General features: G+C 38.6%; 3 protein-coding genes across 4 annotated transcripts in view; 2 read left to right on the top strand and 1 right to left on the bottom strand.

The window, feature by feature from the left end:
- Positions 1-6,059: 6,059 nt before the first annotated feature.
- On the top strand, positions 6,060-70,846 carry gask1a (golgi associated kinase 1A). The gene is made up of 6 exons (XM_040118314.1): positions 6,060-6,344; positions 34,179-35,345; positions 40,068-40,505; positions 65,735-65,857; positions 68,543-68,646; positions 70,456-70,846. The coding sequence occupies exons 1-6, from the start codon at positions 6,330-6,332 to the stop codon at positions 70,658-70,660; spliced, it is 2,052 nt and encodes a 683-aa protein (XP_039974248.1). The 5' UTR covers positions 6,060-6,329; the 3' UTR covers positions 70,661-70,846.
- A 32,466-nt stretch (positions 70,847-103,312) lies between these two features.
- pomgnt2 (protein O-linked mannose N-acetylglucosaminyltransferase 2 (beta 1,4-)) lies at positions 103,313-119,974 on the bottom strand. Of its 2 annotated transcripts, XM_040118386.1 has the most exons (4): positions 119,942-119,974; positions 119,626-119,724; positions 119,425-119,515; positions 103,313-106,946 (listed from the first exon to the last, which is right to left on the bottom strand). In XM_040118386.1, exon 4 carries the CDS (start codon positions 106,856-106,858, stop codon positions 105,050-105,052), a length of 1,809 nt encoding a protein of 602 aa, XP_039974320.1. In that variant the 5' UTR covers positions 106,859-106,946; positions 119,425-119,515; positions 119,626-119,724; positions 119,942-119,974; the 3' UTR covers positions 103,313-105,049. The 2 variants fall into 2 exon arrangements, with proteins under 2 accessions (XP_039974320.1, XP_039974321.1); XM_040118387.1 differs by lacking the exons at positions 119,425-119,515; positions 119,942-119,974 and having other exon boundaries at positions 119,626-119,933.
- A 3,842-nt stretch (positions 119,975-123,816) lies between these two features.
- Positions 123,817-144,179, top strand: part of snrka (SNF related kinase a) — a 65,654-nt gene continuing 45,291 nt past the window's right edge. The window contains exons 1-2 of the mRNA XM_040117135.1: positions 123,817-124,068; positions 124,857-125,570. Coding sequence (XP_039973069.1) covers positions 124,982-125,570 — 589 coding nt within the window. The 5' untranslated portion in view covers positions 123,817-124,068; positions 124,857-124,981. The remainder of the gene's footprint in view (positions 124,069-124,856; positions 125,571-144,179) is intronic.

Consider the following 144,179-nt stretch of genomic DNA (forward strand, 5'->3'; position numbering starts at 1 on the left):
GCCACCAAGTTGCTGCTGTTGAGTCAGAAAAAGCAAGCTGTGAAGCAGAAGTAGAATAAAAACTGTTTGGTGTTGTTGTACATTGCAGTAGTCAGAAAAGAAAGAGGTAGTTTTAGGCAGCAGAAAAAACAAGCTGGCAGACTTCTTCGGACTGCTTCATTTTCGTTGTAAAGTGTGTAAATAAAACCACTGCAAGTTACACAGCAGTCCTGCATCCACCTGATTCTCTGGCTTCAACACATTTACTTTAAATACACTTTACATCAGGAGCTTTCAATCATATGACATTATCTTAATCAGCAGATGTTTAACCTGTTACGAGACATCCCCATTTTTGTGCACAAGCCTGAAGATAGTTTCCCCAAAATAAAAAGGTTACTGTTCTTCAACCCTTTTGATTACTGTAATTACCCTGATCTTCTTTGAGGATAAAGTCTTTAAATTTTACAACAAAAAAAGCTTTAATGAGTTGTAGAGATACTGAACCAAAGTTACAGAGGCACAAACATGGTAGAACTGTAAATTTTGTTTGCCTCACCTTATTTTTTTTTTCATCAAAAGAAAGGGACTATAAGGCCTGCAGTATGACCTTTTGTGTGGAAAACATTTTGGAGCCATAGCAACATCTGAATGAATTCTGTGACAACAGCTGTTGCAGTGATATGGGGATCCTGAAATGCTTTGCTCAGATAGAATCAGGAGACTTAGAGCTTTCAAACAATGTATGATTTGTCAAGGTTGTGTGAAGACTGAGTCCAGTTAAGACCAAAACACACCTAAAGTAGCGCTACCAAGGCCAAAGTGTCCCACAGGTTGGAAGGTGTAATTGAAAAGGTTAAATTTTTGTTTTTTCTGAGCTCTTCAAGGTTCTCTTGTCCATGTTGGATTAAAATTGATTTTCAAAGTTCATTCTTGACCTTGTAACTAACCTCTGTGTAGTAGCTGTTCAGAGGATTTTCAGCCATAGCACATGTACAAAGTCAATACATTAAATAGTTCAGATCCTTTCCTTAAAGAGTAGTGTAATGCCAGTCTAAAAAGCAATGTTTCAAGTGTGTTGCTCCTGTAACCACACCAGCCAAGATGTCACAGTGCACTGGCACACCTGGAGCACATCACTGCAGGGAACTGACAAGTTGTCAGCAAAGACAAGATTTACAGCTGTTGTTAAGCTGCTCTTAAAGTAAAAGTCTTAATATCACATTCTAAAATGTTGTGTAATCAAAATTTTACTCAGGTATGGAAGTATTGTTGAACGTAAATGTACTCATTATGCATCAGCATGGCCCATGGTAGTGTTATTGTGGTATACAGTATATTATAATGATGGATTATTATTGCAGATGCATTAATGTGTTAGAGGCATGTTGCGGTTCTTTGAGGTGAAGCTATTTCTCAATTCTTTTTCAAAGTTTAGTCCATACATATGTATTATATTATATCAGCTAATCATGTTAGTAAGGTAACAAAGTACATGTACTTGAGTACTGTACTTATAGTATGTCCAGTTTTTAGGTTCTTGTACTTTACTTGAGTATTTCCATTTTCTGCTACTCTGTACTTCCACTTCAGTACATTTCAGTTTGAGTCATTTGAGTCCTAAAAATCTTATTTTCTTAATTAAAAAAGGAAAATCTGATATTGTGAGATAATTTAAAAGCCAACTGGTTTCATGATTTTTTTTGTATAATTTAGTAACATTTTTTCTTGATTCTAAAGTTCTTGAAAAAAGAAAATCCCTATTGGAAACATACTGAAATTATCTAAACTTGTTTCATTGTTTCTCACTTAATTTAAGGGAAAAAATACTTTTAGATTTTTTGCAGTGCAAAGCAGAATCTGATCATTATACATGTATAAAGTAGTTAAAATCAGCTCCACATTTACCAGTTAATGTTATATTATTCAATAATGTTTATTTCTTAAAACACTCTGAAATTGGCTATTCTGCATAGTACAGTGCAGAGTAATTTTACTTTTGATACTTGAAGTACATTTTGCTAATAATACTCAAATACTTTCATTTAAATAAAACTGTGGACTTTACTCTTATTGATGTAAAACATCTGAATACGTCTTCCACCACTGCCAGTAACCACTGTATACAGGCATCTGACATATATATGTAGATGGGTAAAAGGTACAATATATGCCACTGACATGTAGTAGGAGAGAAAAATAAAGTAGTATAAAATGAGAATACTCATTAAAGTGAAGTAGAAGTACCTCAGATTTGTACTTAGGTGCAGTTGTTGAGTAAGTGTGCTTTTAGCCTCTCGTTCAGATGGATTCAGAACTGTAAACGAATACATAGCAGAAAGGCTGAAACATTACTAAAAGAGTGGGACAGTAAAAAGAAAAGATAAATAAAAAAGGAGAGAAGTGACAGCTGAACAAAATGAGAGTGTGGAAACAACTGTCAGGGGTGTAAAAGTCTTGGCCGGGGTTTCCCCAGACCTATCAATGCATCTTACCCCCACTGACTAAAAAGTACAAGGGAACTTATCTGATAATGGTGCAAATATGCATTTGCGAAACAAGGCCCCATTTGTTATCTTTGACTGTGACTCACCGTCTTGTAGGTTTATGGTCTCTAACGTGTGCTTTGGGGGTTTGTGCAGATTCTAATGACTCTGGCTCTGACCAGCTGTGGATCCTGCAACAAGACGGTTATATAATCATAGCAGTGTCGACAAAAAAGCGTTTGACGTTTTTCTCACAGGTTAAAGATTTAATGGGTAACAAACGCTTGCAAAGAACAGTAAGGGGAAGAAGAGGGGACAGCGCGAGTCAAACAAGTGTTTCACCACATATTTTTTATTGATTTAACAGAACATGTCCAACAATACAGCAGATGAGATGCTCACTCCGTCCTGTGCTTGAACAAATAATGCTTTAATTACAGTACAACATAAATGAATGCATTTTGAATGATGGTGCAGCTTGTTGCTGGGTTCCAAACTGCTGATAATGTACAGCAGTGTAAAGTCGGAGGAATGCTGACAGGGAACAAAGCTCTCTCTGTATGGCAGGGAAATATCTTCTCTATTTGCCTCTCTGTGGTTTTCAAGTATTCTCCTTCTGTTCCATGAAGCCTGTACAGTCTAACAGAATGGAATAATGCAGAACAAGTAAGCACACATATGTACTGTGCATGCACACACACTCAGTCGCTTAATTGGATAGGCACTCTGCTGTTTAACGGATCTTTTATTCAGCTGAAATGTCATAGAGAATGAGCTGTAGGGGTCGCGTGGCTGAGGGGTCAGGATGAGGGGTTAGAGTTCAGCAGAGTCAGATGAAGCAGCTGATTGTACGGAGGGACAGTGGTCTTGAACATCGGGAATGGGTGAGTGGGCGGAAAGGCAGAGGAGAGGCGGAAAGGTCAAAGACCAGATGAGCACCATCAGCCAAGCTTTGTGCTATCACATTGTTTCGTACGCACATACTCTCCATCTCCTCCTTCTTTCTCTGTTTTCAACACTCCATGTTTCTTTGCACACTCACTTTCATGGATTAGAATCATTTAATGACAGATCTGAGTCAGGCACTTTTCTCTTGTTGTGGTGCCCTCCAGTGGTGCACTTTATGGCCATGTACAAACAGAGCAGGTCCTGTGCCAAACAAAACTGTTAACTTCCTGTTTTATCATGAAACAACATTTTTATCTTATGCAGTAGTGCATTCTCCTTCTTTATTAAATTATTCCTCAAGTTCTGAATGATCATTAACTTTTTTTAGAACAAATTTGAACAGGAGGTCTAAATAGATGCATAAAGTTACAGCTGGCTGCTGTGTGTCACTGGCAGGTTTCTAGCCCCACATTTATGGAGTTACACTGTATTCCTGGGCCTGGATTTTATCAATATGATTCCTTGTCAAAACAACATTTATGAGATTATTTTTAGAGGGTTTTTTTGCTTTTGATTTCAAAAACATGCCAACATTGCCACCTACAGGCAACTGTTCTTCAACACATCTGACAGCAGACTAAGGGTGTCTCCCATACTACACAGTATATAAAATATACTTTATATAATATAGTGTATAATGTTCTTACTATCCTATTTTTAGTATTCAAGAAGTCAATTCACTTCCATTTTTTTCAGAGGAAGTGGTGCAAGACGCATGATTACAGAGATGAAACTGTTTAAGCTGCAGCTATTTAAAATTAACATTCACGCAAATTTACATACATTTTGATGTACTGTCTCAGTATTTGTACCATGAATATATTTTAAATTTTGGCATTGTTTACATTTCATTTCTTCTGTTGAAATGTAAACAATGCTGTTCTGTCTGTTACTGTTGCTGTTTTCCATGGCAGAAATAGGCATGCACTGTTTCACCAGCAGTCGTGAGGGGCCCTTCTTTGTGCATTATATTGTGGGATAGTAGTGTACATCAAAAGCAAACTCAAAAATCAAGTGGATTTACTATGCACATATACATCTTAATTAATCCTTTCCAATTCCGTGAATGACTGCACAATAAGAATAAGTTGTTTATGTCAAATCGGGACACAGTTTGAGAGTGAGAAGAACCTTTTTCTCAGCTTGCTCAAATTTTGGACAGGGTTTGGTGTATGGTCTGCTGCTTATGTCAGCATGTGTTAAATTGTGGGCCTTTCTTCTTTTGTCAGTCTGACCTCAAACCATATCTGCAAGGCTGGTTACAAACACAGGATGATGGGAATAGCCCGGGTTAGTAGCCTTGGTAAACACAAGAGGGCACCCTAAACCTTCTACCACAATTTTGACAGAGGTCAGTTCTATGAGATACCTTAATTTCTGCCCCTGCTGATGAATTGAACCATTATTTTCTCCTTTAAGTTAATGGAATTAGATATAACAGAACATGAAAGTTTAAGGATACCTGTGGGATAACTGGGATGTTGCAACTGAAGACAGGATACAGCAAGGTAAAATGGAAAGAAACTTGATTAAAAGCTTGATTGAAAATACAATTATTAATTAATATGTGAATTTTTAGACCAGGGAGTATCGCTGGCAGCAATGCTTTTTTTTTTTAAAAGAATGACCTGTTCACACTCACACAGTTATACACAATCACACCTGGAAATTGTCCAGTACAACCACAGTCTTATCTGTTGGACACTGAACAGCTTCGGTGCAGCAGTTGGGGGTTTAGGGCCTTGCTCAAGGACCCCCAGAGTAGGTAATGAGGGAGGGGCTGCTTACATCATTATTAAGGTATGCAAATACTGATATACTGTATGTCTGTGGCAGAAAACAGTGGCGCACTCCAAATGTTGACCTTTGTAATTTCTGAATTTTGTGAATATAAAATCAGGAAATGTCACACAACTCTAATTGTATGTAAACAAAACAGTGTAGGTAAACCAGCAGATTGTGCGTCACTGTTTACACAATGGATTTTTTTTGTCTCAGAAGACGGTATGTATACAGTAGGTCTGACACATATGAAAACATTGTTTGTGTGTGGGTGTGTTTGTCCGTGACCTAAACCAGGGCAGTCCATCATCCATGATGACCAGCACCTTTCAAGTAACTTTTCAGCCCTGTTCTCACCAGGCATGGTAGGATCTCAGACATATGAAACCCAAACATTTTACAATCTACTCATCAGAAAGGAAATCACAAAATAAAACCATTGTGAATATATAGTATGCTTTTTGTGATATATATCAAGAATGCAGTGTGCTTTGTGTGATGTAGTATAATATGCTTGGTTTGATATTGTGTAAATATAGCGTTCTTTATGTGAATTTAGTTTAACTTTCACAGCATACTCATGTTGGGTTAGAATAAGTTATTTTTCCGATGGACCCCCCTGTTTTGTTTTTTTTAAGTTTAGAGAGAAATGTAGGCTGGGTTTTATCTCCGTGTCAAGGTCTCGCTTAAGTTTTCTGGCAGCTGGAAAAAACGTTATTGTATAGGGGGGCATACCTCTTCTCAAGTTTCACTGCGAGCACACCGCATTCCTCCTAAAGCACAGGGACTTTTACTTTGAAATCAGCTTTGCCAGACGCTCGCGTGGAGCAGCGCGGTCCCCGGGGAGGGCAGGCTGGGCTCGTAACAGCTCGTCGACCAATCTTAAGTTTGCGGCGAAGAACGCGACCGTATGTTGATGTTACCTGTGCTACTTATGTAACCTTTGGATCACAAAAAAAACTGCGTTTAGTTAGCTGTGGAAAGGTTTTCAAACTAAAGTTGTGGACTGACTCTCCCGCGGCTGCAACTTCAGGACCACCGGCTGTCCAGTGTTTGTGTGGAGATGAATCCACCTCCAGTCTTTGGACAAGATGTCTGAGCGATAAATGACGGATTTAAGGAGGCTGGAGGGGAATGCACTCGACCATGGTAAGATTCTTTTGCATGCTAACGTTCCCCGTTTAACCGCGTGGTCTGAAACAAGACGGAACAGTCTGAAACGTTGAAAGGTTTGGGCTGAGTTAAATTCTGAGTTGACAGTTATTACTTGGAAGATATTAGCTGTTGCCACAGGCATTAAAGTAGTTATAAATGCATATTATAGCTATATTTTCCCTCAGTGTTATCGTCGTCATATTCTGGCCTACATATACACCAAAGCGATACTGAAAATATTACCGGTAGCAGAAAAAAATATTAAGATCTTTTTACTTTTATAGTACCAGTACAACAATGTTCAAGTGCCCCGCTGTAAGTAAATTTACCCCATTCAAAACCATACCTAAGTATAATGCTCAAGTATTATAAGAACAATGTACTTAAAGAATCAAAGTACTTGGTCTGCAGAGAAATGCTCCCTGTGACTGATATATCACTGAGGACCAGGCTAACCTTTTCCACTAGTAGTGCTGGTGCTCCCTAGTGAAAAATTTTAGGAGCACCATTTAAACACATTCCGATTTTTTTTCCCATTACAACTGTATTACAGTTTAAATAAATAACAATGTGCCGTTTTATTTGAAAGGAAAAAGTCACAAAGTAAAGTAGTGCTTTAAGAGAAAAAACCATTAAGTTAAATAGGGTTTTTTTTTTTTAAACATAGACACCAATGCTGCTGGCTGAGGCACTTCAATTCCATCAGTGCATTTATCCCTGCATAGTTTACGCTTCATGCTATTGTTGTGCTTTGCAAGTGTTTCATGTTTAAAGTTTGCAAACTTTAGTCTTCCCACATATGTTGGGCCACCCCGAGAGCAGTCAATACAATACATGATGTTCCTTTCTTTGCAATATCTCAGCCACATAAGCTGCATGAGCCACACCCGTCGGACAGAGTAGGTCTTTGCCTTTTTCAACACGAGGTCACCTGCTGATTCCTCATCTGAATTGTCCTCATTAGAAATTTGGGCTTGTATCAGCACAGGAGGGTCTGAATGATAGTTGGCTTCATTGTCACCAAAGGGCCAAGTGAGAGCAAGAGTACTTACAGACTGGACACACATCCCGGAAATCCCACAAAGAATTGTCCCCATCCCATGTTGTTATGATGACCATGGCCATATGCAGTGTTTTAGAAATACTGAGGTCTAAAAACAGCTTGCCAGGGGGGTTCAAAATGTGTTTTATGCAATAATATATTTATACAATAATACATTATTATGACACTATAATTATGCTTGTGATGTTGTTAAATTGAGCCTCCCTGTAATTACCAAAGAACATATATCTCTGGTAATTGGGCCCATATTGTTTGAATGTGTCAGTCAGTTTTTGTTTGTGTTGAACAGCACAGGGACATAATACTAATCCAATCCTGGGCATAGTGGACAGTACGTGCTCTTCCTCTCTCATCTCCATCACCTTCTTTTTTTCTTTTTCTCTCAGTCTCATCATCTTGTCCCCTATCTCTTCCCTTCCCAAAGCTGTTCTTTGATTGATGCAGTCTTTTTATTCTATCCGTCTGTGTCAGTGATGAAAGTAAACACAGTGTCAGTTGATATTTATATGTAAATGTTACAGCCTCCGCTGTGATAATCTTACAATGAAAATAAAAATATATAGGGATAACTCCTTTGAATTTATATTTCAAGCCTTTACACAAAATTAAATGAATGAAAGTTTTATCAGTCTGACATTGGATGGATGGAATTAACGTTAGCTAGCTAGCTAACTAGTTAATTAACAAAGAACCACCATGCTGAGTAAAGATTTTGTAATAACAAGATCATTCACTCGATCCACCCACGTACAAGCAATTATGAGATGATCAGAGGAGAAAGTCGGTTATCTTGGTGTTGTGCAATATCTTTGCAGTACCAAGGTAGAGTTATTTTAAGGCAATTATTTCACAGCCTTTATTATGTACCGAAAAAACATTGAGGTCACCTCAAGGGTGGGTATGGCCATGATGATGACGAGAGCCTCGTGTTAGCTCTCCACTCTAATCACTAATCTATCTCTCACACACACACACACACAAACACACACACACACACACACACACACACACACACACACACACACACACACTAGTTCTCGCTCCCTCCTGGTGTTTCACATGATTAATGATGATGATTTAAAAAAAAGGAGGGGGGGTATTTGCAAGCTCCTAGTTATAAAATTCAGTAGTGCTGTCTCTATAAATGGACTAAATAGTCACATTGTGGACCCCTTTATCATTATGTATTTCATTGTAAGGTTGTTAATGCTGATGCATCTCAACTTACACAGTATTTTATTGTTGTACCTGGTCGAGGTGCAATTTCCTTTAGTTACTTAAGCCTGTATAAATTTGTTTAATCCAGTGGTTCTAAACCTAGGTTTTGGGCCCATTCCAAAGGGCCACAAGATAAATCTGGGGGCCTTGAGATGATTATTTGGGCAGGAAAAAAGAGAAATAAAGCCTAGCTACACAAATCTGTATTCATTCATTTGGACTTTTTCAAATCTTTGCGTGCAAAGCACTTGTTAGTTTAACCTCTTTGAAACAATTTAATTCTATTGACTTTGCTGGAAGCCTCTTGCACCGTCTTAGAAGACAAATATTCACCATAAATGTACACCAAAGTCAAACTGTTGACAAAAACTGTCAACACTCTATATAGTTACTGAAACTAGACTGGATGTTGTTCATGTAACATTTTTCTCAGATGTGAATACTTGCTGCTTTTCTTTGTTTTAAATCACTTAAAATTAAGGATCTTTAGGTTTTGGACTGTTCTGAAGAGGTCACCTTGGGGTCTTGGAAGTAGAATTGGACATTTTTCAAACAATTCTGACATTTAACAGACATACTGACTGATCTATAAATTGAAAAAATATTTTGCAGATAAATCAGTAATGGAAATAAGCTTTAGTTGCAACCTTACTAAACCTTAATCAATCTATCCATGGAATTTAGTAATCTCAAATGTAAAACAGAGGTAAATGGAATGACCAGGTGAAAAGAAATACATGATTCTATATGCGAATAGGTAATGCAGTGATACAGTATATAAGTTCATAAATCACTGTCACCATTCTGCCAAGTTGTTTGTAAAGAGGTAAGCTTTGAATATAGTTTGGTTAGCAAGTCAAAACAGTGTTTTGACTTGCCAATTTGCTATCTTCTTGACTTGCTATCTTCTGAAAGCTTCTGAAAGCTTCTGAAAGGTTATCATCCGTCTTTCAAGTAGTCCCCATAGTCCCACATTTCAGATTGGTTCCATATGCAGAGCAGACAGGCTCCTGGTTTGAACTGCCACATGGAAACCAAGGGGAAAACTCGCTGTCCATTCTTCTCTTCTCTTCTCTTCTCTTCTCTTCTCTTCTCTTCTCTTCTCTTCTCTTCTCTTCTGTCTCTCCATTTCAGTTTGTTACATTTGTTATAAACATAACAGTCCACCCAGTCCTCTTCAGATCTCAGGTCAAACTGCTGCTGCTCTTTAGTTATGGGGCCCACATTGGAATTCAGTGCTGGGCACACAAAATTCTCCATAGCCACAGTATAGTCAGTCTTTGAATGTTAACACCAGGGACTGCTGCCCTGCTGCTGCTTATTGTGTTCTCAGCTGTGCTCTCTTGTTCTGTTGTTCCATGTCTATGTCTGAGTTTTCTGTGTGTGTGTGAGAGCATAAGAAAAATATAGGGCATGCATGCTTGAATGAATTGGAGTTATAGACTCTATATCAGTTGAGAATGTCCACACACACTCCCTTATAAATTGAAAATGAGAGGAGTGTGGTTTGGAGCTCCAGTGTGAGTCAACCAAGCTTCCTGTTTTCTCTTTCTCTCTCTCACTCTCTCACTCTCTCTCTGTGTCTCTCTCTCACACACACATACACACAAATACACCACAAATACTCCACAATTTCTCTGAAATCAGTTGTGAACACCACTATTCAACTTTTACTACCTTTCAATAGGTCTGCCATGGTACGTTCATTGAGAACCATCCGACGTAGCCGAGACACATATATACACATGCTGAGAGCAGTTTTTCTTTCATTTATTATGGATATTTTTGTGTGATATTTTTGTGTGCAAAAGTAAACATACCAACATTAATTCCACTTAATTACACTATGCAATTTTAAATGACAGGAAATGTCAGCGTCATCATAAACCCAGATTTATGGCTATAATCCATTTTCCTGAGGCAGCATACTGGCAGAGTATGGCCTTAATGCACATTTGCCAAAATACATGCAACCTCCCGTACACACACAAACACATTTATCTGTGGATTCACCCTCCCACTCACACATATGCAGCAGGGTTGAGCAGTTGTTGGCTTGTTGCATTATGAATGACCCATATAACCTCAGTTTCCGTCACCTGTGAATGCGCAGCATCTTGCCAAATGACTGAAAGGGAAACCTCAAAGCCAAACCTCATATTTAGTCATTAATGAATTGGAAAGCAAGTATCTTTAGTATCTTAATTGGCAGCGACATTGTAGTCAGTTGCTTTTTTGTGATCTGATGAGTTAAGTGTGAGGCAGACTGAAACAGTTGATGGGAAGCCTTCATCTGCTTCATCTGGGAAAATCAGCTATAAACTAAAGGCACGGCATAACTTGTCATCACCTTACAGCTACACCTGAAGAGATTTGACATAGCTTCAAAATAGCCAGTTGGTTTTTAGGGCTGCCTCAAATAACATTGTTGGGGTTTCGAAGCTTCAGTGAGAATTGTCGGCAAAAATTCGAAGCTGCGACTGGGGGGTGGGGTGGTTGGGGTCTGACAAAAATCAGACCTCAACTTTATACCTTGTTAGCATGCAGGTCGCACCAACATCAGGGATGGCTAAGCTGTTACTTGCAGTTTTCAGGTGATTTGAAAAATTTGTTGCATTTTTGTGATAGCCACTTTGGCATATCTGGTACTCGACATCTTGATAAATTTGAAAGTTATTCCGGATGCTTGACTGTTTCGACATCTTGCTAGAGTAGCTGTAACTTGTCAAGCATGTCACCTGGTCACGTGTCACTGTCCCAGTGTCAGTGCTGGTAACGTTAGATGAGAGCTGTGATGCACAAAACTATCGCTGAGATTAAATGTCCTTTTCTGAGAATAACTAATAATAATTCACTTTGATGGATAGTGAATAATGTTTGATTACTATTTCTTACTTCATGGGCGTTTTAGAATTTTTGTGGTAATGCGGTGGTATTGTGGTATTATAAACGCAGCCTTCAAATACTGGACGTTGATTACCATTGCAACGGTTGAAGCTTCGAGGCATTTGGGTCAGCCCCATTGGTTTTTCTAAAACATTTTTTAACAGGCACAGTGCAAGGTTTCAGTACCCTTATAAACAAATCACTTAATCTTCATTAAAAACATTATCATAGTCAACAATGACGTCATGCTGTATTTTTAGCATTAACAGTCTCTGCGCTTAAGGAGTATCATGCTATTAAGGTATACCACAGTATTTAGAAATCCGAAAGGTATGACCTTCAATAGCTTTAAAAACATAACCTCCTTTTTATATTAAACTGACACAGAGACACTGTATTAACATGATGTATTGTTGTGCACAACAACTCACCACCAGACATCAGTAATGATTCAGACCACTGGAGGAACAGACGAGCTGAGAAAGATGATGCTGGTTAGGAATATTTTGGGTTCAGATCTGATGATACAGCCGATCCAGCCAACATGGATGAAGCTGTTTCACTATTTGCTACAAGAACGTTGTGTCAAAAGCAGGTAAGATATGAAACTGTTATTGTCTAGGGTGACCCACAAATCCCTTTGTGCTTCAAGAGCAGAATATGAACAAATATTTACGAATTGGGGAACACCGTCACTCCGCAATGCTGCAACTAAAGCCAGATAAAAGAAATATGTTGTCTTTTGCCAAGTGTTTTCAGTCCATTTATAGTCAGTCTTTTAGAGTTAATCAGCCCTAAAAGTGTTTCATTGGTTTCATTAACCTGCAGGACTTTCTGAAGGCTGGTGTAACGTGTTTTCCTGCCACTGAGGCAAAACACAGAGTGAGAACGTGTTCATAGCATCTCACAATGTCTTTACAGAAGAAATGAACCATCTGTTAAAAGTCAAGAATTACAGCTGTAACAGATGATGAGCTGACAAATGCAAACTGGCAGAGAAAATGATTGTGACTGCTTCAATGGTCTGACAGGAGAGAGTGTGAACCTGTGAATGACAACATACACAAATGTGAGCCAATACAGTATTATATTTTTATAGGTCTATTTTTCAATAATCTTTTTCAGCTAAACTCCCACAAAACTACCATTAACTGGACATGATAAATTCTTGCCCGTAGGTTTGTCTTTTAGTTAGCCTATTTTTATTTCATGCATTCAACACTGAAAAACCTATTTCCGAGCGACAATAAAATTAGGTGAAAGATCAATTTTTTTTCTTTTGTTTGGTTTTGTTTTTACCAAATACCATTATTTACCATATATTGTGGTATGATGTTCGGAAGGTGTTATGGTATGAAAAACTTGATGCTGCCCAAACCTACTCTCTACCAACATAACAGTGATCTAATAGGCCTTTTTCATCATAGATAATTTGGCTTGCCATATGTAGCAGGAAAAGCATATGTGTAATTAATAACCGTAATAATGGCTCAGTTCCATTAAGTGTCCCTGTGAGCCAGATTACATAATACCAGGTCTGTCATGATGGCTAACCTAAATGGAATGCAGTCAATTAATTAAATGGACACATCTGTATCTACATTAGACTTCAACTACATTCTTTGGGAAATGTGAACAAAGTATTTGTCAGCTGAAATCCAAACACACATCTACAGAAATATATTGCTCTGCTAGCTACCCACTAGCTAATGGTTAATAATGTTGAATTTTTGTATATGACCCTCAGCACAAGATGAATTTTGATATAGAAATACTTAAAGGGGATTTTGTAAGACATATATTCAGCATATAACTAGAGATGAATGAAAAATGGAGATAGAGACTCAGTTAGAGACTTGGTGTCTTAGAGAAAGAAATACCACACATGTTTCACCTAAGTCCACCGGTTCCTGGTAGCTCAAATTGTTCATCAAAAAGCTACAAGTAGTAGCTTATGCGACAAAGAAAAAATAAGAAGAGCTCATACAGCAGCTTTTCCACATGAGACTCTCAAGGGATGATGTCTAGGACAAGTATCACATTACTGATTGGTAGCTGAGCTTGCACAAGTGCTAACAAGCTTCTCCACTGGCTCTGATTACCTTCTTACAGTATAAGTAATGTTTAATTTAACTTCAGTTTGCACCCGAAGAGAAGCCTACAGCCTTCAGCTGTCTCATCTATCACAAGACACTCGCCTTGCATGTCACAGCAGTTTTTCCAGAGTAAGAATATCAAGAATGTTATCAAGCCAGGGAAATAAACTTCCCACTCCACTATGATTAACTTGGTTGACTCACCAAAGCATTTCATAAAGGGGATATAGGCCCTGTAAAAGCACAAATCCTGCTGCCCTGAAGGTTTATTTGACATATTTACAATAAATGGAAGCAAATAAACCAGTAACAGAGTAAATAAAAGATGTGTCTGTGTGTATAGAAGGAGGCTTTGTAGAATTGGCTTTGTACATTAATGAAAACCAACTGGACAGAGAATAATAGGGGAGATTTCAGTGCAGTGAAAGTGACTTCAGGCGCTTTGCCTCCTACTCAATCTGCTGTGATTACAACTCAGAGAGGGACACTGTCCATACAGCCATCTGCTGCTCGACCTCGTGTGAATTTGCCTTGTGTATTGTTGAGCGCTCATGATGCGCAGTGTAACTTATTGTTTGAGTCAACCAAGTATCGGGTGGTGAAACAGAAAGGAAGGCAGAATTAAGGAAAAGATAGAGACAGGGATCGTAACAGGGAATAAACCGAATGGCACATAAAGGCTGAAATAAGTAACTCAGCAGTGTTTGTAGCCAGGTCTTTATAGTGGATGTGTTATAACAGCGCAGTCCTAAAAGCGATTTGTTTAATGATGGCTGATGGGTTCACAACGGCTGTGTTCTCCTTTTTTAACATTTAGCCAAGGATAAAGAGAGCCTAGGAAAAACACAATACTGAGGAAGAATGTCACTCTTTCTCTCTTTTTCTATAATATCTCTTCCTCTTTATTTCAGGCACAGAGAGATCGTACTAGCTATGTGTGTGCATATAGATCCCCACAGCTTGTTTGTAAAATGAGACAACCAGGTTTGTCCTCACACCATAAAAATTACATCTGTAAGGCTTGTATCTGCATGTGTCTGTGTGGCAGTGAAATAACTACAAAGTCAAAGGGGGACAGAACAGAGAAATGGGAAGCAGAGCCAGGGAATGAGAGCAGAAACTGTGAAAAGACTAGATGGAGTGGACATGGATAGAGGAAAGAATAGAGAAGATACAAGGGAGTCATTGGAAAAGAGGAAAGAGAAAAGAGGGATGAAAGTTGTAAGACAGGCAGAGGTCAGTAGTCTCCTGACAAACAGTGGTAATTTTGAAATAAATATAGATTCAAAGGATAGTATATCAAATAAATAAATTTTGAATTGATGGAAAGATATGACAGGCTTTGTTTATTGTCATTAATTTGAAATGTACAGTATACTTACATGTAGCTGCCAAGGTTGCCAATGTTGGTTCATCTGTCCATCAGACAGTCCATTGGTGTTACCCATGATTTTGTCCTTCCATCTGGCCATCTGTCTGTATGTCTATCAGTCCAAAACTTTTGTACAAACCAATTTATCCTGACATTACCAGTTAGGCTGCAGTGTTTCCCCCAACAAATTGCTCTTGCTCAGTGGAGGTGGTAAAGGATGACCCCCCATGACCCTGTCTGTGGTATCACCATCTCATTAGATTTTATACTTTTACACAAGACATAGCAAGTACTGCTTGGCAGATTGCTATGAAATGTGCTGACCACATTAATACCTCTCCAAGGACGAAACCATTTCCATTTTGAAATCTTTTCTTCTACTGACACCCTTAGTCCAAAATGTTAAGGTTTGAGAGTTGCATGCAACAGAATGAGTTGTAAAAATAAACTAGAGCCAACAAACTGAACCATAAGGCTATGAAGTTAAAAAATCTTCTATATTTTGTTTCTGTAACAACTTCTCCTTTACATTGTGGATGGATCCAAAAAAGATAATGTTGGTTAATAAGGGCATAGATTTTTACTGCTGTATGATACAGCACCTCTTCTGACAACTTCATAACACAGAGACATAGACATTATCTCTAACAAAAATCATGCTTAACTATTGTTTTGTATGGTGGAGGAAATAAAATTTGTAATGGAGTTTATAAGACACAAATAAGATGCTGTTCTCTCATTTTTATGCTAGCCACATTGGCTATATGGATCGCATTGCTGGGCAACTGGTCCACCACTTTGCCTTAGACAAAGTATCTCAAGAACTATTGGATGTCTAACTATTCGGGGCCACCACCAGGTTAAAGCTTTCACTTATCCAGTGAAATGTCTCAGCATCTATTGGATGGATTGGCATGAAATTTGATACAAACATTATGTCCCCAAACAGGGTGAATTGTAATAGCTTGAGATCCTCAGATATTTCATCAGATCAAAATTGACGGACAGGCTTGCACCTCTGAAGTGTGAAATTCACTTGGTAATGTATATAAATACCTGTAATTATTGACAGTTGACTTAAAATTAATATCAAATGCATTTCATTTGTTAATGACTTTGTCTGAATACATATACAGCAAAACTATTTTTATGTGTTTGTAATTTGAGAAAAAGAGAGAGGAAGAGGGAGGGAGAGTTGTTGCGCTGTAGGTAAAGTCATTATCTATAATCTCTACATTGTCAGACAAAATTTAAAAAAAAAAGCCACTTAATGACAGCAGCTGTGCTGTGAGATCGGCTATATTGACATTTAAAATGAGTAAACACAGGGAAAGTTAGAGGCGCACCTCAGTAATCACCTACTGTTTTTCAGCGAACATGTTGCCCCTATAATTAAATTCCCATCCAGAGCGACATCGTTGGATTTTAAAGTGGAGTGGAGTTTTTTCATGGGAAGTACTGCTTGTCCTTCTACTTTTTTCGTTTGATGTTTTAAATCAGCTAAATGTAAAATTGGACTTTTCTGTGAAAATGGAGGAATTCATGTTTTTGCTAATCTGTTGAATGGAAACACGCTAACACCAACAGATAGGCATATTTGGGAACCAATATGACGATGATAAATTTAAAGCCATCAGGAAAGCAAAGCCTTGGAAAAGCTAATCAAAAGTACTGTCAGCTATAGGTAGGCAGATAGGCACTGGTATTCTCTTTTTGGCCCTGTGTTTTTTTTTAGCCTCTATTTGTCTACATTTTGGCAAATTGGCACCATTAAAAGAATGTCAAATTACCGATTAGCAGTTCCTGTATTGTACCCATGGATATACAGACTATCAACAAACTATTGCTGCATTACTTTGATACTAAAGAAAATTTAAAAACCTGCAATTCTCAGGCAAGTTCTGAAGCTTTTTTTTCTATGATTTCTAAGTGGATTTACAGACATTTATTTGTGAGGGACATCAGAGATAATGATATCCTCGGGAAGTGTAAGTCACAATGAATGATATCAATATGTGTTTCACGTCTTTGTGTTCACATCTGACCTAGTTATGATTCTGAGAAGGATGACGATTTTTGACTAAGATACATCACACAGTATCCCTGCCTCACAGCTGTCCCTCCACAGCTCCTCTTCAACTCTTCAACTTTCTCCTATAATGTTATTCCTCTTTAAATGGTTCTCAGTCTTGTTAATGCTATTTGACCCAGTGTTTCTTTTTTCAGGAACTATATGCACGGTTAAATGTGATTTGTTTTGTTTGGAGGCAGCTTGATACCAATGGTGGAGGCTGCTGGATGTCAATAGTGACCTGAAACATTACTATTCTTCAATAATGTTATGTTTAGCTCTGATTATGGTTCATGATATCAGTAATATGTCAGGCAAGAACAGTTAATAGTCCTGCAGTGGTGCAAAGGTAGGTTCCAAAACCCAATAAAGCAGGAGTGGTGACCTGTACTGCCATTGACCCTCTAAATTTAATACTTGTTCAGCCCCAGGAGTAGAATGAAAAGTAAAGAGGTTGGTTCTGGCAGCTGTGATAGTCTTCTTCCATTTCCACTTGAAACATAGAAGAATATAGTTATAAGATAAGACTGCTATGTTAAGATAGCAAAAAAAAAAAAAAGAAACCTTTATGCTATTTGCACTGGAATTATAGTTTTTACCTACAGTTTAATTTTGAATTAAATGGATGTAATTTGGCTGGAGCCCAAATTTAATCTGTTTTTTTGTGCATCAGCAAATGATTCTGAAATGTCAGCCTGGGTTATCTTTTGGGTACCACTTCTTTTAACAAATGTTCTCTGTCATGCAGCACACTCCTCTTGGAATGTGCATCAGGGAACATATTTGACTATGTGTGCACTCCCATTGCAGCCATATGGAGCAAGGATTTTTGTGCCACGGAGTAATTACTTTCTGAGTGGTGATCTGATGTTTGTGCTTCTACACACAGAGATGAGGAACATAAAGCACTGTGTCCTTTATTCCTTTGCCAAAGGAAAAGAAAATATCTAGTATGATTAGTCACAACAAAGCTTTTTACAAAGCTTTTTCATCTCAAGGTGTGATTGGTTCAGCACTCTGAACAGAAAAATATTTTGTGGCTGCCTGTGGTACATATTATACTATGAGGTAGCTTTTAGAAAATGGGGAACAGTCAAGGGGCATTAGAAAATGACTCAGATGGGTTTTTATTTTTTTTTATTTTTTAGAGGAAGACTTGTATTGAAATAACTAAGAAAAGTTCCCCCAAAGAAATAAAGGAGCAGGACATGCCTTAAATTAGTCAACATGTAAAAATCCATGGAAGACAGGGTTGGTTGGGTGTATCTGTGTTTTAGTACAGGTCAATAAGATTTGATAAAAGCATACACTGGTTATTTCAATGGGACTGGCTTGTCTCAATAGAATAGAATAGAATAGAATAGAATGCCTTTATTGTCATTGCATATTGCCATACAACAAAATTTGCTGTGTGGATCGTAAAACAGTTCATTTAACATTCCACACACACCCACACACATACATACGTACGCGCACCTGTCCATACAGATAAATGATACTAATAAAAATAAACAAAAATAATAAAAATTAAAAAGTGGCATATCAGAAGCTAAATTGTACACTATACCAAAAACAATTTTACCTTATAAAAATATAATTGTTATATACAGATATTTACAGATGTTAATGCACATTTCCTCATTGTATGGAAATACTATTCCAGTTTTTAGTCCTGTGTTGTGGAGCGTTATGATGATGTTGGGAGGGTGGTGTTAGAGGGTCAGTGTTTTGCGGCGTTCAGTTCAGTGATGGCTCTGGGGTAAAACTTTTTGAAGTGTGGGTTCTTAATGCCCTGTGGCACCTTCCAGATAGCAGTACAGAGAAGCGATGATGATAGGGCTGAGTTGTATCCTTCAGAGTACTGCTTTCTCTGCGGAGGCAGCATACTCTGAAAGTGTCTTCCAGTAAGGGCAGGGGGAATCCAATTATTTTTTGGGCTGTGTTTATGAATCACTGGAGAGCTCTCCTGTCTTCTGCTGAACAGTTGGCATACCATACTGTAATACAGTATGTCAGTACACTCTATAAAGCAGCGGTAGATGGTCACAAGCAGCTTCACAGACAGGTTGGTTTTCCTAAGAGTCCTTAGAAAGTAGAGAAGCTGTTGAGCCTTTTTGACCAGAACAGTGGAGTTAATAACAGACGGCTCCTGTCATAAATTGTAGCGGCATTCCTGAGGTGAAATTGCAGCTGAAACCGATATTTTCTCCTCAGTTAAGCACGTCTGAATTAACATGAATTTAATTGTCCAACTATTCAGTAATCCAGTTAATATTACTCAGCAAATGTTTTTTTTTTAATGAAAATTAGTCCAACTTCCATGTCTAGCTGGTGTGGAATGTCCAAATTATGAAATGTAAAAATTAATGCCTTGTTTGTGACCACACTGCCACCTAGTGACCATTGATAGTGCTCTGGATTCTTAATTTACTTAACGTAAGTACTAGAGAAGTAGATTGTCCCCTAGTATTCCGCCATTCTCTGGTAACTCTGAATTACACACTTTCTTCACTATGGCCAAACTAAGTGACAAGTTCATTTTGTCATTCAAATATCAACATTATTCATCTGTTTGATTCTGACCTCTTTGTCATGTGTTCTTTATTAATGCCGCATTTATTCAGCTGCTTATAGAAATTTATCTTTAAATAAATACACATTTATTGCCATTGTCCTATGTATTCATTCAAAGTGGAGAAAGAGATCCCTGTACTGAGAGTACAGAGTTAGTACAGTAAGACTGATTAATTTGTTTTATCTATTTTCCTTCAATAGAAGGTGGTGCCCCATTTTTCAATGTGAGCAAATTTAAATTCTAAGTGCAGTAGTCCCACTACAAATAACTCACAAAACAAATGATCTATGAACTTGAAGTTGGAAATATATATGTAAAACATTTATATTTATTTGTAAATAGTTTTACATGTGTTCAAATTGGTTGGTATTTATTTGGGGATTGGAAAATACATTTAAGAACACCATAAATTACTCACAAATTGTTATACACATTTGTAAATCTTGTTTTTATTTGTAGATCATCAAATCATTTGTCACCAATATTGAGACTATTTTCTCTTCATATCACAGCAAGTTAGAGCTTCTGTTTGAAACTGTTAAATGGTGTACAGGAATCAAATGAAATCTGGATCTCATAGTTGAAGTTGTTGAATGCCATAAAATTCTGTAGTTTTTTTAGACTATAATAGTAACACTGTGCAAAACTTTGCCATTCCAAAATATTATATGTTCATGACATATTGCCCAATAATCACACTGAATTGTTCTTTTTCTTCACTTCATCATTCAGTCTGATGTTGTGTTAGACATCAGTGGGAAGTGTGAGGTGGATAGGTGGATGGCAAGAGTTCTGCTTGAAGTAAATATCCATAACAACTAACAGGACCTCTGTTCAGCTCTAAATGATAGATAGATAAAAGTGTGACTTAAGCATCTAACATTTATGCTATCATGAATTGCAGTCAGTAAAGTCACTTCTGTTTGTGAGTTGCTGTAATTTCTACTGGCATATCAGAGATATTTTGCAAGGAGAATTAGCTTAATTTATCAAATTTCAATTTGCAGTTTGTCCACCACTCTAGTAGTGTAGTCTACATTACTGGTAATTTCCACGTCTTATTACATGCCTAAGTGTTTTGCATTGAATAAACTTTGAGTTGTTTTTTTACTTGGTGTTGAACCCCTATCAGACTCTTGTCTGTCTTGACTCTGTACAGTCTTTACATGCCTTTAGTTGTACATTTTTAAATAGTTAAGTACCTTAAGTCACATGCCTTCATCAGTATCTGATTGTGGCCATTAGGAAGGAGGACTGTTGCGAAGCATTGGCATTAAGCACATGCCAGGGAACAAGGCATGGCATTTTGTTCCAAAAACTCATTTTCCAGTTCAGACTGGAAAATTAGTTTTTACAAACAGAAATCTCTGAAGGAACTTTTTTTGACCAATTTATATTAATCTTTGTTATGATCATTTCGGGCTGTGGAGCAGACAGTCAGCTGAGGTGTTTACAGCACTGCTAGCTGTGTGTGAAGATGAATGGCTCATGCTGGATTGTCATATACAATAATAAGAGACTGATGGTTCCCAGCTATCTCTCAATGCTGCAGGTACACAAACACACACAAACATACTAGTCATGTATATGTATTCTGACAAATATAAAAATCATGAGGTACACACAACCCTGGAAGTCCACATGCCCCCCCCCCCCAGTCAATTGCCTGCCAGTGGATTGCCAGATTGCCTGCTGTCACACTCCGGCTACTCAACTGACATTTAATGGCAGACAGGTCACCATACAGAGAGAGATCAAACACATACAGTCACAAGACAGTGGAAAGCAGCTGGCACCACACTACAGGACACAAAAAGAGATTTCTTGCCTACAGTCTTTTCTGTATGAAATATACTGCATTTTCAAACTAGAAAATACTCTACTCCATGATGCTCACACCATATATCCATTCAGAATAACAGAATTTATAAAAAGTGGAAAATATCCAGTGTCAACACCATAACACCGATATTTCACCCAGGATAAATTCATCCCTATTCCACCCATATGTACCCCTCTGTATTTGAATAACATCACATCATACTTATTACCATGAAATCTGAACTGATAAAGGTTGAAGGAAAGGGCGAACATCAAGACGCATGCCTCTTTTGGTCTCAGTGTCTCAGCAGATGTTACAGGTTTCTTCTTCAGCTTTCTCGTTATCAGGGTAAAAGTTAACTACAAGGTGTGCAAGAAAGCGTGCTTTCAGTACCCTTACTTTAAAGGGGATCTTGGCTGATTGTACTAATGAGGCTCAGTTTTCTCTCATGAGAAGTATTACTCAACTCTATACTGTTTTCTATGAGAAAACCCTGAATTTTTTAGAAAGTTTACTTTACAAACTGGGGATGTTGAGTTTGAAAGACATGGTTGTGTACCAGGTATGGAGGGCCTAATGAGAGTCACTATTGAGTTGCATTGTGGGAGTTGTAGGATAAGCATTTTTGGAGCTTGAACCATACTAGGAAGTAAAAGTGAGAGTATCTTGTACTCTGCTGCTTCGAGTTTGGCCATTCTTTTTTCAGCCATGCAAGCAACGTGGCTCTAGGGATGGCAGTGTCCATTTGTTGGTCAGTTTGTTGGTTTGTTCACCACTTTGGTTCAGAAATCTCAAAAACTATTTAATTGATTGCTATGAAACCTTGTCTCTTCTCTTCTTTAAAAACATTTTATTACCCTCACAAAGGCAAAGCATATCCCAACCTGATTTATTCTATCTCAAATTTCAACTTTGTAATTTGATCCAATGGATGCTCTCAGAGGAGAAAGTTGCTTTCAGGAGAGCAAGACAGAGGGCCACTCACATTTCACTTACAGGAAGAGCAGTGTTAGGTTTCTTCTTCAGAAAGGATGGCTGTGGAAATCATTAGATATACACATATTTACAGGACAATACTGAAATACATAAATAAGTGTGCAATATACATGGAAGTCTGGAAGCACATAGACGGTGCTTGTCCACATGTTTAACTGTCTACATTTCCAGCCGTATGAGCATTGATGTTTTTGTTTGTGTATGTGTGTGTGTGTGTGTGGGGGGGGGTTCATATCATAACGGTTCATATTATTGCAGATATTCCATAACTCATTAATGTATTCAACTACCTCAGCATGTTTGCCCTTGGGTTGGTACGGTACATTTAGCAACATCATTGCATCCTTACTTCTTTTCTCTTTACAAACTTTCATATATTAGTACCATGTCTTTCTGTATTGTATGGCTGCAAAAGAGTAGTTCTGAGCTGTGTCATTGAGGTCTGATGCTGGAGTGCTTGTGCCTTTTATGACTAGTGCTGCATGTGTGTTGCAAAGCTGGGTGCATAGGTACAACAAATGGTTGTGACAACTGAGCCAGCACAAGGCAAGGCAATAGTATTTTGGTGAAAATTGTGTTTTCAATCTTGCATACATGAAATGATGTCCAAGGACTCAGTGAAATTTCAGTGTAAAATGTCACTGTATAATTCTGTAGTTCCATTTGTAAAATGAAACTAAATACGGCGCTTAATGGAAATTCACAGGAACTGTAAAATAATACTGAAAAACGTAAATAAACACTTAATGCTGCACTTCACAACCAGTAGATCTATTTAGATTTGCATTAAACAGACTTAATAATGTTGCTCAGTGCAGTTAATGTTGAAACAGTTAATGGACTAATCCAACATTTAATGAGATGAGAAGCTTGATATCATCATTTTCATGTCTTCATGTTAAGTATGGAGATGGAGTCAGAGCTTGATTAGCCCTAGCTTCATGGATGTAGGTTTGGTTTCAGAAATGATGGGGCGTGGGGGGCACAATTAAGTCAGGGGTCCTTAAACAGACAAAGGCTGTATTATTTCCTGCATTTACGATTGATGTATTTGTTTCAACCAACAAATAATGTCTTATGATAAATAGTTGAACCTAAATGCCATTTGAATTGCTGTATTACTTATGAACTAATACTACTTAAAATGAGATTTAGTTAAATTGATAAAGACCTGACCATTCATGATAGACCATTCATATCTATGATGTATTTGCAACTTTGCTACAGCCTTAACTTTGATGTTCAATTCTAGCTTCTTGTTAGGAGAATATTATAATTACACATTGTCACGTGTAAATCAAAATATAGATCAAATAATTTTTCTCCAAAGGATATGCAGAGAAGGAGTAGTTTTTCAGCCCTATATAGTGCCTGCAGATTTCTTCTTAGGTGTCATAAAGCCCCATCAAGCTCCACCAATTAAAGGATTAGTGCAGGTTGTATGTTGCCTGAAAGACGAACCCAGGGAAATATGTCTACATAACACTTGCTACTGCTTGTAAAGCTTATTGCTGTGAGTGTATGGTAATAATAGAAGCTGACCTAGATATGTATCAACATTTTTTATTAACTCAGAGCTTCTTTCGTGTGCAAATTGTGTCAAAATTCATATTCCTACTTGGAGTCACAACTTAGTAAAGCTTATTGCTGTGAGTGTATATATTGCTGTATATTATTGCTGTGAGTGTATATAAATACTACACATGATAAACATATTTTTATATTCAGTGAGACACTTTCCGAGGATATCATCATATCTAATACCCATCGCAAATGGGCACTGGACATGATGCTGGGTGGTGGAGGGGTGCAGTTGTCTTTATTTTGCCTGACTTTTGTTCGCCCTGGCTCAAGGCTGGCAACAAAAAGGGAGGTCACATACAGATATATCAGTCAAAAAGTAATTTAATTAACTCAAATTAACAAACCTACTAACTAAATAGTGTGGAATGTAAGTATGAGAGAATTCAGTCATGTTAGAAGTGTGTGGATTAGTGAAAATATGGAGTGATGCTAGTTGGATTATACAGCAAACCAAACAAAGTAAGAAGGGTGAGGAGAGTGCAGCTGGCCAGGCTAAGAGAGTGAGAGAGCCAGAAGGGCAGGGCTTTATGCCCTTTGAAAGCCCCGCCCAAATGGGCAGGTACAAGCAGACAAGCTTCCCAGCTCCACCACATAACGATCAGGCAGGCACAGTGGAGAGGGTTCGTAACACTATGAAAACCGATGATTTGAAATATTCATTCTTCAAAACTGTGTTGGACATTTTTCAGTATTTCTTCACATTTTAATAACTGAATGATCGAAAAAATAGATTATTCATAATCTTTTGGTGCACCACTAATATGTATTAATTGCTGACTTTCTCTTCATCAATCATCCACACTGTTTACCTGAACATAAACCTTTACATTCAATTGATTTAAACCCTACTGCCAAAGCACTAATAATGGCCTCTTCCTCTGTATTGCAAGACCAAAATTGAAAATACAGACATTTTAAAAGAAAGTAAGTCAAGATCTTTCTTCCTCACCTCCTCTTCCTTTGGCTGCTGTGCTCTCGTTATTATCTACGTACAAACATTGAATGTTATCAGGCTGTTATCTTGATAGCTCAACAATTTACTTTTCATCTTTCACGTGTTGGCATCATCCTCAGACTCAAACACATCGGAAAATGAGCTGTGGCTGAATGCATTCTACATCCTGCTACGTCAGTTTTGCTTTTGTTACATTGCATTTCTTTTATCTTTCTTGGATCCTTTCTCTCGTGAGAATAAAGTGGATCTGACTTGTTTCATTAACATCTGCTCCCAACTGACAAGGCTACTGTTGACAGCGGAGGGACACACACACACACACACACACACACACACACACACACACACACGTATATGCACAAACACACATGCGCTCCATCTCTCCCACTGAATCTGCTTAGATGTTTAGATGTACTTTTGCCCTTTTTGTTCTCATCTATGGTCCAGTTCCCCCTTTTTCAGTCTCTTTCTCTTGTCTTCAGTGATCATATTTGTTTTCTTCTTGACTGACACAATGTAAATGAAATTCATATTTTTTAATCTTAAGAAAAATAACATACTGGACATGCTGTAAAATAAATGGTATTTAAAAGCATTTCCCTCTCTCTTTTTGTCCATCATTTTCCCCATTTTTTCCATGTACACAGCTAATTCTGAATATTCTGTTTTGTGGAATCAACTTGCTTCCACAGTAACATAGTTAGGTGGTATTCAAAATGTCCCATCCACACTGACATGCAAAAACATATGGAAAACAACAAAATTTTATCTTCTGTGTCTTCTAGCAAAAACAAGTTGTTAGCTGGGTTACCCTGTTGAGTCTCGGCTGGTTAAAACTCCATTCTGTTACCTTGTTCTCTTCATCATCACTTACACTGTATTTTAATACAGCCAGACTCACACTTTAGTTGTTCTCTTTGACATATTGTTCTGTTTCTTCTTTCAGACCACTGAACACGTTTAAAACAGGGATTTAATTGCTGCTACCTGTTAACCAGTTAAGAAGTAATTCCTACACTGGTACACTGATATGATCAAATCGCTATTTTATGCTACAGAGTCATCTAGAGTCCTCTAACAGTCTACAGATCAGTGACACATCTGTATGGTGTGATGGTGATGACTGTATTGACATTCAAAATGACTGATCGCAGAGATAGTTAGAGGCAACTAATATTTTTGATCTGAGCAATATGTCTGAACAACTGATGAAATTTGACATTCATATTCCCCTCAAGATGAATTGTAATACATTTTCTTGTCAACTAGTGCCATTATCTGGTCAAATTTTTATTTGTTTAGTACTTTGATTTATAACCAAATACATAGGAAACTAATGACATTTCCATCAGACTCAGCTGTACTTTGTATTTAGTGCTAATTAGCAAATCTAAGCATGCTAATATGCAGAACTAAGATACTGAACATGCTAAACATTATCTGCTTAACATTAGCATTTTTACATTGTCAATGTGGGCATATTAACATGCTGTTGTCAGCTCAAAACTTTTGCATTAGTACACCCTCAAAGAGCAGCAACTATAGCTACAGACTTTTCGCCTTGATCATATTTAACTGACTCACTTCTCAACCTCACAAGGAGCTCACAGCGAAATTCATTATACGTCCATGTAAAACAGGTGATGACCTGGTGATAAAGTGACCACTTGCAGGTCATTCAGTGACATTGTAAACCATTGCTAGATTGAGTCAAAATGGATGCCAAGAAAAAAACTGTACTGGTGTTGCATCTCATAAAGCAAATCAGGGTTGTATAAAAATTGATGGTGCAACACATAATATTATGATGTCCTATGTTTTGGACCTTCTAATTCTCTCCCTTGCCTTAAAGGTCAGAACTGTAAAGACAGTTTACAGTTGGTCAATGACATAAATTTATATGTCACAGTTCACCAAAGTTGAACTCTATGCGAAAGCACTGTATAAACTCACATCGTCTCTCCAAGCAAATCTATTAATTCTATAGAAAAGAAGTGATTACAGTCCAAAAATGTGGTTATTATAAATGCTGGTGTGACTGGGCTCTAACTGTGGGTATTATCTTTCTCAAAAACATTTTCCCCTGTTTGTCTCTCTTTCTGTGTTACACACAAAGACAAGCTCACACACATACATACTCACACAGACACTGTATCTTCCATGTTGGAGCATGCCTATTAGTGAATGGATGATGCCCATTAACACACGCATGATGTGTCTCTCTCGGGGGATTGAGTGTCACTCAGACTGAATTAAGTCAAACTGTGTTAACTGATTATTCTCTGAGTCTGTAAATCCTCTTTGATCCAGTCGGAGAGATATCCTTTGCTTGAGCAGGAATTGTATGTGTATCTGTGTGTCTGTGTTTGTGAGTAGTGTTATGTGGGTACTGGTGTTTGTTTGCTTGCAGATAATTGAATTCAGTGTAGACAGAGACCTCCTGACCTCATATTTTTCAAACATAATTCCAGCTTTGATGGCTCTATTAAATCAATCTCGACTTACCGACTCATTCTAATTACAGTGTGTAACATCAGCTCACAGCTCGCTGATGCCCTGACACTAACTTCTTATCATTCATATGGTGTTAAACATTATTTTCCTTCTAATATGTATTTACTAATCAATAAACAACATTATATCTTTGCTTTCTTTCTGTTTCTGTCCTGTTTTCTCTGTTGTGTAGACATTTAGAGTTGCAAATTAAATTCTAAAACACTTGCAATTTTGAATTTCTATTCTAATTAAAATATTACTCCTGCTCTACAATACATTTAAATGGATATGTGAGCAATTATACAATTTGAGTTTGACCTTGAGTAACTAGTGTTGGAATGGAACTTGGATGTCTAGGCAGAGAAGTTTCTTTATGACATACGACATTTAAACATCCATAAAACTTAAACATAATAGGATTCTAATGTATTAGAAAGTCATATACAAGTATCAGCTCATTCGAAAATACAAGCATTTTCACTACAGTATCGATAAGTAAACTGCCATTGCAAAATCCTGTCATTGGCCAGGACAGTCCGAGATCTCATGTGACCATGATAGATAAGGAAGGACTATATGACCTACTGTAGTGATCATGACCGAATTAATCAATTTTGTCTTTTTTTTAGCCTGTACATGAACTATTTAGTCATTCCACCACTTTGGTCCAGAGAAAAATACCTCTACAGCGAGATTAAATGAAATTGTGTACAAACATTCATGGTGTCCAGAGGATGAATCCTAATGATGTTGGTGATCCCCTTTCTTTTCCTCTAGCACCATCATAAAGTAAAAAATTCTGTTACTTTGGTTTGTAACCTGCAGAACTATTCCCATCAGCCATCAGGATTATATTAATATTTTATTTTATTTTGACGTAACTGCCAGTGGTGGTACATTTCCAATCATTCCGCCAACAGTTTGTTGATACGTCTTTGGTTCTTTTCATTGTCAGATATTCCTCATCTCTGACTAGGAATCACAAGTCAGAGGTGCTATGAACATGGCTGCCTGTGATTATGGTTTCAACAATATGGTGTAAACATGGCATGACATGCTAAACTAAGATGGCAAACATTATACCGGCTAAACATCAACATATTAGCATTGTCTTTGTGAGCATTTTTTACATGCTGATAATAGGACTTATGCCCCTCCAGCCAAAAAGGAGCCTGTCTGATATTTCCCTAAAAACCTTTTATTTTTCCTTTTAATAATACAAAACTAATTACAGTAAATGAAAACACACATTCATATTACTTTGGATTGCAAAAAGGGATGACTAAATGTGATTTCAGTTGGACTTTAATATGTTTTAAGTAGTTATGACTAGTTAGTTGATACAAGAATGACTTGCAGTCAGCTCTTCGTTATTAATGTCGAGGATATGGTCACTCTCTAAATTAAATGTGCATGTGTTTGTGAAGGAAAATAGTAATGACTAAAGGAAAGAAACGGAAGGCTGGCAGTAGGTTGTTTGAGGTTTAGCTTGCATTGTCATCACTGTGCTGTGTGTTTTTTTTTTCTAAAAAGGAAACACATTTGGAGCTAGTCAGCCAACAGTTCTTGGGTAGTTAATGGGTAGGGTTAGTGTAAGTGCTGATCAATACCCGTCTTTAATATTCCAAATATTCATAGATGAACCAATCAGATTTTACTGGATTGTCAATAGGAGGCAATCACATACATGAGACAGTTTTCTGTCTCCAGACATCCTAACCCCTCCTTTTCGCCCTTTCCTTAAGGCAGGTGTAGCACTTGTTGCGTGTCTCAACCTAATGCTACTGACCTCCCCTGCCCTGCAGCCCTCAGCTTGGAGAGAAGAAAAGGAGGGTTATTAAAAAGAAAGGAAAGGAAAAAAGAATAGGAGGCAGGGAGCTGTCAGATAGTCAGACACCTGGCCTGTCAGAGCGAGCTAGAGGTTATTAGGGGAAGAAGTGTGTATTTAAACAAAGTGTCAACATAGTAGATAACATCTTATCTTACGTACCCTGTAGTAAATGCATGGGGGAACTCAATGATGAAAATCAAACTACTGCAATCCTGTTTATTAATATTTTCCTCCAAAAAGCAAAAGCAAAAGTAAAAACTTTGACTAGAGTTAATGACAGGCTTATGAAAAGAGAAAAAGGATAATGCAATACAAGGTCCTAATAGGACACCAAGTTGTTTTTTGCCCTGTTTTAGCTAGAGTTGATCAAGATTGCGTGGTATGTTTGATTTTCACAATTGTATCACTTAAGTATTAAGTGCATTGGTGTGTATGTTCAGGACACAGTGCCGGATGTCCCCACTGAGTTTAATTCGGTCGTTTAATCATGCTTGTAGACAACTCGATTTATTCCAATGTTCTGCTTGTCCCAGGGACTAACATCAAATTTTTTGATTGATTACGGCAATGTTTTTGGAATGATTTTGCCCATTTATAACAGAAAACTCAGTCCCGAAAGACTACATACCAAATTCGGTATTGATAGAGTCAGAATACAATAAGTCTATGTCATAGTACTGTTAGCAAAAAATCCATCATGGTGGTGATTATTGTCCGGAGGCTTTTTTGAAGAAGACATTGAAATGTATATCTGTGCCAAAGTTGAAGTCATAGAAACTCATGGTGTGGGGGGCTGTCCTTTCAAAGTTTTTTTCTTTTGTGGCTGTTAATTATAGTGCCACCGTCAGGCCGATTGGAATCATATTTTTTGGGAAGTGTAATTCTTGGGAAGCATTCACACATCAATTCCAGTTATGGTGCCCAGTTTCATGTCTCATTCCAGCTCACAGCAAAGCAACAGCCTAAGATGGCAGATAATCATGGATAGACCACACTGACATGCACCACTCAATATGACACTTCGGATCTTAGTTAATACTTGAACCCAGAGCATGTGCACCAAAATTGGTGAAATTCTGTCGACCAGGTTTTGATATAACATATAGATTAGAATAACTCTGTAAACCAATGTCATTAAAGGAAATGTGATTGTTATCTCAGCAAAAAGCACTGTGTCTGTATATGTGTTTTTGGTGGTGGTTTCACAGTTTTTCTTTCAAAGTATTTATTCTACAGGTCAAAGTGGATGACAGCATAGTCAAAACACAAGAAACTTAAAGTACAGCCAACTGCATCACATGAAACATACAGTACCATACTTTTTTTTATTTGTCTCCAGCTGTGTGGATATCTATCTCTGTTGACCTTTTTCATGGCCTGGTTGTGTGTGTGTTTGGTGTAGAGTCACTGAAGGCAACAGAGTATCAACAACACACACTCATGTTTACACATTCACATTAAGCCACACTAAGCTCAGCCAAAACAAGCACTATCACAGAGGAGGATGTAGGATGAAAGAAGAGATGGCACACAACTGGGAAAAAAAGAGTGACGTGTTTAAATATTAATATTGAGTGACTCGTATATTGTTTTTTCTGATAATAGCACTGATTCTAATGTCAGGACTCATTCACATGATCAGATGATCAGACAAGTTATAAACAAAACAAAAAGTTAACCTGATGATATAAGCCAATTTATTTTAATGGAAAATTGAAGGCAAGTACACACAAAATGTCATAAATAATCTCACACTGCACAAGAAAATCGTATTTGCACATAACTACCGCAAGTACAGGAGTTTAAAGCCACATAAGTGGTTTTTAACCTTTAATGGTCGTTACATTGGATGGTTGGAGTAAGAGTTTTACATTTTGCCTTTGCTATCCCCTCATAAGTTTGTTTAAAATCTGTCTGATCTTTTCATCCGACTGCTCATGTTTCTTGCGCTGCCAGACTTGTTTTTAGAGATGCGAGCTGTGTTGTCGGATCTCAGCAGTTAACATGGTGAGTAGAATGTTGTATTTGCTGATACAATAGAAATGAGGGCTAAAACGGCAAAAATAAAATTGTAACAAATTATAATAAACCTGAATAATCATTAGAACCTGCAATAACTGATTTTTTTTTCACCACTTGGGGGCAACGGAAGCAAGCTGTGAATACAAAAGTGATATTCAGTAGTTACACAACAACATTATTCATTTATTTGAAGTAGTCTTTCTGGCCACCTCATTAATTAAGTTCAATATTCAGTCTGTATTAACTTAGTGTTTGGTGCCAGATACTGTACTTCCCTCAGGAGTTGGTAGAGACCAAAAACAGAGCTAAAAGAGAGGGAATATTGGAGTTAGATTCAATCACGGGACCAGAAACTTGACTCCAAATGAATGTTACTTTTAATATTAATGCAAATATTTGTGTCTACTTGATGTGTTAAAAGGCAACTGTTTGCCATAGAAACTTAATACGGTGGCAATATGTCAGTGTTGAGGTTCCAGCTGTTTTCTGCTGCCAGTGGCCAAAAAATGCTAATTAAATCAATAAATGCACGTTTAAATTTTTGATTCATCTCGCTTTGGCAACATCTGTGGTTAATGTTGGTAAAGGTTAGACTTTTTTCTGCTGATTTCTTAATTATTTTTTTCTGTTTATGCATTTCACTAAAAAATACCACATAAGCAATGTTGAAGACTGTATTGCATTGTTCATGTGTATATTGTATATTATTTATTTCAATAGTTACATTCCCTTCTTCCTAGGTCTTCAGCTATACATGAATACATGTCTATACTTGTAATAATATGTAATGTATTTTGTTCTACTCTATAAGCAATAACTGCACACTTACTCTTATGCATAAGTGCATGCACACATTTCTTGGTATTTCTTGTCCAAGAAGGCAAGACTTTACTTGTAGCTGACTGAAATGATAACTAGAATATTAAAATAGTTGTAGATTAATTTTGTGTCAATTGACTTATCATAGTAGCTCTAATGTCATTACAATGAAGGTAAACAAATGTAAATGAGTAACTTATCATTCATTCCAATGGAATGAAGCAGAGGCAGGGAATCTTGCAGTTTTGCTGTGAAATACAACCCAGTGGTGTGAAATATAAAAAGCCACTTAGAGGTCAGTATAGGCTGCCACCCCTCTCAGCAATGATGGAATTTATTAAATGTAATTCGCAAAAGTCTCACACTAAATGCAGTAATTCAGTGACATTAAATTGCTTCTTGTTACACCTTTGATCTATCGTGGACTGATTAGCATTCACTCTGCAGCCTCTATAAAGTATTGTAGATTCCGTATTAGACACCCATACACCTTGTGTTATCTTGAATCAGTACTGCAACATAAAAAAAACTCTTTCCGCAATGGTTAACTATGTATTTGAGTCTGACTGAGTCTAAGTCTCACATTTGGACCTTACTGTTTATGTACTGTATAAGGTGGTAGAATATGTCAGGCTCCCTCAGGACTGAAGCTGCCCTCACAGGGGGCCTAGTTCAGGGCATTCCAGTCCAGTGGAAGAATAATGGGATCCTTTCACTGGTGGAGGGCTCTGGGAATGTTTTTAACAGCTCTAAGATGGGGAAGACGTCTCAAGGGTCTGAAACATTCCTTCATTCTGCCTTCACCTAAATGAAGGAAAGAGAGGCAGACATACAAGGAGAGAGAGTAAGCAGTCAGGACCAGAGAGGAGAAGCTGCAGTTATCTGGGTCATTCTGTTCAGAAATGAAAACTGCAGCCTTTCACCTATGGCTTTACATATAGGTGAGGATAAAAAGTGGGGCATTCAGATAGAGCTTAAACTGTGTGGTTCATGATTCAGTGGCTCATGTCAAATGGGCATCATTCCAGGTTTTGGGAATGAAAGGAACCCTAATTATTGGGATATGCTTCCTCTATTACTGTTTATCTTTCCACTGGTAGGCCACCCTGTCTGTGGAGGAAATACCAGCCTTTACTAAGACAATTATATTTGTAGTTTCTGTTCAGATGGTTTCTTTTCCATAAAAAAACAACACTAACCCTGAAGTACTCAACAATAAATGTTTTGAAAGCTTTATTTTGGTTTTATTATTTGAATCTTTCCTAGAGCTACAGTTTTGTTTCCTCTATTTAAAGGCATCAAATGGAAAGAAGGAATAGTGTGTCAGGTACTACACAGCCTGACTCCACAGTAAATAAAGGGCCAGGACTTTGAATTCCTACAGCAAAATTGCTTTTATAATAGAGTACAGTAAGCCATATTGGGGCAGTGACAAGATATTGTGTGAAATATAGGTTTTCCCTTTGCTTATCATTGCATGCAGAAGTCAGCACTGAATAATGGGCATGCCACAGTGGTATTGGTCCCAGCTGGATAGATCTAATTCCGCTGTAAACTACTGGAAACACATTGCCAGCTGACACAAGCTTTCTATTCTGCTGTTTATGTATTCAGATTTGTGCAGCATAAACAGGATGTTTTAGCTCCGCTCCCTCTTAGTCACCAAATTCCTGCTTTTCTCTCTCGTTTCCATTTTGTGTAATAAACACTCAGAGGTCAGACATCACTATTGTGATATCAAAGAACAGAGCAGAAAAATGTGCCAAAATATTATTTGTTTCTACTCCCTTTCCCCTTGCAGAGTGTGAATCATGAACACATTTGCTTTCCACATGCCTGGAGCCAAGAGATCTCGGTGCAGCCTTTGGTTAAACCCATAGGAATCTGAGCACTCCTTCCTGTTTAGAGCAAATGCAATGTCTGCAATTTATGGTACCACTTCTTTATTATCATGTCTCTGTTGGTCTCCCTCTAAATTGTAACTCTGCCTTTCTTTTTTTTTGGCCATTTTTTACTCCGCAGGCCTGGCGAGTGTGGTCCAAACTCTCCTGTCGTCAAAAATGGCTGCTCCTCCTTTACCCCCTCTTCCTCCTCCTCCTCACAATCTCAGTGATGACTATCACTCTACCCCTCCCTTTGGCACCCACTGACGTTGACCGGCGGTCGTCCCGTGTCCTAAGCTCCACTGGGGAATTCAGATCCAGGCCTAGAGTCATGGAGCCCCCTCTAGCCTCTGCCTTTCAGCAGCCACTCACACAGATCCACAAAGGGGCCTTGAAAACCAGCACTGGAACAGAGACATCTAAACAGTTAATGCCACCTATACCTTTTGGGGACACAGCTGGCAATGAAAGGAATAGCATCAAGAGACAGCAAGTGAAAAGTCATGCAGATTTACGCAGAAATAAACCCAAAAGCAAAGGCATTGCTTCCAAAAGAAAAGAGATGCCAGGCACCATCCAGGACCCAACCAGTCATCACCATCCCCTTCTCCCACAATTTATAGTCGACAACCCAGGGCCAGAGCATAGAATTAAGCCAAGCAACCACAGTGCTGTGGTAAATCACGCTGCACAGACATACATTCATCTTGAAAGGAGCAAATCCACCGCAGCACATATCACTGCTCCAGCAGATACCCTAATAAGTGACAGACGAGCTGCAGACAGACAGCCAGGCAGATGGGAGGATAGACACACAAACAGGAATGCAGACACGCAAATACATGGCAGCCATACAAGTTTAAAGCTAGCTGAATATCACCAGGCTTTGGGTAAACACAGACAAGCAACAAAGCACTCTGGGAAATCTGATAAAGTCAGTAAGGAGCAGCAGCCTGTGAAAAAGCCCTCCAGCGATCTCAAAAGACACCATAATCTCTCAGAGGATCCCTCTGAAGCAAAGACGAATCCTGGGTCGTTGGACCATAGAAGGGCTTTGTCCAAACCAAAAGCAGCCATAAAGAAAGATGACAGCAGCTGGTGTCAGAGATTTACAGAGCAGGACTTCCCAGACAGTGACCACAGGCGGGTCAGGATTAGTCCAGATCACCAGCCTCTTCCCTGGCTCAGCGAGGATGACATTCAGAAGATGGAGTTCCTCGCCAGGGGTGAGGTGGTCAGCAAGGCCAGGGTGCCTGCACATGGACAGGTGCTCCAAGTTGCACTGGAGCCTCTTACACACGGGCAGGTACAATGTTTTGATATTTTTTATTACAAGTTTAGGAGATCATTTGAAATTTCACATAATGTAAATAAGTATATCTTTTCATTAAGTAATGCCCTATTTAGACTTTTGGTTCTCTACCAGGAACAAAAATATGAGGAAATGTCTTGAAGAGCAACAGAAGGAGTACTACTCTTTCAACACAGAAAGGCATGTAATAGGTGTCTTGTATACAGAGTAAACAGAAGTAGCAGTAGTAGAATTAAAATAGGCTATGAAAATACATAATAGATAGGGCTGGAGTATAGAGCTGAACTATTTGAGGAAAATATACAATTATAATTTTTATGACTAATATTGTGATTGCACTTTTAAATTTCATATATTTTCTCTAAATTAATTTTTTACACAGTATTAAAGGATAACTTGCTCCGATATACGCAAAACAGCATATATCGGGGCAAGCTGCACAAGCCTGCTACAGCTTTCCAAGTAAAGATTATTTTTACATGAATCATTTCAAACACATGTCCCTAAGTCTAACCCAAAGTAAACACAGTAATTAGCCACGGTGAACGGCCATTAGGCCAGCCTTATCTTGGGCAACCTGCTGGTTAACCCATCCACCCTGTATAATAGTACTTTGACACGTCACATTCTTTCTATTTTTGGAAATTTTTACCTGGGGATAATTGTCCAACGCAATTGTTCAGAAATATAACCAGAAGCCTGTGTTTTATTTGTTGTAATCGCTTTTGCTTACCGTACGGAGAGGTGAGCATTTGTCCAGCTGGCCTCAGCCTTTTCTTCAGTCAATTTTGGGGAGGTGAAATAAAAGTCTCCAGGAGGTTAATGTTGACAAGTGTGGTAAAATCTTTTAATTACACTACTGGAAATACTTTCCTCACATCTATTTCTACAAGTCTGGAATCAGCAGAAAAAGTTTTTAGTCAGCTGTGAAGAGTAGTGACTGCAGGAACAGGACTAGTTTCCTAAAGTATGTTGTCTCTCAGGATGGTCCTGTTGTCTTTCTGCTTAGTTGTTTTAGTTGTTAATGAAATTTAATGAAGTCAATCTCACACATGTAGACAAACCAATTAGGTCAGCCAGCAAGTTGCCCCAGATTTAGATCCCTTTAAGTTAGCATAATGGCCAGATTCTTTGTTTACTGTCAGTCAGACTCACAGACAAACGATTGAAATGATTCATGTAAAAATCATGTTTAATTGAAAGCTGTAGGAGCCTCATACTGATTGCCCTGATATTTGCTGTTTTGTGTGAGTCTTTGTTTCCCAGAATCTCTACAAACAGAGATGGGGAGTCCAAAGTTAGCACAACCCATAAAGCCATAATAGCCACATTTATGGGAAATACACCATGTTGAAGTAAACTGGAATTATCCTTTGAATGGGCTTGTACCAGTCAAACATAATCACAAACGTATTTCTGCGAGAAAAAAAACATTAGATTACATGGTGCAGTTGCTTTTTGCAGACTATAAAGTACAAGGCAGTTCAAAAAAATAAATATAACCAAAAGAAGATTCTTAAAATAGGAGCTACAAGTAAACCTTCCTAAAAGAGACCAAAATTGGAAATAAAACGTAGCTGCAATGCAAGTTAGCTCCACACCAAATCGAGCAAATCCATGGACCCAGCCACCTGGACGGACGTGGTACTACTACTAATCGATTAATTATTGGTGATTCCATAACCAGGAATATCCGCTTCATAAATTCAATCACACACTGTTTCCCTGGAGCCACAGTTTCCAACATCCTGGATAAATACCTGGATCTACTACCCTCACTCCAGACTTCTATTAGTAAAAAGTTCATGTGGGGACAGATGACACAACCCTTCAGGAAGCTGAGCACACCGCAAACGGTTTTTAAAGTGGCAATATGGAAGATTCAAGCGCTGGTTGTTCTGGCAACACCTGTAGTTACTGCAGGTAACAGCAAATGTGGTTTAATACTACAGGTCCCAGAATTCCGGGGGTAGCAAAACAAACTATTGTCATTTTAATAAAGAAGTCAGGTAATTATTGGCCTTTCAGCATCATTCTAAGAGCAACTATGATCTGATTTTGTGCTGCAGTAGGGCACTGTGAAAGGAGTTGGTTACCTCACTGAGAAGTTGGGGTTGTGCAGCCTGTCGCCTTCTGCTCTTCATCTAACAGCTCACTGTGGCTGCTCCTTTTCGTTCCATTACTCCCTGCAATTTTTGAAACTGATCTGCTGTCCAAAAATGCCCAAGGTTACCATTGTCTTATTTTATAGATGCATTTTTGATGAATGATAGTGCTAAGCTCGCTGACAAACACATTGTATTTCCTGTGACTACATAGTAAAAATCAACTCATGTTTCACTAGTTAGATTCCTTTAATGTGATGTTGCAGCAGTAGGAAATGTTTGGTTTGCTCAAGTTGTAACTTAATACAGAATTTTTCCTGGGAATGTCGCCACAGACGCCCAGTTTGTAATACTACAAATATATAAATATTGCAATACTTACATCAGTGGGTCATAGGCGCAGTCACCATTTTGTTAGACAATGACATAACAGGCATCTATTTAAATGAAAATCTTTGAGATTGCTACCTTAATCTCCTTTGTGACATTTTAAAGAACTATGGAAGGTCTGTTTCTATATCAGCCTCCTTCCCCAACCTCAGTCACAGAGCTGGTTGTTTTTGTAGAATCCTCAGCCTTCACACTTGGCTCCAGTCCACCGCCAGGACTCACAACATGGGCTTTATTTAAGATTTTAACTTGTTCTGGGATTGTATCTCTGTTTTCAAAGGAGACGGGATCCATCCTAACAAGGGGGGTAGCCAAATGCTATCGACTAACTTGAAGCATTCAGTGCAGTCCCTCCAATGTGGATGACGACTCACACACATCCCCTGGTTCCCCCCTCATCTTCTGTGTCATAGCCTCAGGTCCCTCCTGTCATTTATACCCCTATCTGTTGACACTCATTTTTCTGTCTCTGCTGTTTGTCCTAAACCCCCCACAGCCACACCAATGGACAATCCAGGCAGCATCAATGAAAGATATACAGTATATCCTATAGCAAAGCTAAAAATAACAATGTCATAGTACCTAGACCAGTGATGACAAATAACACAATTATTCCATTAAAACAATGTGCACAGCAGCATAAGCCACAGAAACTGCAAATGGTACTTTTAAATATGGTTTTTGCACCACTGAACTCTCAAATGTGCATTCATCTTTGTAGGGTTTATGCACTGCAACCCTACTATAATATCCCTCTCTATGTAATTGTTGATGGTCTGTTGCTGTCACAGTCTGATCAATTTCTCACCTTTGATTTTGTATTTTAAAGTCATTGCATTGCATTGGTTGTCTCAGTTTTAAGATTGATTTTAAGATATTCTTACTAGTTTTTAAATCACCGAATGGCATGCCACCAGCCTAACTCTCAGACATGCTCTTTAGATATGTACCTCCTAGTCGTCTCAAGGATTTCAACAAAAATGTATGGGGAGTCAGCCTTTAGCCACTGTGGCCCTAGTCTCTGCAACAGTCTCCCTGAGGATCTGAGGGACTCCACCTCTGTGGACATTTTTAAAAGAAACCTTTAAAAAATATATATCTTTTTAGCTTAGCTTTTATAAGGTGCTTCATCATTTGTTGCCCTAGTTTTGAGTCTTAATCATTGGTTTTCATACCTTTTTATTCCTTGTGTTTATTTATTTCAATGACTTTTATTTATTTTCAACCTTTTATTGTTTTATTGTTGTAATTTTTAAGTATTGCAAAATTTTATTTAATGTTGTCTATTTTTGTTTTTACCTTATTGTGTGTGCTGTTTTAATCTTGCTCTGTGAGGCACTTAGGGGTGCAAGTTTGTATGAAAGGTGCTATATAAACAAAGTTGAATTGAGTTGAAGTGAAACTACAGTATATTGTTGTGACCCGTTTTTTAGATGTATGACTACAGTGGGAACCAATGGCCTCGGGCCAATGGCCTCGGGCTGAGTGCAACAAACAGAGTAGGGAAGTCAGAAAGTGTTGAGAGATGGACAGACACATACACTGTTGGTTTTAGTGTCTTTGTGAGATTTAATGACAATAAGAAAAATATAGAATCAGTTTTATCTGTTAAACTTGCTTACCATACAGTGATATAAAAATGACAAATATTTATGCAGACTTGATTTATTTTCAAAACTTTAGCAAGTTACATGGATCTGCTAATTGATTTTCATTCACTACATAATTTAATCAAAACCAACAGCTTCCTGGAACAGATGGAAAAAAATCCACACAAAAATGTAAAATTGTATAGCATGTACAGTGGGGTCCAAAGGTCTGAGACCACTTTCCCATCGGGACTGCTGGACCCCGCTGCCAGCGGAAAATGTTACATATAAATAATTTGTATTAAGGTCTTTTCAGGTGGGGGTCAACAGCTATCCCCCAGTTGTATGTGAAAGTTCTACAAATCCCCCCTCTCTGTGTGGAAGACTTGGGGCAGACCTGTTGTTATTAAAAAAAATGTTTGGATAGAAATGGATAGAAAAAATGTTTTGTTTTGTTTTTTTTGTTTTTTTTTAATGTACATTCACATTACCGTAAGGGAATCCATTGCAACCAAATATTCATGGCTGTAGCCCGAGGCACTAGATACTGGGATTGGTGTTCAATACAAAATGAAGTTTTATAGATTAAAATTAATCGGGAATCATTATATAACTTTATTTCTCCATCACAGCAGCCATCACCAATGAGGGATTCACCTCAGCATAGACGTGGGCAAAGACATCAAAAAACCCATAATGAACGCTGCCAGCAGGGGCGCTGCTCCCTGATCAAACGCACTAATGACTGGTTTGAGGTTTTTGCCTTCCACCTGGACAGAGTGCTGGGACTCAACAGAAGTCTCCCTGCAGTGCTGAGGACTTTCCACAGTGACATTCTACCATATCGGTACATCAGCAGCAACCCCAGACCTGTACTGTGGTGGGACCCAGATATTCAGCACCTCATTGATAGAGACAATGACCAGAACTCAGTACCGCTCAGCTGGGTTCAGTACCAGAAGCTGCTGCAAGTGCATTGTGGGACTGAAGCAGACCTGAGGTCAGCGCCCTGTGTGGGAGTCCACCACTCAGAGTGGGGGAGACTGGCTCTTTTTGACTTCTTATTACAGGTAAGAAAAGTGTTTGTTTTTTTTCTCATGCTTTGGCTTTCCCCTGTAGGAGAGAGACATAGCCCTACACACACAAGTAGCATACTCTTTTAAATTTGTAGAAGGGGAAATAAACCTTTTACATCCTAGGAAGGGTAGTTTAACTTGGGTGAAGATTGGTGAGAGGGAGGACTTCTACATGAAACAGAAAAGAGTGTAAGGAATCAGGCTTTTTTTTACAGTAATTTACAGTAAAATGTATGTAAGAGATTTCAAACAGTTCCTAGCTGGTAAGCTAACTGGATGGAGCACTAGCCAACTGGTAACATACTAGTGCTGGTCAGTCACAGTAACTCTCCTAGCACTCTCGCTAGCAAGCTAATCTGCTGGCATGTTTACTGCCTGCTGACAACTTTGGTTGTGCAAGTTGATATTACAATGTTTTTTAGTGTTTGATAATGTGGTTTTAGGAGTTTTTATTTGAAAAAATTGTACTTGAGCACTTGTCAGTAGGAACTGATTATTAAAAATTATATGTTTTGTCTAATAATTGCAATGGCAAGGAGCTGATATTTCTTTTTACCATTGTGAACAGACCTGACGAAAGTCTTTTGCAGGGTGACAGAAATACATATTAAAGAATCTGTGTAAGAAAACTGTAATACAAAAATTGAAGCGTAACTAATTTTGAAGGGATCTTGTGGTTTTCAAAATCAGGTTAACTAAAAGTTATGTTTGCATGAATATTCATAAGGGATATAATATATTTTGGAGCAAGATAAGCTTGCTACAAGTCTTTGGTTTGTTTCTCATGATCATCGTTATTATAAATATAATTTTAAAGTGTATGCATTGATCACAATCTGTCAAAACAAAAGAGAAGTGAAAGAATAAAGAATCGCGACAGGTTGGTTATCAAACTGTGTTTTTTTCCTTTTTCTGTATGGAGTTATACTAATTTTCCGAGGAAAATTATGTTTACGCCTTTTCACTGTTCACCTTCTTCTCCAATACAAATAGACCGCCTTGCAGGACAGTGGTCTGTTGAAAGTCTCCCAAGCTAGCTAGCTTGCTTACTAGCCGTCAGTTAGCATGCTAACTAGCTAAGTTTCTAATAAGTGCAAAGAGTTTATTCAAGAGATGCAAACCATGACTTTTTCTCCTCTGTATTCTCCTCTGTTTTCGAGTCTCTGTCTCAGGTCAGCACTGTCAAGGCAGTATGCTGCTGGTTAACTGCACAAATTTGTGAGTCAAAGTTCAGCAAAGTTTAGTTTGATGCCCTAAAATTTGTAATAATAATAATTTGTAATAATCCTCCTTATCGCTTGGATTCCATTGATATGAACTGATTTTGCTGCAAAATCGTGTCATTGTAAATGCTGGTATGACTCAGCCATGACACACTAAGTCAGTGTCATCAACCAATGCTTTTCATTCTGCATTATTTCTTCTACTTAAGCTCTTTCAGTCATTTCTCTGGCATTGATTTCTGCTTTTAGTGGATACAGGTGAAGAATCATGTATTAAGATGTTTTCTCATATGAACTCTGGAAAATGTCCGGACCTGATTCTTCCTGATTTCCATATTTAGGATGTGATCAAAGATTCAGTTTAATGTCTAATTGAAATAATCTGATCACACATATCAAAAAGCTTTAACAATCCCCCCACTCTGCAGAAAGTTACCCAGACAATTCTCTATAAGGATTACACAAGAGAGCAGCAACGGTTCAGCAAGAAGCCATGTGGCTGTAATAATAATGCACAGCAATAAAATACCATCATTTTTCCATTGATAGGTTATAACATTCTACAGCAGAACATTTAGTTACTTGTGACTGAAAAAAAAATAAAACTATTAACCGTGTTTTATGGGCCATGCTTACTAAAGGGTTTTACTGGTGTTAATGTACAGTATAATGTGCAAAACAGTGTACATAAGCCTTTTTTGCACTTGGAAATGAGGTTGCCACTGGACAGAAGATTAGACCCTGTGTGGACTTATTACTATGTAGCCTATTTTAAGGAGTAGCACTGTTTATACAAACAATAGGGATAACGTCACAACTGTGACTCGATAAAGTTTTGTGAATGTGCATTTAATTCTTCCTACTTAATTCCACTCTTCTGATTCAGTTACTTAAAGTGTAATTCAAGCATGCAATATGGGTCAATATGAATGCCTCTGTTATTTTAATTAGATTATCGATGTGATTATGCCATTGGTGTTGATTGGATTGTTGGTCGTTGGTCTTATGTCACAGGTTTTCTACTGTTGCCCAGGTAACCAATTGCTTTTATTGTCGACTCGGTACAGCAGTGATGCATCCATCCATCCATCTATCCATTCATGTTTATTTACTCCTGCTCTGTATATTAGGGGCTGCAGGGCCTGTAGTGTATTTTATCCCGGCATGCAGAGGGTGGAAGTACACCCTTGAATAGTCTGCAGTCTGTTACAGGGCAAAAACACAGTGGGTGAATCTCTTTTATCTTTGTCTCACTTAAATCTTCTTCACTCCTCATCTCCTCCTCACTAAAGATTTAAGGATCTGAGGCATGTTAAATACATACATGGTAAAGATGCATGCTTTATTTTAGCTAATGAATTCACATTAGAAGTGTTGAAAGAGAGTGAGACCGAGAGAGAGACAGAAAGTGTGTGTATATGTGTGTGTGTGTGTGTGTGTGTGTGTGTGTGTGTGTGTGTGTGTGTGTGGGTGTGTTTGTGTGTGTCTGTGTCTGAACGATTGTGAAGTGGCGTGTAGCTCCCTTTGCCTTTGCTCAAAAACAGAATTTGCTGTAACTTTTTGGCAGAGCAGCATAATCACCAGTATAAGGTGAGAAATCAGCAGAACTTTCAAGGACAGCTACATTACCAAATTTCTAAATAGGCTTTACTTGTAATTTGTGTTTGTAATTTCTTTATGGTGCATATATAATCTAAATGGATTGTCCTGAGGTTATATCATAAAACACTAAAAATTAGAGAAATGAGTAAAATATATTAGTTCTTCTCAGAGACGTTGACCCTATTGCCAAATTAAAAATCAGCATTCTCAAAATGTGTGAAATTCTCAAATACAAAGTTTACTTTCACTTTAACAGTATATGAATTTCTTTTTGGTATCACACAAAATTCATTGGATAGTCTCGGTTGATGGATTAAACAGCTTTTCTATTGAGCTTTATTACTGTTAGGCGTGTTCATCAACATCAAGTATGTAAATCCTCACATGCAAACACAAATGTTTGATAAATTTATGTAATCTTGTATTATCATAAAAAGAATATACATCAAGCATATTTTACATTAAGTTCAGAGTGTTACATGTTCTTTCTCAAATTTTAGTGCAAATGATCATGTTACATATGGGGTATGGTTACACCATGTAATAGATTTTTGTCTGTTGTAAGGGCAAATATCAGTATGAAATATCCAAATGCCGTGGCCAAATAGGGCATTTCTCCAGAGTCTCTAATTGACATAGAGTTGCTATATGGAGACATTTTCTTTAATGTATGATGTAACAACATCTTTTTTTTTTCTGTTTACACAACTGTTCTTCTAAGGTGCTTACAATGTTTGGAGTGCCAAGATAAGACTGTCCTGTAAAAAACAACCCCATAGGTCATCTCTACAAGCAACTCATTACAAGACATAGTTACCTTTTTAATGTCGACCTCTAGCGGCCATATTTATTATGACAGGAACAAAGACGGAAGTCAAGTGATGTAGTATAAAGAGTGACAAAGTAAAAGATAGGAGGAGGTAGGGGTGGAGGAATGGGTCGACAAAACACAGGACCTTCACATAGGAGATTACTGTGACAGAAAAGTTGGTTTATAATTTATTCATTTTTAGTGATGCTCCTATACAAGTTTCAAGTCTCTCTAAGGGGCCTTAGACAGATGTTTTATGAGTTTGGGGGGGCTACCTATGGAACAGCCTGTAGCCTTACCATAAATGGAAATAATCCAAGCTATGCTTGTCTCAATTTTACTTTATGACCAATGCTTGGACAGCGTGTGAACATTATCTATGTTTCTATCATATAGGATGATGTGTTTGGGTAGAAGCAAAGATATCCAATTGGAACTGAGGTCTTTGTCTCAAGAAACCCTATAAAAGATGATTGTAAGAACTTTTCTATTGAGATTCTTCTTTGAGTTTTCGTGACAGGGTTTCTTTGTCTCCTATATTGTAATTAACAATATATTTCAATTTAACCCTATCAGTGTTTTGTGTGTTCAATTGTGTTCAGAGTCTTTTGTAGAAAATCTTCCACAACACCCATCTGTGAAAAAAATGTCCTGTCCGCTTACCACTGGCAGACTCCTATAGGTCGTATCAGAGAGTAGGGACAAGAAATCTTTGTGGTTGTTTAGGTTGGAGGACTTGTTGGCCAAGGTGCACGCCAACAGTGAGAAACCTGTGAATATACACCTTTGTTGAAAGGGGGGGTTGTTTCAAACTTTGATTGATACCATTCTGTCCGCTGAGGATATTTGAATAACTATTGGTTTATTTTATGTTAGTGTTAATGAGAATTTAAACACAAAAACACAATTTCAGTGGAATCAGTGATGTTGACATTTGATTATCTTTACTTAAGCATTGATAAAGGGAAATTTAATTTTGGTTTAATTCAAGTACCTGCAAAACAAATGACATTCCCATCAGCTTCACCTGGTCTTTGTGTTTAATGCTAATAGCAAATGTTAGCATGCTAACACACTAAACTAAGATGGTAAACCAACATGATAAACATTATACCGGGTAAACATCATCATGTTAGCATAGTCATTGTGCACATGTTAGCATGCTGATGTGCAGAAGTACAGCCTCACTGAGCCACTAGCATGGCTGTAGACTCTTAGGTGGGCTAAATGCATATTGCAGCGTGCTCCTCAAATACCTGTCCACGGATCCATCCAAAAAATCACATCACCTAGCATATAAACCCTAATCAAAAATCACAATTTCTAGGACTTGTCCACAGGGCCTACTTCAATGTCGGAGAGAGCAACAACTCCCACGTGGACGAGTGCCTGGCTTACGCGAGTATGTACACATGGATTGTTGCAGGCAATGCAGACACACCTACAGAGGAGATTTCGTGCTGGTCACCACATGTAGCATGTTGGAGCCCTTAGTCTCGTTTCTGACACAAGTTAAGTGATTTGCGTGAGTGATTGCCTTTTACAGGTCACATGAAGTGTTTTGCTCTGCGGTACTGAGTGACATGGTGACTGAAATGTGGCTGAATAGTGTATCATACAGTATATACATACATAAATGTATATATGTGTGAGTGTATATGTATATATACGCACAAAGTACACAGACCCCTTCAATTTTTTCACATTTTTTTATGTTGTGACCTTATGCTAAAATCATCCATCATCATCAATCTATACTCAAAACCCCACAGTGAAAACAGAATTTAAAAAATTTTGTAAATATATTTAAGAGGAAAACTGAAATATCACATTGCAGTTAGTATTCAGGCGCTTTGTTATGACACTTAAAATTTAGTTCAGGTGCCTCGCATTTCTCTTTATCATCTTTGAGATGTTTCTACACCTTGACCAGAGTCCACCTGTGGTAAATTCAATCGACTGGACATGATTTGGAAAGACACACACCTGTCTATATAAGGTCTCACAGCTGGCAATTCATATCAGAGCAAAAGCCAAGCCTCAAGGTTAAAAGAACTGCCTGCAGAGCTCAGAGACAAGATCAGGTTCAGGCACAGATCTGGGGAAGACCGCAAAAACATTTTCCATAATTTTTCAATGGAAGAAATTTGGAACAACCAGGAGTCTTTCCAGAGCTGGCCGCCTGGCCAAACTGAGTAACTGGGGGAGAAGTCCCTTGGTAACAGAGGTGACCGAGAACCCGAAGGTCACTCTGGCTGAGCTCCAGAGACCCTGTGTGGAGATGGGAGAAACTTCCAGAAGGCATGTTAATGCCAGGTATGAACATGGCCAAAGAGGCAGTAGTGTCCCACTCATCAAACTGTAAAAACATAACCCATTGTTCCACTAATGGCCCATCAGTTTGACCCTCACAGGCAGCACTTAAATCCTTAACTGTGGAATGATACTGAAATTGGAACACAACAAAACACATTAAGCATTTTATTTAAAATTATATTATCATGTATTTCCTAAAATAAAAAACGGTTGTCCTTTAAAACCTGGGTCTCCAATAATGGCCAGGGCCGTGGTCGACACAAACAAATAAAGGCTGGCCCCCAAATACAGACCAAGGAAAAAACAAAGGTGGATCTACTCCTGGTGTCTGTCATATAATGCTATTATGACATGCTATTTAAGCATAATGTACATTTCTACCACTTTCACTGAATAAATTCAACAATATAATCATGATATTTTCAACACTTACATTAGGAGAAAAAATAGTGCAATGTGTGAGGCTGAACCTGAATCATAGGCTATCATAGGCTACCTTAACATATGACATTTTACATTTTACTGTAGTTCTGATAACAGTTAAGAGCTGAAATGAAATATAAATCTGGGATGAGAAAAAAATTAGAAGACTCCCTGGTTGTTCCCCCTGGAGAAAGCTAAAGAGAGAGCCCAGTACTTTAATAAGAATCTGCCCATTACACCTCTGCTCTGTCCCTATTTCCTGCCCAGTCTCTGTATGATATGAAATCAAGTAAGACAATTCACAAACTGCTTTAGGTCTCCTTGCTGCATCCACACAGAGTAGTGAAGGGAGTTGTACTTAAGGGAGTACGTACAACTTATTCCCTTAGTTCAACTATGAAAAGAGCTACCTACACCACTCTTGATTGAAGGAGTGTAGTGGAGAGGAAACCCTGGCTTTCTTCCTTCCCGAATGTAATTAGATATCAGATAATTAATTTTTCACTGATGAAAAGGTACAGAGGTTATGGTAGACCAAAACTCCCAGGTTCATTTCTACATAATGATTCAATTTAATGAGCAATACCCACATACTGGAACTGTGTGTGTATTTGTGTGTGTGCGTAGGACTGTGTGTCTCAGATATTGTGTCAGTGTCTGTGGGTTTGGATGCGATGCTGTCAGTTCAATTAAAAATCCAATACACCTCTCGGTCTTGATATTTGCGAGTGTGCCTTTGTCTGAATGTTTGTATGTGTCTACGTGTGTATGTACACTTTGGATTTACATTTTGAGTGGAACTCGTTTTGTAGGGTCTCAGCTCCTAATGATTCTTCTAGAGCTGTTGTTTTTGTGCTAAAAAACATGATGGTAAAGATGAGGAGTATTAAGCAGAGACTTTACACTGTAGATAGAGAGATAGAGAGATAGATGTGGGTGGTTAACATGGTGATAGTGAAGCATAGACAATCTGACATTCTAAGGACTTAATAAGTGGTGTTAATGAATTTTACTCTGAAATAACAAATCGTGATCACTTTAATTTGCTGGGCAAAATATTAGCCTTCAGATTCAGTTACATGGTCTGTTGCAAATATGTTTATTTCAGTCTACTGATCTAACTACTGTTAACATTCATATTGCAACCTGTATGTCTGTTAAAAAGTAATTTAACCTGCTAGCCTAGTTGGCTGCATTGAAATAAGGTATATAGGTAGATGGATACTGGAATGGTATTCCATTAAATTTGTGCAAAACGCCATCATGAAATCAAAAAATATAAAATATAAATTTGATCCCTTTTGGTTTCTGATTTTTTTCTCAAAGGAGAAAACACGACAAGTGACTCATTACACTTCATTGGTCGACCATATTTATTCATACCACAGTAAACAGATGATGAGCTAAATCAAATGAAAGAGGAAAGATGAAGGAAGGAGAGACAGAAATACAGCACCATCCTGCAAGACAGCATAACTCAGGAAACTGGAGGTGTTCCTGCAGTCACTGTTCACCATAGCTGATGACATGGTAAACTTTTGCAAGAATTGTTGAGGATGGACTTGAATTCACGTACACACTCATTGCAAAAGGAACGGCTGTAAAAAGGTGAACAAATTCATTTGAGCATCACAAAAAAAACCTGTCCAATAAGAGGTGAAAGCTCTCAAAGGAGAAAAACAAACAACCACTTGGGTCATCTGTGTAAGCAGCAAATAGCAACCCATAGTTACTTTTTATTGTTAGGCAACCTCTAGCGGTCGTAGCAATTGTGACAAAGGGAAGCAGGAAGTCAGGTGACATAATATATAGAGCGACAAAGTCCATGTTAGAGAGGGAGGGTTGGATGGATGGATTGACACACAGGAGACCACCATTCGTTTCACATTTAAAATCGATAATTAATGTTGTTTATTTTGTCCATTACCGTTCAACAACCTTAACCACGCATTTAGTACTGTAACCATTACAATAAAGGTCCTCTAACCTTAAGTCAGGGCTTATTTTAACTCAAACCACCATCTTTTTCTAAACCTAACCAAGTAGTTTTTGTGTTTACCGTTCCACAACTTTAACTGCATGGTTATTATTCTTACCACTATGACAATGGTACGATATGCCTGCCGCTGATACACTCCAATGGGTTGTATTCAAGGGTAAGAACAAGCAACCTACAGTATGTGGTCATTTAGGTTGGAAGGCTTGTTTCTCGACGACCAGTTCAAGTTCTCATATTACATCCATGGCTACATTTGCTAATCCAGGGGGCAACATTTTGTGCTGACAAACATTGATTTTTAATTTTTATATACCGTTTTATACTGTTTATTTTAAAGTTTTAGGAGGCTCACACAGCTTTCCCTGAAACAATGAGAGAGACGGTTGAGCCTAAAGTCCCCACCCAAATTAATTCACTATAATAATAACTAAACTATACTATACTCACTTTACTAATAATCCCTTCTGGCTATATTAAAACACAACAAGTCAGTTTTCAGGGAATGTATGACAGGTAGACAGTAAAGCACAGAAAAACAGATAATTATTATTATCTCATTATTCACCATTGCAATGTGGCTACTAAACAAAAATCGATAAGCCAATAAGTGGGCACGTCAACATTTACCTTGTAATAACAGTCAGGATACTCCCATCAATCGTTTAAATGTGTATTGTTCCTGTATTGTGTTTCTGCTCCAGTGATGCTTCAGAGCAAACCTGAAGCTGAGCTGATGAATGTCCAGCAGAGCCTCAGATTCCCAACTTTAAAATGAAAATCAGGCGCTGTTTAAGGTAATTAAGAAGCCCCGGGGAAAGATTAAAACTAGGCCCTAAAGGTGTGTGTAAGAAGATTGCGACTAATTTTTATTTGAGAGGAAATATCCTGCTGAGGGATTTTATCCAAGTTATTTCAGTGGGGGTTGAGTGGCTGACTTTGCAATTGTACAGCATGGCACAATCCACCGCTTTCACTATGATTTAGCACCTCTCTGCAGAGGCACAGTTCCATGACAGCTTTGCAGGAAACCCTGCCCTTCCCTGCATCAAAAGACACAAGCATGGCTGGAGAACAAAAACGATGTCAGCTCAGTGAACAAAACCAAATGAGAATTTTTATTTTTGTACTACCACTGTACGAGAAAACAGTGGTATCTTGTGGCTATACATATAGTAAATTAGTAATTTGCAGTATGTTTTTGTTATTACAGTGTGTTGCCTATACTTCTCTTTGTTTAATCACGATTAAGAAGGTTGAATTCAGTTATTCATACCTTTGTATGTTTACATGCAGAGTATAAAGCCACTACTACTACTGTGAAAAAAGCAATAGGCTGGCTGCTTACATCAGACTGTAAGGTCAAAGTTCCCCACAATAATCCTGTTTACAAAAATGCTGTTAGAGGTCTGCTTAAAGTAAAAATGTTCTGACAGCTTTGATGGAGCTCAGGGCACAGATGATTTCACTATATAAATGTGAAAATTTATATAACTACTGAATGTAGAATATCTTCAGTAATAAATGCAAATTAACCAATTTTGTATTATTATTATATTTATTAAATTGTCCAAAGTTACTGAGCAACAATAATAAAATGCTTTCATATAGTGAAATAAAAAATACAGACATAAAATGTATGCTTGACACAATTATTGGCACCCTTTTGATGAATTTAAGACTCACCTGTACTTAATTTTCAGTGTTCACATGACCTGAATTAACCAATGAATGGTGGTTTTAATGCATAAAAAGGGCCTGATTGGTTCCAATTTTTTTTTCACAATGGTGAAAACAAGAGAGCTGTCTGAAAGCATCAGAAATGCTATTATCAAAAAACATAACAAATCCAAAGGCTAGAAAGCAATTTCCAAAGATCTAGAAATCTCTGTTTCAGAGATAAACAGTTCATAATCTTTCACAGTCATAAAACTTCCAGGACATGGTGCTAAGAAGAAAATCGATCAGAGAAGTCTGCGAAGGTTGATGCGGATTGTGGGAAAAACACCACAGAAGACATCTAAAGAGCTCCATCATACAATCAGAAGATTTCCAAGATTTTTTTAGAGAGAAATGTGTTAACCAGTGTCAGAAAACTAAGTTTGAGGCGAAGGTCTTGAGTCTTTCAGCAGGACAATGACCCAAAGCAAACATCCAAAAAAACTGGTTAATTTGCATTTATTTCTGAAGATATTCTGTACTTAAAATTCAGGAGTGCCAATAATTTCGGCCAATATTCTTCATATACATACGTATATCTGTGTGTGTGTGTGTGTGTGTGTGTGTGTGTGTGTGTGTGTGTGTGTGTGTGTGTGTGTGTGTGTGTGTGTGTGTGTGTATGTATATATATATCTATTTATGTATTTTCACAATTTTTAAATTATCCCAAGCATCTTTTTCTGTGTTATGTTCTGTAAAAAAAACTTTTATTGGCACATATCGGACAACATATATGCCAATACCAGTATATCTGTGATAGGCAAATATCGGCTGACCGATATATCACAGACCCAGAAGTCACTCTGTAGGCAAGCATTGGTGACTTGACTTTAATTCAGGCAGCCATGGATAGCCAGTCAAGGTCAATGAGCAGCAGAGTGACATGTGCCCTTTTAGTCTCAGTGAAAACTATTCTGTACAATCTGTAAGGGTTTCACTGTGTGTGAAGGAAGGCCTGATTTTTCTTATGTTGTGTAGTGCACCGTGGCAGACCATGAGAGAGATGATTAAAGAAGGATAGCTGGTCAACACACATGACACCCAGGTTTCTAGCAACCTTGGTTGGAGAGAGAGATGAAGAGGAGATTTTGAAGTTGATATTGTGACGGAGAGAATTATTGGCCAGGATGACTAAAAGCTCAGTCTTAGAGAAGTATAGTTAAATGTGGCATTCCTTCATCCATGTGGAAATGTCAGTGAGACAAGCCACTATCAAGCCAAGCTCTTGGGGGTCATCTGGAGGGAATTACAGATATAGTTGAGTATTTTCTGCATAGCAGTGATATGAGAAGCCATGTGAGCAGCTAATTGGAACCAAGGAGGTGGTTTTTATGGTAAAGAGAAGGGGTCCCAGCACTGAGCCTTTGAGCACCCCTGTGGGGAGGGGATGGGATGAGGACACATTGAAGGAACACCTAGTGAGAAAGGATTTAAACCAAGAAAGTGCTTTGCCCGAGATGCTCATATCAGAGAGTACAGAAAGCAGGATGCGAAGGTTCACGGTGTAAAAGAGTGGTGATAAGTCCAGCAAGATAGGGACCGTCGACTGAGCTGCAGCTCTGCCTCCCCTTAGGGCTTCTGTCACGGACAACAGAACTGTTTCAGTGGAGTGGCTGCTCCTAAAGCCCAACTTATTTGGATCGAGGAGCGTGTTTCATGAGAGGAATTCTGATACCCCCTTTCAATAGCCTTAGATAAGAATGGAAGTAACAAATAGTTCATCAACTAGAGCAGGGTCGAGTGAAGGCTCTCAAGACTAAACGCAGTTGGAAATGTTCCTGAAGCCATTGAAGCATTTATTACATGTGTAATTGCTGTCACAATGGTCTGAGATATGGCTTGGAGGAGGTTGGTAGGAATGGGGTCCAGCATACATGTAGTAGGACTGATACATGTCACGCTTCTTTGTGCCTTGCCCAGCTAGAGGGCTGAATAAGGGAGGTGGTAAGCCATTTACGACACTGCACTGTGTTCTGTGAGAGGGCTGGCTGTCTCTGAGTGGTTCAGAGAATTGACTACTGATGGTTTTTTTCTGGTGGATTTGGTGGAGGATTGAGTGATGTTTTGAAGGTTGAAAAAAATTTCCGAGTCTTTATTCCTGCTGATCTTATTATAAAAAGCAGTTTTGGCAGCACTGACACTGGATGAGTATGAATATTGGGGTGTTTGATCACTAGATTTTCGCTATTTCCTCTCAGCAGCTCTGAGATCGGTACACAGCTTTCAGATAGTGTCAGTCGGCCATAGATGAGGCAGGTTAGAGTGAGCAGGTTTGGTGGATAGAGGACATAGTCTATCCAGACATGAGCTTAGTGTAGAGCAGAGAGACTCGTCATTGGCCTCTAATAAGAAAAATGTGCAGGTGCGAGAAAGGTTGGGGAACTTGATGACACTCCCCTGCTGCTCTGAAACTTATAACAACCGGACGAAACTTGCAACAATAATGCACAATCAATGTGCTTTTAAGTGGTAGAATGAATGTATTGTTTTACCACGGAGGTATTGAGACTAAGCTTAGAGAGGAAGTTACCAGGGGGAATGTGCCTTAAGGGAGAGGCCTTTGTTGAGGAAGTTACAGGCTTAATGTACTATACAACACCATTTTGTGTTCAAGTAGCAGAGTTTGACCCAAATGGTCACGAGATGGCTCTTTTGTTTTTTTACATGAACTCATAGATCCTCCTAACCCTAAAGGGCCTCCTGATTGGGATTATGAGTATATGTTGGAATGCCGTAAATTCTGGGATGCCATTAGCCAAAAGGTTTGTCACACAAGTCAGATGATTTACAATCATCCCAAAACAACATCACCTTCTACTACTATCGTCACTGTTCATAAGGTGGATGACTAATTGGGTTGTCCAGGAAGATGATAGAAAAAAAGGTGAGGCAGTGCAAACTGACTTAAGCAGAACTGGAAAATGTCTGTAATACTACAATGTCTCTGACTTGCGGAGAAGTTAAACCTGCAAACTGGGATCCAACTGCTCCATGGGCTACTGTGAATACCTCTCCTTACCAAACTCAGCTGACAGCTTTGCATGAAGCACTGGAGACAAAATTCAAACCAGTTATAGATATGACAACTGTGAATGCATGTGTGCAAAAACCAGGGGAGATGTTTGACTATTATTTCTCTAAAGAGCTCCAAGTTTTCAACACACACAGTGGCAATGACACTGTGTGGGAGAGGCAGTTTGTTCAGACCTTGTTGGATGACCTGGGTCCAGAGATTAGAACTATATTTGTCAGCCATTGTGTGGCATGGCCAAAGCAACAGCTGAGAAGCTTAAGATGGTTCAGCTGGCCTATTACGTTCCACCAGGCAGAGGCAGAGGTACAGCCAGAGGCTGTGGACGACGGAGAGGCAGGAGTTTCTCCCTTGGCAGCAGAGAAGGAAGCGATGCCTGTTGGACGTGTGGTCGAATTGGTCACTGGGCCAAAGATTGCAGTACCACACTGCCAGAGGAATGGGTCGGCGAATGAGGATTGTCACGCCCACCACCTGGCAATGTGTCAGTTAATACACCATTTGGAGACAAGAATTAACAACCACAAAGAGCATGACTACCTGTACAAATCTCAACTCCTGCCTCCAGTTGTCAGGAGGAGGGTATCTCTGGAAATGCTGACCTGTTCTGCTTTTCTCTTCACTACAAGTCTGAAGAGCTCCCAATTTTTAAGATCACAGTCCATGGCACTACCTACGAAATGTTGGCTGATACAAGACCTACTGAGTCATCATTGAGATCAACAACAAAGCCTTTCAGATATTGCAAGGAAGAGACTTGTTATGTGCTCTGGGCTTGACTGTCGTGTGCACCAAAAAGGATTTAGTATTGAAAATATCAGACTCTGTTGACGAACTTTCGGCTGTTATGGTATGCCACCCCCAACTGCTCCTAGGTATGATTATTGCTGGAATATTGATCCCTCTTCAGTTACACTAGCCTTGTATGATTTTGTTGAGGCCATAAGTGATGAAACATGAGTGAAACAGGACTCATGCACTTATAAATGCGTGGCTAATGTAGCATATGAAGTTGCAGATGAACAGTTTGAAAAAGAGATGGACAGATGAATATATGAAGAAATTTTATATGGTAATGGTATCGTGGTCACAGAGGATTTTGTTATTTTGCTTGTTGACCTAAATCAGATGCAGATGAAAGTATTTTGGAAGACTGGCATCCCTCATGTTGTTCTGGCAAGGTCATTAGCATTGACAGATTATGATGTAGGAAAGACATTACAAAACATGGACGTTTCCTGTTGTGACACTGGTTTAGTCACAGGTCAAATGTTGAACTACAAGGAGGGAGCCATCATCCATCCTTTCCATGCATTGAGTGCTCACAGAAGAGTCCTAATGGCAGACCCAGATTCATCTCTCACTATGGTCCATGATTTTGTGATGGACATTCTGGGGTACCCAAACAGCTGTATGATGTGGGTCTTATAAAGGATGCCACTCCATTAGTCATGGTTCCTAAGTCAGATTACAGGCCCAACAAACGACACTTGGGCCTCTGAGACCTGATGCAGAAGAAGGCATGACTCCTATCATTGAGCAAACCTTGATTTAAGGAATCATTGATCAAGCTCCAACATCTGCATGCAACACTTTACTTCTTCCAGTAATTGAAGCTGATGGCAAATCCTGGCGACCTGTTCATCATCTGCATGCTGTAAATGAGGCTGTGTTTGCTTCAGCACTGGTTGTACTTAACTCAGCCACAATTATGCCTTCTGTGCTTGGCAAGTGGTTCACCGTGATTGATTTGGCTAATGATTTCTTTAGTCTTCCAGTTGATCTGAAATTGCAATACTGGTTTACGTTTACTTTTAAAAGTACAAAATACAAGTTTACCCACTGTCCACAGGGAATCACCAACTGTTTTTTCAGCCGCTTTGCAGGAACATTTGGCAGATTTTGTATCCCTCAAAGGCAATAATTTGATTTACTATGTGGATGGTTTTTTTGTGTGTTTGAAATCTGAAGAAAATTGTGTCGCCAATACGAATGCCCTGCTGAAATATTTGGCTTTGCAGGGGCACAAAGTGTCACTAGAACAACTCCAGTTGGTGAAACAAATGCACTACTTAGGAAATAAAAACTCTCAAAAATCTCCTTTAGCTTCTCTTTTGAGAAGCTGAAAGACACTTTGGCTGCTGCACCTGCATTAGGAATTCCAGAAATGTCTAGGGATTTCATTCTTGCTGTAGATGTTAAAGAAGGGTTTTATAATGCATTCTTGCATCAGAAACATGGTGACAAGTTGAAACCAGTTGCATACTTTTCACAAAGGCTCTCCCCAGTGGTGAGGGGTCTCCCAGAGCACTAGCTGTGGCTGCGGCATCTGTTACTGCTTCTGCTAGATGCTGGGTGTGAAATGTAGGTGAAAGCAATTCTTCCATCACCCCTGAGGAAGGGAGAAATGGCTCTTCCCTGGTGACTTGGTCCTGAAGGATCTGAGGAGGCGACATTGGCATTCCCAGCGTTGGACAGGTCAATACGAGATTCTGCTCGCTACACCAAAAGCAGTAAAGGTGAAGGAGAGAACAACTTGGAACAACTTGAACAACTTTCACGTATGCGTCACGTATGCTTGTATGCCTTTAATAATCATTACGTACATTTTGGGTTTTCCCCATGTTGTTTTTCTTTTCTTCCACTATAAAGGAGTTGTACTTAGTCACTACGAATCTTTGACTCATTTTTCTAGCAATATTGAATTTCTTTAGCCATATGTATGACGGTAGCTGTGTTCTTGTGAATAATGATGGAAAAGGAGGGAAATTAGCATGAATCATTAGTTTTATAATTTTTTCACTCTGTTACTACAATGTGCCTTTGATTACTTTGCATATACAATATGCCTGCTGGGATCCTTGTAGCTGAAGTATGTGAAGATTTCATGTTACATGTATCCAGATGTTCTGTGTTTTCAATATCAAGAAGGTCTCTTCCTGGAATTCCTGTGCATGCATTAAGTGTATATTAGCGCGTGAACAGCTCATAGCTTCTTGCCCGTTGGTTGTATGGTTGTTGAGATCTGATCCTTGCTGGGCAGACAGCCAATCATATTTTGCTTTTTGGCGTTCGAACACTTTAAAAGTATGTTTTATTTTTCCTTCGAGGAGACCTTTCCTTCTGACTTTTGGTGACTATTGGATTGTCTCCTATATTCTATCAATCCGTCAGTGTTTTGTGTGTTAATTTTATGTGAGCTGAGTGTTTTGCAGCTCTTGTTTTCGTTATTTTAAACTCAGTTTGAGGTGTTTCTGTTGGAGTTCTGTCCTTTCACTTGATTCCAGTTTCAGTTTTCTTGTCGCACCCATTTCATCAAAGAGTGGAATTGTTTGTGCAAACACTGTTCCATTGTGATGAACATATACAAGTGTATGTACTCTTTGTTTCTCCACTGCTGTTGTTGTGTGGTGTGCCCTCAAACATGAACATTCACGTCGAACACACCTGGACTTGAGCTGACCTGGCATTTAATATACCTCATAAATCATGACACACTGCTCTCCCCTACATGAATGTACATAAGCCGCTTTTTATAAGAAAAAGTATCAGTATCAGTATCAGCGGCTGTGGTCCTGTATTACTTGATATCAGATCGAAAAGAAATTTTGTGATATTGCCCAACATTTAAGTTAAAAAGAAACAATGGACATTGCTCAGCAGGCAGTAATATAACAGCAAGGATCGAGGGTTGAGCATTGGTATATATATCAGTGGTAAATATATCAGTGAGATGTGATAAAGGATCAAGTTCAACATAAATTAAATCAACATACATTTTTAAAAGGTTTACTTCTCTAATAATTTTCATACTAATAACAATATACAGTAAGTAGGGTAGTAGTGTTAAATGTCTTAAGGGACCAGTATACTCCATCCAAAGTGCTTGTCGGATAGCATCAGAAACCCACTCCCCAACACCTTTCCAATTAGGATTAGCGGGGTCTGTGTCAGACCACTTCTGTAACTTTGCAGAACTGAGAGTCCGACATTCACACCCATTTCACGTCACGATTAGACAACTTTGCAGGGGTGAGAAAGTATGCTATTAGTGGCCGTATTGTGGCACTTTTCATTTGTACAATCAAGTGCAAAACTATGAACATCTCACTGTCAGAGAGACTGTCAACGTACAACCTTATCCCAATATTGAAACAATATCACATATCCCCCCTCTCTATGACAGCTGTTTTTTTTAACACTTGACGTGGTCAGTAAAGATTTTGTACAAACGACTTCTGATTGAGTATAACCTAGCCCTTAGTTTGATGTGACAGTAATGGGAGATTACACAGTTTTATATGGTATCTATGATTTTAATGATTGAAATTATGACATTAACAAGAATAATTGGGCATGGGATGTTATCACTGCAGCACGTAAAAATTTCTCTAACTAACAAGTGCAAATGCTCAAAACATAGCTGACTGACAGTAACAATGCACTCTTCAACAAGGCGGCCTTCAAAGTCTGATCTTTGGAACATAGTCCAAAACTTTGGCTTGTACTGGAGGATTGGTTGCTACCAAGTGAATGCCAGTGTGGAAACTGAGTGCCCAGTCACTTGCTTCATAATTTCACCTCTACTTCATAAAATCAAACATTTGAAAATCATCTCATTAAACACACAAAATACGATAATAACCTTTTTTTTTATGTCTTACTAAGACTAAACTGCCGTACATACTGTAAAATCCAGATTAGTTTCCTCACATGCTTTGCACGTCACTGCATTGTTGTTGGTTAACTAAGTTAATACTAGCTGGGTAGGTAGTTATCAAATCAGGTAACATCATAATAACTGCAGAGGGAATGCTGAACATGTGTGTTGCGTCCTGCCCAGCTCCTGCGGTTATAACTTGCTTTGTCAGTGTTAGTGTTTTCTGTGTTTCCTGTTTTATCTTGAAATCACCTGTCATTTTGTGTGTATGGTTGTTTTACTTTCTGCCCTTATGTCATTCCCAGCTTTGTGATTGCCTACCTTCACCTGTTCCCTATTACCCTTGCTCTCCTAATGTATTTAGCCTCTGTGTTCCCCTCACTCTTTGTCAGTTTGTCTGCTTTAGTTCCCAGTAATTTTCCCTTGTGTGTTTTGTGTAAAGACTCCTGTTGTCCGTTTCTGTTTGCTGCCTGGTTATCCACCCATCAGCCTATAAGCCGTGTTTTTCTTCATTAAAATATCTTCACTGCATCAGCCTTTCTTTGTGTGTCTGCATTTGAGTCCTTTCCCCTGTCTTTCTGACATCAGTTGTGACAATGTGGCTATAAAATTATTTCTGTGCCTGCATAAACTTCTGGAAGGCACCTTGTGTACTAATGGAAGATTCACAACTTTGATGTATGTTAGTAGATTTACCATTAACATATTAGCCAGTGAATATGATTTTTAAAAAAACTCATTGTGTGATGATTTATTAGACCAAGTGTTTAAATCAAATCATTCATGTCAAGAAACCAGTATTTCAGAGCAGTCTCTTCTATCCCATTATATTTTATCTTTTTCAGTTCCACACTTTAACGACTATTTGGATTAATCCAATTTATCATGACGAATCGATCACAAAGGCCACAGGAACCAGACCACAGGAACCAGACCACAAGCTCATATGTAATTGTCATCATTGGGCTTTTCTCTGAGCATGTTCAACATGGCTGCTGTGATTCCACAAACATGTTGTTTGAGTGTTTAGCCGGTTTTATCACTGTTTATCTGAAAACCGAAAACACAAAGAGCAGCCATTTGTGTCTTTGTCTTTATATAGTAACATTCATCTTTTTACTGTTGCTGTCATGCGTGAGCACATACTTGAAATGTATTTCAGGGTCAGTCCTTCCAATAAAAGACAAACATTTCACCTCCTCCTTGTTGAGCCTGCTCTGGCACACTCCACTTAACCTGCAGAAGCTGCACGCTGTTGCTGATTTTACAATCTTCAGTAGTACTTTTGTCCTGCTTTGTTCTGTCTGCACACTGAGATGGAATGTGTATCTAACACCCTTCTACAGTGTCTGTGGGGCTGGATATGAAAAACCCATGGCAGTTCTCTCCCCCTTGCCTCCAGAAGTCAATCCCTGTAACAGGGCCAAGCTCTAATAGCCTCCTATTGATCTGCTGAGAGCAGATGAGTGTGCCTCTGAACACTTGTTCCTACCTGCTCCCTTAACACCTCCCCGAGCTCTGATAGCAGGGAACCAAACACCAAAGATACAGAAAGAGCAGTGTGAAGGACACACTCACTCATTCACACAAACACACAGTAACAGTGGAGGACAACCTGGGGAGGATAGAGGAACCGAGGATAAGTTGACCATTTGAGTGCAGGTTTTAAAAGTGAAAGGTACACTGCTCCAGACTGCTACCTAGTAGTTTCTGCTACAGATGCAAGGATAAATTGACCAACAGTTAGCATGGTCAGCTTGTTTGTGATGTTCTCAGACTAAAGTCTGAAATCAGTTAAGTGTGATCATGGTCAAACAAGCTGATGAAGTCCACCTACCATCCAAAAGATTGGACTATGGAAGCCCTGAGAGGCAGGTGAGAAAAAGAAATTTGGTGATCTATTTTTTTGTTTTCTCTCCTGCATTTATGACTTAAGAATATGTGAAGAAAAGGTGTCATCAGCAACTTTGAAAAATGTCACCTCCAGCTGCTGCTTTGTGGACCTGAGCCTTTTTTGTTGTAGAACGGCCTCTAAATTTACAGCCTCGCAAATATCCTTGTTTGACATTTGTGCAGTCATAAAGCCCATTGCCATGAAGTTGCTGAGACATCTCTCTGTCTTTCTGAGACTGAGAAGACTAACTGTAACATGCACATTCATACTGGGGGACTTCATCAGCTTGCTCACATGTTGGATCTGGCTCAAGATGTCATACCACACCACTGTACAGATGATGAAGCGGTATGATCCCACCTCTGACAGGGACTGGTCCTCAATCTTTAATCCTCTAATCTTTTGAGAATCAGGGATGCCAAATGTTGGCCCATGGAGCCCTCTGCCTCCAAAAAGTCATACATTGTTCTTTTATGTTGGGCTCCGTTTTTAGTGACACAATTCTATTCACAACTGGCATCTGTTCAATATGGCTGACATTTAGAGTGCAATCTAGAATGATTAAAAAAAATATTGCCAGCTCACTTTACTGATGTCACTCACCATTATTGAAATGACCTTGCTGCTCAACAAATCAATGAGTTCATTCTGTACTTGGTGGCCAAAGTCGCTGGTGTGACTCGACTTTTTTGACACGGTTAAGGTGCTCTTTCATGACTGCATCAAATTTTGCCATCAGTTCAACCTCTTTGAGGAAATTTCCATTTTGATGGAGAGTACAGTGTTTCTGTGTGTTCTCTCAGTGCCAGATTTCTAATTGCCAAAGACTGCACAATAGCAGTCAGACGTGTCAACACCTCTTTCCATCTTATCCCCTCAGTCTCCATAAGTTCCATCTCATAGTTATCAATTTTTTCTCCTTTTTTGATCCTTTTTCCCAGTTCATTCCATGTTTATATGCAGTTTTGGTGTTCTGGACTGCTGTTGAGAGAAGTCAGCAAAGAACTTGCATGTTTCTTGTTTGTCAGCCCTGGGTTTGCTGAATTAATTTTCTTCATAGAAAAGAGTTCGGAGCAGAATCAGAAGATGCAGTTGTTTCTTTCAGAATACACCGACCAACTTTTAGGGATTTTTTCACCACTCAACAAGGTCTTCCTGAAATACTGGTACAGTAGCAACTTCTTCCATCTCTCTCATTCCTTTGGAATACAAAGTTAGGTGGTAACTCACTTGGTCCCCTGCAAACTAGTTGTGTCAGAATTCTGTCAGTAAGAACTGAAGACCAGTCAGCAGGGTCTGTAGACAGTGGTTCTTCCTCAGCAGCAGGATTTGGTGGGAATACTGCTAGACATTTCTAATGGAGAGCACATAGGCATTATTTTACAGACATTATTCATAGCATATATAGTGCTGGAACATCACACATACAAACCCTGTAATAATAAAATTATTACTGTTACCTACAATATGGAAACTTTGCAAAAGGGACATTATTTATTTTGTTCAACAGTATGTTATGATGGGATGCACACATAAAGACATGTACATGTACCCACACAAACACACACACACACACACACACACACACACACACACACACACAAGCACACAAACACGCCTGAAGAATCTTGCTGGGGAGAAGTGGAAACAAATGGGTCTTCATCCTCAGGCTCAGACAACATTTCTGAAGACTGACTGGCTGAGGACGTAGATGGCTCCTCATCCTGGCCAGTGCCAGAAGGATCTCCAAAATATCTCAGAAATGCCCCTGAGTTTGTATTAACTTAATACAGTTTCTGAGTCTGACACCCTAAACATTTATTGAACAATTAGATATACATGTCACAAAAGATACGAAATACAGCATAATAGAGACGTCTTGTATGTTCCCCCTACTGAGCTCAGAACCTAGTCAATACAATTACAGAAAACCTTAGTGATGTCACCTCAATGAACGTTAACCAAATCATTAATGTGCTAGTTAGGTTGGAATCATTTTGCAGCAGGCTACCCACATTATCACGATGAAACTGCATAAAATTATATCTAATATTATGTAAGCTAGTTGGACAGAAAACCTAAAATTGTGACCCTATGTTTAATAGCATGGCAAGCAACATAGTTACATAGGCTAATAATTACTATACATACCCATCTTCCGAAGAGAGAATATTTGATTTCTAATTAGACCATGATCTTGTAAAATGCTGTCTAATTGTGTAGTAGGATCTCCTATTTGGTTTTATTATTGGGTATAATGGTTTCTAAGTATAGTATATCTTGGATCTAATGCAGAATTACAGGCGGTTACTAATCACAGCATAATTTAAGTGTATGGTGTCTAATTTGGGTATGACTGTGTTTGTTTACTGTCTAGTAAAGAACACATTATTTTTAGTTTTTGTCTAATTTGATACAAAGTACGGCTTGTTAAAAATAAGTGCGACCCAGATTCTTGGTGCCACGATTACATTCAGAACCAATTCTAATTTCAAAAGCAATTCCCAATTTAATAAAAAGAAAGGGGGCATTATTTTCAGGCTCTTACTATACTGAAATACAATCTGGAGAATAACTGTCAGTTACGCAAAACGGTCTTGACGAAGGTCACTGTCTGATCATCAGAAAAAATCAGATAAAAGTATGTAGAAAGTACACAGCTTATTTATTTGAAAAAGTTAACTGATTTCATTTGAAAGGATGTTACTGATCAACATCACTGGTTAAATATTTTTGTAAAAACAGTAGTTGGTGTGTATGTTCTGGAGTAAAAGGAGGGGAAAGAGAATTGCTCCAAAGTGATGATTTTAAGGCTCTGTCGCAAACTGTGGAAAATAGCCGAACAGCTGCAATGTTAGAACTCGGATATATCAAACTGCTGTAGGGGTGCATGTCTTTTGACATGAAACGTGGATCAATGTTGATTGATTTTTTTCATCACCAGAGTTGGTTGAAGTTTTGTAAAGAGATGTTGTATGTAGAGCAACAAAGACAGCATAGGGAGGAGGTCAGGGTGGATGGATGGGTCAACAAATGGGTCTTCCCAGGTGCATAATGTCATTATTTTTATAGCAGCAGTCAGTGTGGTTTCATTGAAGCAAGCCAAATAAATGTTCAGTTTTAATTTGTCATTGTAATGGCCACCATGGCTGTAAGGCAAATAAAAAAGCAGCTCCTACAGAAAGTCAAAATTCATTTGGAGAAAAACCTCAGAAAAAAAGAACATACTGCCCACACTGTGTGACTGACTATTGACAGTTAAAGTGCAGAAGATGAAATAGCAACATATAATAGCACCAAAGACTGGAACAAGGCAATTTAAACAGGTATGATAATTGAGGAGAGACTGTGTGTGGAGACAAGGGGAATTAAGGTTTGAATGAGCTGAAAGAACCGCGTAAATTGATCTCCCACATCTTGTCTTTCCCTGAGGCTTGCTGATGTTGAGTGGCAGTGTAAGTCAATATTGGCTCTGTCTCCACAAGTTTGCAGGACCAAACTCAAAAAAAAGGGTATTCCACTGTGGGAGTGAAATGTGGCAGCAGGGTGAGAGGTCTCCTAAAAGCACCACACAAGTGAGAAGAAACAATGGAGGTGGGGCTTTACTGCACAACAAAACACATAAACACCTTCTCTATCTCACACACACACACACACACACACAACACTGAACCGAGGGCACCGGGGTAGTTTGAGTAACACAGCCATGCGCGAGTGCACTGAAACAGACAAAACCCATATACAGCATATACACAGCGAGTAAAACTCACATGCCCTCACAAACAGCCAACTGATGGCAGATCTCATCAAGGTTGCGTCTGTTTGCTTCTTGGAGCGTATGGCTATCACCTGAACAGCATGGAGTAAATCACATGGCTCACAAGCATGGCAGAAAAGTTATAATTTTGCAAGTCACAAGTAAGTCTCTTGCCGTGGCTATTCCAAGTCAAGTCAAACAAGTCCCAAAACAAGTCAAAATCCAAAATTTGGCTTGACCAAACTTCACGTCATTTTAGATTTATTTCTTTCAGGTAAACCTTATGACATTTCAACATTAATGAAAATAACAGTTAGTAGCCGAAGGTATCTGATATCTGTCTGTTCCCTCTTGTTCACGCAATGTGATTATATTGCTTTTTAAATGAAAAAAGTACAAGTCCAGTATATCAATTTTCAGAAAAAATGTAGAGCTAATCTTCTGCAAAATTTTTAATAACATCAGCATTTATCCACGTTCCCTAATTTTGTCTTTCCAGTATACTTACACATTATCATGTACATGAAGTATTGTCATATCAATAGGTGCGATGGGTAAAACTGTGAAAATCAGACCCACTTTGTGATAAACTGGAATTTTCCTTGAACTTAATTTATGGCTTTAGATCTGAAATTAAACCTTAATTTAACCTATTTAACTACTAACAACGTAAGCAGTGAATTGACACAATATGTGTAGAGTCTGTGAATGCAGTTCATAGTAAAGTCCACGCAGTAGGAGTTTAATATTAAAATGTATAGTCACTCAAACATTATTTTTAGATTTTGGGAAGTGTCCACAGATTATGCTGTGTAGGCCTTCATCTCTGATGAGTCACACTATGAATTTTGTTTGTACAGTCCAGTTTATCCTTCATCATTATCTTTATCATTATCCTCATTTGTTGTTTCACTTGCTGTCAATGTGAGTTCACATCCCCACTGACACTAAATTTCAGTGTGGGTTTCATCTGTTTATATACCGATAACTGCATGAGATTATCTGTCAGACTGGGAGCCAGAGGTAGATCACAGACTCGGATGATGAGCCAACACTGGCTGTTGGCTTTAACATGATTTACAGTGGAAGTCAGTACAGACTAATCAAAAGCTGAAGGTCAATTTTTCGATTTTTGCCATTTTTCTGATCTTTATTTCATATCACACTGGCAATACAGGGGCATGGGTGTGGCTTGATAAGTGTGATTGCGCACAATGAAGTCATGGGTTGTTCAAACAACTACACAAATCCTATTTCCTGCAGTTTCCCTGCATACACATTTATATCAATTCAACAAATAATATGTTTAGTGTAAAATTGTTTATCACGCTTTTCATAATAACTGTGGTCTAACAATTTGAAATTCTATGTCAAATGCTTCATTATTAGTCTAATGGCTCTACTTAAATTCACTTTTTGTTTCACTGGTAGAAAATGTATTTGCATCTTTACCAAGAGAAGCATTGTCCTTTACTCCTTTATCTTTGATTGATGTTAAGTTCCTGTGTCTTTTTTGGAGAATGTTAAATATAAATACAAAACATAGATTAAACTTCCTCACAGGATGCATACAACTCTAACAACTTCCATCTAGAGGAGGGTTATAGTGCAGCCTTTATGCAGCCTGAGAGGCAAAACTGGGCGCAAAAAGTGCCACAAAAGTAGGATTTTTGCAGTTCCGTGCTGGAAATTGTGCCCTTGCGTCAGTAACTTCAACAGCAACAAATACCAAGTCTACCTCACACTGTCAAAGCTAATTACTATGTATGTGTTGTTTGTGTGTTGGTGCAGGTAAACGACCGTCTGGACAGGTATTGCTGTGGTTTCACACCAGATCCAACAGAAATCTGTGTGGAGAACCTGCTGCATGCCAAGTGTGACAACGCCAAGGACCTGCTGCTAGTTCACATCCTGGTACATATCACAAACAGGACTACTGTCATTTCAACTCCACAGACATTAAGCATTGAGATTTTTTCTCTTTTTCTCTCATGCCATTATCAAAGTGCTACAAGGCAATCGGGGTGTTTTCTCTTGATTGGTAGTAATGGCACTAAGAATACTGAAAAATCAAAGGACACATTTACTTGCTTTTATTGAAAGAAACAGATCAGAAGAAGAAAGAAAATGCTTTTTATCCTGCCAAGCCAAATTGTTGTTTAATTTCAAAGCTTTAAATAACTGTTTTCTGTTATTGTCAAATCATTATTATACTATATCAGTTAGAATGAAGAAAATGAAGTCCCCCTTGGCTGCTCTGCTTGTTTTTTATTGCAAAACATTTTGTTGCTGCCATACTTCCATAGAAACACAGGGGAATAGATCTATATTTAAATGATAAAACGAGAAGCATATATTATACTCCCAGCAGTGTTAATGTAGGTGTTGTTCAAAGCTTGCGAATAAGCTCTCAGGCTGGCAGATGTTTCTGACAAGGAGCTGATTATTTTACTTTACATATGACATGTATTATTAGCTACACTAGATAGAGCTGTTTGTGTGAAACAGCAGGAGCTTTTTTCATTCTGCTTTTGATTTAAAAATCTTCCAGAATCACTTACCTTCTGCTGAAACCTTAGTGAAAATATTGCTAATGGTTGTTCGTGTCATAGGGTGTGAGGTTGATATTCTTATAATCTTATTCCAAGATGATTTTGTCTTACGTTTAATGGTCAAACCATGGGATAGCAGAATGAAGGACAATCACAAGTGTAAATAACAAAATGAATGATGTCAGGGTCCTTGTATTGTTCATACTAGCTCGCTGTCAAACTGTCATGGCTTACTTGGACACTTTAATACCAAAAACCAACATTAATGTTATTAGCAACACCTGTGGTCTTCCTGCTATTACAAGTCAAAATGTGTCCTGCTTTTTGGTGCATAACTGGCCTTTTTCATCCAACATCATTTTTGCTACCTCTAATTAAGGACCATGGTAGTTATCATAGAGAATACAAATTTTTGCATACACATTAATAAATCATATCTCAAATTAATAATTATTGCACACAAATTAATAGTTTAATTCTCAAATTAATAAGTTATGCGCACTAATGGCTAATTTGTGTTTTCAAATTAATAATTTGTGTACATAAATTAACAGAACAAATCATTAAACCTACTGTTGACATTTTAATATGTTTAAGAATGTAAAAAATAAAATTTTTAAGTAGTATTAATCTTTTTGTCAATTAAGTTGATAGCTAACGTCTTAGCAAGCAGTTTATTTACACACAGACACAGAGCAACATTAGCATTCAATTTGAGTCAGGATGTTGGCCATTTGAAGAATGCAAGTCCAATGTACGCTCTCCTTTTAGCTTGATTTTTGGTCTGATTAACTCATAAGACAAAAATCTTGCTCTTTAGATGCTAAATACTCCATTATGTCCAACAGCTAGTTTTTAACTTTGTCTGCCTGCTGTTTGGTGCTGAAAAACAGCTGCCTCCTGCTGTTAGAAATAAGGTGATGAGAGTAGTGAGACTGTACCGAAGCAGTAAGGCTGGGGGCCATAAAAATAAAACAATGAACACATTCAGAAGAGCTGAGGGGAACTGCAGAGTTGGGTTGTATTTCTCTGTGGGTTCATCAATACAGATAGTATCCACACATCTCAGCCCAAAAAAAAACAAATCTCCAAGTCTAAATCCAGTTCGGTCTTTTAGATTCGATTGTTAAGGCCTAACAATTTTTTCAACTCAGTTTCAAGTTAGTGTAGCAGTAGGAACTGAATTTCCAGGTTGTTGTCTCCTCACTCCACATAGCATGTTAGCAGCAAGCTAGGAGCTAATGAGGGGACTACAACTGAATTCATTCTATCATATTAAAATCATTAGGTTATCACATTCACCACATTTGTCCTGGTCCACTCCACTCTTTTTTTTTCAAACAGCTGTGATACTACATTGGGCATTGTTCCGGCAATGCTGGCCATTTTGGATGCTATCAGTTACTGTGACTGCACATGTAGCACTGTGGAGCTAACGCAGCACAAAATAAATGATAAAAGATGTGAGAAATTTTTATCTAAATGAGCACTTGGACTGAATGGAGAAGTGTTATTTTTGATTCCCCTTAAAAATACTGTATGTTACAATGTGTTGTGTTGTTTAACAAAATGCACAAATTATTAATTCAAGAGCACAAATTACTCATTTGTGCACACATTACTTTGAAAGCATGATATATTAATTCCTGCATACACTTTTTTTCTTTGACTAAAGAAAGGTATGATATTCAAATTTATTACTTTATGGTTATTTTATTTCAGACATGTCAGAATGGAAAAAGAAAAGAGAGATAAAAAAAGATGAAAAATGTATAGATTAAATGAAAAGAAATAAAACAATACATGTATATATAAAAAGATATATATATAAAAGAAGATGAAAAACAAGAACCAAAGGATGATAACGTAAGCTCATCTGAAACAGCAAAAACTCTCAAACTATATTTCTGAGCAGTGCTCATGTGTCACCTGTGTATCCTCCTGGCAGTCTAATTATGTGTGTGTGTGTGTGTGTGTGTGTGTGTGTGTGTGTGTGTGTGTGTGTGTGTGTGTGTGTGTGTGTGTGTGTGTGCTTGTTTGTGTTCAGGTGAGGAAGGCAGATCCCTCCAGACTGGTGTTCATAGACAACGCCGGCAAACCACAGCAGTCCACCGACAACCTCAACTTCAGGCTGGTTGAGGGCATTGATGAGTGAGTACAAAGCCCTATTTTAGAGCAGGAGAATGCAAATTTAAGATATTATTTGCTTCAATCCAGCTAGCCAAATGAAACTTCTGGCCCAACATGCAGTATGCCTGGGTCCTCAGCCCAAGTCTCGCCCATATATACACATATGGGCTGATGTCATTCGGACTTGTGCCGCGGAACCGGGCATATATTGAGCCAGAAGAAAAACAAAACATGTGGCCCAAGTATTCACCATAATAATTTTGCTATCTGGGCAGGCTCAATAAATTACACCATGCAGTGTTAGAAACACATTTTGGCTCAGAACAGGCAGAAACAATGATTGAGGGAAATCTTTCAGGAGAAAATAAAACACATCTAACAACGTATTTCCCTGGTGAACAGCTTTCAAATCAGCCGCACAGAAATGTCCACTGGAAGCTTGTTAGGGTTTTGTTAAAATGTCTGTCTGATTAGATTAGTGTGCATTCAATTAGCCTGTTATTCAATGAGCTGAATGAATCAGGTCTGATAGAGATTCCCCTTTGTCTGTCACTTAAGATTACTAAACTGCTCCATAAAATGCTCTTACATGTCTTAAGTCTGGACTTGAAACTGAATTGGAATAGCATGTTAAAGTATTTATCATCACTGAATAATTTGGAGCAAACTAAAAGGAAAATTGGTTATTTCCTAGAGAATAACTTTTATTTCTTGGAGTGCATTTATACGAACTTTGTTTAGGTTTAAACTTAGCATTTTGTTTAGATGTCATATGTTGTTTGCATGACCTGAAAATGAGCCATTTACAGTTATTTTACATGATGGATGAAACAATTTACTGTACAAGCAGCATGTCTGAGTCATTATAACAACAGCTTGAATATAAGCAAACTGCTTGGAGCTACCAGTTGCAAGAATTCTTTCAGGCCCCAAGGATTCTGCATGTGAAAGTCCCAGTCATTTTCTGCATAGTCAATGTAAGGTTACTGCAAATTGGAGAACTTCGAAGGGTTGAATGAACATGAAAGTCTCTTGGTTGAATGGTACAAAATATAAGCAAAAATACTATAAATAACTAGTTAAAAAATCAAAGGTATAAGCCTGTGCACATAAAGAGAGAAGTAAACTCCTAAGATGAATTTTGGTAGATTGCCATGAAATGTAGTATGGAAATCTGTGCTTCCTTGAAGATGATCCCTAATGATTTTGGTGACCTCCTGTCTTTTCCACAAACATGATTATTCAAAATCAAACATTTCCACTTGCCCAACAGTTATGACAAGGTATCTTAGACAGTGATTCCTGGATTAACATTTGCTGTGGATGTTCATGGTCGCCAGAGGATAATTCCTTATGGCTCCTGGGGAAATTTTTCTATTTGTACACTAATGAAAAATTCCAATATGAACATTACCATGAAGTTAGAGAATGCATTAATTGCCCCCCAGAGGATGAACCCTTTTTTGACACCACATGAGCTTTCCTCTAGCGCCATATTCAAACACGATATCGCATCATCTAGACTTAAATTATCCATTGACTTCTAGCACCACTCTCAGGGCAAACATTGCATCTTCAGTTGTAAAGAACTTTATTTTAATGTGTTATACACATAAACCACATGAATAATATTTTTAGCCCTACTTCTGATAAGTTGGTAAGAAAAACAAAATTGACAGTTGTTGCTAGTCATATTGTGGCATGCAATGAATTACAGCCTCTACGGTCAGCTAAAGAGCCTTTACACATGAGTAGTCTTTTTTTTTCCAGACTTAAAACCAGTTACTGGGAAAAAAAACACATCAAATCAAATGCTGTTTTCCTTGTCAGGTTTCCAGAGAAAGCAGTGTCAGTGCTCAAGTCTGGCTGTCTAGAGAGTCTTCTTCTACGCTCCCTTTACACAGACAGGGAATTCTGGGACAGCCAAGGCGGGGTCAGCGGTCTCAGGCCTCTCATCCACATGGTGGAGCAGAGAGGCAAGATTCTCCTCCAGCACATCAGGGACAGAAAGCTCCAGCTCAAGAGGGACCTGTGATTGAGCTGACCCGACCAAGCTGGAGTAGAAATTAAATACAGCCTTCAGGATGATAAACCCGGTTTAACAAAAATACAGTCTTAACCATTTCAGAATTAGAGCCATTGTTCTGTACAATCCCTTATTTTCAGAGGCTCAAAAATAATTGGACAAACTAACATAATTAAAATTTTTTTATTATTTTTATTACTTGGATGAAAATCCTTTGCAGACAATGACTGCCTGAAGTCTGGAACCCATAGACATCACCAAATGCTGAGTTTCCTCCCTTGAGATGCTTTGCCTGGCCTTTACTGCAGCCACCTTCAGTTGCTTCTTGATTGTGGGTCTTTCTTCTCTCAGTTTTGTCTTCAGTAAGTGAAAATCAAGCTCAATTTTTATCAATAAATTTGTTTCATAAGAATCAGTAGTCTGCAGTTATAAATGTTAATAAATTGTTAAAAAACAGATTTTGGTTGAGATGCTCTGCAGCACATTTCCAGGATGTCAGAGGTCAAATAGTCGATTAGAGGAGTGTAATGAAGAGCTAAACTTGCTCCTACTTGAGGAGCATAAACATTATAATGTAATGACTGATGAACTGATCTGTTAAGAATTAGTAGATAATTTATTATTTGTTATTATATATTGATACAGCTATTAGTTACAGCTTATAAACCCTTTATAATGGATGCTTTATTCGAAAGTAATACTGACATGCAAGTTACAAAGCAGATCTGTTTGTGTAGCAGAAAAAGACATTACTACAAACTACAGTAAAGTCACTGAAACATTAACATCTTGTCAACATAAATGTGTCTTTAAAAGTGTAGCCAAAACAGTTATCATTCTTTCTGCAAACAGAGAATATGATTCTTCTCTGGAAACATAATCAAACATAAACCTCAAGGTGTGACAGTACGTTTGACCTATTGGACTAGCATAAAGCTATACACAGGCTCTCATGTCCAAAGCATCTCAATAATGCTAGTCATTCGATCATCTGTACCAAATGAAATGCCCCTGCAGCTCTGTCTGTTGATATGGGATGCTTGTCACTCCATACATACAGTATTCATGTAATTCATTTAGCCTTCCATCTGCACTCAATAACATCTCACCAAATTTCCCCTCACAGAAAGGAAATGTGAAACACTACAGCAAGTGCTGATTTTTCCAAGCAATTTAGGGGAAAGAAACATCTTTTTTCTATTTTAATATTTTTGCAGCGAGCTAGCAGCAGATTGAGTGATTTATTTGGAACTCTGTTTTATGAGATAAGCTTTTAATGCTCTTAATCGAAGGATTAAAAATGGCCGCAAATAGCTTCTGGACCAGATCCTGGAAGCCTTTTGATAAAATTGGACATATATATAAATATATATATATTTTTTTTTTTTTTTTTAATATTTTTTTCAAAGTGGCTGTACTTGCACATTGTTGAATTGCACAACAGTATAAAGAAGCAAATGATGGAAGAAAAGGAATGAAAACTGGATGAAAATCAAATGTCATTTGGGAGGGAACAGAGCTGAGGCTTTTCTTTTTGAGAGACACATTTCTAAAGCTGAACTGTCTAAAAACATTTCTTTGGTATTTGGGTCTTGTGAAAAGCACAGATGATATCACTTGAAGATTTTTTATGCTTTACCAGCACTGAATTAACATTCCACTCATATTGGTAGTTCATGGATTAATAACATTTTCTATGGCTCTCTCTTTCATCACTGAATAAATGGCTCTAATGAGAAATGGTTCAAATGTGTGATCCTCTCTTTATCCCCACTTGATCTCTATTCATTAAATATTTAGCTTTTTTTCCTGTGTCAAACCATGGAAAGTGTGCTGTATACCACTGGTTTTAGATTGCATACATTTCTCAGCTTCTTTTTCAACACACTTTTGGTTCTGCTCATTAAGCTCCATCTAAAGAATTCATACATACATTATAAAGCCTGCATACTGCATTCCTAAAGGAGACTGTTTCGAAACGGCATAATTTTTTTGTGTTGAAATACAAAGGGCAACCAAAATGGGAGGCAATCTTTCTAATGTGGATGAGTAAATCCAGTATCAAGATGGGTAGGGGGGGGGGGCGTGAATTCTGATACCAACACAGTTAGCTCCTGCATCTTTTTCCTGGTGTGGTTTGTGTGGTTGCCATGGTCACACAGTAAACCAGAGTGGCGAGCTGAAAAAGTTCAACCATCAACTCAGACTACAGCAGCAAATGACTGCAAATTCATGACTGTAGCAGTGGTGACTCCTCACTGTCTGAAAGTGCCTCAAGTATCATTACTTTATTTTGTTGGCCTACTGGTATAGATGGATTAAAAAAGCACTAAATAACCCGGTCAATAAAACTCCCAAGTTTCCTAAAAATACGGAGGGTGTGATCTTAGTGTTCTAGTAGTTACATCCCTGGTTAGGCATGTTTAGAGAATGTAAATCTGCAGTTTCCTCTTTTCATGTCCTCTAGGATTTGAAATAATGTATTCAGTATCAATATTATAAGTGAATTGGCTGCACAATAAGCTCACTTTTTTTTATATATGGATTGTACAGTCACTTCTTCTCCTCTCTAAAGTCATGAGTGCAAGTGTGAGCTACTGCCATCATTTAAACTAATTAATCTCAGAGGTAAATTATGTCTGATGTATGGCAAAGCGTGTAATGCTGCACGAACACATTTGCCTTGTTCATGTTGCAGTTATGTTTTATTAAATGAATGTATGTGTCCTAAGCTTAAAAAACTAACGTGAGGGTTTTTGTGTGTGTGTGTATGTGTGTGTGTGTGTGTGTGTGTGTGTGTGTGTGTGTGTGTGTGTGTGTGTGTGTGTGTGTGTCAGAGAGGGAAAGAGAATGCAGAGCAGACAGAGAGAGACATAAGATGGCAAATATAAATGGCTAGTTGGCCATGACTCATCCATAACAGCTATCATCATGTAGCATGTATGGTGAGGGTCATTATCTGGTGCAGAGCAATAAGAATAGACTATGATAAGAGACAGAGGCAGGCCAGGTCTTCTGTTGCTACCTGGAGGCTATGATGTGTACATTTGAATCACAGACCTGCTCTCTGGGAAAAGGAGGCCATGAAGATACTGAGGATATTTTTCCTCCCTTGTTAGGATGATATCAAATTTTAAATCAGCTTCATTTTCAATGCTATTACTGTGGGTATATTTATCCAACGTGAATTCCAAGTTCATGAGTGCACACAGTCCTGTTTAGATCTCTCCTGGCATCTCTTCTGGTGATGTTGCTAAGGCTGCTATTCCTACATGTGCTACCTTCATTGTAGCACCATGTACCTGTGAGGGGATGTGAGACTAGGTGCTTCTCAGGTGCTACAGTGGCAGATATAAACTAAATAAAAACACGCCTGCTACCCAGTGAACACTCAAATTAAATCTCTAGTAATACACGTAGGAGGAAATGATGTGAAAGCAGAAAAAACTGAACTGGTAAAGAGAGACTTTTGTCTGCTTTTTGAGACTTTTAGAAACTCTGGTAAGAACTTAATTATCTCAGGTCCACTACCCTTTCTACTACATTTGGGGACATGAAGTTGAGCCGTCTCCGCCAGTTACATTTCTGGTTAAAGGGTTACTGCATGTACTTAAGATTCCTTAAACTGAAAATTTTTAATATATTTTATGACAAACCAGCATTGTTTAAATGGGATGGAGTTCACCTAAATACGAATGGTTCCAAGTTGATCTCAACAAACATACCGCAAACGTTAAAATCTCTCATATGGGAGCCAGCCACTCGTACGCACTCTGTTTGATATCATCTAAACCCAGGCTTGGCCTTTCATCTGGGTATAATCTGACCCCTTTAATCAATCACAATGTTCAACAATACTGTGCACTCCCACTTGAATTACTGTTAGAGACCATATTCATGTTTCAAATTGTACTGTTACTGTCTCTAATTCAATTACTATTCCCCTATGGCAATCTATCACTACTTCTGATCCTGCTCCTAACACTCCATTTCATCCACACAGCTTTAAGAACAGAACTGGAATAGGGATCATTCTTTTAAATGTTAGAAGCCTACTTCAGAAATTAGATCATGTAAAGGTATTAGTTTTAAAGACTGATCCTTATATCTTGTTCTTGAGTGAACGTGCCTCAAAAAGAGTGTAAGTGAATTAAATGTAGCTATAAAAGACTGCAACTGGAGTGGGCAGAAATGGGAGGAGGGGTGGGTTTTTTTTAATGTTAAATCTGGTTTCCCTCTAACAGTTCTAAATGCTGTCACCATGCCAAGATGGTTTGAATTACTTGCACTGAAGATTCCTTTGGTGCCTAACTCTGCGATTGTTGTAGGGATTTATAGACCCCCATTCGCTGAGTTGGGTTCTATTGATGCTATAGTTGATCTACTTTCTCAGTTTTCTGAGGCTGAATTAATTTTGGCGGGTAACTTTAATCTGAATTGGTTAAATAATTCCTCCGATTATTTTAAAGAGATTAATGGTGGTCTCCCAGCTGATGACAGAACCCACAAAGCCAAATCTGAAAGATAGCTCATGGTTTACCCTAATCAATCTTTTTTTTTTTTTTTTCAAACAGGGTTGACAAAATTATTGCCAGTGGTGTCTTTGAGCTAGAATTTAGGGATCATTGCCCCATTGCATGCATTAGAAATAAAATCTCTAAAGGCTACAGAAGATAAAATCTCATACAGTTATAAAAAGGAACCTAAGACATTTAATGACCAAGCCTTTTTAACTGTTGTTTCACAGAGTGACATACATTACACTTCTGAAATTCCAGATGCTGATTTCTTTTAGCCGTTAACAAACATGCACCATTTAAAAAGCTTAAAGGCTTTATTTAAGGAAAGGAACAGAGCCTGATCTTTTGCCAGATATTCTGGAGCTCCAGCATTCTAGTTAAAATTTAGACAGCTTAGAAATCATCTGTGAGAAAAGCAAAATCTTATTATTAGTTAGACTTTATTACCAACTCGTATTCAAATCCTGCAAATTTTCAGAAAGAAGTTAACTCAAAAAAAAAAAACACCACTAATAGGGGATTAGTGGTGTTTTTATATTAGATAAGGTGATTGTTCAATTTTATGATCCAAATGAGATTTGCCTTGCTTTTAACAAACATTTCACTGATGCTGGGCATTTATTTTAGAAGAGTGATCCTGGGCCCCTTCTAGGTGGTGATGATTGTGCATGTACCATGAACTTTGTTACCCAGTTTACCTTACAACCATTCTCTCCTAATGATGTATTTGAAGTGTTCACAAACCATTGATACCAGGAGTTCAACTGGAGAGGATACATAAGATCCTTTTTTTCTTAAAACTGTTTTCTCAAATCATCACTGAGCCATTAACTCACATTTTAATCTCTCTATCTCGATAGGTGTATTTCCAAGTGTTTGGAAATCAGCCCACGTGATGCCAAAACATAAAGAGGGTGATATAGGTGATAATTATAAATTATAAATAACTACCAACCTATATACAAATTAGCCTGCTTAGCAAAAATCCTGGAATCACTGGTAAACCACAAACTGAAGTCATTTCTTTCAAGTCACTCTGTGTTAAGTCTGCATCTGGATCTAGAGTTAATCCCAGAAATATCAGCTATTATATTGGTTACAAATAACATAATATCTGCTCTAATCAGTAAGAAACACTGTGCCGCCCTTTTTGTGATCCTATCAAAAGCATTTGATACAGTTGATCATCCTTTGCTTTTACAAAGATTTGCATAGTATTGGTCTGATAGAAAGGCTTATGAATGGTTTCAAAATTATCTGGGAGGCTTTAATGTGTAAAGTCAGGAATTACCTAGTCTGAGTTTCTACCAGTAACAAAGGGTGTGCCACACGGATCAATTCTGGGTCAAGTTTCACTATTTATATTACTGATATTGTTTCTTCATTGTATGGCTGTCGGGTCCGTCTTTATATAGATGACACAGATGTTGTGTATTGGTTTGCTGACTCTGTAAAAGTAGCCATTGAGAACCTGCAAACCTCCTTTAATGTTCTTCAGGAAGCCCTAATCAATATCAAAGTGGTACTTAATGTAAATAAAACAAAATTCATGCTGTTCACTACAGCCAAAAATATTGATTAAACTGGTTTGTATATATCCACTGCAAATGGATCTTACATTGAGAGAGTCACTGAATATGAATATCTTCTTGATGAGAAATTTACATTTAAAAATCATATAGAATACCTGGTTTGCAAACTGTGCCAAAAAAATTGGATACTTTTACAGAAACAGACCCTGCTTCCCTATGTTTAGTAGAAAAATGATTATTGAATCAGTTTTCCCATCTGTGTTGGACTATTTAGATGTAATCTACAGAAATGTTGCACCCACCACTCTTAAATCTGAAGACACAGTCTACCATTCTGCCCTCAGAGTTATTACTGGAGATAGCTATGGTACACACCATTGTATTCTCTATGTAACATTGCCTGGTCTTCTCTGGCTGACAGGCAAAACAAAAATTGGTTTCTTTTTATTTATAAGGCAAATATTGGTAAGCTTATATAGCAATTATATTACCTTATACCTTATATAGCAATGTTGCTGAATTGGAACTTTGGAACTGATCAAAATCGATCAAATGACTGGTTTATGCTCAAGGTCCCCCGAGTACAATCTGAATTACAAAAGTCAACCTTTTGTTTTAATGCCCCAATCTCTTGGAACAACCTTCAACACACTGTAAAAATCAATATCCCTAATATCTTATTGGCAATTTAAAACCATGATCAAAAACCTCCCCACCTCAACTTGTAACTGTTTTAACTAATTATATTACTTCTTGTCTGCATTCTTCATGTTTTACTATACCTACTTGTAACTGTTTTAATCTTATTTTATGTGAGTCTTATTTTGTTATGTTTTATTATATTTATTATGTATTTCACTGTTTTATTCTGTTTGCTGCCAAATGTAATCTCGGCATCATTGAAAATGAGGGCTACCCTCAATGTATCCCCGAGAATTAAATAAAGGCAGACTGAAATCATAGTCTGGACACAATCCACCCATTGACTTGCCTTGACTTGGACCATGGCAGAAGCGGAATATAATATTCATAATTATGTTTTAACGACTTTATAATCACCTGAAACTAAGAATCGTTGTTTCAGTAGCTCTGAATGAGCCCTTCATATAAACATAAGGAGTGGGTTCTCTTCCACGGAGCCCGCCTTTTGTGTTTTTAAATAACCTGAAGGCCACCGTTGGTTCTCCTACACACTTGGAAAGTTGTATTGGATGGCATTAGCCCATAATGAATTTTATGAATTCAGATAGCTGTGAGGGCTGGGTGAAAACACCATTTTTCTTTCAAGGGGCAAAATCTGAAGATGTGATAGAGATATTTGAAGAAAAACATACTTATTACAAAACAGTATAAACATGCAACACTTTTATGATGTAAATGATAGAAGTGAATCTATGTCAGAGCTGCAGAATGTTACTAGCAAGTCTAATCCAGAGAATTCAGATCTGCAGCCCACATCTTGATTTCAACCCCAGTCCCTCTTTCCCTTATTTCTGCTCCATTCATACATCACACTTTAAGCTATAGTGATGAATGCTGCAGGCCGCCTGCAATAATAAGAATATTTACACACTTTATATTCATGCCCATCAGCTAATAATATTTTCACCACAGGCGACAGCAAGCCATTAATAAGGCTGTGGCAGAGAGCTCAGCTGCTCTCCAGCTTCTAGCCATGGAGCAGGAAGAGTGGATCAGGGACAGGTCAATGCCTCAAGTCTCTGCTGTTCTCTTTTTTCTTTAACACACTGATTTTGTCCCTTTTGTTTTCTCTTATCTCTGCTCTTCTCAGCCCATCTAAACTCTACGTTTCGAGCACAAAATCCCGATTTTGAACATGGCAGTTCTTCAGGCAGATTCTGAGTATTTGAGAATGTTTTGATTAACACATCTTAATAGGATACATTCTTATCTTGCTGTTAAAGTCCTATCTGTGTCTCAATAAATGTCTTTGAGGCAAATGATAAAGCTGATAGGGCACATTGGAACTTTGACTGATGTTGATCAGATTTAGGATGCCAAACATCAGCATGTTAGCATTGTCACTGTAAGCATGTTAGCATGATGAGATTAGCATTCAGCTCAATGCAAAGCTGTGCTTAAATACAGCCTCATAGAGCTGCTAGCATGGCTGTAGACTCTTCAGGTCAATTCATGGTACCTGCATCAATGTGTGTCCGCAAGGGACCACAGGACATAAATTTCGTCATCTGCCCAAGTCCGCAAGGGGGTGCGTCAGGGTTGCTAGGTCTGTGGGTTGAATTTTTTGCCGACTGGTTGGGTAGACCAATTTTGCATACAAATTGAATGAATGAATGAATGAATATCTCTTAATGAAAAATTCCGCATGTAAAATGAAATCATTTATTCATACCCAAATCCTTCCAAACTGATTACAGATAACCCCATACACACACGCCAACATACCACCCACATACACACACACACGACACTATGATTCTCTTGGCACCCACCTATCTATCCCAAGAGGAAAGGAAAACTGCACCTGCCTCACAAATTTAATGAAGGCTATTTATTGCTTTTAGATCAATCCAGCAGATAACACATGATGATTAAATTGTTTATTGTGTTCTCCATCATAATGGTAGTCAAACACTATTTTAACTGATGTATTATTGATGTATTATCCCTACTTTAAATCCTATTTTGTTCATTTACAGAGAGCTGATATTTTATGATGGCTAATGTTGTATTCGCCACTTTACAGCGGGGGCAAAAACTGGATTTTAGAAAATGTGTGTGTGTGTGTGTGTGTGTGTATGTGTGTGTATGTGTGTGTGTGCTGTGAAGAGGGAAGATATCTTTATTTACTGACAAACACCCTAAAGTGCACATGCATTTCACTGCCACGATCACTGCTATACTGCCAACTTCTAACTCTCTGCTCAATTCGTCAGCCTCACACACCTGCTCTCTCTCTCTCTCATCCAGTCACTACGCACACAACCTATGCGCTGAGCAGCATTACTTGCATAACAAAGTGTTGTCTCAAACTTCTCAAGCACTGCTTGCTTTGCTTGTACTGACGACATGCCACTGTACCACAGTATCAACCACCAGCCAAGATGAACAGTAGTAAGACCTGACTCATGAACCAAAACAGATCCTCTGCCCTCATCAACAAGCAGACCAGTGGGCTATTGGTCAGAATATAACCACATGGAGAAAGAGAAGGAGCTGCACTTCATCACGAGGATCTCCAACACGCAGCCTGCAACCTCTGTTCTTGAAATCATAGTGGATCCCTCTGAAGAAAAGAGCCAATTTTTTTAGTTATAGTCTATACAAACCCACAGATAGCAACCTCTTCATTCAGTGCTCATTCTCCTGCCAAAAGCAATGTATCAGTAACAGCATTAGTGCTTGGGAACCACTGATGCAATGAGCAGAAAAAAAAAAAATTAGACAGCCAGAGGATACACAGCAGGGCACAAAATGTCATTTTTCTCAGCCCACACTCCTCTCACTACTCACTCATTATGCCGTAGTGCGGAAAGTATTAACTAATTGTGGTGGAGTTGCGGGCTGTGAGCCAGACAAATATATCGAGTTGATAGAAAACAAGTTGGAGACGTCGGGACGTGTTTCCTGTCCCAAAATTACTCAGCCTCCACCAAAGAGCTTTTGCTTGTATAACCTGTGTGCAACTTTGCCACATTTTCAGCTAAAGCCATCAAAAGAAAAGCAGTTTAAAGGTGGGGCTACATTTTTGGCCGGGAAAATTTTTTTGTGGTTATCGTTATGTATTCATATTTTAAAAAATACACAGTCATATAAATGCATCATCTTTATCCTTAATGTATCTTACGTTTACTTGGTAACAGCTTTAGCTCTTCCCTGATACACTGCAGTGTGGATTATGTGCTCCAACATTCGTGTGAGCACACTGTGAGTTCCTTTGATATGACACTGCTGCTGTGAAGATTCATGTGGAGGTGCCCAGTCAGTTCTTTACAGGTGACTGATATGACAGGAGCCAAAACATTAGCCCCCCTGTCTGCCACATATTAACCAGCTGCCAGCCTTCAGGACAGACAGCAGACACTCACCTACAGTCTGGATGCCAGCGCCATAGAGACTCTTTGTGGTAGTTTGCACTACATCATATTCATGCGTGTCTCTTCCTAAGTAATGTACCATTCAGTTTCACATATTTGGCATTGGCTGATCTAGGCCAAATTCTACCTCAAAACACTATGCACTTTATTTGGCTTTTGCTTTATTTGGCTTTTGCTTTAATTTCATTCCAGCCAGGTTGTTGTACATTCTTTCTCTAAACCTGCATTAAAAAATCTTATTGACCACTTGAGTGCAGTGCAACAAGCTGTAAAAACATTAACACATTTTGACATCGGTTGACACAAGCAATACTAGCAAACAGTTAAACATCCAATGGAGGTATCCATGCTGTGCCAGCTGTGCAAAATATTCCGCACAGTTTTGGAGAGGTGTGAGTATGTGTCTGTGACATGTAGTTGGTCTGAGTAATAGGAAACTGAAATCGTGTAGCATGCCTCTGCTTATGCAGTCTCGACGTGTCACTGAATTTTCCTTCATTTAGTTTTTTAACATTTATGTAATTTCTTGTTGTGTGCCCCTACAGTCTTCCCATTTTGCAAATTTGTCAAAATGTTTTTAACAACCTTTTTGCTGCATATAGGTATACAGGATGAAAAATAGTGTGTGTTAACATGTAGATGATTTTCTTTAAGTAATGTCCACAGCACAGGACCGTCAGTCAGCCCTGAAAAAGGATGTGATGTCACAGGTTCCATGTGTGTTATAAGTAAATACTGAGCAATAAACTAATTGACTGCAAACAGTGTATGACAACAATGCTGCATAGTTTCACAGTGTAATATTGTATAAAACTAGGTGATGATACACCACTAAAATAATGACTTCTGCATTGCTACATTGCATTGTTTCTGCTGCTGAGCTAGCCTAGTACAGAGTCAAATTCACAGGGCAAAGTTAAGGTAATGTGAACCCTGATTACGTGTTTGGTGGGAGGTAGCAACAAAACAGGAAGTGTTCATGAGTTTATCAGTCGCACAGGATTGACAGTTGAAGTGAATGGGACACAGAGCAAATTTTACCAGAAGTGGGGTTGGTGTGACTGTATGTTACCTCAAAATATTCACAAGAGGGTGTCCTACTGCCATTTTATTTCCCAAAAACAGCATAAAAATTTATAGATTTTGTTTGCATTGCTCTCAGAACTGTTGATAGAATTCTCCATATACAGTGCATGTATGAATGTGTTAACAGCTCAAAAACCTTTTCTGTGTGCTTAATTACTCTTTACAGAATACTTAATTGGAAATATTTTCAGTATCAAATAACCACCTGTAGGTTTGAACAGTGTTACTGAAAAGTTTGAAGCTTGCTCCCTTATGATAATTAAGATATTACCTGCAGTCTTTAAGTCAGCCTATTTGGCTGCAGATGCATTCCTATCTGACGGCCAGCTTCCTGCCTTTATGACAGATTAAGGTTCATCGCTTGGTCCATGGTGTTAGCAAAACCTACCAACACAATCACATTTCTTTGGTTTCTTGATGAGACAGCCCACACTGTCCTGAGTGGTATGAATAATGAAAATAAGCAGTCTCTTCCTGTGGAAAGCAGGCTGCTGAGTGACATGAAACCACCCTAGCTTGTCTGGTTTGGTCCCAGCTATTGTTGCTTGAAGAGTTGCCAGCTCAGCTGGCACAGCTGATGCTCCTGATTCCTGCACTGATCCCGTATCTCTAGCATGGCAGCCTTTCAGCCACTGACTTCACTGTTTTCTTTAAGTTGCTAAACATTGCGAAAGAAGGAGCTTATTATTCCAATTCTGCCTTCAGTACAGTGAAATATTCCAAACACTCTGGTCAGCTAGTATTGTATACATTAATTTGTTTTCATGGTAAATTCAGTTAGGTTAACCTCTCATGAGATTTAGCAGGTGTAAAAGTATGAATTCATTGAGTAAGGTGCCCATTTGAAAAGATATAAAACAACCTTTCCATATAAAACCAAGAACTGGCACTTGGCGGAAATTTCAAAGTCACATTCACAAGTAAAATCCCATTTTAGGTTGAAGGAGTCCTACCTTGAAGTGTGACATCTGCAACTATTCTAACATCTGCTGCCGTTTAGTTAGTCTTCTTGCCTTCATAACATGTGCTTGAGTGCTTGTATATTTGTGTCAGAAAAATGAGAATCTTGATTGCTTGTACTTCCATTAATATCTTTATGTCTACACTAATACATTTGAATACTAACACAGTAAATGACACTATTTTTTACTCATTTTATTCTTTTGAATAAGAATATTATTTCATATCACTCTCTTTGGCCAAACAGCAGATCCGTTGCTGCTTTTAGGTACTTGGAAACCCACAGAAGACAATGGATAATTCAGCCTGTCTTGAGAGAGGTAGTCCTTAGCTTCAGGTTTGAGGATACATTGCCTGTAAAAAGTGTTCACCCTTGTGCCACCTTGTCAGTGGTCAGGTTTTATTGTCTTACAACGCTGAATTAAAGTAAATTTAATGGGCTTGTTTTACATTTATAAACAGAAAAAGATAAAAATAAATTATATATGAAAAAATAAAAAATAAATGTTTGCATAAGTATTGGCAGTAAGTGAGGATAGTCTCAGCTTTCCTACAATTTTTCCCTGTTTTACCCTGTGCCCTCACAAGGCTCCAGGGCTGGGCTTTATTGCTCTGATATCACCACATGTCCTCACTGGTTTATTTTTGGGTTGGGAATTGTGATTTACCTGAAGAGAACTGTCTGCATCTGCTGGGCTGAGCTCCATTCAGCCTTCCAGCTTCATAACCTTCATTTTATACCTTCGACTTGTCACCATAAGACATGACATGACATGACATGACGGTGTTGCCGTCAAAGCCTCAAAATTAAGTCTTTATGGGAGAAAATCTTCTGCTTTTCTGCTTTCTATATTTCAGGAGCAGCTGTGGTTAGAGTTCAAGATGTTTTGAGGATGTACTGTCTAAATGTTTCTCAGTAACTCACTCAGCTCCCTGAGAGTTGTCTTGTTCTGTTCCAGTCAACCACTTCATGTCATCAACTGTCAGATATTTGGTCCTACCTGTAAATCAAAATACCGGATAAACTGAAATTTGGACATGATCATGGTGCTATACACTCACTGAGCACTTTATTAGGAACACATGTACACCTGCTTAGCAGTCAGTTATCCAGTCAGCCAATCATGTGGCATAAAAAATCATGCATATACAGGTCAGGAGCTTCAGTTAAAGCTCAAATCAAACATCAGAATGGGGAAAAAATGTGATATCAGTTACTTTGACTTTGGCATCGTTGCTGGTGCCAGAGGGGCTGGTTTGAATATTTCTGAAATTGTTGATCTCCTGTGATTTTCATGCACCTCAGTCTCTAGAGTTCACTCAGTATGGTGTGGAAAAACAAAAAACATTCAATCATCTTGTTATGAGAGAAATCACAAGAGAATGGCCAGACTGGTTGGAGCTGACAGAAAGGCTACAGTAACTCAGATAACCACTCTTTACAACTGTGGTGAGCAGAAAAGCATCTCAGAATGCACAACAAATCCAACCATGAGGTGGATGGGCTACAGAAGCAGAAGACCACGTCAAGTTCCACTCCTGTCAGCCAAGAACAGAAATCTGAGGCTGCAGTAGTCACAGGCTCACCACAACTGGACAGTTGAAAGTGGAAAAACGTAGCCTGGTCAGATGAATCTGGATTTCTGCTGACGCACGTAGATGCTAGGGTGAGTAATTGGTGTCACCAGCATGAATCCGTGGACCCAACCTGCCTTGAATCATCACTCCAGGCTGCTGCTGTAATGGTCATCTCATATTGGTTTCATGAACATAACAGTGTGTTCAGTGAACTTCAGTGGCCTCCCCAGTCATCAGATCTGAATCTAATAGAACACCTTTGGGATGTGGTATAACAGGATATTGACAGCTTGAACGTGCAGCTGACAAATCTGCAGAACTGATGTGATGCAATCATGTCAACATGGACCAAAATCTTGAATGAATGTTTCCAACATTTTATGGAATTTGTGACACAAAGAACTGAGGCTGAGTTGAGAGGAAAGGGAGGCACTACCCAGTATTAGTATGGTGTTCCTAATAAAGTGCTCGCTGAGTGTATGAAAAGTAAGGGGATCACTTTTGTCCTAAAAATTCATTCTGTGGAAAACATGAATGTCTGTACCGAGTATATAGTAATTCCTTGTCTTTGCGACCATGAATGTGTATACCAAATGTTTTGCCTCTCCATCCAGTATAGTGGTACTCAAACTTTTTTATTAAAGGTTGACATATGAATTTTACATAAAATCACAGGTTTGGAACAATACCAGCACAACTTACCGAAGTCATGAAAACAAAAAAATGAATACATTTAATAGCCCATCTTATAATTTAACCAAAACTACACAGATTCAACAAGACAGAATGGTGGCTTGATGTAACCAGTTTCTTGAGCCTTGGCACATGTCTGACTGCCGGATAAGAGGCACTGATCCAGGAGCAGTATAAGCACACAGGTTCAGGCAATAACATTCCCATGTCTCTGAAAGACAGTGGTCAAGACATTACACTTCTAAAAGGCATGACACGTCTTGTGATTGGACTGGAGTTAATGCACACGCACAGTCGCACGAATATAGTACATACACACAGGTAGCTCTATGTAGTCTCACTGTACATGCACTCACAATAGTGAGTTTATGGGCAAATTCATGCTAGACAAACAAAAGAAAATATATTGCTACATAAAGTTAATATAATAAATGATACACGATAGACTAGCTGCCATTGCTCTGAGTTTCAGTTTGCTCATTCATCCTTTCATTCATTCAGTCCAAATGTTTGTGCATACATGTTCGAATTCTGCTGTCATTTCAGACCCTGCCACTCCCACCTGCTTGCCTTTCCTGCGAGTACTATAACCTGACCTGCTCCCCCTTCCCACTCACCTGCTCACCTGTTCCCCATTCCCTTATTAGCTCCCTAGGATATACACCAGCATGTTTCCACTTGCTCTCTGCCAGATTCTTTGTGCCATTTGAATTATTTTTTTGTAGCGCTCTGTTCTCTGCCTACCTATTTTGATCCTGATTGTGTTTTTGACCTTGCCCGTGTTTTTTGGATTTTGCCTCAGCTGAACCCTTTGTACTTTGTATGCCTGTCTGGGTTTTTGTAACCTTGTCCTTTTTTTTTCTAAGTAAGGATTCTTTATTTTTATATCAGCCTCCTGAGTGGTGCTCTTGGGTCCCTGTTCTGTGAGCCGTTACACTTTCAATGGATTCTGACCTTGGTATATTATTACAAAAGCACTCACTTGTTAAGTTATTAACTTGTTAAGATATTTCACTTGTTAAGTGAGAACCTTGACCTCAGTCAGTAGGCTTCATCCTCTGGGGAACATGAATATCTGCATAAAAGCTCACAGCAGTCCATCCATTGCTGTTGACATATTTGGGTTTGACCGAAGTTGTGGGCAAACTGATCAACCAAGCTACACTGACATCCCTATAGAAACTGACTTCCATGAAATTTACTGAGCACATTCATACTCCCCAGAAAATTAACCATTTCCATTGTGGAGATTTTGCCGATTATTGGTCAACTCATCATTGAGGAAAGTGTTTAGGAGCCCAAGATGTCTTATGCTGAAAATATTTATTGAAGCTTGGCCAAGGAGATGGGAGAAATTATCAATAGAAGTTTATGTGAATTATGCCTTCTCCATTCTGAAGCTTGGTCCCCTGGGCTCAGTCTTTTAACCCCTACAGAATATGCTGCAAATACTTTACGCCCAGAAATGGGCGTAAAGTACTCAATGCTCAAACTCAATGCCTCTACTGTATTTGGATTTAGTCTATTGGTTCGCTATTCTGTAAGCAGGGAAATGTTTTTACCTGTGTTAGTTCAGATCACATTGCATGTAGCCTTCAGTATAATGTCAGCGCATCCTGATCTGGAGTCACTGTTATCTGGCTATGCCTATGGATTCTAGTGGACCCCAATCTAGGCAGGCAAAAACAGCCATCTCCTTTGACCTTGGTTACTACGGCAACGCTACTTCACTTTTATCAGAATGGCTCTGTTTTCCCCAAACAACCTCAGACAGCTGCCCAACGTCTCAAGGAGAAAAGACAGTGTGCCTTTCAGAAGGATTTGCTGCTTTTTCGTCTGCAACCGCAGGGCCAATGCTTGACCTGCGTAACCCAATAGAAAATTCCCTGACAATTTCTATTTTGAGCACTCTGTGACATTTTCACTTGTGCCAGCCTCAAGCCAAAGCATCAACTTTAAACACAATGATCTAGTGGGCAGATTGCCATGAAATCTTTTAATCCCATCCATGTTTCCAATAGGATAAACCATTTTGATTTTAATAACCCAATGACTTTTCCTGTATTGCCACCCTCAGGACTGGCTTAAATTGTGAGTACTAAAGGAATCATGAAAACTCATGGAGAATTTGCATACTTCTTTAACAGACCAGAGTGCTTTACGCTAAAAGCAACAGCAGCATCCCTCTCATATGATTTCTGACATTTATTTTCCAGTCAACCAAGTGATTTTATGCATCATAATAATATGCATAAAAATAAGATGAGGATGAGATGAGATGAGGTAATAACTCCAGCCACCCAGGGGTGTAATTAGTGGTGTGATTTCTCTCCTTTTTATTTCCTTCTGACAGTCTACTGAAAAACATGAAATGTTTACCACATTTCAAAGCACATCATGATATTTGAGGAAGGTATTCAGTCTTGTGAAAAATTCTGAGAATTACAAGAGAGTGATGTTGTATTCCATATAGTAAAATATTCAAGTAGAACAGACCATACTAGCCCAGAGGTGCTTTTTGATAAGGTGAAATATTCATGGTAGCCTGACAGCTGGCCTAACTGTAAGCTGTTTTAAATGCTATATTTATTGTAATATTAATACTCGGACCACTAACTGTCCTATCAATTTTTAAGTGCTCATTACAGAAACTAATTTCTGTATTACTACAGAAATTAGTCCATTTATTCCCAGTCTTCCAAATTGTTTTTCTAGGGTTCTCTTTCCTCCTTCAAAGAAAATCATGAACATCCTCCCCATGGAATCATTGCCCTGCGCTCTCCTTCTTCTGATGGAAGAGTGTGGGGATGTCAAGGATGTTTGTGTGTGTGTGTGTGTGTGTGTGTGTGTGTGTGTGTGTGTGTGTGTGTGTGTGTGTGTGTGTGTGTGTGTGTGTGTGTGTGTGTGTGTGTGTGTGTGTGTGTGTGTGTGTGTGTGTGCGTGCGCGCGCACGCTTGTATATGTGGTAATGGTACACCACCTCATACCTTATTTATGCTGATGTCTCTGTACTGGCTTCCCTGGCTCAGAGAGTAAAATCTAGAGATGGATAGAGACTGTTCAGAATGGATGGATGGGAAAAATAGCAAAGAAATGAAGAAAAGAGAATAACAAGACAGAAAAGTGGTCACTAAATGATTCAGGAGAAACCATAAGAATCCAGCATACATAGAGGTAGAACAGCAGGAAAAACAGAGGAGGAAAAGGTAGAGAGCAGCATTCTCCACAGCCATCTATCCCATGAAGAGATGATGCCAGAGCTCATTGGAAACTGTCTCATAAACCAGACTGAACACAGAGATAATCCCTTAGGTGCATGGTATAACAATGATGAGGGGTGTATCACCATAATATGAAAGTACTCAAACGAGCAGAGGTGCCATTTAAGGGGAAGGGTTGAAAGGTATTAAAGTCCCAAATAAGGCGGAAGTGCTGAAAGTGATTAAAGGGTCAGTTAAAAAAGCAACAGGTGAAATGAAAGGGGTTGATCTGACAATTTCAATGTAAACTCTGAAAGAAGCTGAAGTGGTAGCTGAAGTGTAAGCACTGAACTCAAGGTTCTGTTAGTGGTAGCAATAGCAGCAATTGCATTAGTAGCAGTAGCAGTAATCACACAGGTAGCACAACTAGTGGTAGAAGTAGCTTCAGGTGCCAATTAAAGTGTTAGCACTTCAAGCTGTTAAGGTTTCAGCTTAAGTAAAAGTGCAGAAAGAAGTTGAAGTGTCTTAAAAAAATTTCACCACTTCAAAGCGGGCCATTTCTTCAAACTAGGTCACTTTTGTGGTGGACAGGGGCAGTTATTTTATTATAAATCAGTGACTTATAGTAAACTGAGAAAAATGTTGTATATTTCCCCAAACATTTTAAAGCAGAAAATCCTACAACAACCTGCCAGACAGCTCCCAGACCACTCCTTTTATGGATACTTTCCATGGGGCTTCCACTGCTGGAGGTGTGTTTACGGAAGCTCGGAAGTTGGCAATTAAATCTCTTTGCCAAAGATTTTTTTTTCATTTTTGTTCAACAAATTTTTTCACTCATTGAGGAGTCCAGTGGTATCTTATCAGAGCATAAGTACCAGAAAAACAAACAGCACACTGGAGTGAGTTATGCAGATCAAGGCAAATTTACCAAGAGCTGCACAAACTGCAGTGGACAGTAAAAAACTTCCATGTCTGCAATGTCAATTTCAGCTTGGTTTGGGAGACAATGGTGATTGAGAGAGTGAAAAACTAAAACCTTCTATCTGTATTTATGAGAAAGAACCAGGATCTTCCTGAATCCTGTATACCGTGAAGATGAATGCAGAACGAAAACTCACAGGTGTTAGTTCATTTAAACAAGGAAGAACGGATGTGACGCAGATGTGAACCTGCTCCCAGCTGATGAGTTGTGCACACATGATGAGTGGCAAAAACACCTTCCATCCCACCCGCAAAGGCAGACAAAGGAAGACAAAAACCCCACAGTGCACCAGTACCACAACCACCCTAAGTGAGTTATCTCTCTGAAGCAGAAAGATTGGTACAGATTATTGATTAAATGTTTGTGTTTGTTTTTTATTGATCTTTGTGACTGTCTGTCTATTCAAGAATTTCTACTATGTAATTCGCTGTTAATTTCCTTGAATAATATTACAACCAGAAGTAGCAGGAAAAAGATATCATGTTCAACTGTAACTGTAACTCTAATTACTTATGCCATAAGCACACAACTCTCTAAGATCAACTATGTATATTACTTTAATTTAGTGAGAGATGATAAGAACTAAGAACTTTACGTTGGGTTATCGTGCATCAATGTAATTGTAGCCAAAGCATTGTATTTACAAAAAAAATGTATACTCTCCTCTGGGCTGAAACAGTACATCAGAGGAGAAAAACTTTGGCTGGATTTGACTGCAGTAAAGACATCTTATAGACACCACCATATTAGCATTTAAACGTATGGCAGTAAGAGCATAACTGTGACAGAGCTACAGTGTGTTTCTAATGAAGAAACATGCAGGTGATGGAAAATGTAAATAATAAATAGTATTTGAAATGAGCGAACATCAGATTGACTCAGTATTTCCTAAAGAAGATGTCTTAACCTACTCCCTGCGTCAGCGAACAGGCTGAGCGACATGTCGCTTGTGTGAAAAAAATGCACCGGGCTCTATTTCTGCGAAAGTTTCATGAACTTGCTCCAGGTGTGTTAGGCTTTTCCCTCTAAGGCTTTTATAATGGATTTTGAAGTTACTATCAAAGCTAATGTTATCAATCTCATTTTTTTTACATATGAGTTATGTTATTGCACTTACAGGATATTCAGCTGTCCATTTGGCTTGGTTTTTTTCTGTTTGTTTTAGAAATCCAGGAATATGTTTTCAGCTATGAATATGAGGCCCAAAACTCTTCATTCCAAAAATGCATAAATAAGTTAGAAACAAACTGAGCACAGTGAAGTTTGTTGCAGCCAGGCGATTTCAATTCTGTCTCAATGGGTGTACATTTGACACAAAGACACAGCACCATTCATCACCAAGCACATGACAGGACCGCTAACCCCAGCTGCAAGGCCTCTCTTTCAGCCGCAGTTGTAACGAAGCTCCAGCAGTCACCTCCTCTTCCATACGCTGTTGTGTCTAATTGTGTTGAGTCCAGCATTATATCAAGGAACTAATATTTTTTCAAATACACTGCTATTTTAGTGTCAGCTTTCCCCCAGTTTTTAGTGAGAAAACAATGTGGCACAGGGATTGTTTTGTTTCTTGAGTTTGGACATGCCCTATGACCATCCTGGAAGGTATGCCTATAACGAATGAGGAAGTACAGCTTGTAGTTTAAGAAGGTTTCAAAACTTCTCCAGATGACATCATCTGGTGGACTCATCAGCTAGAAGCAGATAGAGATTTTAATATGGGGAAGGCAGAGGGGAGTTTAATGCCATTCATATACATGTATGCCCAAATTTAGAACCATGGGAATCAAGTTTGAACATCAGTGACGCATAAGTAAATTTCACAATCAAAAGAACCCTGTACAGCCCTGCATTAAATCCTACCCATAAGCCCTTTTCATCCATTAATATCTGGCTTTTGTCTTCTGTGGAAAAGGGTACAATCGGCATACATTCTCGGGTCAAATGACACTGCAGTAGTCACTGGTATTTGTCGGTTCCAGCTCTGATGCAGTTGCTGGAAACATGACACCCGGGTGGACACATGATGCATGATGCTGTGAGTGGCATCTAAGTTCTGGATGTTGGAGCATAAATATCCAGGAATATTTATTGATTTTTACAGTCTTTGTGCCATGTCAGCCAAAAATTCCATCGGTCTCCGTTCAAGCAGTGCTTGAACATCATTCAGTCGGTGTCGAGTTTAAAAAGATTGAAGTAAGAAATAAAAAAGTAACCGCCATAATATAGTTTGTGGTCTCCATGCTGCTTACTAACCCTTTTTTCTGGTGCGTTCATGACAGCGAACACGCACTTGTGACACACCAGAAAAAAAAACAAAAAACAGAAAGCAAACCCATCTACTGGCAATGGAAACGGAGTCCATCGCCCATTGCAGAAAGGTGTTGATTTTATTCTGTAATTTTGTAGGCCTTACTGGTAGTATTGTCCTAGACAGTGTTATACTCACTTAGTAAGTATTAATAGCTAGTGCACTACCATTTAAATACATTTGTGAAGAAAATCTTTGGAACATCTTTGCACACAAAGAGGTTCCTGACTATCAAAGACCTGACTATCAAATTTGTATGGCAATTCAATTGTGGATGCTTTAGCATGGTTAGTATGTTTAACACTCCAAAATAAACAAACTTGTCTTTACCGCCTTTCTGTGTGGTGCACCTTAAGGTCTCTGTTCAGGTCTGTAGTTTTCTTCCCAGTGACTTTGTAGCCACAAAGCGTCTCTCTCTACAATACTACACACTCACTTTTTCCTCTCACGGGTGCGCTCCAGAGTCACTGGGAAGACCATTTGGAAGGAGGAGAAATGTGCAGCGCAACCATTCAAAGGACATTTGGATTATGTCATTATTTAGGAAATACTGTCTTAAAAAGAAATAATAGCCACCTCTTTTTTTGTCAATGATATTGTATGGAGATGTAGTCTCAGTTATGAGTGCTGAACAGAACAAACATTTCAGCTGAAGACACTGTAAGGAGTTGAAGAGTCATTTAAAGGGGTGGGCTCTAACGGACTTGGAATGTCAGTTAAACATAAGCACTGAAATGGGCTGACGTGTCAGTTGAAGATATTTGCTGAAATTAGCTGTATTGTCGTTGAAGTGTAAGCACAATGTGTAAACATGGAGGGGATTGCAATTGTAAACTGAAGTTTATGCAGTAAAGGGAGTTAAAGTGGTAGCTGAACTGTAAGCACTGAACTCCAGATAGTAGTATCAGTGGTATACAGTAACAGTAGCAGCAAGTGCAATAGCAATTAGTAGTGATTAGTAGTAATCACACAGGTAGTTCTATTAGTGGTAGTAACAGCAGTTATATTATTAGCAATTGTTTAAGCAATGAAATAGGTAGTACTGTTGGTGCTAGTGCCAGAAGTAATATTGTTACTAGTTGTAACAGTAGTAGTTGTGGTAGTAGCAGTAGTACTCACTGTACTAACTGTAACCCTGTACACAGTAGTGATTCCCCTTTTACATGCAGTACTAAGGTCTGACCCTTAGAAAACTGCATTTTATATTGTGTATAATTGTATTATAGTAATCCAGCAGTGGCTCGATGGGCGTTCTTCTTATTTTGGCTACCAATGCTGCTCTTTCAACAAACAGCAAAAGGGATAGTTACATCAGATTCTGTCTACTTTAAATGCCACATATTATGATCATGTCTCTACAGAAGAGCTGTTATGCGCTCATTTGCATCATGTGATAACCTGTTATATCGGAATCAGTAGTGTTAACCTTTTGTAGTAGTGGTTTCATAATAAGGGTTGCATCTGTGTGACACGTTTAAAAATAGTCATGTACTGATGAAAATGATTATTCTCTCTGCTAATAAAAGGAAAAATTTTATTATACAGCCAGTGGCACTGACAGAAACATGAACTTTACACACTGCCTGCCCTGCGCAATCCCCCAAAGTCACCTTAACATTTTAACACAAATCATAGAGGGGTAAAGAAAAAAATACAGAGACACCAGAAAGCTTTAGTCACAGTTCAAAGCACTGATATTTGTGTGTGTGTGTGCGTGTGTGTGTGTGTGTGTGTGTGTGTGTGTGTGTGTGTGTGTGTGTGTGTGTGTGTGTTTATGTGTTTGTGGGTGGGCGTAAAAGAGACAGAGAGAGAGAGAGCAAAGGAGAGATGAAGAGAGTAATGTGGGAAGAGGGAGAGAGTCAATGAGACACAACCCTGATTTCAAACATACAGATTAACCTTACACCCCTCCTCACAGCAGCACGTTGTTTCTGTGAAAAGCCAGAAACCCATTAGTGAGTCCAAGCTCCCTTTTGGAGGATCATGAGGGGGGAATACAACAACATTGTCTGAATACAAAACATACAGAAATAAAAAAAACCCCGGAAACTCAATTCACATACAGTAGGTCACTTGGAGTTTTCATGCTTGATTTCTAATGTGTACATTTATAGCAATGATATGAAGAAGGTGAGAAAAAAGAGATAAGTAAGATTATCACTGTGATTAAGAAGTAAATTCAAGAGCTGCTTGGCTGATAGTGAAAGTCAACTGAGACAGTTGGATCTTGATCTTGGGGATAAAAAGATACTGTTGATTTTGTTAAGTTTGAATCTTTCATTTTATTTACTAAGCTGAATAAAAACAACAGTGCATTAACATTTGACCTCTGGCATGTCATTTGAAGTCATGGCAGAGAGGAATTTTTGTAGGAGAGTCTTGTGAAACACGGCACATTAGAAGGACGGGTTAAACAGGAGGTAGACATTAAATTGGGAAGAAAAAGGTATTGTCAAAAGAGATAATTATCAGTACACCGTGTGAATGTTTTGTAGTATATGGCTTTGTGTCGGATGAGGAAGGTACAGATATCCCCTTTGGCTGGGTTGGATTTCTGGGTGCCTGAAATGTTTGAGCTGACGTTTGAACTGGGAGAGATCATTTGTATTTACAGTGTTGGCTTGGAAAGGGAAAATAGTCAATGCAGCTTCAGAATAACGGGCACTGAAAAGAAATTTGACAAGAAGACACTTCAGGGCAACTCACTTTAGTAAATAAAGGGCACAAACAGCGTGAATTTGTTAATCAGGCTGGTTTTAAAATAATATCTCCCTGACCCAGCCTCTGCTTCCCTTCTTTCTTCTTACCTTTGCACTCGTCCCCTCTGTTGTTGTAGAGGTAGACTGGGCCTTGGCTCGCATTTCTCCTAGTTCTTCTAACAACTTACCCTTATCCCCAAAAATCTCTCTCTCATATAGCTTATCTTTCTCTTTGCTCTCCTTGTCCACTTTTTTCTATCCCCTTCTTTTTGCTCTCTTCACAGTTCCCAGATAAGCACACACACACACACACACACACTTATTCACTTACAAATTTACCCACTGTATCTTATACCTCTGTCACTACCCCTGCTGTTAGCTGTCGTTAGTCATAGCATTATGTTGTAGTGTCTTGGTAACATATCAGTTGCGTCACTAAGACACATTGTCAGTGTGTTCTGTTGAGTTCTCTGTCACTGTTCACTTGTTGTGTTATGCATTACAAAAAATTAAATGTAAGAATAGATAAATGAATAATAAACACAGGGACAGAGAATTCGAACATGGAAAATGTATTTTTCATCTCGCTGTGGCAATTCGCGTAGCTAGCCTGACTCTGTCCAAAGTTGCCGACTATTAACACTGTACCTCCTTGTTTAATCCGTACAAAAACAGAATTGTAAAAACAACATTTTATGGGAAGTTCTGATGCAATAACTATTGCTTGAAGAACATCAGCACAATGCAGTGATTTCCTGTAGTCATGTAATCACAGTGAGGTTACCAGGTTGGGTACTATTATACCCATACAGGGGTTGGCATGACATTTTCTGTGGAATTTCACCGTTAACACACGATGATCCTTAATGACTTTGGTGACCCCCTGTTTTGCTGCCAACAGATAGAAAATTTCACTTAGATTAACATTTCTGTCAAATGACAATTTATCTCAAAAACAAACAGCTTGATATGCATGAAATTTACCAAGCACATTCATAGTAACATAACATAACTTAACAAGACCCATTTCTTTCTACTGTTTTTTTGTTTGTTTGTTTTTTGCTAAAGATTACAGGACAAATAACCACAACCTGGCCTCAGCCATTAAGCGCTCAACATAATAACTCTCTTACACAAGGTAGAGGTAATTGGACTCAGCATACAGTATACACGGTACTGCTAGGAAGGTCTTGAAACACCCATGGGCAGCTTTAGAATATGGACCATTAATATTTAAACCTTTGGTATTGTTACATTCATCATGCTACATCTTACAATGAGAAAGAGTGTCAGTCTTCCACTATCATTACATTCAAATAAAAAGAAATGTATTCCAAACATTATAGCTAAGCATGTGTCACATGTGTCCATGATATTTTTTTAATATTCCAAGCAATGTTATTCTCTGTTTGTGTATTTTTTTTACTCCATCTGTATCTGCTAGCAGGGTCAGGTGTCTGATGTAATCTGAGAGGAAAGCTGTTCATGCTCCATAAATATTAGATAAAAAGTGATTTAGTTTTGAACTGCTGGTGCACAGTCAGGCTGCGTTATCCTTGGACAAAAGTGATAAGACTTTTTCTTTGACTTCTTAAATGTAAATCAGCAGAGGTAACTGACAAGAGAAACATTTTAGAAGAGTAAAGATATGCAGAGGTTTCAATAGTGGAAACAACAAAGAATGAAGTTTGGAGAGATTGCTGCAAAGATATCTTACCACGACCCCTCCTTACTTTATCTAAACGTGTCTCTAAACATATACATGCAGGTGTCAGATTAAAATATGATCTCTTTGATTTTTCTCACATTGTGTGCTGTCTGAACCTTTTGCATTGCATATTTAGTATATATTATTTCTTCAAATGTCTATTTGTGCTTGTTTTTCAGTAGTATAATATATGAAAACTTAGAATACAAGTCAAATAGTCAAACCAAATAATTCACACCCTCTCACAGCTCTTCCTATTTTTCAACTCTGTGTTAAAGCTAGTAAAACACTGATGGAGGGTGGAGGAGGGAAAAACATTCCTGGAAAGTTGATTTCATGTAATTCCATCCCTAATGATGATACATCTACTCTAGGGGGTTATTCAAATATTCATTATTGCAAAGGAAATGAGAAAAATCTTCTTTCCCTAGGCTCATGAAAATTATTCTTGTCAGGTATAAAAACAGGTCTAAAATTCTTCTGAAGCCCAGATCATACTCATTCTTCTACTGCTCACCATGTTTAATGTCAGTCAGATGATGTCAATTGAATTCCTTACCAACCACATGCAATTATGCTATTTTATGTACTTTATCACACCCACCCACACACACACACACACACACACACACACACACACACACACACACACACACACACACACACACACACACACACACACACACACACACACACACACACTCCACTGCACAACAGTCCATCTCTCAGTTGCTGCTGTGGCCTCCCCCCTCTTCCACTCCAGGGAAGGCCACTGTCACTTAGCCTGGTGTTACCCATCTGCATCTGTCAGGGGGCATCTTGTCTCTGCGGTTAAGCTGGCAGAAAATAGCCCTGGGAACAGAGAGCACTATGGGAACTGAAGAGCAGAGCTGGTCTGAGTCTGAGCTCTGACCAAGCAAATCGGTCCATTGTCATGGGGACCCAATGGTTTACAGTGCCGCTGTGGGCTATTTCAACTGCAATCAATTCTTAGCATGTTTTTCTTGGCAATGCGTACTTTGATTTAATGTTGGCTTTATAATATACAGTACACTATATATGCACACAGGGATATCATTTTAGTAAGTAAGAAAATCTTGGTCGACTGAAATCGTATCTACTCTTCAACCAATCGATTGGTCGCAAGGAAAAAAAAATTGCGCATTATCTCTGGATTAACTATATTGGCCACAGTCATTGGGTGCACTTTACCTGGTAGCCTTATTAGCATAAATGGATTATAAATAAACATAAAAAGCTAGTATTTGCAGCATATTAAATAATTTTAACCTTATTATTTTTTACTGAAATGATAACAACAGACTAAGAGCCAACCAGCGTGCACCTGCCTATATTCATATGATTTCTGAAAATAGAACTATATCACTGGTGATCCCAGCACAAGAACTACTGAGGAATATACACTCAAGCCTCAAGTGTTAAAGACGATAGTTGACGGAAGGCCCCCAGCCCCAGTTTTCAAAGGTAGGCTGTCCCTCCCACTGCCGAAAATAATGGATTTATACTGGAAGGCTACTGATCTTGTGCTTTTCTCCTTATAAAAGTAACAGCAGCAATTGTCCAACCAATGAGAATATCGATGGTCAGAGACAGCCCTAAATCTGAGTTTAGTTTATTTAACAGAATAAGAGAGAAGACCGCAGGTCAAATATATCTGCAAAATGTCAACGATAACACAATAAATCCAAGACTTATTTAGATTGTGGTCCTTCAAATAAAGCGAGCATTGTTGCATGTAGTATTTACTCCACATAGTGTAGGTTGACTATCAGATAGATGGCCTTGAACCTCAACCCTCTGGAATCTTTGTAAGTATAAAGTAAACCATTTCAACGTTGATGGAAACAGCCCTACAGCCAGCAGCTTAAGTAACAGACGGTGGTCTCTAAATGTATTAAAACCATTCCACATAATTTTCCTGCATTCACTTCTCCTCTTACAGTATATAATGTGTTAGGTAGAGAAGACGCAAAGATGTTGAATATGAATTTCTAAAACCTGACTGAAATTCATAAAATAGATCTAACCCTACCCAAATAAAATTGAAAACCTCGTTCTGTCTGAATAAATGCCAATCTATTTATCATTTATTATGAAATTTCAGTCTTAACAACCTATATCACAGCGGTTCCATACACAGTGTATGGACACAGAAGGGTAAATTGGACATTAAATTCTCCGATCAGAGGATCACATAAAAATTTGGTTATTTGGTGAATTAAACACCTTGGGAAAACACACAAATTACCATCCAGGAAATTAAGTCAAGAAGGCATTTTAGAAATTTTATGAAATATGCCACTGACAAACGTTTTACAATATAGCAGGTGCACTCGCTACCAGTTTTACCTCTAAATAAAGCAGTTTAGATAACATGGATAAATTTTTACATTGTTTACAGCCTGTGTGATTATCTGTGTGTTTTGTGTTTTTGTCCAATCAGACTTTGTTGTAGTGTTGTTGCTGTGTTCCCAGATCTCAGGAATAACTTTGAAGACAGTGTTATTATAATGGATGGAATTCATTGCCAAATCCTCAAAAAATAAGACCTAAATTATAAACTGGAATTTTCCTTTTACCAAATGGCAAAAACAACCTTGGTTTGATTCCCAGCTCCAAGAGTGCACAATATCCCTGTGTAAGTGTTTCCACCCACTGTCCAATTGTTGGACTGTAGACTACTTTTGGTCCTGCAAAGCACTAGTAATCAGTTTTTGTTACTTCAAATATTCTGCCAAATGTATTCTGGGATTGGTTTTAGCCCACAATGACCCTGTACAAGAATAAGTGGTTAATCAAAATTAATTATTAAACAACATTAAATGACAATTTTTTTACTGACACTTTAGAAGACTGTTACTCCTCTCCACTCTTATCAGAAACGTTCTGTAACAGATGAAACTGTTTCTCAGAGTAAGAGTTGCCAATACATTAGCTTCACTCACAACATGATAGATGTGAGCAGCTCCTCCGGCTCCTTAAGTGTGACAGGGAGATTAGAAAAACTGAAACCTGTGTAGCTTGGCTAAAGCTAAAGCCCTACTTCAGCAAAAATATGTAATGCTGAAGTGTCCTTGAGCAAAACACTGAAACCCTTCCAACTACATAACAGCATTTATGTAGCTGGCTTTGACCTCTGTCCTGATCTGTGTAGGCTGTAGGAAAGAAAAGAGATAATTTCCCTACAGGGAGGGATCGTATATTATTGGCCACACCCAGTTGGCCAATAATATACAGTTTAGAATCAGTGTTGTGTTGGGACTGGGGGTTAATGGTAATTCTCTTCAATTTAGTTAGACGATCTTGATTTCAGATAGTAAACCTTGGCCAACAGCTCATAAGCTGTTACTTACAGCACATTGCACTCTTATATTCGGAACATTACTCCCAGTGTGTACAGTTTTTATACTTCAATACTACGTGGCCCCAGATTTGCTTTGTGGTAATTTGATGAAATGCATGAATTTATAAACTTGCTACACACAGGAGTCATGTGACACAGAGTCTGAGAATTGCTGCCTATAAATTGGCTCTGGCTCTAACATGTTGTAGGGCAGGCAAGGGGGAAGTCCTTGCGGTAGCGCTTCCTCCTTCGACGTTCTTGCTGCTTGGCATTTTGACTGAGTTGAATTTGTTTTTGGCCCTAGATGCACAAATGTTGTGTCGCTCTTTTATGGTTTTTATACAAGCTTTAGTGCCATGAATGAGAGGGACACAGGGAGGACCGTTAAAGAGACAGACAGATCCAGTATTTGTCCCAGTATGTCCGATGGTCAGGACACCACTACTTGATATTATTATGTATGACACTGCCAATCAGATTTATTTACTTATTGATTAACACTATTCCGGATCGTCCACTTTAACCCCTCCCCATAACACTCAAACACTGAACAGACATAATAATATGGGCATAACATGCTCTCCACCGCCTATACATGGCTTAGGTGCACACACCTTTCTCCTCCAAGACAAACAGAGTACCTGACAGTTCTCCATACTAAATGAAACCAGATACTATTAGTGTACAAGTCAAGTTCTTGTTGATAATGTGCCTGTCGGTAGGGGCTGATTGTTTGGCCTGCATTAATCCAGCTTGCAGCTTTCTTGAGCGCAAAAGGCATTTGAATCTTGCTTCCTAGCCCCCTCCCTGATTGAGGCAGTTATGACTGTAATCTTAAAGAGCAGTAAAAACCCAACAGATTGTAAAAGCTAAAGGCCCATCTCACTATTGGCTATAACAACAAGGTATTGTTAAAGCTCCTATCCCACAGGCTTAATGATAATAAAGTAATCACTACCCTTACTCCGATCAGGTGGTGTTTCTCCCCAAATGCAGCCACACTGACAATATCAGGCGCTTAATTAACATTACGTGGGCCATGTGTTGTGTGGCCAACGCCAATCGCTTCTAAAGTTATCTAGCAAAAGTTAAGGACAGTATAGTGCATTACCTGGTATTCAACCTGTCCGAAACACACCAGCTGCATGCCTGCTCAAAACACCTAGACAAAAACTCAACAGTGCAAAAGGAGGAAAGTCTGCTGTAGTTTCCCAAAAGCTGAAAAAACTGAAATATTGGCAGAGCCTGTCGCTTAGGGATCAAGAGAGTCTCCAAAACATCGACAAAAAGCAGTGTAGGCAAAGCCATCTTTTCTTTTTTTTTTGCTCATGACTGGGTGATGTCAGAAATAATATCTTTAATCTTAAATTTCATTTGTACACATCTCAGAATCCATTAGTAAAATAACCGTACAATACATAGCCTAGACATATTCTCTCCCACCATTACCCGATTTATCACATTGCTCATTTTATTACCTGCTAGTTAACATTGTTCATTAGTTTCACTTTGCATCTTTGCTTGATTATCAGTCATTGCACTTATTCTGTGTTAGTGGACAATAGTTAATACATTTTCCTTATTTAAACCCGGTCATTGCTGTGTGTTCCTTTGAAGTAGAGAGCGGAGATGAATTGAATCGAGAAGTCATGGCTTCTGGTATTAGACTGATCAACTGGATTCAAGTATTATAAAATTTTTCCTCTTTGGAGGTGGTGCCCTCAAACATGTGCAAATCTAAATAAAGGTAGTTCACACTACAACATATCAGCTCAAATCCTTAAGAATCATCTAGACCTGTGACATGTGACACTAAATAACCTACATACCTGCCAGTGTAGTATATTCTCTATGTGCTGTGTCTACCAACTTATTTTCTATTCATTGGAATTTTCTTTTGTCAATTTAAGTCTCTGTGTTGTCTGCTGCTTAGCCATATACAGTAACTGCGTAACCTTGTTTCTATTCCATGTGTCCTGTCTCTTAGCTCTTAAATTGCCATATGATGTATCTGATGTGTTGTTTTGTTTGAAAAGTAAAACAATAAAAACTACTGATCACAAAATACTTGCAACATACAGGAAGTGTGAATCTCAAATAGCTAAAATGTCTTAAATTAAATTTTTGACACCAGGCCCCTGTTCAAAAGGGCCATATCAGGTAATAAAGCAGAGCCCACCTTAAGGCCCTTTTCATGTCAGTTAATATTTTCAAATTCCAGCTGGCACCAATGAGTCTGGAGCTTCCATGTTCTACCAAACAGATTCCCTTTGTGTATAAAGTGAAAATGACATTTGGACCTAACTTGCATTGCTTTTGTGATTGTTCAAAAACAAGAAGCTTAAAGGAATGATTCAACTGGGTTTGAACTTCTGTCTTAAACTTTTTTTTTTTAAATTTTTCAAAGGACTATTTATGCCACTTTTCATGTGAACAACACAGTGCAACACTATGACTGTCTTCCAGGAGAGACTGTGAAGATGTGTTATCTACATATTTAAACAATACTCTCCCCCCACCCTGCCTCCGAGTGTTGCCTTTCAGGACTGCAATAAACACATTTGATATGCGACGTTGTCAGAAAACATATCATACCAACCACTTCTTTTCAAATGTAACTCTGCCATGAATAAGTGGAGACATAAGATGTCGTAAAACCAAAACTTGACGTTTTCACACTTCGATTTTTGGATGAAATAACCAAAAAGTTACAACATTAATTAGTGAGCTTTAGAGGTAATGGTGGGAAGATTTTATTACTTTAGGACAGAACCAGGCTAGTTGTTTGTTGCTGCTATAGACTTAGACTGCCGGGTGACTTCCCATGATGCACTGAGCTCCTCTCTGCTCCTCTTCCTCTCCATCTGCACACATTCATATGGCATCAATGCTCATTACTAACTTGACGTCTTCTCTCTCTCGTAGTTTTGTGCTTTCTCGTCTCTCTCCTCTCTCTTCCTGTCACTTTCTGGGGTTTTTTTTTTTATTTTGCTGGAGAGTCTCAATCTCTGACTGAAAAAACACTACCCCATCCCCCATCATTCAACTCAACACACCCACTCAATACTATGATTATTATATATTATTATATTTTTTTATTTTATTATTTTTTTTTTTGTTACACATCTTTATGTTATACGTCTAATGTCCAATTTCCCCCCCTTCTCACTCTCTCTCTCTCTCTCTCAACCCAACTGGTAGAGGCAGACGGCTGCCCACCATGAGCTGGGTTCTGTTCAAGGTTTCTACCTGTTAAAAGGGAGTTTTTCCTTGGCGCTGTTGCCAAGTGCTTGCTCATAGGGGAATGTTGGGTCTCTGTAAATATAACTATAAAGAGTCCGGTCTAGACCTGCTGTATATGAAAACTGCCCTGAGATAAGTTCTGTTATGATTAGGTGCTATATAAATAAAACTGAATTGAATTAAAGTGAATTGTTTACCCCTGTATCCAGTCTTTATGCTAAGTTAGGCTAGGTTAACCAGCTGCTGGTTGTAGTGTCATATTTAATAGAGACATGAGAATATAAATCTTCTCATCTAACTCTCAAAAGTGAATGTGTATTTCCACGATGTCAAACTATTCTTTTAAGCTCAGTTGTAAAATTTCAAAACACCATAGTTGTAAAGATCCTGGACAGTTTTCCTTTGGGCTGCCATTTTAAAAAGGAACCTTAGACTAACATTAATCCAACCTTTTCCAAGCAAGGAAATGCAAACCACAAAAAAGAAAAAAAATCTACTAAAATACAGTGGTAGAGAAATTTTCTGCCTTTTCAGAGACAGCTGGTGCCAAGATAAAAGGTCATTTCAATAGTTTATTCAATTAATTATCTGTTTCTTTTTTTTTCTCTTTTATTTCTCAAATCCTTAACATATGAAAAAAAAACTGCTTAAACACAGATACATAAGAAATAATCTTCTTTATTCAATTTGAAAAAAGGAACTAACTATTGCTAATTTAGAAAACAGAGCATTGTACACTCTTCTTTCACTCAGCACATACAGTGTGATGTCTCCACTGAGCTAGGAAAGGGGAACCCAGAAATCTTACCAACAATACAAACAATGCATATCCAAACAATCACATCCTGCACGCAGAACGGCTCAAAATAATCTCTTAAATTTGCATTGACAAACAGAACTGCATCTGAGAACTTTAGAAAAAAAAAAATCAGTGAAGTGAAAAACTGAAATATAGGGATATATTGCAAATTCCAATACTTTACAAAGAGGTTATTGTAATGTTTAGAGGAGAGGTCATAGATCTTAACAATGGCACAATATAACACAATATATGGGTGGCAGTGTATTGTACTTGTGACATTCCATAAACAATCTCTGGCTACATTTCTACTACCACATACTAACACCTCCAATTCGTGTGTCTAAAAGTTAAATACACTTTTGCAGCACTTCATTTGCATGTGACACAACAACAACAACTTTAAAAGCCAGCTTCGGATGTCTATTGTTTTGATCTAAATTCAACAGTAGAATTTTTCTTAACAGCGAGGAAATATTTGAGGAAAGTAAGCACACATCGCTGGGAATTATATCTTAGTTAGGAGAGTTTTACACAAGGCAGTGGAATCCTACGCTGCAACATACCTTGTTATCTTGATGAAAATACTTTATACGAAGCAGTAAAGTCCAACTGTCCAGCAGCATATTGTTGCTTACAGGAAGGACTGCCTTATACTAATTAAAGTGTGGTGTAATAGATTTAACTCGCCACATAAAATTACAATTATTACACTTGTATTTATTGCCAATTAGAGAAAAATATTCATTTATGCAGTTATAACACATAAGGAAATAATTTAAAGATATTGCTGTGAAAGAGCAGCATCTTTCATCACATCCTTCATCAAAATATTCCATTAAGTATTCTGAAATTTCATAATTCTTTGCTCTCAGGATCAAAAACATTGATTAGAGTAGCATTCATGAAAACTCTTGCTTGACACTTCTTTTACACAAATCCTTCACATTGTTTTAGAGACAGTGTTTCAAACTGTATATATGAGAGATTCATAACATGAGACATTAATATGGCATGAATGATGACTAGCTGAACTAATGTGGGAAAAATTGCTTTGGTATTGGCTAGTTTCTACAAATAATGGTGTATGTGATTAAACAACAGGTAGGAAAACCAAGCCACATGGGTATCACACACATAGTAGACATTGGACAAGTCAAAAAACATAAAAAAATCTTGCTACCCTAAAATGCTCTCCACAGAAAAGCTACATTGCATACTGTAAAAGGTAAAGAACCCATGTTTTGACTAATTCTAAAAAAAACAAAACATGTTATATATTATTTTGCACATAAATAAATCTGCTGATCTAAATTCTGGTACCATTACAAGAGACATGGTTTACTTTCCTTTCATTAACAATTGTTGCCATTGAGTTCTGACCCTGTGGTTCATATCTTTTGCAGTTCATCCAGAAGTCACTATGGTCTTTATGATGAGCAAGGAAACACCTCTGTTAAGAGTTCAACAACCTCTTTTAGGTTTGTAAAAACAAGCCATATGACATATTCCAAACTTCCACTGGACAAACTGCTGCAGTCCACTGATCTCAAGCAGTCCACTGATCTAATTTGATTGTCTGGAACAAGCATGACTCACCTCTTGTGTGAAAATGCACTGCAACAAACTGGCAAGGTGTTTGTACTAGGTCTTACACATAAGAACGTCTGCAAATGGACCCAAGAGGTTCTTGTTGAAGATACACCTGACCCACACCAGGTAGGTGGTGAAGGGCTTAATGTTATCTGAAAAAGTATAGTTCTGCTGGGGAAGGATATAAGGCATGTAGGTGTTCTCTCCTTGCTCCTGGATCCACACCTCATACTTCACCTCTCTTACCTTCAGGTATTTCAGATTCCACGGGATCTGCCAGGAGACTGTGAGTTTAGCCTCATTATTGGTTTGTACTGAGGTCTGACATTTGGGTTCTCTGACTCGGCCTGGGTGGACAGTGCTGGCCGGTTTTGACTTCTTCAAGCTGGGCTTGGTCTTCATGCCCTCTTTGATGACTTCCAGGAAAGAAGGGATGTCCACCAAAGTGTCCTGGTAGATCCGGAAAAGCCACTCTGGGTTGCGGCAGCACAGGTGCCGAGGGACGTCCTTACTGGCCAGTATTCGCTCCTGCTCCTCCTTCTCCAAGTGAGCAATGCCTCCTTGTTCCCAGGGTCTGTCTGGGTGAGTGATCGTGTTTTCCTCCTTAGTGTTCCTCCAGGAGATATAATGAAGGTCCATGCCTGGAAGGGAGGCAAGGGTTTTATATGGTGTGTACTGCTCTGGGTTCACAGCAAAGGGGAACAGTTCCACCACAGCAGCTCCTCTGGGGAGGAAGAGTGAGGTGATAAGCTGAGCTCCGTGCATGCTGACTAACATGGAAGCACCACTGATCACCTGGACGATACTAGGGAAAGACTGTTCCTCCAGGGATAGTGTGACCACTCTCATCTGGAACTCCTGGGCCAACACCATGATAAGCTCTGCTTCGTTAAGTATCAGCCTTGTTGTTGAACGACTGAAAACAACAATGTAATCATCATACTTCTCTTTCTCCTTCTCATCTTCAGCACTCCCTCCATCCTTCTCAGCCTCCTCCACTCTGGTAATGTTCATTTTCTCCATCAGAGCCCTGGCAAACTGCCGAATCTCATTCCCTGAGACCAAAATGTTGGCTTTAGGCCCCTGCGGCTGGACAAACCCATACTGGTACCAGGTGGTCATCTTGGACAAGCCAACGTAAGATTTGGTAAAACACATTAATTTGCCAAAGTTTCTAAGCTGTTCTTTGAGTAGTGGCTGCTTGCTGCTGAGAAGTTGGTAGAGGTCAAAGTGTGGGCCTTCCCCCCAGCCCTCCATGAACACCAGACGAGCCTCATCATCCAAGTCTGAATACTGTTTCATGGTATAGAAGACTGGGAGTAGGTCATCGTGGAATACATGCATTAGGTTATCAGGATTAAACCTGTTTAGGATCAGTGTCATATCTGGTACGAACACAGGCTTGGGCATAAACTTTAAAGCCGCAGCTGGGAGCTCTAAAAAGTTGAAGTATTGGGTATTGTGATCCTCTACTGATGACAAGTCCAGCAGGGCAGGTTGGAACCGCCTAGAACCCAGACTAGGCAACATGACAGAGGAATTGGAGTGGAAGAACACAAACTCCTCTGCCTCAGAGCAGTAGCAGAGGTAGTCGAAGCGGCAGATGCGGTCAGTGTGCATCTTGCCAGTGCAGACCATGCGGGTGCCATGTTTCTGAAGAGCCTGCAGGGCAACATGGTAATCGATGCGGGCCCGTGAGAGCTCCTGGGACTGCTGTGTCATGTGCAGCTCTTCCTCCAGCAGGGCAGCATGCTCACTCAGTTTGGAATACTTCCAAAGTAGAGCTGCTACCACAGAGACCAGCAGCCCATTAAGAAGAGCGCCTACGCTCATCCTGCAGCCTGCCACTGAAGCCCGCATCACTGCTGCTCCTGAGGACCCACCTCCTGACTCCAACTGGCCTCTGAGCTCTGAGGGAAACTACGAGACATCTGCTGCCAGGCAACGACTTAGGAATAGGACAGGAGAAGACGAGAAAAGGGTGGAGCAGAGGTGGCAACAGGGGAAAAGGGGGAGGAAAGGACAGGGTAGATAAGGAGAAAGCAAGGAAGGGGAAAGAAGAGAGGACACAAGTTAAAGAGCAAACTAATCATAAAGCCAACATAAAAAACAAAACAGTCCTTATTACTTAAGGTAATTACCAGATTACCAGGAAAGACAAAAGAGCACTAATATAATTAACAAAACAATAGTTACACCTACAGTATAATGCTGCAGTGCTCTTTATGTAAGCAAACCAATCCAGTGATTCATCAAAACAGGTTTCAGCTCTCACCTTTGGGAACAGCGGTTGTTTACCATGGCGAACAAATTACACATTTTCGTAACCTTACATCCTGTCACCCTCTCTGGATATATCAAGACAAATTACACTCTGAGAAGGCACAGAGAAAAGAACAAGATTATTGCTCTCAACTCCACTCATCTGCATACTGAGAGAACAAGTGAATCATTGAGAGACTCTAAATCAAACCAATGGCTAACAGCCAGCAACCGCCTGCAAACACGAGGCAACTAGCATGCTAAATACCATCCGAGGGCTAGCTTAACTAACTCAAAACAAAGGTTTCCACATGAATGAATTATTCGCTATTTTAATTTCTCCCTCTAAAAAAAAAAAAAAAAAAAAGGTCAGTGCTTTGATATAAAATCCAGTATGTGACAAAATTGGATTTAAAGAGCGATTCTTTCCTTCTCTAAAACTAACTCTGTGGCAGAAATTAAAATCAGGTCAAACTAAAGCCAGACAGGAGTCTAGGCGAACACACACACACACTGACACTACACAAATTCATACAAGTAGACATGAACAACATGCTTAGCCATGCCTGGACTAAAAATGTGGATAAACTCTTGCTTTTTTCTTTATCTCTGACTCTCTCGTGGGACAGCAATACTCCATATCTCATTATATTTTTATTACTCCTCTAACTTTTTCATAATACTCCTCTTTATCTTAAAGACTTTATTATTCTATTCCTAGTTAGTCTCTTACATGATTTGCACTTTTGCTTTTTTGCTCCCTAGCTGTTTTCTGGCTACTGACTCTGTTCTGCTAGAGACAAGCAGAGTGTCTGGGCTATTTTTGAAATCCTGGCAAGTACAATATGTCAGTGGCAGCAGGGTCACCATTTGTGATAAAACTCAGTAAATCCACATGGGCAATGTGGACAGTTCAAAATGCAGCAATGTACAGCTGCTCAAGAGAAGGAAGATGATGTGAACTGGATATACACAATCTTAAAATATAAAAAGATAATAAATTTTAATGCTGAACAACGAATGTCTTAGAAACATGCAACTATTTATTGCTTCTTTGTGATTAAAACATACTTTAGTCAATATTTGTTACAGTTAATGAATCCAGCATTTCAGATCTCGAATATGAAATTCTCTCCAGTTCTAGGTTAACCAAACCTGCAGCCTTCATTGACTGTGGTATGTAGATTCAAGAAGTTTGTTATGTAGGCCCAGAACTAGTAAATGTGCCCAGGTTTGTTATGACTCAAATTTAACAGATTCACTAACCAGCCTCAGTTGCATGTTAAAATATAGAGATGACCCTGCCAGACACTTTATGTGCTTTACATTCAACTTAGAGATAAATACTTTTTTTGTCCATTAGGTAAACTTTCTTGGATGATCGATAATGTTTCGGGTGATGAAAGAAGGAATAAAAAAAAGTATTTTTTTAGATGAAAAGCTTTTAAAAAAGAAAATAGATTAAGATTTCTCTTTTCTAAGACACTAACCTAACTGTATACATACTTTAGTAGGTTTTTAAGATTATGAAACAGGTAGCATTGGGTTGCAAGAATTTCACAAAGAAATAATGGACGACAAAGCCTGCAAGAACAAGTTTGTCTCCAAGAAAGAGAATGCAACTTAGTGAAAAAGCTGAGGCTGGCAAAGATTTTCCTGCAGCTAACTGTTGGGTCAGTCATATAAGCTGGGCAGACACAGTGTGATTTTTATTAATCCTTTACAACGTGTTACCTCACACTGTACGTTTTAATTGGCCTTCCTGCATGACCAGAATCTGCAGCTTCTCTGCTCACACTGTACAGGTTAGTCGATTGGCCACGATGTGGAGCTCACTGAAGGTAAGAACGAAGCCCCTGGTCAGTTTTGTCCATTGACAATTCCAATAAAGTTCAGACAAGATGGCTTTGTCTTGAATGCTGACAACAAGAAAGGCAGCATTGTTTTTTTCGATTCTACAATGAATGGAGAGCAAGAAGGAAAAAAAAGGAATAAAAATACTACTACAATAATATTTTAAAAAGCTACAGTTTATAATAGATCTTTTGACAGCAGCCATGTGGTAAATCTGGCTGTGGAACTGTTTACACTGCGGACAGCCGACCAAAGTTTCTGACCTTGACGAAAGTTTGGTAGTTTAGAGAGCATGTCTTAAGACACAGGACGATCAGCACTGGTGTCACACAGATCTGACTCATTGGCCATTGATGCAAAACACCTGGGAAGAGATGCCAGAAGAATATCAGTAAACATGTTGAGCTGTACTATACTAATATAATCCCAGGAGAGGGAACTGGTTGATTTATTGGTTTTGACTGTGTAACATTTTGCCTTACACCTTTTTAGTCATTAAATAAAACTTGAACTGCCTTCATCGAGAGCAGAGCAGACTAGAAAGAGTAAGCAGAAGCCTACCAGTTGGAATGGCTACTACCACCGCCTTAGAAGACATTTTTACATGTCACAGTAGGAGTAAATAATCAAATGAAAGATAGCTGAATTCCATTTAGCTGCTTCAGTTTCAGGGTGCTGGTATTATATGCTGGCTCACTGTTACACTGGCATGGCTTAATCACATAGTAATCATTAATAAGTAACACCTGTGTTTTTCCTAGAGATGGTTGACAAATTACAGGAAAAATCTTAAAAATGAGGGAGAAACAGGATGACAGTGCCCCCATCCATAGGGCAGGAGGGGCCACTAAATGGTTTGATGAGTATGAAAATGATGATTGAGTGAATCATATACTATGGCCTTCACAGTCACCAGATCTAAACCCAAACTTGACACCTATGATAGATTTTGGACTATTGGGTTAGACATTGCTCTCTACCACCATCAACATAACACGGTTTTCATCCCTCCAGCAGAGATCCAGAAACTTTTAGAATCAATGGACCATTGAAGCTGTTCTGGCGGCACATGGTTGCCCAACACCTTACTAAGACACTATGAAAATAATGCCTACTGTGAAAAAAGACCTGTAGCTCACTGTTTTGCAATAACTACACTGTTAATGTAAGTGGATGTCCCTACTTTAGAGGAACAATTTGTAAAGATTAGCCAAAAAATATAAAGTTAATCTCTGTACATTTACACTGTGCATTATATCTTTTAGTAATTACATTTAAAATAACAAACTCAACATATAATGGAAGTTAATGTTTGCAATAGTATTATTATTACTTATATTTGTATGAAATGTCCCTTTCATTTTTCCAGTCTAAAGTAAAGTCCTTAAATGTGATGATATTTAGTTTACTATGATATAGTGGAGAGAGTCAGCAAATCCTCAGATTTGAGAAGATGGAAACAGAGTTTCTGTCATGTTTGCTATAAAAAAAAAAAAAAAAAGACTTCAATGATCAATCAATTATCAAAATAGTTCCCAATTAATTTTTCTGGTGACTGACTCATCGTTGCAGCTCTACACACCTGGTCATGCTTTCAAGATTTGAAAACAACTGTAGGAAAAGTCAAGAGACGTGGAGGCAAAAAACAATTGGACAAAAATAAAACAAAAAACTAATTTGCCTGATGGGTATAGAGAGACCAGGGACAGAGCTGCATGCACCTGACTGTGTCATTTTACACTATATGTATACACTAACGTTCAGTGCCCTTGGCACCACTTAACTGTTAATCTTACTGGGAAAACTACCTTGAGTCAGGTAGGACACACAATATGGCTTTATTGGTAACCTACAATATTGATAAGTAAGAAAGCATGTGTTGTCGGATAAGCCATTAGATCAAGAGGAAGAAAGTGAATTTGGACAAGAAGCAAATACAAACAGCAGAAACAATAGAAAACCCATTGTTTATATGTAAATAAATCAGCTAAACCAAATAGAGAAAGCAATGTGGGTCTTGAAGACTACCAAGAAAAGATTTGTTTTCACTTCCTTCAAAAATCACTTTCTGCATAATAAACCAAGAAAGAAAGCTAAATGCTATAGTATTTCCCATGACAAAATGCCATGGAGAAGCACAGCGGATGTGAATCAAAGCCCCATAGACACCATATGTTGTAGCATCGCCTTGATGCTGACGTAGCAGACCAAATAAAGTGAAATCAAGTGTGAAGAGGAGCCTGATAGGCTAACTTAAAGCAGGCATCCCACATGCTCCTTCAGTCTACAAGGACAAGGGCAACACAACGCGCACAGTGCCAGCAGTGTTGCTGCATAATCCCTCTCACTGAACACTGGTTCCCACAGGGACGCATGTAAATGCCCTCTGCAGTTTGCCTGAGCCAAGACAGTGAAAGCTTTGAAATGTCAAAGCTACAGCAAGACACCACATCATGCAGAAAGTGTCCTAATTTGCATCACCAAGTTATAGGCTGCAAACAGAGACCTGGACACTTCAGGATGTTCTCTGATTCTGGTTGAGTTATTTAGAACATTCTAGTTAAAATCAGGCTAAAGGAAGCCTAATACATGAGAGCAATTTCCTTAATCTGATGTCTGTATGTCTGTTTGTGTGTATGTGTAGTAATTTAAACTGGACTTGAAGATGAGTGGCTTTTTTATCTTGTCAGCAGTGTGAAGGAGTGAGCCAAGACACTGCCCACAAATTAAAATTTTCAAATTCAGAAAAGGTCACAGCAGTTCCAGATATAATCACAGAGATCTGTCTCTTGAGCTATGCTAACACTGGGGAATGGTCTCATATCTACAGTATATTCTATTTCTGAGTATGTACACTGTTAATTACCCACTGATTCTGTGTCCAGGTCTCTCAATCTGACACTTCCTCCAATTTGTCAGAGAACTCCTCATGGGAGCAAACGAATGACTGTATCAGTTAATGCAATATTTTTGTTAAATCTCTTGAATTAAAGCTGAACGTCTACACTTCAGTCACACCTTGATGGCTTAATTTCAAATCCATTGTGGTGGTGTACAGAGGCAAAATTACAAAAATTGTGCGACTGTCCAAATACTCATGTATTTAACTGTATGGCTTTACCCAATTACTGCATTCTGACAAGAAGGCATATTCTAGAGCACTATTGATTGCTGAGGTGCTGAGTGTGGCAGGTGCCCAAAAGTCACGTACAATGCCCTATCATCCAATGGGAAATGGGTCCTGTGAGAGGATGAATATGACATTGGGCAACATGATACAACCCCGGCCCAGGAGCCAAGCAAAGATGGCCTGAAACTCTGACATTTCTCACATTTGCATGCAACTGTCACAGTCCATGAAACAACAGTGAGTAGAAGGCAGTTGCTGATGTCTCTGTGGACTCTGCAGAGTAAAGGACTAGAGTGTAGGTGTCTATTCTTCCATCTGAAACACCCAGCAAGACAAGCCCGGAGGATGTTGATCAGCCTGAGGATGATGTGGTTAGTAAACAGCCTGACCTAGCTCCTGTCTTATCTCTTGCTGCCAGCATCACTTTGTCTCAGACACAGGCTGGTCATCTGCCTGCCTCCACCTTTGTCTCACAACCCATCCCAGCCTAACCCTTGCAGTGAAATGGTTATGACGACAAGTGGTGGTTGTGGTGACTGTGTGAACAGCTTAGCAGTTGCCGATAAATCGCCTGTTTCCCTTTCATCCACTGACAATCAAGGCACAGCTGACACTGCTGTGAACAGTGCTATAGCAGCTAAGGATGAAGACGTCATGAGCTTAGTTAGGTACAGGTACCTATTAACAGAATTATTGAGATGATGATAGAGATCTTGTTTCTTTTACATCCTGCATGTAGTTGTGGATGTTTTTGTTTTCATTCTGGATATTTGTCAGTAAGAGATGGGTTTGACTGAATCTCGTGTTTTAATATTCCTGTAATGTTGTAACTTACTGTTACAATAGCTGTGTTTCAAAATAAATGTTAAAAAAATTTAAAGCAAACTTTTGAAATGTTGCAAAAAAGAAAAAAGAAAGTGTGAATAGGTTGCATTTCCATTAACTGGTTTTGAGTAAGTTGGTTGTGTAGTGTCTTCAGAAGGTGGCGGTATAGGCTAAGTTACATATGGCTGTAAGTAACTGAGTGGAAGAAGTAGAAGTCACAAACCGGCAACAAAACAAGTTGTTTGCCAAGAAGATGAAACAAAACCAGTCGCCTTGGCCATCTACAAGAGAAAAAATGGAGAGAGGGCTTCGGGGCTTTTTTTTTTTCAATAGGGCAAGAAGACACCAAAAAACAGCTTCTTCTTCTTCTTCTTCTCTATCAGTAACATAAAAAACAGCTGATCAGTCATGTGAGTTATAGGTTATAAGTTCTGACGTAGCGAACATTTAAGTTAAGCGCATTAACTCTTTTCTGAAAAAGGCAAAAACTACCTCAAGTGAGCGTAAAAACTTTTTTTGAGCAATTGCGGAACTTATTTTGTATTTTGCCATTTCCATCAATCTTTTCTGATGGGATATTTCAAAGTACAAAAAAAAATATGTTGATGGAAACACGGCTAATGAAATAATGTAATATATATTAGGCATATGTTTCCCTGTGTGTGGACAGTGACTGGCCAATAATTTATTGTTCTGTTGTGCGCTGTGTTTGAGCTGCCCGTAGTGAGCCAACTGTATGTATGACCAGTAAATACAATATATTCTGTCCTTATCCAGGTACATATTTTCATGTTATTGCATTGCCAGTTCATGAGAGATGTGCCCGAATGTGCTGTGCGCTGCCCGTGGCAAGCCAACTGTATACATACATTTACTCTGTCCTTATCTAGTCAAGAGGTTGCTTAACTAGCCAGTAACAGTGGAGTCTAACTAAGCTCAGTTACACTTATGTACACAATGATTGTTACTGAGCAGCTAATTTCTAGCTTATGAGTGTTGACACACACACAGCTAAAAAACGAGAAGTGGCAGAAGCTTGGTGACGTAATGAATACTCGCAGGGTTAGTGGTTAACAAACTGGGAACATGCTTGCACTAGTCAGTCACAAGAGCTCTCCAAGATAGCTAACTGTAACGGTCAGTTAGAAAACTAATTAGCTCTGTGGCTAACAGCACAATAAGTTCACACAGTTTATTGAAGAGACATACTTTTACCACTGACACCTGTCTGATAACTGTCTGCAAACCATGCCTCTTCTGTGGATACTCCAGCAGACAATGGTTAAATCAAAGGGAATGGTGCAATATTATGTTCAGAGTTTGATTATCTGGTCTTGGCCAAAAGAAAAGATCAGACTAGACAAGACTTATTGACCCCTGGGGGGAAAGTAGGCATAACAGCAGCACAAGAAACTGCTGCAACAGGCTGCCAGTAGGATTTCGCCATCTTGCTACATTTACTCTATCATATGCTAACCATTACCTTTTTCTGCAGTACAAATTCCCTATCAAGCGAAACACCTGATGCCCATTCAAAATACAGAACACCAGCATCACTGAGCAGTGGATGCAGGACCTTTAGAGTCATAATTTAGCTGTGCATGTATAACAGCCAATTGTGTGCCTTCCCTTGGACTTCAGGAGTAAGCCCACTTATCTGTAACTGTCGTGTCTCCTGGAACATTTTGTTCCTCATCATTCTACATAAAATTGGTACAAGAAGACCATGCCACCTCGTAAACTCCAGTCAGTCACCGCTCTCTCAGTGTTGCCTCAAGGCTGACACTGAATCTCTGGCTTCCTCAGTGTTACTGGTTAGCATATCTTTTTGCTCTGGAAATGATAAGCAGGCCGATGATGTGGTGGAAGGCGGTGCGGGGCAGCCTGGAGAGTCTAATGCATTTTAATGAGAATCCTAGAAAGCCAAAGCTAAGGGGGATGAGGGAGAGGAGTGGTGGCAGTAGCCCTGTGCTGAAGCTGCTTATTTGTTCCCCAGTGTGGAACCATCCCCCATATTTGAGTTAACCTTCCCTCGTTCTCTACATTTCTTCCTCTTTTAAATCACCTCAGAGAGCCCTGACATGCCTTTTCAAAAGAGGAAATAAAAAAGAAGAAAATAGACTGTATCTCTAGTCTTTTTCCTTCCTCCCTCTACCTGCTTTTCTCTCCCTTTGGCCACTTGATTGCCGATCTCTTCTGGCCGGGATGATGCATCCTTTTCGTTGTCATCTTTATTCCTGGACCAAATGTGGCCTGTCAGGTTGGATCAAGCTGCTCGGAGCTCAGTGTCGCTCTATAGAGAATTAATGGCCCAGCAGCCATTATCTGGCTGTACAAAGACAAGTCTCATACCCTTTCTCTCACTTTGCATCCCTTTCTCAAACATGTTTGGACAGACAGGCATATACACACACGCACACATACTTGTAGTTCTGTCTTTGTGAGGACACTCATTGACATAATGCCTTCCCTAGCCCCTTACCCTAACCTTAACCATAACTAAATGCCTAACCCAAACCTTTACACTAACCCTAACCTAAACCTAATTCTAATCTGAACCCTAAAACCAAGTCTTGACCCTCAAACAGCCCTTTGAAGGTGTGAGGACCAGCCAAAATGTCCTCACTTTCCCAAAATTTCCTTGCTTTGTTAGGTATATAACTCAAACTGTTCCTCACAAAAATAGAAGTTCAAGTGCACACACACACACACACACACACACACACACACACACACACACACACACACACACACACACACACACACACACACACACACACACATTGCTCTGTTACATAAATGCAGTGCAATGCCATTCAGTCCAGTGGTGAATAATAGGCTGGCTGCTTCATAATGACTGGCGGTGAGTGTCAGAAAATGCCCCAAGTCCCTTGTTAGACACGTCACATGTCGGACTACTTGACTATTCTAAACAGAGACTGATTACTTGCCTGAATGATATCCTGCTACTAAATAACATTTTTTTCCTTCTCTCTATCATTCAGTAACAGTGACGCACTATGCCCTCTGAAATACAGCAGATAAAAGACCAAGACTGTACTCTACGCTGTGCCGTCTCTTCTCCCAAGGGGCACAAGAGAAACTGAGGCTGATATGGACAATCTACAGAATGTGTGGAAGTGACAGACAAAGAGGAACAAAGTGAGGAAATCCTTTAAAAACACCACAGCACAGAACTTCAGCATTGCTTCAGGACAACAGGCAATATTCCAGAAAGGGACAGAAATAGAATGCAAAGGCTGGTTGTACACTTGAAGATATTTGCAAGTGTTCAAGCTCTAAAGATGCTGACACCATCCATTTTGGAAACTTGGGGAACCTGAGAATTTGGAAGGATTTTCATCCTGTTCAAATCTCTATAGGAGATGATGGCAGGGCCATAAATTCTTGTAGCGTGTCCTCTGGTACATAACTACCTTAAGAGCGGATATATTCCAAAGTGAATGTTGACACATACAGTGAACATGTGCAATTCTGTTTTTACAACATTAAGTGTCTGCAATCAAAAAGACTCCAAATTATAACCTACTTAATTCATAACAGCTTTGTGAAAATCAGATAATTAAATTAACATAGAAAGATTTTGAATTTCTTTGAAAAACAACAGATTGAGATTTGCTTGAGCCTAAACTACTTTAAGGGTAGAGTCAAGTGTTTGCACATTTGTGCACCAGAGAGTGCTACATTTACCTACCAAAATTGAGGGAAAACCCAGGAAAACGTGTGGCTGGAAATCAATTTCAACTCGGAAAGTAAAACAAAAAGTCATCTGTTGCAGTTTAGCCTAGAATAACAACAGCCAGTTATCGGATGCACCTTTTTTAGTTCCGTATTGAGGTCACTGTGCCAGAAATCTTGTCTTGCATTTGTCTGACACACAAGACTGGAGATTTGATGCGTATGCACGTCAGCTCTTCCACAAGCCTCTTGAGCTATGATCACCAAAACAAGCATAAAAGGGCCTTAAAAAGTATGTTTTTAGATTTACCGTAATAATAAGATAATGTGGAAATACATGAATATCAGTTATTTCAGACACGAGACTGAAAGCATATTTTCCCTTGAAAATGCAAGAGTACTCACAGAGGGTGATCCAAACTCCTTTTTTCCTGCACTTGTCAGCGTTTCATTTTTGTAAAAAGTTGCAAAGAATGGACCTGAATTATTCCCAAAGATAGGAGCAGAAATGCAGAACAAAGTGATAGTGTAATGAGGAGTGCTCCAGGTCTGTAACACATGACCCTGTTGAACATCTAGACTCATTTCTGACATGAAGGAGGGCAGGGAAAACAAAGGAAATCGACAAATGAAGTCAAATCGCATGTGATGATGTAATCCAGGTGTAATGGGATTTCACAGTAAATTTCAGCTAATATACACCCTGAACTGACAGCCAGTGCAGCCAATCCAAATCTAGGTACAGATGATAATTTGCCTTGGATGACTATGCAACAGCCTGTAAAGCATGTATTTTTCAATTCTGGGGTCGAAACCCACATTTGGATAACAGGAGGATTAAAACAAACCATATTCATCTTAACTGAAATATTCTAATTTCAGGAGCTTTTGGTGTGTTTGCCATAATTATTTATCTTATATGAGTCAGGGAACAAACTGAAGAATATGATAAACTCCAGGGACATAAAATAACATCTCATCTAGGAGCTGATGGACTATAAATATCATGCAGGCAGTAATACAGTATTTTCATTTTCATAGCACTGGTGTCATTATTGTGGAACAGACAAGAAGGTGCTAGTAGAGACAGGTAAACCTATAAACCTGTAATTCAATGTCAAACCAACAGGTTTTAGGAAATTTTCCAGACTGACCATCTTAGATTTGCTTCATACTTTATGTACATAATGTAATTGTACCCAACAACTAGTGTGCAAAATTTCCAGCTTGTATCTTCTTTAGTTTCTGAGATATGGAGGCTTTCAAAAAGGGGTCGTGGCCATAATAAACGAGTGTTGCTAAAAAAAATTGCATAGTTCCATGCATAATCATTACTTTTAAACTATTCACACTACATGCTTGAAATTTTCTGGGATTGTTCTACACTACTAGATGTCTTTAACTTCTAAAATGGTTGGCATACAGTTTCATATTTGTCAAGTTATGGCTAGATGATAACTGTATTTAAAAAAAACTATTATGCACACCTATATTGTCTATGTAAGACAAAGTCTACCCTGAAACAATCCTACCACTGGAAAGAGCATGTTTTAATTAGTAAATGCACAAAATATGAAGTTGGTACCTTGAACCAAACTATATATATTAAAGTATCAAACACACTATCTTTTCCTACAAACAGACATTCTGCAAAAAAATGTTCTACAATTTTACTAAGGCAATGTTGAGAAATTAAAAGCTTTGAAGAAATAGAGTCTACGTTAAGAGTTTGAACGATGCAACGATGTCCTTTTTTCCAAATCCGGTGGAAGTGTATACTTTGGATATCAGTTGGTCTTCTCTTGTGCATATCCTGAAGATCACTAAATTAAATTGTAGTATTGTGTTGTTTTTTGTTTTGATTATTACTACTAGGGTTGACCCGGATGCCTCAAAGCATCGATGTTTTTAACGCTACCATGGTAATGGATTGGTATGTATTACCACAAAAATCCCAAATATCTCATTAAATAAGAAATGGTAATCCAACATTATTCATTGTGCATCAACATTTTTTATTATTAGTTATTCTCAGAAAAGGACGTTTAATCTTAGTGATAGTTTTGTGCGTCACAGCTCTCATCTAACGTTACCAGCACTGACACTGGCCCTGTTAACAACATTGGTTAAGACAGAGATCCAAAGACTACATGGTAGTTACTATTATCAAATTGATGAAAAGAATATTACAAATGGCTACATAAATGGGGAATTATTTCTCTTATCAAAGAAAACCTTTGTTGTTCATATCAATTATGTTTGCCTTAGATGATCACTGACTGGAGGTCAGCTTTTACCCACCCTATTACTGACCACCTTATCACTGTCTACACCTATAGTGCAAAAACACATTGCATGTCTAAGGTTGTTTAGAATGTGTTAAGCTATAATAATATTAATTAAAATAATCTATTTATATTCATTTAAATATAAATTTTGACACTGGAATATGAGGTTCTTCCTAAAAATGCTCTTCTGACAACAAATAATTCATTCATTGAACACCCCAGAAAATAACTATTAAGTATTTTTGAACATGGGTTTGATGATTGTTCAGCAGCAATACAATATTAATACAAATTTAAAAATAAAATCAGAGAAACCTACATCTATAAATTCATTTTCCAGGCTAGGTTTGCAAAATTTAAACACAAACCTATAAAAATGTCTTCAACTATGTATCAGCTGGTAGCTTCTCTCTCAAGTGGAAGCCGCTGGACTCACTCTTTTCTGCGATATACCAACATCTGCAAAGGCAAAGCCCTGTGACAGTCAGGCTCAAAGAATTTGATCCATACAAGAACAATATTCTGTGCCGAATAAGCAAATAAAATATTCACTTCATACTCATTCTTACCTTAGGTCTCAGTGGAAATGTTGCTTTCGTCTTTGAAGACAGTTGAGACGTTAGCTCATTTAGGCAGCTTTAGTGCCTCAGTATGTTCCAGAGACGATCCTGAACAGTAACACAAGACATGGGGTGGAAATGAGAGGAGGAATGTCGGCGGAGGCTGGGACTATCAGTGAAAACATCGGCGTGTTCAGTCATTAGATCCTCCAAAATACAGCCTGGGTTTTTCGGTATTTACAAGCTAGCCTGGCTCTCAGAAAGGCAGAGAGTGAGGAGCTGCCTAGAAACCGACACCACTCTGCTGTGTCCAGTCTCCACCTACCGTCGAGGGAAAATCCCGCGCTCGGATCTCGCGATGACACTCGACCTCTCTTATTGTCACTTGCGCAATTGATAATTCTTGCATCTTGTGCTTGTTTGTCTGACGTTCGTGGCAGACTTCTTCAGATTGTTTACATAAGAAAAGGCAATAACCCAATGTAAAACCAGTCTATTACAGTTCTACTTAAGTAAGAGTATGTAAACATTAACAACAAAATGTTCCTAAAGTATAAAAGCCTACTCACCATGCAGTGTTTTAATAACTATCCAGCAATGTATAACGTACTGTATTATTATATATTAGGAGATTATTATTACTGATGCATTAATGTCAACATTTTAATGTTACTGATATGAGATGAGAAAAAAATACAGTAGTAGTACATAGTACATAATTTACTGTATTACAAGACATCATGTTGTATATGCTTATAGATTTTTAAAATCTGCAAAGTGTTGTAACTACAGCTGACCAATAGATGTGACTGACAAGTTGTGAAGTAAAAAGTGCGATATTTTGCTCTGAAAGGTAGTAGAGTAGAAGTATAAAGTGGTACAATATTGAAATACTGAAGTACATTACTTTAGTAAAGTACAGTACGTATTTACTTTCTATCATTTGTATCATCTTACAACTAGTGTCGATGATCGAGTAGACTATAAATAAAATAAATGACAAGATAAAAATATTAAAAAATATGAAGAAACTTACATGAAATAAAATGAAGCAAACAGAAAAAACAAAACAAAGGAGGTTGATAAAAATCATCAGTCTTTTTTTAAGTCTTACATAAAGAAAACAATATCATCAGGTTTTTTTTTTAATTCTAGAGTGTCTTACTAATTCAAACTGCTCACACTGAAGGAAAATGTTGCAGTGTCACAAGGGGCTAGGCAGACCTAGAGATGCTTAAAAGTTATCAGTTAGATGCTAAAATCAAGGGAGTTGGTTTTAGTTCAACATGATGGGTGTAAGTTGGTGTAGGAAATATATATACAAAAGAGGGAAACACAGCTATGTTTTCCATCCCTTTGTCAGAAAAACCTGCAGCTCAAGCCATCGGGAAATGTCACAACAGAAGTACTGCTCAATGTGAAATACATTAAGACATCAATAAACTGAAGTCTCATCTGTTTTTTAAATCAGGATGTGAGACATTGCAGTGTAAATGCAAAAAAAAAGTTTTTTTTAAATATCCTGGTATTGAAAACACATGTTCACTTGTCTCCGTAGAAAAAGAATCAGTGTTACTGATAACATTAATGATGACTCTATTGTATTCAGGTGTCTTAATAAGCTAATGAAGTGTGACAGTGAGACAGCATGAACAACACCAGGACCCAGAAACTGAGCTAGCTAAATGGAAAGGAGAACATCCTTTGTAGATTTCGTCTATCAAACAAACTCCTGTAAAGCTTCTGAGATGCAATTCCTACTTTGAGAACAGTGTATAAAGTAAGTACACTGGGTGGTGACAAATCAAGTACAAAGCAACACTCCCATCTTGAGTTTGCAAAAAGAAAAGCAAGCCACACTGCCAGGATTGTTTTTATTGCTGCGAGTATGACATACTATCCAAAGCATTGGAATTATTTGCAATCTCAGACAGCATACAAATTAAAGGCATGGCTTGTAGAATTAAAGTTCAGGTCTTCTATGTCCTTCAAATTTCTGGTCAAAACCCAAAAAACTTTCATATGGATGGCAAATGAAAGGAAAAAGCAACATAAACACTCTTAGTAAGGTGTTGGGCCACCACTTGCTGCCAGAACAGCTTCAGTGCGCCTTGGCATTGATTCTACAAGTCTCTGGACTCTACTGGAGGGATGGACACCATTTTGACGATGGTGGTGCAGAGCGATGTCTAACACATTGGTCCAAAATCTTCCATAGGTGTTAAAATGGAGTGAGATCTGGTGACTGTGAAGGCCATAGCATTTGATTCACATCATTTTCATACTCATCAAACCATTCAGTGACCCCTCGTGACCTATGGATGGGGGCATTGTCATCCTGGAAGAGACTACTCCCGTCAGGACAGAAATGTTTCAATATAGGATGAAGGTGATCACTCAAAATACCTTTGAATTTTATCTGCACTAGTAATTCCCCATGATGAGACAAGTGGACCCAGACCATGCCAGGAAAAAGACCTACACAACATAATGGATCTGCTTGATCCCCTCACTGTAGGGGTCAAGCATTCAGGCCTATACTGTTCTATGGGTGTACACCACCCATGCACTTGCCCACTTGTCAAGATAATGGTAAAGGATGACTAATCTGGACAGATTACTTCTTTTGTTCTGTGTGACTGAAGTTCCTGGCTACAACCTCTGCCCCAATAATGAATCTCTTTCCAAAGTCACTTAGAACTTTCCTCTTACCATCTTGATCCAAAATCAAGTTCAACTTGCCCTGCTCAGCAATTTATATGTTATATAGCATGATAGCATGTAAACTGCTTAACTGTATCATGCAATACACATGCATGGAAGTACCTACATCCATTATGTTGCTCCATGCATTAATTCACAGTAGCAATTTTAAGAGGAAATTGCAGAGGTAGCTAATACCATTAATTATGGCTGCATTCCAATCATGTTTGAAAGGTTCAGATGCTGGTATTGTGGATCCTGGCTCACAGGCATGGCTAGGGGGACACCTAAACAGAACTGGGCCACCATTAATCTTATTAATTACACCTGCATTTTTCCTTTCACCTATCAATTAACTTCACACAAAATGCAGTCAACAGAAAGAAAACAAAATCAAATCAATATTTGGCATGACCACATTTAGGCTGTTTCAGTGTCTTCTGTCTCTTCATGTGATCCCAGAGTGACTCTGTGATGTTGAGATCAGGGCTCTGTGGGGGCCACACTGTCTGTTGCAGGACTCCTTGTTCTTCTTGTCTCTGGAAATAGTTCTTTATGACTCTGGCTGTATGTTTGGGCTCATTGTCCTACTGCAGAATGAATCAGGGATTGATCAGAATCTAATGAGCTAAAGCGCCTTACAAGCTTTCACAGTACTGTATATTAGGGCATTCTTTCTCTTAAACAGTCATTCCTCCAAACACACACCACAGAAAATCGGAGAAAAAACATAGGTAAGTCAAATAAAGGTCAAACAAATGTCTGTTTTTGTCTGTCACTAGATGTCACTGCATGCCCTTTATTGGGAGGACGACTCAACACTGACAAGTAATGGATCCATTGCACAAAAACGTAGACTGTGGAAATCTTGTTGTAGGAAAGACACATATCCGATCATCAAATATGATGCGACTTATGATCACATTAAGACCTGTCGGATATTGACGCATATGTATTAAATTGTAGACTAATGGGGCGACATATTGCAGATCCATGTATTTATATCTCAAAACACGGCAATTTAAAACAAAGTTAGAACCAAACTACCATCCCTTTATCAATAAGGTACTTATTATAGTACTTATGTTTTGTTGTTCTGTAAATTCTTCAGCAGCCTTTCCCAAAGACTTTGTTTGACGTCAGAATTGAATGCGGTTGGTGATGATCTTATGCTGCCTTCAGTGGTCCTTGTAAGGCCCTGACTCTAAACTCCCAAATTGTGAATATACAGGTTGCGTTGCAGGTAAGCGATTTTAGTCGAACAATAATAACAATATTAATAAAATAGTCAAATTATCACATTTAATCACCTAGTTTGTGATAGATTTAATGGGAAAACATTAGCTTTGTACATTATGCTGTCATACATAGTGTATCTCTTGAACAGTGGAAATTATTTTCGAATATATGCGTGATGTCCTATGATAATCCGGGCCACAATGTGGTTGTGGGAGAAATTGCGACAATTTTTTCAGCACGTGAAGGTAGCATCGCAGCCCGACCGCCTCGGCTGGGAGGATACAACCATTCCGTCTAAGGTTGCCGTTGCCAACGATGCAATTCCTCGTTTTACGGATCAACCCTGGTCACAGGCACCCTCCGAGTGCCGCGAACACCTCGAATAGGCTCTACCATCCTCGTCACCCCTGATATTTGCAATAAGCTTCAGTTGACAGCACCTGAAGGACCTAAGGTACCCGGTGACAACCGGAGTCAGGGCTTTATGTTTACCGAACGGAGGCTGGAAAGGTGAGCTGAGCGAGTCGTGGTAACTTTAGCTTGCTACATGCTACATGCTAGCTACGGCTAGCTGTGTGGTAATCAAAGCAGCACCTTTGTACCTGTATGGTCAGCGCTTTGTTACATGGCCAAAATGTGTTTGGGTAGATATTATTGTCGTTTGGGTCTGTGAATTAGCGGGCAACTTTCTAACTTAAAGACTGTAAGCAGTTAACGTCAGTGAGGCAGATGGCTAATGTTGATCAATCAATGAACAACGCGCTAGCTCCTGGTAACGTCAGGCTAATGTTATTTGGTTGTGCTACCGCTGGGCCCGTTATACAGCCGACTCGTTGACTAGTTTGTTAAACTCTGCTGTGGTAGCAGAAAAGCGGACTGTACGTGAGACTATAAGAAGCCTTTTTTTTTTTTTATAGTTTCAGAAAAGTTTTACGTGGTTCATTGTAGCAGCACGAGGCAGCACATCAGGATATTAGCTAACAGTAGTGCAGCAGCCGTCCTGTCAAAACAACTCCTCTGAATATTCATATATTCATATTGTTTTTGAAACCTTTGTACAGTGCACTTAAAAGAACTTATTTAATTCTCTAATATATCCAAGCGTTATTCTGAACAATGCTTCACGTTGGGTAAGGGAGTGGGCAAGTGCATTAGTCTTGTCAGACGAATATGACAGTGAGGTGAACGTGGGAAATGTTCATTTTTGTTCCATTCAGTTTTATGGTCAACTTTGCCCATGCACTGAAATCAGTGTTGATTGTAACTGCAGTAATTTTTATGTCATTTATGTCATTTAGGAAGCTGGAGCCATGGGTTCCTCCATCAGCCTTCGATGAACTGAACTAAGCTGGACCCACACGACACAGCCAATCAGTCCCTGCCTGCAGTGGGGGCTCCCCTCTCCCCATCGCACTCACCAGCTATGGCAGGCTTCAAGCGGGGCTATGATGGCAAGATTGCTGGTCTGTATGATCTTGACAAGACACTGGGCCGTGGTCACTTTGCCGTTGTCAAGTTGGCACGCCATGTCTTCACTGGAGAGAAAGTGGCAGTAAAGGTGATCGACAAGACTAAGCTGGACACTGTGGCCACAGGTCACCTCTTCCAGGAAGTCCGCTGCATGAAGCTGGTCCAACATCCTAACATTGTGCGCCTGTATGAAGTGATAGACACTCAGACCAAACTTTACCTCATCTTGGAGCTAGGTGATGGAGGGGATATGTTTGACTACATCATGAAACATGAGGAGGGTCTGAATGAAGAGCTGGCTAAGAAGTATTTTGCCCAGATTGTCCATGCTATCTCCTATTGTCATCGGCTGCATGTGGTGCACAGGGACCTTAAGCCAGAGAATGTGGTGTTCTTCGAGAAACAAGGGCTGGTCAAGCTCACTGACTTTGGATTCAGTAACAAGTTTCAGCCGGGAAAAAAGCTGACAACCAGTTGTGGATCTCTGGCATACTCTGCACCAGAAATACTGTTGGGTGATGAGTATGATGCTCCAGCTGTAGGTATGCAAAACATGTAGGCTGATGAATGATGCTAAAGTAATGAAATTAGTCACACTGTTAATTATAAAATGGCAGAGAGTTATAGTGCAGTACTACCAGACAGGATGTAAGCAAGATCTTTGATTCAGACCATTTAGGAAAGTATATTGCTTTCACCCAGGAACTGTAGTCATTTTATCTGTTATGATCCATTGACTGTTTTGATTTGGATGGACCAGGCTTGTGGCCTGCAGCGCCAACTCAGTATCCAGTCCACTTGTTAACTCCCTTACCTCCCAAAGAAAGCCTATCTTTGTGTCAAAACACAGGCCTTTGGCATCAAGCTACAAAGGACGTCTTTATCAAAGTAATTAAAGCCCAGGTTCAGAACAGCAGTGTAATGTGGTTGGCAATGTGGCTAACACCTGTTTCACACATTTTTTTCACACCTTGCTGTAACACCTAGGCTTTTGGTTTGCTCACAGCCTGGACACGTGTTCACCATGGCTTGTCTTGGGTTTAGATAGCTTCAATCCAGAACAGCTATCAGTCATGGGCCAGGGCCCTGTGCAATGCTGAATACTAAGAGCTGGACTTGTTTTAAGTATCAAGCTGTGCATTTTAGCAGGATGCTTGTAACAGCACTTGACACTGATCATTTTGTAGGCTTCCATAGGCAATGTGCTACAAGGCCAGATTTACTAACACTGATGTCCATGGGTGTCCCATTGCACTAAATTAACCGGCTCATTGATTTTCTATGAGGGCTGACAGAGTGCAGACTGACGGATTGTGTGTCCCTCCATGACTGATGTAATATCTTTCACATCAGGGAGCTTCACTGATGGCAAAAAACATGGCACTAGCTCCAGCTCTTAATGAGATGTGCCTACATAAGCTTGTTTTTCAGCCCGTGTGATTGTTCGTGTGCTGCTAATCCTGAAGGAGTCTGAAATCGGTCTCATGACTGCTTATGTGTGTAGAGAATGCTTTCAAAGGCAGTCAACTACGTGTTGTTTGCTTCTCCTTTTTTTGGTCACAGTTTTCACAAACTGAAGAGGTATGGCAGAGGCAATCAGGAAACTGTGGTTACTTTCTGATTGAACTTTACACACAAACCCACACATACTCACTCATTCTAAGAACTTTGATTTGTTATGCGTGACCCTGGACAGTGAACGTAGTAGAATATTGCTCTGCATTACTGACCTGTGCTTTTTGAGCAATTTCTTATAATGAAGGGAGTCCACTACATAAAGCTGGTGCAGCACCCCTATGAAGGCATTGGAAGCTTTACCTCATGTTGGAGCTAGGTATTTGGAGTGACTATCATGAAACATGAAGAGAGTAACTGCATGTGGTGCACAGGGACCTGATTGTCGGGGAACATGGGGTTCTGACAGAAGCCATGACTGGTCAAGCTTACTGACCTGTAATATGAGTTGTGTTATGAACAGCTTTGTAGAACTGGATTTTGAAGTTAAATTTTTCTTGAATGTGAAGTTTAAGTATTTTCATTAACAAGTTTTCATGTAGGGATTAAGATTCCAGGTATGAAATCATAATACTATATGCAAAGAGACATCAAACTATTGTCCCAGGATGAAAGTATTATTAGTACATTGAAATTCCAGGGTATGTTTAAATCCTGTATGCACTGACATCTTTTCTTCATCTATGGTCTTCAACATACTTACAGATTCAAATTTGGACTAACTAGGGGTGGATATCAATTATCAATACTTTTTTGAAGCTCCAAAAAGCTGGCATCAAACATCTGGTCAGATGGTTAATTTTGTTTACTTGTTCTTTGATCAGATAGTTCCTGGTTCAAATCAAAATTTTCACAATTTTAGACTCTTTCATTTAGGCAAAGTTCTCCTCAGGTTGCGTGTGTTTGGACAGCATTTAACGTTTCAGACCCTAAGCTTCTTTTGTTAGATGAAAGCAATTTGTTGGTATTGTAGTAAAACATGCATATAGTATTTTCCTTAAATTGGGATGTTGAAAAATTTATGTTTTGGGTATTGAAACTAATGAATCAGCACTTGTATTGAAAAAAGTATCTAGAATTTAGGTATGTATAGTACTCATATCTTGAAAAATACAGCTGTGGTACATTGTAAGAGCATATACTTGCAATGTTGATTGCTGTTTGATGCCCTGGGACAAAATCCATTGTTTTTCTTTTCTGATTTTACACAGCTCAGTGTCAGTGTGCTATCATTTAGTGTTTTAGTTAAAGGTTTGTCAAAGTAAAAGACCAAATGTGCATTAAAAAAATGATGAAAAATGGTAAAACCAGTGATATTGAGGGCAGTGCTGTCCTCAGCAACATTGTATCTTCATGGACATAATGTAAACATTGGCTACACTGCTCAGCCCAGTGTGTTGTATTACATAGTAATATTCTAATAAAGGCAGGAGTGGCTGAACAAAGTGATATCTAGAATCTACTTGGTCTTCATTGTGAAAGAAAAAAATCATTTTCTTAATTCTTGACAAGCATACCCACGCTGATGCATTGTTTGGCCATCACATAATATTTACTTTTAAATAGTTTATCCTTATAGTAGTCCTACTAAATACTGTGTAGCATTTCCTCTGAAGACCTCGAATCATCATTTATTTTGTGCTATTCTTCCCTGTATTAAACTGTTGTAGTCCATCTACAGATGATGCAGGGAATGTTTATGAATTGAGTTTTGAGTAGCCAGAGCATCAAGTCAAAAGTGTACCCTATGTATGTGTGTTGAGCTGTTATGTAGCTGTATAATATGCCTTTTCCATTCCATGAATTTGTTGTGTACTACCATCTGCACTGGTTGTGCAGTGAGGCTGTTTGCCACCCTGTACTCAGAATTATTGATGGTCACTGTCCATATGCAACTCACTGTACTTTATTGTGCTGAGCAGAGCTGTTTAGTAGGCCTAACAATCTGCGCTCTCTGCGAGGTGGCTTTTGTCTGTGATGTACTTAGAGGCACTGATAGTAATCGCATAGGTACTACTTCTGGCTGTGTTATACAGCCACAGCCCTCTGCAACTGTTGTGTTGAGTGTACTTAGAGCACCCTCTGGTACTGTGCTTTTTGCTGGTTGTCTTCTGTTCATTGCAGTGCAGTTTAGACAAGTGTTGCACGGGCTATTGTGGGGCATGTTCTGCTGTGATCAGAGCAATTAGCTCTGCGTATTTGCTGCCCTAAAAATCAATCTAATGAGATGATAGTGCTTATAAGAAATGTGTTCTCTGTGCATCTTCCAACAATATGCAACTACATTAGGTGCTTCTCATATTAGGGACAGCATACTTTAGAGAGGAAGGACTGGAGCACACTAACACCCATTATGGGTTTGTCTTAAGCATTTGTCCTCTCAGTGTGCTCCAGTCTTTTCTCTCAGCAGGCCTTGGCGTAGGGCTGTTCCTAACGACTAATTTTCCTGTCGATAAAGCGGAAATTTAAATTTAGACTATTATTTATTAATTAAGGACTGACAGGGACAGTTGTAACTTAATGGATTTTTTTGATGGTCCACCGGCCCACTGATGTGGTGGGATTTCCCGTGTTACTCCCGGTGGCCAGTCCCAACTATGAACGACAGGTCCATTGTCAATCTGTTTGAGAGAGACAGAGAAAGAAAGAGAGAGATTGGGGCAAGCAGGAGCTGAGCGAGTCAATGCAGTGCGCACTGTTTGACAGTGAAGCAACGGTGCAAAACACTATGCTAGAGATCTCTATATTATTATGAGAAATGTAATAATTTCAGTTCATTATGAAACTGCAGTGGGACAAATTAGACTGGCAGGCCGCCACAGTCTAGGTAATTAATGGGAAACACTGGGGTAAACAATGTCATATTGGTTTGTCTAGTGTTGCTAACATTAAGCTGTGCTAGCACCAGATAAAAATACTGCCAAACTGCGCTGATTTTACAAGATTTCATCTGTCCCACTTTCCACCTTACTGGTTTACAACATCTGGGCATTAGCACAGGAAGAGGGGGGCTGCCATCTGCCGGGGTTGCAGCCCCAGCTAGTGGCGGGCAGCTGCGTAACATCTTAGACACAACAGCTAACCGGTGTTGTACATGAATAAAATATTAATAATTAGTTTAACTGACTAGTATATCTGGTGCAGACAAGCGAGGGTAGCAACATTTAATCGTTTGGCCATCATCCCTACCATGGCTTCTGCACCATGCGGGCATCAGAAGTTTGTCTTTAGAGAGCAGCTAGAGGGGCTCTTAATTGCAGTCCCGGTTACTGTTTCCTGCTGCCAGTAGATGGGAAGAACAGTTAATCCATGCTATTGGAATGGGCCATTTGGACTGGGCCAGGAGAGGATGAGAGGGAGGCGGGATGCTGCGATTACACAGTCCTGTGTTGACACAGACTGGCTGGCTTTTATTAGAACTCATTCATCTGGTTCACACCACTAGGCCAAAGACCAACTTCCTCATTATCTGTACCATTTTCCACCCAGACAAAATATTTGTACATCTTTCTAGTAAGGATGGGTAAAAGTAATAGTTGATGTGATTATTTTTCGGGTAGAGGCTTTTCGTCATGAATCATGTTTGTCAGCTCAGAATGAAAACTGTATCATATTGTAAGGACACTAGATATACAGTATGTGCATAGTTTTCTATACACCCAGTGGTGCTGGATGGCCAAGACAAGTTCTAAAAACAAATTATTCCCTGTGTAAGCAATTAATCTCCTCTAAATTCTATTGTATTATTACTTGATCTGTAAAGAAATGAATATCACAGTCTTTTTCATCTTTATCTTTTTTTTTATTACATAAAACACTGGTCCTGGAGCATTTTACTTATGTAAATGTTATCTGGTTTAGCTTCAATATTTATAATATTTCTGTCCAGGTTGGTTTCTGTCCCAGTGAATATATCTTATCTCCACTTTGGATTTTGCGTCCTGGATTTGAACTCTGTCGAGCAGCACTGCGATGAAAGTGAACCCTGGTGTGTAACAGTAACCCAGAGCTTACAGTTTATTAATACAACCACTGTGTAAAGTGGAGACTGTATGATTTGTCCCACTTGTGAATGACAAGTGCTCCTGATATTACAAACCAGTCAGGAGAAAAACCTCCTCTTTAACAGTTGGTTATGGACTTTGCACACAAAATGGTGTTCAAATTCACATTGTAGGTTAGATTGTGATTGTTGACTCTCCTGCTCTGACTGCCTTTATTTATCTTTGAGCAGCATTTGATCTGAGCCTGGGGCATTTTCTAATGGCAGACCTGGGGCCTTTTTCAGGAAAAAAAGGTTTAACAAACTCTGAGCCTAACCTTGTACTCTGAGTTGACTAATCCTGAGACGGGAAACTCTGAGTTTTTGGTTCCACGCCAGCTGATCTGAGTTAATTCAGTCAATTCTGAGTTTGTTGACTCTTAGTTAAGTGCGTGTGTGGTGAATGGAAAAAAGCCATCATCAATGGAGCTCCGATACTGTGATTCACCATGGCAATGGGTAAATAAAGAACACTGCCGCCATTTTAATTCAGTGGAGCCAGAAAGATTGACATGTGGCAATGCACATTTATCTTTAAAAATCAACTGCAACAGTGAAAGAGCTTGAGTTGGAGAAAAGAGTCAATAAGTTAATTACACTATTACACTTTGTTAAGCGTCGTCCACTAGACCACATTATTTAGCAGACTTTAATTTCATTAATGGATGATTAAGTGCTGAAATCCTACTGTTTTTTAGATTAAACATTTTTAAAATATATTTATTCGGCAGTAACCTGATGTTAATTAATGGGAAGGTGCTGGTTGCAGCAGATGATGAAAATATAGATCAAACAGATAAAACATAAGTTTAGACTTGGATCAAAGATTGGAACCCCAAAGTGTGACCCAGTAGGCTACTAGCCTAATGATTTTGGTGATTTGCAGTTGAAAAAGTGCATTTTTGGATGTCTATGTTTACATTTGAAAATTTTGCTCAACAGCAGTTAATGACTATATTTCAACATGTTGTAAATTGAAATACAGTAACTAAAATGCTGTTAAAAGAAGTTCAGTCTATATGCAACCTATATTCAAAAACTAATTTTTGCTATATTCAGAGATGTTTTTAATGTGTTTCTTTTCAACCGTACTAGAATCATCTTCAGACAGAAATATCACATAATCTCCAATATTATATGATGACTATGATAGGAATGTCCCATCATTGTGACTGATCACACCATGAGAAGTGATTATTCGTAGATCAGTGTCTTATGTGTCTAAAGGATCACACAGATTGTTTTTTATTTACAGTTATTAAATGTTTCTGTGCAGGGTTCTGTGTCAGTTGTCTTAATGTTCACAGAGTCCCAGTGTTAGACAGACTGACAGTGAATAGATTTTATTCTGAGTTGAGGATGAAGCAACGATATGTAATATCTGGATGTAAGAGATCGCTGTGTCAGTCTCTACATTGATGACTGATAGATCATAAAAGAGGTAAAGTTAGTAAAGATAGGTATTGGGTAACAAACTAATGTTTAATGTGATTTTAATCTTCTCCCAACATAAACTTCTGTAAATTAACATGCTCTGATATGCACTTTGATATCAGCTGTGTGAATGAGGAATGAAGCGCTGTGTCAGACAGCTTCCTCAGGCTTGGCAGGAGGTGAATAGACTGAGAGGAACTCTGGGTTTGTTGAAGAAACCTTGAGAGAGTGGGTTAGATTTACAGACTAAGTAAGGGTCATCTCAGTTTCTGGAATGGAAAACTAAGAGTTTCCCTTCATCTCAGGGTTAACAAAGTCAGAGTTTTCACCAAACCCACTTTCTGGGACAGGGCGCAGGATGGAAAGATGGGCATGTAAAGACACGTTAAAATATACACACGCCAGTACAACAGTTTTCCACTCACTTTTTCTCAATGTGCCCATTAAGGGTGGGCACCCTTCTTATAATCATGCCTCAGTCAATAGGCGCATTTTCTAGCTGATATTTTGACTTGTCATAGTAGAAAAAGCTCAGGTATTACTCATAATCATCTATTCAGATGCTGTTATATTCAGGTGTCCCAAGAGGCCATGAAAGCACAGTGACTTCAGAGAGTATTCAGACCCCCCTTTTTTTTTTAACACTTGAGATTTTGAGTTTTTATTCTTCAGTTGTTCTTGTGCTGGGATCACCAGTTGATATACTGTAGTTCCATTTTTGGAAATCAAATGAATATGGGCAGGTGCACGCTGGTAAGCTCGGAGACTGTTTTCAGTAAAAATATAAAGGTTAAAATGATTTCATATGCTGAAAGTCTATCTTTATATGTTTATATATAATTAATTTATTCTAATAGTGCTACCAGGTAGAGTGCACTTAGTGCACTGTGGCAAGTTTAGTTAATCCAGAGATAATGTGCACGTTTTTTTTCCCCCTGCGACCAATCAGTTGGTTGAAGAGTAGGTACGATTTCAGTCGACCAAGATTTTGTTTGGTTGACTACAGCCCTAGTTTTTGGCCATAATTCAAGAATTCATATGCTAATTAAGACAAGGTTTCACACAAATATCTAATAAGATAAAGTGATGAAGTGATTTATATCAAAAAGGTGAACTTCACTGTGATGTCATATTGTTCTGCAAAAACACTTTTCTGGCCATTATTCAACATCATAACTAAGGAACAGAAGGGGAGATTGTGACCATATTTCTTGCAACTTGACTGGTAGGAGAAGGCATACAGCCCTGAGGTGGTAGTCCCAGTTGTGTTGTAGATTTAATTTTAAATGAAAGATTTCTGTTTTAGATATTTAATAAATTTGAAAAAAATTGTAAAATTTGTCAATTTGTCATTATGGTTTGAGTGAAGAGTGATGGGCAAAAATGGCAAGTTTATTAATTTAAAATTAACTCTATAACATAATAAAGTGTACAAAAAGTGAAGGGGTCTGAATGTTTTCTGAAGTCATTGTAAGTTTGAACACCTCTGCTCCTTCCTACTGTGGCATGTCAAAATGTCTTCTGTGAAAAAGCCCTGTGGTGCTGGTTTTTGAGTAATTGGCGATTTTTTTTTTTTTTTTTTTTTTGATGGGCTAATACTGGTAACTGACTGATACAGTGCATCACTGTTTTTCATAGTTTTTTTTTCATTTAATATTCATGTATTGTGTATCAATGTAGAGCTTGAAGACTCATTTACACAGTGAGTGACTGTGAAGTCTCTCCATATTAACATATTATTGTTTCAAAAATGTTGACTTACTAGTGTGATCCTTATTGAACTAGGCCAATATTACCCCTGGGTCTCCTGCTGTACAGTTACCTTTATTAGTTATCAATTAGTTTTCACCTTCACAGAGGTCAAGCCAGTCTACAGTTAAGCTGTGTAACTGTTTAAAGTGCTGGCACACTGAACTCTTCCAATACTTGCCATACCAAAGATATATAAAAGTCAGTGTATCTAGGGAATAAGGAACCAAGATGAGAAGTAGTTTGTGTTGTTGGTTAAAACTGCTTTTAAGGAAATGGAATAACCTTTTTATGTGCTGCTTTATAAACATTACAACTGGTTAGTTCTGCAGTTGCTCATCTTAGTGTTTGACATCCTGGTTCACAGGATTGCGAATCCTGATCTGGTATGAAGTAGTTGTGTCGCTGTGACTGCCTTAATGACCAGAATGGAATGAGTATGAAATTATGTCTAGAATTTTCTATGAATAGATTGTCCAGTCTTGATTAGGTTGCTAAGAAGTTATGGGTCTATATAGTCTGTTATAGTCTATGCATCTGTGTGTCTGCCACTTAAACTCTGTGAAATGACACTCAGGAAAAGACACCTTGCAGGGAAGCTGAATCTCAAGGGAGAGACGGCTTTGGAGGAGTTTTGCAGGTGAATAAGGATGGAAATATCTGAACATACAGTTAAGTCCATAAGCATTTGGACACAATTTTTGTAATTTTGCCTCTGTACACCAACACAATGGATTTGAAACAAACCCATCAAGATGTGATTGAAGTGTAGACGTTCAGCTTTAATTCAAGGGGTGTGACAAAAATATTACATTAACCGTTTAGGGATTACAGCCATTTTTACAAATAGTCCCTCATTTTCATGGACAGGTGTGGCCTGTTCCCTAGTTATTTCATGACAAATGGACCAGTTAAAAGATCTGGAGTTGATTCAGAGTATTGAATTTGCATTTGGGAGCTGTTCAAGGGAACTCTCAGCATGCCGTCCAAAGAGGTGTCATGCAAATGGAGGAGGCCATCATTAGGCTGAAAAAACAAAACAAACCTATCAGACAGATAGCAGAAACTTTAGGAGTGGCCAAATTAACAATTTGGTAAATTCTTAGAAGAAAGAATGCACTGGCAAGCTCAGCAACACCAAAAGGCCTGGAAAACCAAAGGAGACAACTAGAGTGGATGATTGCAAAATTCTGTCCTTGGTGAGGAAAAACTCCTTCACAACATCTAGCAAAGTCAAGAATGCTCTTGAGGAGGTAGGTGTATCATTGTCAAAGTCTACAATTCATGAATGTAAAATGCAGAGGGTTTACCACAAGGTGCAAACCACTGGTAACTCTCAAGAACAGAAAGACCAGATTAGACTTTGCCAGAAAAAATCTAAAAAACCCTACCCAGTTCTGGAACAAGAATCTTTGGGCAGATGAAACCAAGATTAACGTGTACCAGAAGGATGAGAAGAGAAGAGTATGGAGGAGGAAAGGAACGGCTCATGATCCAATGCATACCAAATCATCTGTCTAACATGGTGGAGGCAGTGTTCTGCCATTGGCATGTATCGCTGCCATTTGAACAGGGTGACTGGTGTTTATTGATGATGTGACTGCTGATAGAAGTAGCAGGATGAATTCTAAAGTGCATAAGGCTATACTATCTGCTCAGATTCAGCCAAATGCTGCAAGACTGATAGTATGGTGTTTCACAGAACAAATGGATAATGGCCCAAACCATACTGCAAAAGCAACCCAAGAGCTTCTCAAGGCAAAGAAATGTAATATTCTTCAATAGCCAATCTTGATGGCTTTGTTTCAAATCCATTGTGGTGGTGTACAGAGGTAAAATTACAAAAATTGTGTCACTGTCCAAATACTTATGGACCTAACTGTATGCTTCTTGTTCTATTTCCATTAGTACCAGTGTTACTAATGACCCCAGGAGTTGGCAGGTCTGGTCTGGTTCTTCATATCAGGGACAACATGAAATTCCCAAGAGAAACAGGAGCTACATGTGAGAATTGCTACTTCTACATTCTATATATAACTTGTGAATCTGTATCGCTTGTATAGCTATAATAGCTAGATGTCCATACTTAATAGAACCTTAGTCTTTCTCTTGCCTCTCTTGCATTAATTTCAAAGCATATGAATGCCGTAAAAGACAGTGGGTAAGCTGATATGTATCTCTATGACTGTGTGTGTGAGAGTGATTTAGAAGGTCAAGGAAGGATAGAGGCCGACTTAAGCATACTGGCTGAGAGAGCAAATGGTCAGCTGTCAGTCAGTTATGGTGGGGATTAGTCAAAGCTAGCTGGGTTCAAGAGATAGAGAGAGAGAGATGGAGAGCAAGAGAGACAGACAGACAGACAGACAGAAACATGGATGGATGGGCTGACAGGTGGCAAAGGATGTGAATTGCACTGAATTTCAAGACATGAGGACATGCTCTTAGTCAAAGGTTCCACTTGTAGACTTAATTTTAGGATGAGAGCCCATATTGCTAACAGTTGAAGCACCCATAACATTGAGTTACTTGGAGGTAAAATCATTTTTTTGTTGAGTGAAAATCCTGGATTTTTCAGTTCTGTCTTTTGATTAAAGATTTTTACATTATATATATTTGAAAATTAATTTAAAAAAAAACCTGGGCTTGAGCAATATCAGCATTTTTAGCCACACTAGTATTGTTGTTCTGGAGATGCCGGTATTGGTCGGTCTGCCACGGAAGTCTAGACTGAAATACTGTATCTTAACAACTATTGGATGAATTGCCATTAAATTTTGTACATGTAGTGTGTGAAACTTTTGATTCCAAAGAATGAATCCTAAGTTCTCTGGTGATCCTCTGTCTTTCCCTCTAGCACCATGAGATTCAAAATTTGGGTTTTGACTGAAATATCTTAATAATATTGGATGGATTGCCATGAAATTTTAATTAATTTTCACCTCATGATGACGTATGATTCATCATGAGGTATGACGTATGATTCCCTGACTTTTCATCTAGCGTCATCATCAGGTCAAAGTTTTCATTTTCCCAATTCTTTGAGTTTTGTCCAAATAATGTGCAAAATGATATCAGTTTTAGCTGTGCTTTGTGTTTAGTCCTCATATGCAAATATTAGCAGGCTAACGCACTAATTTAAGATTGCAGACATCGTAAACATTTTACCTGTAAACATTGTCGTGGTGAGCATGTTCACTTGCTGATACTAGCATTTAGCTCAAAGCACTGCTGTACCTTAGAACAGCCTCACAGAGCTGCTGGCACGGCTGCGGACGCTTTTCATTGGATGGATTGCCATTAAATTTGGTACAGCCATGTTAAATAATTGTTTTGACATTGCAAAAAAAGCAACAAAAATAATTAACAAAAATTAATAATTGGACTACTGGATTAAAAAGTTTTGACACTTACACATCGTTGAATTCATCATGTTACAATTCTAAGCATGCTGTTATTTGTTTGTTTTTGTTTTTTTGTGAAAAAATTGTGAAATTCTTCTAGTTTTTTACACCTGAGAATAGAATTTTAAATATGTTTGGGAGTCTTATGTGGTGCAGGCATTGATAATCTCACCCTTTTATAACCAGCAAAGTGTATTAATCACAACAGTTAATGCCAAATTTTTTTTCGCATACAGCACTGCTGTGTCCCAGCCCAGTGACAGGTTGTTTGACACACCTGCTGTCATGCGGTTACCACAGCATCCCTCAGGTACAGACAGGTGCACTATATTTTTTTTTAGTAAAGTAAGCTGAGAGTTTGGGAACTACCCCAAGCTCATTTTGTAGCTCATTTTCTTCTAGGCCTTTGTGATTCCCAGGTGCAGGGTTTACAGTGGGGACTCATCACTCTGAGGTCAGTAGAGTGCCAATTAGTTTTTTGACTTGAGCTGCAAATTGTGATATGACTGTGGAGGTGGGATTGACACCCTTTGGATTTCTACTTGATAGAACTATAACTACTGTACAGTTTCTTTTTTTTTGCCCTCTTTTATTCTTAGAGCCTACTACGATTCCCAAAGACATATAAGGGACAGTGTATGAGAGGTGGACTCTTGAGGTATCTGAAATGACAGGTAGGTGATAGTGATAGTGATTGTGATAGCCAGACTCTTTGTATTCCTGTGTTTGGACCTAAGCCAGCATTACTGGCAGGTAATTGTCAGTGTAAGGTTAACTTGACTTCAAGAATGCTGCTTAAGTTGTTATAAGTTCAAAATCCATTGCTTCAGCTAACTATTATTTTCATTATCCATTAACCTGCCAATTACTTTTTTATTAGTTGATGAACAGTCACAATTTGCTACAGCCCCAGGTGACGTCATCACATTATTTGTTTTGTCTGACAACTGAACCCAAAAATATTCAGCTTTGCAAGGCAATGAAAAGCAGCAAATTGTCACATTTGACAACCATCAATTGTTTAGCATTTTTGCTTGAGAAGTGACCTAATTGATTATCAGAATAGCTGATCTGATCTGATCTACTTTAAGATATGTTTTTGAAATCGCAACTTTTTTTTGGAGTAGAAGATGGCTCCATCTGTTTTGTTGAGAGTTGACCGCTATAGGTTGCAACTCCACACACCACTCTACCCTTTGTCTCTGAGAGCGCTGAGACTGTTGGCGGGTCGGAGAGGAGCTGGTACCATCTGCTACCAATTGCTGCTGCTTGTCAGCCAAGTTACTGAAGTACACTATATACTGCCTCATCTGACACAGATACTTTTAGTAAATTAATTTGAATTTGTTGTTGATCTAAGTGGGAAAGTGTAGTCTTTAAAAAACAGCATTTTTAGGCTTGTATTAACAGACAGTATTTTTCCACTACCAGCTGAAACGGACATGATGTAGATTTTAAAGTATATTATCACAGCCACATCCTATTAGTACTTTTCTTAATCACTGATTAAATAAGGCCTTACTGACATGTCCCCTTTTAAGATGATAGCTATAAGGGAGAGGAGATGAAGAAAGGAAATGATGTTGGCCTTATTTTGAACCGAAGACAGAGTTGCTTGATTAACTATTACCTCAGTATTATTTCACTGTAGATAAAGGACAGCAAGCAGGAAGGGAAACAGAGGTGATTACGTGTAATTATTCCTTTCAGTGATCCATGACAAATTAGACGTGGTGCTGCTGTGTGCAATGAGGCCCATCATTCTGTATCATCACAGACCACTAGACAGGCCTAGTTGGCTGCTTGGCACGCTAATTGAATGACTGGCTGATATGCAGACTAACATGTTTGTGGGATAATTTAGGCTGGGTAGTTGGATTGGATCTGGTTGTTGCTCTAAAGATGAATATCTGTAAATCTTTTTGACTGCAAGTATTCACTAGCCACACATATTCTTAAACTCATCAATTGAAGTTGATCCTTCTGGAACCACTCCATGTGACAGGTGGCAGGAGAGAATGAAGGAGTTCATCCAGATCAGATCACTTTAAAATCAGATTGAATTTGCTGATAAGATTTATTGGCTTGATAAGTTAAAAATGAGTAGCACTATGAGATAACAAAACAAAATATTATTTTATATTTGCTTAATGTGCTGACAGTGTTGTAAGATGGATTGCCTTTTTTGTTATTCTTGGACATGAGTAATTACAACTTTGTGTTGGTGAAGTACTTTCAGACGTACTGTTTGCCCAGTACTTCTTAATAACAACATACCTGCAAAACAAATGACATTCCGAGTGGCCTCAGCTAGCAAATGTTAGCATGCGTATGTTCAGGAGAAAAAAAATTAAAAGCATGAATCATCCTTAAGCTTGAAAATAACAATATTAATACTTTTTTGCCCCCATTGCCTGCCCTTTTTAGATATGGATTGAGTAAACCACAGTAAAACACATAAGACATCCTAGAGATGCTCCAAACCATGGTTTGAACATCTACAGTTTCATGGTCATTGAGCAACCGTAATCCGTTGATGTGACCAAAAGGTACTAAATAGACCTTAATATTTTATCGCCTGCTGTCTTTGACAAGAATCAATTCTGAACCATAGCTATTAAGTTAACATGATTGAAAAGCTCTAGGCTTGTCTGAAATCACTGCCTATTTATTATACAGTATTGCACTATATATACTATCCACTATTTTATTGAGCGTCTGAAATATGAATGTGAAATTTGTGCACTATTTTTTTAGTACCCTAAAAAATTTGAATGAAAAAGTAGTGTCCATGGCATATACACTACTTTTCCACAGTGCAATGGTTACATTTTGTAGATCTAAAAACTACTGTTGTCTGTTTTGTAGGAAATAGTGAATGAATGAAAGAGGCATGACGCAGTCCCAGGGGTGCTCTGAATCATGGAAACTGAATAGCTATGGTTCCAAGGCAATTGTGTAAACTCAATCTGCTGATTTGGACCATGTGATATGGTCGAAAGCTTTTCAGAACAGCTACTAAATCGACCTTGAGTTTGGACTTTTTTGTCAACACTGTCATACCATTTGAAATGCAGGGCTTTGACAATTTTAGTGCTAGTACTAATAAAAGCTGCAGTAAAGTCCTTAAAACTATTAATTATAGTATTTCTCCGTGCTTATGTGGTCCTGTTCCTTCAGCAGTGTCCCCTGTTATTGGTACTCTGGTTGCTTCATTTCAAGCTGCTCGGGGATTCATTGGAGCAAAATGCCTGAATGCAGAGTAGGAGAGGACAAGATGCCAAGATACAAATCCCATAGTCGCTAATTAAAGTATCATGGTGCTACTGTAATACAGAGAGGAGGAGAGTATGTCCAGTAGATAGAAGATGTATGTGTGTGTATTCAGGGGAACGGTGATTGGGAAGAGGAGGACAAGACAGTGAGAACATGGTGGGCATGACAGGCAATTTTAGGAAGAGGAGTGAGGAAAAATGGAGTGGTGTTTAAAGGTTGAGTACAGTACCACCATTGAGGAGATACTCACATTGACTATGGAGAAAATGGGGTTGAAGAATGGGAAGGAGACAGATAGCAGGTGTGAAGGGTGAGAAGATGATAGTACAAGAAGCCAGAACAATAGTTGGAGAAGAAGAACTGATGAATGCAAGTGGATTGAGACAATTGATTGTAGAGAAAGACAAAGATATAAAAGCACAGAAATCAAAAATGATCATAATTAGGGTTGAGTAGAGGAGGGGGGAGGGAAGAAAGGGAGGATAGAGGAAAGAGGGCCTGGGTTCTTCCCTTCCTGTTTCCTCAAAGAGCATTGTTTTTTGCTGAGGCCAAGATGGGAATACAGACAAAAAATTGTGTATTTTTATAACATATTATTTTCATAGTTTTCGATTTTATACAAGCAGCTTGCATTGCTGAGTGCTTGCATTGCTAGTGGGAAGATGAATTCAAGCTTCTTCCATTTGTAAATCATTTGGGAACATAGCACTTACAAATGTAAATGTGAAATATAATTGTAGGTTTACATGCCTGAGTTTCCCAGGCTGTGTGAGACAGAAAGACTGTCTACAAATATTGATGTGTAGGGCTGCCATGGTATTGTGGGCCAGTTTGTATGTGTTGACAGATTTGTCAGAGGGCCTGACAGAGGCACATTTCATTCTCTAGTTTGAGATGGGGAGCTAGTGTTGCTATGGTAACAGATGCTGTGAATTTGAGAAAGGGAGGTACACGGTACTACTCATGCAGTCCCTAAGGGGTCTCTGCCTCTAGCCACCACCCCTCTCCATCACTGGCTCTGGTCAAACTTGGGCACATAATTACAAATGCAGATTAATGCAAGAGACAATGTTGAACATACACAAATTACTTAATAGCACAAAGTAATAGATAAACATCACCTGAGTATTATTAAGAGTAGTTGTGCTAAAGCCTTGAGATTATAGCTTAAAGACAATGCACAGTTAGGTACATAAATATTTGGGCAGTGACATAATTTTCTTGAATTTGAAACAAAGCATTCAAGATGTGATTGGGGTGTAGAATTGTGTAGACTTTCGGCTTTAATTCAGCTTCAATTCGTTTTAACAAAAATATCAAATTAACTGCTAAGAAATTACAGCCAATTTTATACATAATCCCTCATTTTCAGAGGCTCGAAAGTAATTGGACAAACTAACATAATTATAAAGATAAGGATTATTTTTAATACTTGGACGAAAATCCTTTGCAGTTAATGACTGCCTGAAGTCTGGAACGGACACAAGGATGGCTTGTGCGACATAGGCGGTTGTCTAGGATGCAGAAAGTCAGGGGGTCAACGCAAGAGTGGAATATGCCACTAACATAATTTTATTAATCATGGTTACACTAACAACATTATCGACTAAAACAACCTTTTAATAATAATAATAAATATACTGTGCTCCCTAAACTGCCAGTCACAAGTTGGCAACACGATGGAATAAATTATTTCATAATGAAAAGGTCCGAACCTTCAGGTGTGAAAGGATGAAAACGGAGAAAAGAGGAGGAGGAAAAGACAGCCCAACATAGAGGTGTCGTTTTACATTAAAATTAAATGCCATTTTGTTTGTAAATGTTTCATTTGTAGTAGCTAGCTAGCTAAATAGCAATAAAACTAATGATACATAATGATGCTACGATAGTTGCTAGACTCAGATACAGACTGAAGGATAAGAACCGAATGGCAAGCCAGCAGTGGTTGAAGAAGTATTCAGATCCTTCACTTAAGTAAAAGTACCAATACAGCAATGTAAAAATACTCCATTACAAGTCCTGTTATTTCAGAAGTTCTGCATGACAAATCCTACTTTATTTAAGTACATTAGCAGCAAAATGTAGTTAAAGTACTGGTTTGGTCCCTCCAACTGATATATTATATATGACATTAGATGATTAATACTGAAGCAAATCTGTTTTCAGTTTTTTGAATTCTAATCTAATCTTTGATTTTAGTGAGATATTTGATCATTTGTGCATTTATTGAAATAAAACCATGTTAGAAGTGTAGAGGGAAACATCACTATTTGGTGGAGCTGTTAACAACTCATAGACATCTGAAATGTGACCCAGACTACACACTGCTTATTGTATGACATCAGAAGCCAAAAACATTATAAACCACTGGTCCAAAAGAATCCTGTTCCAGAACTGGGCAGGCTTTCTTAGATGTTTTCTGGCAAAGTCTACCAGTGAGTTGTCTTTTGTGGTCCTCCAGGCCCTTTGTTGTTAAGCTCGCCAGTGCATTCCTTCTTTTTAAGAATGTACCAAATTGTTGATTTGGCCACTCTTAAAGTTTCTGCTATCTGACTGATAGGTTTGTTTTGTTTTTTCAGCCTAATTATGGCCTCCTTCCTTTGCATGAAACCTCTTTCGACCGCATATTGAAAGTTCCCATAAACAACTACCAAATGCAAATTCAACACTTGAAATCAATTCCACACCTTTTATCTGCTTAATTTGTCATGAAATAATGAGGGAGCCTCTGAAAATGAGGGACTGTATAAAAATGGCTTTAATACCTAAACGACTAACGCAATATTTATTTTAAAAGCCCTTGAATTAACGCTGAAAGGCTTCATTTCCATCCCACCTTGATGGTTTTGTTTGAAATCCAATGTGTTGGTGAACAAAAGCAAAATTACGAAAATTGTGTCACTATCCAAAAATTATGTACCTAACCTAATTTATGATGTTCTGTGTGTGTGTGTGATATGTGTGTGTGTGATACGTGTGTGTGCGTGATGTATGTGTGAAGTATGTGTGTGTGCGTGATGTAGTATGTGTGTAGTATGTGTGTGTGCGTGATGTAGTATGTGTTTAGTATGTGTGTGCGTGTGATGTAGTATGTGTGTGCGGCAGAACACTCCTGGGACAAGCTCTTTGAACTGGTTCTGGCACCCATTTAGTTTTTTTACACAGTGCAGCAGGTCTCAGGAGCGCATGGTGTTCTTTATAGTTGAATAACATACCTTTCATATTCAAGCATGAAACGTCCTTATAAGACCGTATCAAAAACACTGGTGGTTTATGGTTTAAACTGCAGCAGGAGCACAAAGTGTACATCATCTCCTTTGTAGCTGAAAGCTCAAAAAAAATTACATTTCTTGAGGCAATCCATCATTTGGAAGGATTTTATATTGGTAAATATTAGTATACATAGAACATGCACAGTCATATATACACAAATTATGTCTGGATTAGACTAGCGTTGACTTTGTTATATCAGACAAGCAGGAGTAATTATATGCTGTTTAGTTAATTAGATGTACAGAGGAGAAATGATGGGCAATCTGCTCTCTGCTTGGGATTTTTTTTCTGTCAGGTTATCCCTAGGACACTTTTATTATGGTTATGAGTTTACAACATTCAAATACAGTGCATTCAGAAAGTATTCAGAACCCTTCACTTTTTTCACATTTTGTTATGTTGCAATCAATCTACACTCAATACCCCATAATGAAAAAGTGAAAATAGAATTTTAGAAATTT

This window comes from Xiphias gladius, chromosome 22 (assembly GCF_016859285.1).
Source record: "Xiphias gladius isolate SHS-SW01 ecotype Sanya breed wild chromosome 22, ASM1685928v1, whole genome shotgun sequence".
NCBI lineage: Eukaryota > Metazoa > Chordata > Actinopteri > Istiophoriformes > Xiphiidae > Xiphias > Xiphias gladius.

Coding starts and splice junctions, on each gene's coding strand:
- gask1a (XM_040118314.1), top strand. Junction 35,346..40,067: donor AGCCTCTTACACACGGGCAG/GTACAATGTTTT, acceptor TCTCCATCACAG/CAGCCATCACCAATGAGGGA. Junction 65,858..68,542: donor TGCTGCTAGTTCACATCCTG/GTACATATCACA, acceptor GTTTGTGTTCAG/GTGAGGAAGGCAGATCCCTC.
- pomgnt2 (XM_040118386.1), bottom strand. CDS start 106,858: ATGCGGGCTTCAGTGGCAGGCTGCAGGATGAGCGTAGGCGCTCTTCTT.